The sequence below is a fragment of the Zea mays genome, chromosome 2, assembly GCF_902167145.1.
Source record: "Zea mays cultivar B73 chromosome 2, Zm-B73-REFERENCE-NAM-5.0, whole genome shotgun sequence".
Lineage (NCBI taxonomy): Eukaryota > Viridiplantae > Streptophyta > Magnoliopsida > Poales > Poaceae > Zea > Zea mays.
This window is the reverse complement of record NC_050097.1, coordinates 152,600,513-152,744,691: the sequence shown is the minus strand read 5'-3', so window position 1 is coordinate 152,744,691 and position 144,179 is coordinate 152,600,513. Positions and strand designations below refer to the sequence as shown.

At 43.8% G+C, this 144,179-nt stretch overlaps 1 pseudogene; it reads left to right on the top strand.

The window, feature by feature from the left end:
* Positions 1–37,432: 37,432 nt before the first annotated feature.
* LOC111590858 (uncharacterized) lies at positions 37,433–131,309 on the top strand (annotated as a pseudogene).
* Positions 131,310–144,179: the final 12,870 nt, after the last annotated feature.

The following is a 144,179-nucleotide window of genomic DNA, read 5'->3' as shown; positions in this document are numbered from 1 at the left end:
TATTGATACTTGCTTTTGATTACTACATGGCACCAAAAAGAAGACAACACAAATGAGAATATAACTTCCTTCTCCCTTTACTTACCTCTTCTCCGAAGGGTAACTAAAGAAAGAAGGTTTGAAGAGGGAACGTAAACAAAGCTATAGTGTATTGAAGAGTAATGAAGAACGAAGCATGTTACTCATCTTTAGGGATGGCAACAGGTCAAGTTCGGGTTGGGTGCAGCGTCCACGGACCTGCCCTCGAAACCCGAGATGTCGACTCGAACCCGAATTCGCTATGGGTGAAAATCTGTCCCCACACTCGAACCCGCGGGGGACCCGACCGACGGGTGCCTGTGGACCCAAAACACATCAGATGCATCGACAGGAACTAACGAGAAATGGCAGGTTGGGGGCACTGAATCCAAATAAAAAAACTAGTCTTAGTTTTATTAATTATTAACTATTGTTGCTGCTAGAGGACAAGTGATTGTTTATGGTGACGAGCCCATAGAGATGCTAGGCGTGGTGGGCCCCCACATTCCTTGCATGCCTAGTGGCCTGTAAAATGCAGCAGTGCTCTAATTTGGAGCACTATGAATTGCTGGTTGTAGTCATCGTAAACTGTTATGTGGTTCTCAGTTAGCGATCAGTGGCCTTCGTTGTTTGCCCACGCGTCCGAATTGGCGCCACTGCAGCAGTTCGGGTCCCCATTCAAAACCCATGGGTGGAGTTCAAAACCTGCCCCGACCCTGATATTGTTTGGGGCCCCAATCCCATAGCCCCACAGGGGGGGAAATGTACCCGCCCCTGGCCTCGCTGGGTCTAAAACCCGTGGGTACCCGCCCCGCTACCACCGTTACTCATCTTATATGTTTTATTTTTCATTCCATCTTTCTCCATATGATATAAATTTACAAGCGTACCTTCGACTTTACACGTCATATAGCTATTAGATACTTCGAAGGCTAAGAGAGACGAAGCTGGAGGCCCTCGAAAGGTTAGTTTATGCATGACACTGTTCACCTATTTATAGGGGGATGTACAGCTTCGTATGAAATTACAAGCATGCCCACAAAGTTTATAATTATGATTTACAAATATTACAGGGACATCATAGTATTTTCTGTTTCTTTCTTGCTGCACAAGTCTTCAACTTCTTCCCCTTCGTCGCTTTATGCGCGAAGCCTTTTTCATGCCGAAGTGGCGACCTCAGCTCGCACCTTCGTTACACATGTATTCAGCTAAAACTTCTTCGCAGGCTGGTTTGGTCGAAAGTCATCTTCGTCCATCCTTTGTTATATGCCTGAAACACATTTGCTTATGCTGAAGGTAAGGTGTTTTGAGGATCTTTGGTAACGTAAGCCCCCCACATACTTGCTTCTTCACCTTAGCCTTGGTACCTCGTTCCTCTTGACCTTCTCCTTTGCTTAGTGCCTCAAAGCTATATTTCCTTGCTATCTTCACCTTGCCAAACCTTCCTTAAGCCAAACTAACTTAAGTTTATATTGAATATCCTTCTTCTCTTGTTATATCTATAATCCATATTCTAACTCATCTTATATGGAATATCACGTTGACCTCATGTGTTGAAACTTGCATGCTTTTCACTAAGTTTCTGTTGAACACTTAACACCCTTATTAGGCTATCTCCAACAGTTCGCATATCCAATCCTCTATCTCATCCCCTATTTCAATCTTCACTCTGCAAACAATGTCAACTACAGCGTTGCGTCCCCTATTTTACACGATCCACTGAAGACAACCTTAAACCTTTAATTGTGTTGGCATCCAAACACCAAAACCCACAAAAGGCTAGGTACACTTTCACTAGTGATGAATTAGCAATAAGAGTTTCTCTAGATTGGAACTAGAATATTCTATTGTAGCTATGTATTGAGTCTCGAATATTTATGTAATGACTCTTTAATATTTAATAACCATTAGTACTTGTATAGTTGGATTGGCATACTTCATCATTTTTATCTATCGTAAAGTATGAATATTTTATTAAAATTGCCTCCAAAAGCATGTGTAAAGTCATTTATTTTTTTATAATATTGATGCAAAAAATGGGAAGAAACTAAACTCATGTAGTAAATGCTTCGACGAAGGGCGAAAATGATTTTTCACCCAAATCACCAAAATCATGAAGGTAAAGTTGATCTGCAAGCGAAACACTTGAAAAAACTCAGCAACTTCATCGTTTAGTTGAGCTACCGTGAAGTTGGTGAAGCTGATTTCTCTTAAATAAGGCCTATCATGAGTACCAACAACTTTATGTTTTTTGACGCACTCAGTATAGTATAACACAAACAAGATAGTGTGAACAATGTTCCCTAAAAATGACAAATATACGAGTGTATAACTAATATGCACATTAAATTAGAATTATTTAAAAATAGTAGTAGTAAGGGTGTTAGTTAATATGACTAATATGCACATTAAATTAGAATTAATTAAGCTATTATATAGCTAATATGAAAAATTATGTTGGTTTAGTTAATATGACCAAACTGATATTAGGTTTGACATTAAATAACGACATATACATAAAAAATCAATTAGTTTGATACATCTAATGACATTAGTTTAATTTGGCTAACTATGTTAGTTTTCAATGCTTTATGTTGTAGTTTGTTAATTGCTCACGTTCAAATTCAAAAAACTGCTTGTTTAATTATGCGTAATTAGCTAGCAACCCGTATTGTGCCATTTTGGTTTCTTTAGTGCAGGGACAAAAGTTTAGTTAGGAGACTAAATTTTAGTCTCTACCCTATTTGATTCTAGAGATTAAAAGTATTCAAAAAAAACATTAAATGAATAATAAGAGGACCAAAATTGTGATATTCTGGCCCCTGGGATAGGATGTCCTGGCCCAAGGATTAATAGAATTAATAGTGTAATCATATCAAAAAGGTGCATCTTCTTTTTCGGAAGTCTATCTCGAAAGAACCTCCAAGTTAATTGTGCTTGGCTTGGAGCAATTTGGGATGAGTGACCGACCGGGAAGTTTTCTCGGGATGCGCATGAGTGAGAACAAAGTACGCACAAAATACTCGTGTTGGTCTGTGGGAACAATATATGATCCTAGAGAGCTGTCAGGAGTAGGTACCTCCTGTCCAGAGATTGAACGGGGTGTTACAAAAATACCCCTTAGTATTCTACCGCCATTAGTGTAACTAAAATAAAGGAGAGGCAAAAATTGTAGGGACTAATTTTTAGTCCATCAAACCGAACGGGGACTCTATATCAAGTAGTAATGGTGCATACAAAATTAATATGAATATTCATTTAATTTAGAGTTTGCATGGTTAATTAATTAATACGGTTTAATAGGAATACTGATTTAGAATTTAGTATCTTGTTACATATATAATTTGTTTTCGAAAACAGATATACTATCATACAAAACGGACCATACTTGCCAGGTGTGGACAATATCTTACAGTACGTCCTAATCTAATCTAACTCGAAATCAGTTAGCGTTTATTTGCTAGATGGTCTTCAGTGGGGCCATCTAATCTAGTCCGATTCCGCATGCTGCATGCACACGCATACCATATATAAAGGCAAAGGCTGGCCGCCGGTCTTCCAATGTCCAAACCACCCGTACCCGCGGAAGCAAAAGCTAGCTACTAGCCTACTACTCGACTCGAGCGCACGAGAGAGCCCACCTCGTACTCGCTCGGATCAGGATGTCGAGCCCCTCGCTGCCGCGATTACCGAGCGTCTCTCCCGGTTCCGGCGTCCGGCGCCGCCGCCGCGACCCGGACGAAGAGGGTGATATTGATGCCCTAGCCCTAGAGGAGGGGGAGCTGCGCGACCCCGTGCCCGGATGGCAGGAGCCCCCGGATGACGATGCCCTCGACCTCGAGGTGCGTGGTCCGCAGCACCGCTCCCCTCGCCGTCTTCAAGACTTCGTCGGCCTGCCGTCCCCCACGCCGTCGGGCGATTGCGAATCCGACGCCACGCTCAGCGACAACGACTACGGTGGCGGCGGGATCGGCTGGGCTGCCACTGCCAGTGCCACCAGCCACTACTCCAACATTGTCTCCGACGCCGGCGAAGGCCAGGTGGCATCGACCAGTAGAAGCAGCGCGCAGGTCGCCACCCACCAGCAGCAGCCGCCAGCGACGACGCCCTACACCTGCAAGGAATGCGGGAAATCGTACCCAACCAACCAGGCCCTGGGCGGCCACGTCGCCGGCCACAAAAACAAGCAGAGGGAGGCCGAGGCCGTGGCGGCCGCAGCAGAAGCCGGCCCTGACGCCACTGTCCTCGACCGCCGCGACAAGGTGGGCCAGTCGCACGTGTGCCTCAAGTGCGGCAAGATGTTCAGCAAGGCCGTGGCGCTGGGCGGCCACATGAGGGCGCACTACACCGGCCCGCGAATCGTGATCGTCAGGAACAACAAGAAGAGGTGCCTCGTGCCGCCGCCGCCGGCCGAGGAAGACTTGGCGTCGCCACCGCCACCGGAGGAAGACTGGGCGGTGGCGGGGCTCTCTCGCTCTCTGTCTATCAGGGCAGAGGAAGAATTGGTGGCACCACTGCCACCGCCACCGCCGCTGCCAGCGGCAGATGAAGACTTGGCGGCGCGGCGCTGTCTCTCGCTGTCTATCAACACGGAAGAAGAGCCGCCGTCGACTGCTGCTCCGGCCGGAGCTGACGGAGTGCTGCGTCTCTTCGGCGTTGATATTGATATCAGCGAGCACCAAGAAGAGCAGGGCTCCAGCGAGGCAGCGACACGACGGAGCGAGGGCTCTTCTGGTTCTTCGTCCACCGATGATCAGCAACAACAAGATTATTATTAGTCTCATAGTATAGTATACACAAATGACTTCGTACGTGGTCTCTCTCGGTCCGTACTGTTCAACGTAACTTCTGTCCATGTGGGTCTGCCCCTACTATATGTGATAGATAGTAGATTGCATGTAATATTTTGGTTAGTATTTAATTGCTAAAGTTTAGGCGTTTGATTTTTAGTTTTCTTTGGTGCAATGGTTAAAAACCGCATATTAGGTTCGTTGTACTCAGACTACGTATGAGCTTATGCGTTACCACGAGTCGGGGGTAAGGTTTACAAAATCGATGGAAACCGGCGATAAACCGCTCGGTTTATCGAAACCGTTGGTGGGCCTCACCGGTTTACCACCGTTTTTTTAAAATCCAATCAAAATTTAATAAATATGATTTTTTTTTATAAAATAATAAAAAATATGATAAAATCTATATGTTTTAGTGAGAAATTTGGTATATAAGATATTTAAATTAAATCGATTTAGCTTACAAAAAATATAAAAACGTATGGACCCGTTAACCGTTAACAAAAAATCTAAATACTATGGACTTAATACCCTCCCCCTAGCTGGTGATGATGTCAGCAATGGTGATGTTGGATTATATGGTGCAGGAGGGAGTGGTGCAGAAGATTGGAGGTCCATTAGAGGAAGTCGGTTCACCCAATCCACATAAGATTCTTACCATGATGCACCTCATTCACAGCGGGAGATAATAAGTGGTCGGATTTCCATGCTTCGAAGAGATGAGGAACTGCAAGCCCTCTAGTGAACCTAGCTATTCACACTTGGAAATTGTCAGCCTTCGAAGACAGGCGAGGAATTCCAAACCCTCCCAATGCACCCAACTGTTCACAATAGTAGGGCTCCAGCGGCACGAAGATTTGATAGACAGTAGATTGCATGTAATATTTTGGATTGGTAATTAATTGGTAAAGTTTAGGCGTTTGATTTTTAGTTTCTTTGGCGCAATGGTTAAAACCCGCATATTAGGTTTGTTATACTTAGATATAATATGTATTTTTAAGTAAACCTAAAAATTGATATTATAAAGTGTTAGTTGTATACGAGATTTTCTGCAATCATCTAAAAAAACTCAAGCACATGAAATATAGAGGCGTTTTTTATTTGGTGGATTACAAAGGTACGGTGTGTGGATGGATGGAGTATATGTTTTGAAATTAGAGCCTGTTTGGATCCTTTGGCAAATAGTTTGCTGGCTAATTTTAGTACCATAATATCGAAACTGGCTGGCTAACAAATTGGCTAATTATTAGTCAGAGGGCTCGCAAACTGTTTGTCCATTAGTCATTTGACCTTGCTAATAGGTGCTAATAGATCGTATAAAGAGAAAAAGACATCTATTAGCCAGGTCTCCAAACATACCCTGACTAATTTTTGCTAGCTAGTTATTAGCCACTGGCAAAAATAAGCCAAGAGGATTCAAACAGGGCCTTAGTACCGTCGGATTAAAAGACAACATATCCTTTGACTCATTTTTGGAGTGGACTCTAGAGATAGAGAAGAAAATATATAATAAACATATGCATCACTGTGAACTTGCTTGGATTGGTGCAATCTGCACCGAGGACGATGCATGACCATGCATGTTGAAACATGCACGAGCAAATATTTGAGCTAAAGATAGAATCGTACAATCAATTAACCCATTATTTTGAGATCTCAAGCCTATTATTGATTTCCACCGGCCTCGTGGTCTTGTAGCTTAGAATTTAGCTTCTAAGAGAGATGAGGAACTGCAAGCCCTCTAGTGCACCCAGCTATTAACACTTGGAAATTGTTGGCCTTCGAAGAGAGGTGAGGAATTTCAAACCCTCCCAATGCACCCAGCTGTTCAGAATAGTAGGGCTCCGGCGGCACGAAGATTTGATAGGCAGTAGATTGCATGTAATATTTTGGATTGGTAATTAATTGGTAAAGTTTAGGCGTTTGATTTTTAGTTTCTTTGGCGCAATGGTAAAAACTGCATATTAGGTTTATTATACTTAGATATAATATGCATTTTTTAGTAAACCTGAAAATTGATATTATAAAGTGTTAGTTGTATACGAGAGTGTTCTGCACATGAAATATAGAGGCGTTTTTTATTTGGAATACAAAGGTACGGTGTTTTTGATTTGGTGGTTGTATTAATTAGCAGATCACGTACAAACTCATAGTGTTCCTCGGTCGTTCCAATAAAGCAAGCTTCGAGTTTGGACTGATGCAGAATGCATGCATGCATGCCGTAACGCAGCGGAATGGACTCTGGCAAACTGTTTGTCCATTAGTCATTTGATCTTGCTAATAGTGTAAGAAAAATAGTCATTATTATTTTTAATTTAATCCAGAAAATCAGAGAAATGTATGTGACGACATGTATGTCTATGTGTGTATCACTACTCACATGCGAGTAAACAACAGTAAAACATGCATAGATACGAAGATTAGAGTGTACCATGCGGAGGAACCGATGCTCAAGGCATCAGTGGCTCCATCCACACGAGACATCTCGTGTGTATGTTCCATTTAGTCGTACGCAATCGATGCAAACATATGTATGCAGTGCAGTCCATCGAACGACGCTGGCTACGAGGAACTTGATCAGCGTTGGTCGAGCGAACGAAGCGAGCAGTCGCGAGTACGCTCCCCGAAAACCTGATCGCTCACACACCCATGCAAGTGTAGCTCTGTGTACGACGATTTCGGAGGCCTGCTCTCCCACTCTCTCTGTGCTCGCAGAAGGTGGGACGAGAATGGACTGAGTGCAACCGAGTGGTAGACAAGCGATTTTCAAGCTAACTTTTTGCTTTAAGCTAGAACCATACAAGTCTATTGCGCGCTAGCGCGTGTTGAATCTAACATATAAATATTTGAAACAATAATTTTTAGGAGAACTTACCAGTGGAGTGCCATCTCATTCAAGCCGGGTAAGAATCACTAGTACACACAACCTCTATAGTGGCGGTTCTAGAGACGTTTTTACTGGCGCTTTTCAGTGACGCCAGTGCTAGGGGCCAGTGGAAATCGTCATTTCCACTGGCGGTTATTCTAGAACCGCCAGTGAAAATGCTATTTTCACTGGCGGTTTTCTTAAGCAACCGCCAGTGGAAATGCTATTTTCACTGGCGGTTTTATAAAGAAATCCGCCAGTGAAAATAGCATTTCCACTGGCGGTTTGTTTTATTTAGCCGCCAGTGGAAAGTTTTCCCGCCTTTTTTAAATTTTCAATCAGTACTGAAATTTATATATATTTACACACACAAAACATATATATATATATATATTGATATTAAAAGCAACATGGAATTAAATTCTATCATACATTTATATACATCAAAGTCTTGTTTACAACCATGTATGCATCACACATTATATACATCAAAGTTTTCACTTAAGCTCTAATAACTATCTCGGCTAAGAGATAGTCTACTAATTTCTGTTAGTATTCTAAACTCTGGCAAAGCTAATGTTCCGGAAGCATCGTGATATTTCCCTTCTGCGGGAATGACCTCTTTCAATATGAATGTGTACAGGTCCTCAACTATGCCATACAATGCACCTTCAGTCAAGTTCTCTGGGCTTCCTTGTTGAAATTGCTGTAAAGGAAGTTTATAAACATCATCTATTTATACTCAATAATAACACATTTGCATCTTTAATGACATAAATACATACGTGACTATTACTAATAATACCTTGCCAGGGTTCGTGATGTATCGTCCGTTCATTCTCATGAACTCGCACACGTAGAACCCACATAGGATCGATCCGGGTGGTTGCTTGTGGCACTACATAACGGGAGATTGGTTATTTAGTTGCAACATTGTCCTATGTACGTACATGTATGATATGTATTCATAAATTCACATACTTACCGGCCAGTTATAATGGATGTCTAGTGGCACGACTTTTTTGGACGTGTCGTACTTTCCACCTTGAAACTTATAAAACCTAAATGCCCTGTGATCTCAAATAGAATCACCATGTTATTCTACAATTCTCATCGATATAAGTATGCATGCATAGAAAAGGCTTACAGCTCTAAGATGCTGAGGAATTTTGAATAGGTCGAAGGCTCGGTGTGCAAGGAGTCGAGCACCAGCACCTTTCCAACCTTAGGATAAATGAAGAAGCATATCCAGTGGTCCCTGTACGAATCAAACTTGTGATACATGTGTATTGAAATTATTAATTTTATTTATGCAAAATCACACTTACTTAAAGTTGTACGGGGCCACTATGGATTCCCTGTCTTGAAATTGAAGCATTGCGTGTCCTATGTAGGTGGCGTATCTTGCTTCAAAATCCTTCTTCAGATCCTGGATACGCACCTCAATTTCTTCGTCTGTTAGCCCCTATAATGCTTCGTTGCCTTTTCCGATTCTAAAAGTGTGGTTATCCTCGCATATCTTTATTGGGTTGAGATAACCAACCCTTTTACTAGCACTAGCATTGGGATTGGTACCATAAAGGATCTCCTGCTGATCATGTTGCATTCTGCAACGCACACGTGCATGTCAGATATTGAAAATTTATACAACTCACTAATAATAACACATATATATGGAGTATGAGTGACACTTACAATGCAAATATGGTTACAAGTTGCACGTCGAGTCTCTGAAGGTTCATCATTAACCACATGTCCTCGAATGTAACAACGACTTTTTGATTTGAACCAATAAAAGCATGGGCTGGTATATTAACACTGATGGTGTCAATGCCAACTGAAGATGCCCGCATGTACCAATCATGCAACCTTTTAATATTAGCCGGGACCTTCCTTAGTTTCTCAAAAGTGAGTAGTGGTCTGCCCGGCACATATTTTTTAGGCACGTTTTTATAATCTGCCTTAGTTGGCTTCTTTATCTTTGCGGCCATTGCCTCAGCCTTTTTTGCGGACTCCTCGAGATCGGCCAAATCAACATTGTCTGACGTGAGGCTCCGTCCAATCCCTTTCAAAAAACGAACAGTGCCAGCAGTTGATTTACTCTTCTTTTTCTTATCATATGGGGACACTACTTTTGGTATAGAAACTTTAGATGGTCGTGGAGATGGCTGTGGAGAAGGTGGATCCCTGAAGGGCGATGTATGTGGCGGAGACGGTGGGCCACCATGAGGATGAGGAGAAGGAGGGTCAGAAAGAGGATGAGGAGCAGCATGTGAAGTTTGAGGAGGTGATGATGGATGTACAATAGGAACAGCAATTTGAGAAGGCAGAGACGGTTGGGCCTGCGACGAATTCGACCAATCAAGCAATTCGACATCCCTTCGAGGCCAAAGGATAAAATTCTTGATAGCTTGTCCAAGTGTCTCGATACCTTCGGGCCCAGGGATGTCTAGCATGTCGTCCTCGTATCCTTGGACGACTGTCGTCACTTCTACCCTGCAATATTCTTCTGGAATGTCGTTTCCATGGAACTTGTGTCCTGGGATCGCAAGGCCTATGGCTACTTTCCTTGTACGTTGATTGTTAATACCATATCTTATAACTAGTGTGCATGCCACAGGCCTTGTGATGTCATCAACTGGATAGCAGACCTTATTTCCCGTTGACGCGACAGAGCTTGGGATGGTCGTACCCTCGGTGGCAGCCGGCGTTTGAGCTGCTGGAATTATTTGCATCTGTGGAGTGGTCATTTGTTGAACATACATCGCACTCGCCATCGCCAATTGCTGCATCAATTCTGGAGGAGGATTCGATAGCATTTCAGACATCAGGTCTTTGAACTCTTTCTTGGCCTCCTCCTTAAAATAATTTGCCATCTCTTCCTTGTATCGATCACGTTTCTTGTACAGACCTTCCCATTGTGGTCCGAATCCTTCCTTCCATCCTTCCTTAGATGATATTCCTCGTACACGACCAGGATGCTCAGGGTTACCGAGACCAGCCGTTAGAATGTCTTTCTCCCTTTGCGGCTTAAATGTTCCTTCGCTCTGCTTAGCTGCAATTGCATATATGTTTTTTGCCGCTTCTTCGACATTGGGATCATCAAAAGATACACCAGACTCAGTTTCCCTTGGTTTTCTAGCACGGATCCAATTAGCTGTCCTTTCACCGAGTTGCTCGGACAGCGTCGGCAACCCTGCAGCCTTCTTCTCGGCGTCTTCTTGTCTCCATTTAGGAACCTGACGCTTGTAACCACCTGTGCCAAGGTGGTGGCGGTATTTGTTCTTCTTAGACAGTTCTGAATTTGCCTCACTTAGCGATATGAAATCAGGGCTGCTCCTCTGCTCTAGAAATACTGCCCACTGACCTGCTGAGATTTTATTTTTTTCGTCGGGTCTAGGCCTTTCTTTGCAAACTTTGTATTCATCTCAGACCTCCAGTTTCGGAAATTTATTGCAAACTGCTTCATCGTGTATTTTTTCACGAGTTCTTCTGAACCCCCAGGCAAAACGAACCTCGTTACTAGCTTATTCCACATTTGATTCTTGACATCATCTGATACATCTCTCCACTGTCGGATTGTGATGTCAAGATTATCTCTAACTAAGAACCCAAGTGCATTCCGAAACTTAGGCAGTGCCTCTTCTGGAGCTAGGGGCTGACCATTCGGGCTCACGTTTGTGATTTTATATGTCTTGTCAGGAAACTTGTTTAGCCCCCTGTCACCTCTGTTTCGATCGCTCTGCTTCCTTTTCCTTGACCTCTCGGTGGTTGTCTCGGTCGATTCCGGTGCGCCTTGGGTCGGTTCCGGTGCGCCTTGGATCGGTTCCGGTGCGTCTTGGTATTGTGCCGCAGCTTTTTCGAGCATCGCACGAAATTCAGACAATACCTCCTATTCATGTAATAAAATGCACAAGAAATCATGCATGTGTAATAGACATTGTGAAATCAGCTAATTAATTAGGTACACACACGAAATTAAGGATGTGTAATTTACCTCATGTTCTTGTGGATCATAAGTAGGGTCACGTTGCAACTCACGCGCAGCGGCCCTATCTATCCTAGTGGTAGGAAAAGGGTCGCTAGGCGTTTCATATCCTTCACTGCTGGATTCTTCTTGAGCAACACTCTTGTCCATGTGGTCGGGCCCTAATCCTTGGTCCTTGGTTGGAGAACTCATTGAGCTACATATTAACATAAGCAATAATTAAATTCGTATTAACAAATACCCTAACCCTTATCGAGGAGGAGTCGTATAGAACGTATAGAGAGAGAGAGGGAGAGAGGAGGAGTCGTATAGGACGTATAGAGAGGGAGAGAGGGAGATGGAGAGTCGTATAGAACGTATAGAGAGAGAGGGAGAGAGGAGGAGTCGTATAGGACATATAGAGTCATATAGAACGTATAGAGAGAGAGAGAGGAGGAGTCGTATAGAACGTATAGATAGAGAGAGGGAGAGAGGAGGAGTCGTATAGGACGTATAGAGAGGGAGAGAGGGAGATGGAGAGTCGTATAGAACGTATAGAGAGAGAGAGAGGGAGAGAGAACTCGCTCTGGTCAAGTGGGGTTCAGATGAGTTGCTCTTAATCGAAACAACGCAAGTGTGTCGTACGTCGTCTTCTAATTTCACTAGCTAATAGTACTACAATGGAATACGTAGTTTACTAGTGAATCTAGTCTACATTTTACAATGGAATACGTTGTTTACAATGGAATACGTTGTTTACAATAGAATACAATAGAATATGTTGTTTACAATTGAATACGATGGAAAAACATGCTTTCTGTTGCTCTCTCCTCTCTCTCTCTAATCTCCCTCCCTTTCCTCTCTCTTCCCTCCCTCCCTCTCCCTCTCTTTCCTCTCTCTTCCCTTTCCCCCTCTCTCCTCTCTCTCTCCCCTTACACTCTCTTTCCTATATATACACTCCCTCTCCCTCCTTTCTCTTCTCTCTCTCCCTCCCTCCACTCTCTTTCCTCTCTCTTCCCTTTCCCTCTCTCTCCTCTCTCTCTCTCCCTCCACTCTCTTTCCTATATATACACTCCCTCTCCCTCCTCTCTCTTCTCTCTCTCTCCTTCCCTCCACTCTCTTTCCTCTCTCTTCTCTTTCCCTCTCTCTCCGGAGAGAGAGGGAAAGAGAAGAGAGAGGAAAGAGAGTGGAGGGAGAGAGAGAGAGAAAAGAGAGGAGGGAGAGGTCCTCTCCTCTCTCTTCCCTCTCCCTCCTCTATCTTCTCTCCCTCTCTCTCTCTCTCTCTCTGCAGAGACGCGCGCAAGGTCTCCCTCTCTTCCCTCTTCCTCCTCTCTCTTCCCTCTAACTCTCTCACTCTTCCTAGTCTTAGGGTTTAGCCGCGGTGCGTGCACGGCGGCGGCGCTTGCACGACGGCGCGCATGCCCGAGCGATCATAGTCGAAGAAAGGGAGAGAGAGAGAGAGAAGAACATACCTACGACACGGGGACGACGGCGTGGACGACGGCGGCGCACGACGGAGAAAATCGCCGGGCGAATTTTTGGCAGCCTGACGGCGGGAAGATGGAAAGACAGGGCGCCAGACATAGCGAAAATTTTTCGGCCCCGCGCGCGCTCCTTTATATAGGAGATATTTCTATTGGCGGTTCTCTATGACAACCGCCAGTAGAAATCATTTATACTGGCGGTTGTCATAGAGAACCGCCAGTAGAAATGCCATCCACAGACTGTGGAGGCCATTTCTACTAGCGGTTCTCTATGACAACCGCTAGTAGAAATCATTTATACTGGCGGTTTTTGTTGTGAACCGCCAGTAGTAATGTTTTTAGTATATTATTTTTTATTGTATATTCATACATTAATTATATATATTTTTATACATATTAAATATAAATATATATATATATATATTTAGTATACATAATATATATTTACCTCTATCTCTCTCCTCTCTCTCTCCCTCTCCCCTCTCCCTCCTCTCTCTTCACTCTCTCTCTCTCCTCTATCTCTCCTCTCTCTCTCCTCTCTCTTTCCTCTATCTCTCCTCTATCTCTCCTCTCTCTCCTCTATCTCTTCCCTCTCTCTCTCTCCTCTGTCTCTCCTCTCTCTCTCTCTCTCCTCTCTATCTCCTCTCCCTAGCTCCTCTCTCTCCCCTCTCCCTCTCTGTCTCTCTCTCCTCTATCTCTCCTCTATCTCTCCTCTCTCTCCTCTATCTCTTCCCTCTCTCTCTATCTCCTCTATCTCTCCTCTCTCTCTCTCTCCTCTCTCTCTCCTTTCCCTAGCTCCTCTCTCTCCCCTCTCCCTCTCTCTCTCCAAGTCCTCCCTGCTTTTATTTTACCTCGCGTTCTAGGTGATAAACCATGACCGGGAAAAAGACCACGGCTTCCTCTGACGGCGGCACTCCAAAGAAAGCCAAGGTGGTGGTGGAGGATGAGGAAGAGGCGGGGTTGGAGGATGAGGAAGAGGCGACTGTGACACTATCCGTGGAGAAGGACGCGCTGGAGTGCGACATCTGCTGCCTACCCTTCCAGTCCGAAGTTTTCATGGCAAGTCAGATTACCATGCATGTATATATACAGTACATATTTATCGGTAGGCTCCAACATGATGTTCTGCTCTGTGTAAAATCAGTGCAAGAACGGGCATTCTGGATGTGCAAAGTGCTGCATCCGCACGGACGGTAAGTGCTGGACCTGCTCCGAGCGCATTGGCAACAATAGCTCTCTCTCCCTCTCCCTCTCCTCTCTAGAAAGTCGTGTAAAATTACATGACATGTCCTAACAATAATCAATTACATGACAACTATATAATCTAGGGAGCTATTGTTCTGCCTTGTCCATCGTGGCGTACCTAGGGCATCGAATTGCGTGGGATGCTTCGCTCAACGTTCCTTATCTTGGTTGGATGGTCTATGAAAAGAGACATGTCGTTGAACTGGTTAAAATCCTCTAAATCAGATACACCATCAACTCCTATAGCTTGTTGTTTTCTAGGAAAAACTACATGCTTCGGTTTGTCGGTGCTTTTCTTCTCATTGTTAGAAATGATCTTTTCAGCATAGAAGACCTGTGCAGCACGATTAGCAAGGATCCATGGGTCATCTTTGTAACCTACCTTACTTAGATCAAGAACTCTGACCCCATAGTTGTCTACCGTGACATGTTTGTCTTCAACCAATTGACATCGGAAAACCGATATCTGAAATGTACCATAGTCTAGTTCCTATATGTCCTCAATAAAGCCAAAATATGTAATAATCTCACCAGTTTCATCATCTATGGCCTCGCATCGAACACCACTGTTTTGTGACATGCTCTTTTTGTCCTTGGACTTTGTACAAAATGTGAATCCACTAATGTCATAGGTTTGCCATGTTGTGACCTGGCGTGAAGGTCCAGATGCCAACCCCTTGATGGTTTTTTCTTCTATTGTTTCTCCACGTGGAATGTCCTTCACCATTAGCCATGTGTTGAACCGCTGCTTATGTTGCTTCATTACCCAATCAGCTGTATGCCCAGGATTTTGCTCGTGAAGCTCATTGATGTGTTGTTGGATAAATGGCTCTATTATCGCTAGCTGATGTAGGATGCTGTGATGTGCCTCAAGTACTGTATTGTAATCTGGTGGAATGAAAGATTTCCGTCCCATCCTCCCGCTTTCATACAATCTACCCTCGTGTCGTGACGGAGGCAGACCTATTGCAACCTGATCTTTTAGGATATTATTGCAGAATGGACCTCCCGACTCAATGGCCTCTTCAGTACAGTACCCCTCTATCATGGATGCCTCGGGACAAGCACGGGTTGATACATAGCCATTCAGTATTGACATGAAACGCTCGTACGTCCACATTTCATGTAAGTACATAGGACCCAATGCCTCTATTTGTGGCACCAAGTGCACCACAAGGTGCACCATAATATCAAAGAACGATGGAGGGAAACACATCTCAAACTGTGTTATTGTCTCCACTGCGAATTCCTGAAGAGATGCCAACTCATCACGCTCAATTACCTTTTGTGAAATTCTGTTGAAAAAGTAGCACAACCGTGTGATTGCCATCTTTAAAAACAAAGGATTTATAGCCCTGATGGCAATAGGTAGGAATGTAGTCAGCATGACATGACAATCATGTGAGTTGTAGTTGGTGACTATCAGGTCTTTCATTGACACAATACTTCGTATGCTAGAGCAGAATCCGGATGGGGCTTTCAAATTCTTAAGCCAAACACACATCGCATGTTTCTCATCTACATTGAGATTGTAGCTTGCTGCTGGGAGATGATACTTCCCATTTTCTTGAAGAACAGGATGTAGTTCCTTTTTTATGCCTAAATTTACCAAGTCCATGCGTGAATTGAGCCCTTCTTTTGTTTTGCCCTTTATGTCTAGCAAGGTGCCAATTATGCTTTCAAACACGTTCTTCTGAATGTGCATACCATCGATCGCATGCCGCACATCTAACTCTTTCCAGTAAGGCAAGTACTCGAAGAAAATAGACTTTTTCTTGAATATAGCCCCCGGAGCTGGTTTGACATCTTTCCTTGTTTTTCCGTCTTTTGTCTTCTTCCCGAAAACAAACTTGATATTCTTGACTATTTCAAAAACTCTATGACCTTTATTGTTACCCGATGGAGCAGTAGAATGTAGTTCACCATTATTGTCAAAGTACTTATCCATCTTTCGCATGCGGTACCTGTGTCCTTCCAATAAAAAGCGTCTGTGTCTCATGTACACTATCTTCTTAGATGCAGTAAGGGACACGTAAGCAGTTTCATCAATGCATACTGTGCAGCCAAACTTTCCCTTAAACTGGCCTGATAATGTGAAGAGTGCAGGGTAATCGTTGATCGTAACAAAAATAATTGCTCTCAGTGTGAATGAATCTTTACGATACTCATCCAACATTTGAACACCTGTTACCCACAATATTTTCATATCCTCCATTAAGGGCTCTAAAAATACATCCATATCAACTCCAGGTTGTGCAGTTCCAGAAATAAGCATGGTTAGCAAAATGTACTTCCGTTTCTGCATCAACCATGAAGGAAGGTTGTATATGGTGAGGATCACTGGCCATGTGCTATGCTTGTTGCTCCTTTCAGCAAATGGATTCATTCCATCAGTACTCAGTGCGAACCTAACATTTCTTGGTTCATCGGCAAAGTCTCGGTGGTTCTCATTGAAATCTTGCCACTGCTTCCCATCGGCTGGATGTCGAAGCTTCCCATCGTTTTTGTGCTCATTAGAAGCATGCCAGCTCATAAGTTTGGCATCCTCCGGGTTAGCGAACAAACACCTCAATCGATCGACGACGGGGAGGTACCACATCACCAAAGCAGGAATCTTTTTGAGCGCATAATAGTCTACTTCTTCTTTTTCTTTGCTCGTGGATTTTGAAGTCTTCTTTTTGGCTTTCTTTTGCTTCTTCCCTTTAGACACAGATGCAACACACTCTTCCTCTCGATAGTCTTTATTCGTCTTGTACCTACTTGCACCACACTTTGGGCAGCTCTCTAAGTCTTTATAATCATCACCTCGATAAAGGATACAGTGATTTCTACACGCGTGGATCTTCTCCACGCCCATAGTGAGTGGACTGATTAGTTTCTTTGCATAGTACGTGTTAGCAGGCACTTTGTTCTCCTTTGGAAGCATGTCTGCGACAATACTCAAGAACGCATCGAAGCCAGCATCAGACAGACCATATCTAGCTTTTAACATCAACAACTTTAACACAGACCGGAGCGTCGTGAACTCTTTGGTATAGCCCTTAGACTCGTCGTACAAAGGCTCTTCTGCTGCCTTCTTCAGGGACTCCATACCTTTCATGAAGAACATCGATGGATGTGTATGACGACGCAACATTGCCTCTAACAACTCTGCATCTTCCTCGTCCATAACATTTGGCAGAACATGGGTTCTTTCACGTTCATTTCCTCCGGCGTAACCATGATCAGTAACATTTGGCACTACATGTTCGCTCTGTGGAAGAGGTTGTTGTGTTTCGTGAACGAACTGAAAGCTGTCGTCGATGTTCGCAGGGTTTCCAGCTGTATAAGGCGAAGAGCTACCCTCTCCATGCTTTGTCCAAATTATGTAATATTTCACAAATCCTCGGCATACCAGATGAGATATGATTTGTTCTGTGTCATCAAATACAACAACATTTTTGCAGTCCATGCATAGACAATATATGTGCTTTGTCTTTGTTCTCCAAGCATGGTTCTTAGCGACAACAATAAACTTATGGACCTCAGATATGTATGATGGATCTAGCCTTGATAAGTTATACATCCAGGATATCCTCTCCATCATCACCTGTAAAAAAGTAACATAAAACACATGGTGAAACCCTATATCCAAAAATGTGGCTAAAATGTGAAACCCTCTCTCTCTCCTCTCTCTCTCTATCCTCTCTCTCTCCTCTCTTTTAGTCGAATAGTCCTTCCTGCTTTTATTTTACCTCGCGTTCTAAGTGATAAACCATGACCGGGAAAAAGACCACGGCTTCTCTATGGAGGATGAGGAAGAGGCGGACTTCTCTACGGCGGCACTCTAAAGAAAGCCAAGGTGGTGGTGGAGGATGAGGAAGAGGCGGGGTTGGAGGATGAGGAAGAGGCGACTGTGACACTATCCATGGAGAATGATGCGCTGGAGTGCGACATCTGCTGCCTACCCTTCCAGTCCGAAGTTTTCATGGCAAGTCAGATTACCATGCATGTATATATACAGTACATATTGATCGGTAGGCTCCAGCATGATGCTCTGCTCTGTGTAAAATGAGTGCAAGAACGGGCATTCTGGATGTGCAAAGTGCTGCAACCAAAATGTGCCTAAAATGGAGGAAAAATGAACAAAATTTGGCAAAAGAAACATAAGCCAAACTTTCCTAACTACTAATAAACAAAAAAATTTAATACCCAAACCTATCTCTAACACATGGTGAAAGCCTAGTTTTAAAATGTAGTTAAAATTGAAACATAATTAAACAACCTTCCATACAACACATTCACCATTCATTAAGCAATTAAATATGTGTTATGGATACACTTAATTGAGAATTAAACATGAAAAAGGAGAGGGAATAGACAAAAACTGACCATCTTAAACAACCTCATTTGAGAAAATAGAGAAAATAACCTAGCTATACTCTTCTCTCTCATGTAAAACCCTAGATCCAAAATGTGGCTAAAATTGAGCAAGAATGAACAAAAATTGACAAAGAAACATAAACCAACCTTTCTTATCCACCTTCTTCCAAGAAATGAAGACCAAAACCTCCCCCCTTATATTTTTGTGAAATCTGGACCTCCAATGGAAGTTGGCTGTGAGCATACAGTTCACTGTCGGGGGGAAGAAGAGGGGTATTTATAACAGACAGTTCACTGGCGGTTGGCTTTAAAAACCGCCAGTGGAAACCTATTTCCACTGGCGGTTATCTTAACACAACCGCCAGTGGAAATAGGATGTTTCCACTGGCGGTTGTGTAACACCAACCGCCAGTGAAAATTGATTTCCACTGGCGGTTATCTTAACACAACCGCCAGTGGAAACATCCTATTTCCACTGGCGGTTGTGTTAAGATAACCGCCAGTGGAAATAGGTTTCCACTGGCGGTTCCCAAGACGGGCCCACCTCGTTTTTTTTACTGGCGCGCGATAACTGAAACCGCCAGTGATAATTTATGGGTGTCGCAGGCTATGAGCTCTTTTCTACTAGTGAATATTTATAAGGTATCATGGCTAGAGGAGACAAGACATAGGAAACCAAAAGGTAAAAATAAACAATGAAAAAACTAAATCTAGTACAACACTATGTTAACCAGCCAAAATTGCCCATCAAGATTTTTGTTTCTATTTATCCACATGTAACTACAATAAAGTTTGCTGAAATGCTAAATTATCAAAATAACTATTGCTATGTTAATTCTTGTTTTTGAGCAACATCTGCAAAAAAATACTTCAGCACCCAACAAAGTCCTTCGAGATGTTGTGCATGATATATGCGTAGAGGTATTGACCATGCATCATGCATGACGAAGGCCAAATATATCTGTCTCCATGACCATGCATCATGCATGACGAAGGCCAAATATTGGAGCTGAAAACAAAAGCGTACAATCAATTAACTGATTAACTAGACTAGACATTGTTTGTGAGACTCGAGATCTCAAGCCTTTTGATTTCCACCCTGCTCATGGTCTTGTAGCTTAGGATTCATCTCGATTTCCAAGCTTCGAAGAGAGCTGAGGAATCGCGAGCCCTCCAGTGCATCCAACTATTGACACATGGAAATTGTTAGCCTTCGAAGAGAGGCTAGGAATTCCAAACCCTGCAATGCAACCAGTTGTTCACAATATAGCAGGGCTCTAGCGGCACGACGGAGGCCTCTTCTTCCACCGGTCAGCAGCAACAGTATTAGACTATCATAGTACTCCATTCGTTCTTTTTTATTTATCGCACTTTAGTTCAAAAATGAATTATCGACGATAAATATTCGAGAACGGAGGTAGTACAATATAAATGATTTCGTAGGCAGCACTACTAGACTAAACTTCTTTGCCGAGTGTTTAAAGCACTCGGCGAAGCCCAAAAATCACTCTGCAAAGTCTTTGCTGAGTGCGATCCTTGACAAAGAAGTCTCGATGAACTATACATCGACAACGGCTTCTTTGCCAAGTACTTTTTATCGAGCACTCGATAAATACTTTGTTGAGTGTCGTCTGGTACTCGACAAAGAAAAGTCGTCGTCACGACGCCAAGTGACGTGACAGAGCCTTTGCCGACTGTTGTCACACCCATTTCTAATGGGGCAGAGCCGGGTGCATAGCATATGTGTGCCAGGATCTATTTCCACATATATGTTGACGTCACAAGTGTAATATATCAAAAGAACAATGCATAAAAGTGTAAATAACGATTATATTAACGTATTACACTTCGAACAGACATAATGTCTTAACCTTTATTCATCAAAGTACAGCGAAACAAGGACATCAATCCACAGGAAGATGACCGGGGGTATCACTAGACTAGCATCCATGGAGTTCAGCATCATATCTTCATCTGCAACTTCTGATCAAAATTAAGCAAGGGTGAGCTCACTTATGGTCGGGGCTCAGCAAGTGGGGGAAAAACTAATGCAAGTCTAACAAGGTGAGGCTAAGGTTGAGCAGTAAGCATTTTAGTTGGTCAACATTTTATTAACAACACCTGTCTTACTAATAAGTGTGAATCCCAAGTATTCCCATTAAACAAAAGTATGAGAGTATGTCAAAAACACTTAAGTGAAACCACTTAAGCAAACCATTGGTAGATCATCGGATCTCGATTTATTTCCATCTTCAAGTTCAATTATCATGTGAGGAGTCCAGGCTGCTCATAACCGTGAGCACGACTGATATATCAGTTTTACACTCTGCAGAGGTGGCGCATCTTTACCCATGAGTCGTGATTCCCTTCTAGCCCGGGTTAGCTAGACCCTTATTCACTTCCGAGGTGAATGGCCAGGGTCTCACTACGAGGCTTCTCCCTAGAGTCCTCATTACGCAAATGCTAGAAATGGTCAACTGCATAAGGTACACCTACCGTAACCAACATATAGTCCAGACTACAGGGTAAAGCTTTGGGAACTATGCCCGTATCCAATCTGCCTGAGTCGGAACTATAACCGCTTGCCAGATGCCCCCGTTCCGGTCGACCACGACCAGCACCCAACATAAGACTTTCCTAGTTATTTAGCCAAGACCAGAGCCATGATAGTTCTAATGGTAGCACTGTTTTCCCGGGTGGTCACTCCATGTTCTAATTAATATGCAATAATCTTATTTAACCATCGGGTTAACAACAATAATGTAAACTTACCATCTTGGAACATTAATATCATAAGCGGGAGTGACTGCATAAAGTTAAGTTGTAGCAATAGCATAGCTACTTGATTAAATCATAATCCCAGGTTAAACAAGGAGTAAGGTTGGAAAGGTTATCTAAATAGGTAACCCGTCAAGTTATGCATATATATCCAAAAGAGTAAACTTTATTAAATGTATTGTTTGGGATCAAACAGAGTATGCAGAGGGAGAAATCCACTTGTCTTGCTTATTGAAAGCTTGAGGTCCTTCCACGGATAGGAATAGATCTTGATTCTTAACTACTAGATCAACCACTGAATATCACACAAACAAACAAGAAGAACAAACACCACTCAATAACATACAACATTTACCATACGTAAAGCTAAAAGAAAGCCTAACGAAAAGAGCGTTCGCTTTTCAAAAACGTTACACACACGGGTTATAATAAAAAGTTATTCTTTTCAAAAATGTGTGATCTATACTTTATAAAAGAAGACATGGGTTTATAAATATCTTAATTAAAATATACAAATATTAGGTTCACCAAATTAATCTTTTATAAAACGCCATATGTGATATGTCTAAGATTAAGGGTTTATAAGACGATAAAACACGTTATAACGATATTAAACCTTTTTTTTAACCTTTTAGAAAAGATATAAGTTATATATCTAGGATTAATGCGTTATGAAATACATTGTTAATTTATGAAGCATTATGAAACATATAATTCATTGTTAAACCTATCACTTATGATAACTTAAGATATAAGTCTAAATAGGTTTTATGTGAAAAGGTCATTATTATTATTAAACACCTATTTATGCAAAGTTATGGTATATGCTTTAAATGAGCTTTTATGTAAAAGACAATGAACACACAACTATCTTTTAATTTCATTTAAAAACACATAGCCTATATTATTATATTCGAAGTCAATATATAAAGTAACATTTTAAGTTATAAAAGAACTTAAACTCTTATTACTTTATTTTATCCTTTAGGAAAAAACTAAGTGATTCGTATATAATGAGGATTAATTTCTATGGAATCATTAATCATGCCATAAATCTAATTAAGAACAAATTGACTATAGGTTTAATTAATACATTATGATAAAGGATAATTAACCTATTAATTATCTTTAATTGAATTGTAGGAACAAATGATCTAATTAATTAGAGAGGAAATTATGTATAAACTATCATTTTAGTTATGACGGTGTGAGCCATTATATCATTATTAGAAAAGTTATATGACATATTACTATTTAGTACGGCTATACTTAAACATCTATAACGAATCTTATTAAATAAAAATCATGATGACTATTAAAAAGGTCATTTTATAGTTAGAAACAAATTCTCTAATTCTTTATTAAGAAACCTATATTTACCAATATAACTATCAATTTCTTTAATAGGAAAGTATGAGCGCCTAATTAAATTATTATTATTTTCATCCTTTCTTTTCTACATAGAGATTATACGTGTGGTTAAAATTGTTTACTTAATTCTTCTAACATTAATATACTAAGAATTATTGTAAATTACTAAATGAGACTTTTAATAACCTATTCATGGTTATTATGACATAAATGAACATTTTACTATTCTAAGTAATTAAGTGCTATACTTATGAATACATTTATACATTTATTATGAATAGTAAAATCTATATATATTTTCATTCGACTAGAAAATATATGACTTGGTGTCTATTTCAATTTCTTCATGCAAATAAGTTTATACTTAAACTACTACTAACAATTATCGTTTCCCACACAAAAGCGAAATTAATTATAAACATTTCTAGTATGAAAACCACTGAAATAGTGAATAGTGACCGTGCTCATTTTTAAAATTATAAAATCATACACATTTTCAAAATATTGTTGAGGGGTTCGATTTTGGTTAAATGTATATATCGAATCTCTAAATTCATACACTTAAATCGCCAAATCGCATCAATATTACAACGATAAATCGCAAGATTCAAAATATGATTTAGAAAATAAATCAGTGGGTTGTCTTCAACCTTGAGTTTGCTCATGCGCAGGAACGAACGTTGACGAAGACGATAGCTCCGGTGAGCTGAACGAACACGAGCGCATCAAGGACTCGACGATCGGCTGGGAGTCAAACATTGTTGCTGGCGTCGAAGGGCAGGTCTCCCGCAAGCAGCAGGGACGGCGAGGCCTTGTCGACGGGCGTGAGGTGCTGCGAACTCCGGGCACAAGCAAAGGCACATCACCGGTGAGATTCAACATGACGGCGAGCGTCGTTGCTGCGCGGGTGAGCAGTGGAATACGAGCAGAGAACAGCGTCAACGACGAGCAGTACACGGGAGCAGCAGCAGACGTGTGGCGCAGGCAATAGTGAGCAACATCGGCAGCGGACAGAGGCGCGCAGAGACCGGGACGCACGCGAGCGAAATGAGAGTGCGGGCGCGGCTACGAGTTTTATAGGCTGTGGGGGGAGATCGAGCGGCGTCCAGAGAAGAGAGATGAATGGTGGTGGGGGAGAAAAGAAACTGTCGACATGTATGTTAATGTGAAGAGGAGACGAACAAGACGTGGTTGTGATGGCTCCACCGAATACGAATAGGTGCTGCAGCAAGGAGGCGATGAGACGTACGTGGCGACTGTTCACATGGCTAGCAGATTGGCGCACAGATGCGAAGACGCGAACAGGGGAGCGACTCACTAAGCGTCGAACAAAAAAAGAACTGCTTCCTCCTAGCTAGTGAGCCCACACGCCATATGAAGGGGAGTAGCGAGTAGGAAAGAAATGGGCGCCAGGTGAGCGAGGAAGCTCGTCCGTTTCTTTTGCATTTTTGTTTTGTTTTTTTTATTTCGAAATTCATTTTCTCTTTTTTTAATTAGAAGTGTACGATATATATATATACATATATAATACTTAAAAATATCCAATTTGTATAAATGCTTTTAGACAAGAATCTGTTATCTAAATAAAGTGGGGCTCATAAAAGAGAATAATTTAAAATAAAAGTGTTGCAACTCATTAACAAACAAAGAAATCATGCACCAATAATGAATGCATCAATTACTTGGTAGATTTTACCTAATCAAAAAAATATTTAATTTATTTATATCACTATTTTATTATTTCAAAACATAAATATTTTTATTTTTATTGAAAATTAATAATGTAAACTAAGTTATCTTCAATTGATGGATTTAGGGTGTTACAACTGTCCTCCCAGACACTCGGCAAAGAGGCCTTCTTTACCGAGTGCCTACTATACTGGCACTCAACAAATAAGGCTCCAGTGGCTTGCTTTGCCAGGCCCTTTGTCGAGAGCTCGGAGAGGCACTCGGCAAAGGGGGCTTCTTTGTCGAGTGCCTGATGGAAGGGCTTTCGACATAGGATGCTCCAGTGGGCCCCTTGCCAGCCCCTTTTCCGAGTGAGCTGGGAGAGACTCGACAAAGGGAACTTCTTTGTCGAGTTCCTCGACCGTAGCGTTCGACAAATAAGCTTTACTAGTTCCCAAGTTCTCCTTCTTTGTCGAGTGTTATGGTCATGGCACATGACACTCGGCACGGTACCTCTTTGCCGAGTGTAACACTCGGCAATGTGACTATAAAACCCGTTTTATTTGTTTTTATTATTCCATCTAAACAAACAAAAGATATATCACCTAATCATCATATATACATCACAAAGTTCACAAGATCATCACATACATAATAGAGACCACATATCTCACAAAAACTACAAATCTCAAAAGTTTTTCACAAACATAAGTACTATCACAAACATATGTACAACAAAGACCACATATCTCACAAGTATAGACCAAGTTTCACAAGTTCAAACCAAGTTTCACAAATATAAGATCATCAACGAGGTGGGCGACTGGACTGGTTTGGTGAAGGACTAGACGAGAAGTGTGAGGGTTGTTCGATGCTGCCTATTGTCCCTACATAGACAAGATATTGCATTTGTGAGACAAGATGAATAAATATCATGTAGGACTAAAATTTTGATACTCACAGGAGTATGGAACTTATCAGGGTCATCTGCAGGGAACAACGGAGGTGGTGGAGCAAGACCCTATGCGGCACCAAGGCTCTGCCTGTACGCGAACATCTCTATCGTCCTCTACTGATTCGCCAAGCGAGTCGCTCGCTTCGCCTCCCGCTTTGCCCTCATCCTCGCCTCCATCTGAGAGCACCTAGAGGGGGGGGTGAATAGGTGATCCTGTAAAAGTTTAAACTTATAGCCACAAAGACTTGTTAAGTGTTAGCACAATGAATGCCAAGTGGCTAGAAAGGAGTCTCAACAAAACACAATACCACAAGAGATCAATCACAGAGATGACACAGTGGTTTATCCCGTGGTTCGGCCAAGACCAACGCTTGCCTACTCCACGTTGTGGCGTCCCAACGGACGAGGGTTGCAATCAACCCCTCTCAAGCGGTCCAAAGACCCACTTGAATACCACAGTGTTTTGCTTGCTTTTTCTCAATCCCGTTTGCGAGGAATCTCCACAACTTGGAGCCTCTCGCCCTTACAATTGAAGTTCACAAAGAAACACAGAGCAAGGGGGAATGAGCAACGCACACAAGACTTCAAAAGATCAGAGCAACAACACGCACACAAGTCGCAACAAGAGCTCGCAACACAACTCAAAGAGTTCACAACTCCACAAGAGCTCTATATGCTATCACAATAAAACGAATGCGCGAGATCGATGTCTTGGTGCTTAGGAATGTTGTAGGAATGCTTGATGTTCTCCTCCATGCGCCTAGGGGTCCCTTTTATAGCCCCAAGGCAGCTAGGAGCCGTTGAGAACAAACCAGGAAGGCTGTCCTTGCCTTCTGTCGTCGGGCGCACCGGACAGTCCGGTGCACACCGGACACTGTCCGGTGCCCGATTTCCTTCCTTAAACAGCGCAGTCGACCGTTGCAGATCTGGGAGCCGTTGGCGCACCGGACATGTCCGGTGCACACCGGACAGTCCGGTGCCCCCTTCCGACCGTTGGCCCGGCCACGTGTCGCGCGCAGATTCCGCGGCCGACCGTTGGCCCGGCCGACCGTTGGCTCACCGGACAGTCCGGTGCACACCGGATAGTCCGGTGAATTTTAGCCGTACGCCGTCGGCAAATTCCCGAGAGCAGCCACTTCGCCCGAGGCAACCTGGCGCACCGGACACTGTCCGGTGCACCACCGGACAGTCCGGTGCCCCAGACCGAAACAGCCTCTTGGCTGTACACAGCCAACTCTTTTCTTCTCTTCTTCTTTCTGTTTCTCATACTTAGACAAGTATATTAGTACACAAAACCAATGTATTAAGGCTTAGAAACATACCTTTACTCTTGATTTGCACTTTGTCCATCCATGAGCATAAATTCACATTTAAGCACTTGTGTTGGCACGCAATCACCAAAATACTTAGAAATGGCCCAAGGGCACATTTCCCTTTCAATCTCCCCCTTTTTGGTGATTTATGCCAACACAACATAAAGCAACTCGAACAAGTGTGATATCACTTAAAATAAAAACTCAAATTTATTTTGATTCAATTTGGCATATATGGATCATCCTTTGCCACCACTTGGTTTGTTTTTGCAAATCAAACTCAAAATCCTATCTCTAAGTCAAATCCACTTGTAGAGACATAAAGAGAGGTTTTCCAAAGAAATTTGATTCAAGAATCCAAAAACTCCCCCTTTTTCCCATAATCAACACTTCTCCCCACAAGAGGCCAACTTTTGACAAAAGAGACAATGCAAGAGTTTTGACAAACCAAAAACTCTATTCTACTGTTTTCAAAGTTTCTCAAGTGGTAGCTGATCCATTTATTGCTTTGGCCTTTATTTTCTCCCCCTTTGGCATCAAGCACCAAAACGGGATCAATCTTGGCCCTTTAATCCCATTGCCTCACCAATATCTTCAATTAAGAGCAAATAGGCAATACCTCTCATCGGAGTGCAGTGGAAGTCTTTCATGATCCAAGTCCACCTTTTTCCCTTTCAATCCTCCTTCGAGACTAAATCATCAAACTCAAACACATGGTTAGTCTCCAAGGGTCAAGTTGTAACACATCTCCCCCTAAACATGTGCATCACTTTGCAACGGACTTGAGGTCCAGGGAGTGTTTGTACAACTTGAGCACCATAATAAGCAACAAAATGCAGAAAGGAACATGATCATAAGGCATAAATACATGTATGCTACAATTCAATCCAAGTTCCGTGAATCTAAGACATTTAGCTCACTACGCAACCTGCAAAAGGTCTTCTCATCTAGAGGCTTGGTAAAGATATCGGCTAGCTGGTTCTCGGTGCTAACATGAAACACTTCGATATCCCCCTTTTGCTGGTGGTCTCTCAAAAAGTGATGCCGGATGTCAATGTGCTTTGTGCGGCTGTGCTCAACAGGATTCTCCGCCATGCGGATAGCACTCTCATTATCACATAGGAGTGAGACTTTGCTCAGATTGTAGCCAAAGTCACTGAGGGTTTGCCTCATCCAAAGTAGTTGCGCGCAACACTGTCCTGCGGCAACATACTCGGCCTCAGCGGTGGATAGGGCAACGGAGGTTTGTTTCTTAGAGTTCCATGACACCAGGGACCTTCCTAAGAATTGGCACGTCCCTGATGTACTCTTCCTATCGACCTTACATCCAGCATAGTCGGAGTCTGAGTATCCAACTAAGTCAAAGGTAGAACCCTTTGGATACCAGAGCCCGAAGCAAGGCGTAGCAACCAAATATCTAAGAATTCGCTTCACCGCCACTAAGTGACACTCCTTAGGATCGGATTGAAATCTAGCACACATGCATACGCTAAGCATAATATCCGGTCTACTAGCACATAAATAAAGTAAAGACCCTATCATTGACCGGTATGCTTTTTGATCAACGGACTTACCTCCTTTGTTGAGGTCGGTGTGTCCGTCGGTCCCCATCGGAGTCTTTGCGGGCTTGGCGTCCTTCATCCCAAACCGCTTCAGCAAGTCTTGCGTGTACTTCGTTTGGGAGATGAAGGTGCCGTCCTTGAGTTGCTTCACTTGGAACCCAAGGAAGTAGTTCAACTCGCCCATCATCGACATCTCGAATTTCTGCGTCATCACCCTGCTAAACTCTTCACAAGACTTTTGGTTAGTAGAACCAAATATTATGTCATCGACATAAATTTGGCATACAAACAAATCACCATCACATGTCTTAGTGAACAGAGTTGGATCGGCTTTCCCAATCTTGAAAGCATTAGCAAGTAAAAAGTCTCTAAGGCATTCATACCATGCTCTTGGGGCTTGCTTAAGTCCATAGAGCGCCTTAGAGAGCTTACACACGTGGTCAGGGTACCGTTCATCCTCGAAACCAGGGGGTTGCTCCACGTACACCTCCTCCTTGATTGGCCCGTTGAGGAAAGCGCTCTTCACATCCATTTGGTACAACCTGAAAGAATGGTGAGCGGCATATGCTAGCAAGATACGAATTGATTCTAGTCTAGCCACAGGAGCAAACGTCTCCTCAAAGTCCAAACCTGCGACTTGGGCATAACCTTTTGCCACAAGTCGAGCCTTGTTCCTCGTCACCACCCCGTGCTCGTCTTGTTTGTTGCGGAACACCCACTTGGTTCCCACAACATTTTGCTTCGGACGAGGCACCAGTGTCCAAACTTCATTGCGCTTGAAGTTGTTGAGCTCCTCCTGCATGGCCAACACCCAGTCCGGATCTAGCAAGGCCTCCTCTACCCTGAAAGGCTCAATAGAAGAGACAAAGGAGTAATGCTCACAAAAATTAACTAATCGAGATCGAGTAGTTACTCCCTTGCTAATGTCACCCAGAATTTGGTCGACGGGATGATCCCTTTGAATCATCGCTCGAACTTGGGTTGGAGGTGCCGGTTGCGCTTCTTCCTCCATCACATGATCATCTTGTGCTCCCCCTTGATCACACATCTCCTTTTGATGAACCTGTTCATCGTCTTGAGTTGGGGGATGCACCGTTGTTGAGGAAGAAGGTTGATCTCGTTCATCTTGTTCCTGTGGCCGCACTTCTCCAATCGCCATGGTTCGTATAGCGGCCGTTGGAACATCTTCTTCATCTACATCATCACACTCAACAACTTGCTCTCTTGGAGAGCCATTAGTTTCATCAAATACAACGTCGCTAGAGACTTCAACCAAACTCGATGATTTGTTGAAGACTCTATACGCCTTTGTATTTGAGTCATAACCTAACAAAAACCCTTCTACAGCTTTGGGAGCAAATTTAGAATTTCTACCCTTCTTCACTAGAATGTAACACCTGCTCCCAAATACACGAAAGTAAGATACATTGGGTTTGTTACCGGTTAGTAGCTCATACGAAGTTTTCTTGAGGAGACGATGAAGGTAGACCCTGTTGATGGCGTGGCAAGCCGTGTTCACGGCTTCCGACCAAAAACACTCGGGGGTGTTGAATTCTCCAAGCATCGTCCTCGCCATATCGATTAGCGTCCTGTTCTTCCTCTCTACCACACCATTTTGCTGTGGTGTGTAGGGAGCGGAGAACTCGTGCTTGATCCCTTCCTCCTCAAGGAACTCCTCCACTTGAAGGTTCTTGAACTCGGACCCGTTGTCGCTCCTTATCTTCTTCACCTTGAGCTCAAATTCATTTTGAGCTCTCCTGAGGAAGCGCTTGAGGGTCCCTTGGGTTTCAGACTTATCCTGCAAAAAGAACACCCAAGTGAAGCGGGAAAAGTCATCAACAATAACTAGACCATACTTACTCCCTCCTATGCTCAGATAGGCGACGGGTCCGAAGAGGTCCATATGAAGCAACTCCAGGGGTCTTGAAGTGGTCATCACATTCTTGCTGTGATGCGCTCCTCCCACTTGTTTACCTGCTTGACAAGCTGCACAAGGTCTATCTTTTTCGAAATGCACGTTAGTCAAACCTATCACGTGTTCTCCCTTTAGAAGCTTGTGAAGGTTCTTCATCCCCACATGTGCTAAGCGGCGATGCCACAGCCAGCCCATGCTAGTCTTAGCTATTAAGCATGCATCTAGACCGGCCTCTTCTTTTGCAAAATCAAATAAATAAAGTTTGCCGTCTAATACACCCTTAAAAGCTAGTGAACCATCACTTCTTCTAAAGACAGACACATCTACATTTGTAAATAGACAGTTATACCCCATGTTGCATAATTGACTAACAGATAGCAAATTATATCCAAGAGACTCTACTAAAAACACATTAGAGATAGAGTGCTCATTAGAAATTGCAATTTTACCTAACCCTTTTACCTTGCCTTGATTCCCATCACCGAATATAATTGAATCTTGGGAATCCTTATTCTTGACGTAGGAGGTGAACATCTTCTTCTCCCCCGTCATATGGTTTGTGCATCCGCTATCAATAATCCAGCTTGAGCCCCCGGATGCATAAACCTGCAAGTCAAATTTAGGCTTGGGACTTAGGTACCCAACTCTTGTTGGGTCCTACAAGGTTAGTCACAATTTCCTTAGGGATCCAAATGCAAGTTTTATCACCCTTGCATTTTGCCCCTAACTTCCTAGCAATCACCTTTTTATCCTTTCTATAAATTGCAAAGGAAGCATTCAAAGCATGATATATTGTAGAAGGTTCATTTACTTTCCTAGGAACATTAACAACATTTCTCCTAGGCATATTATGAACAGCATTTCTCCTACCAACATTTCTATCATGCACATAAGAAGAGCTAGAAGCAAACATAGCATGAGAAAAATCATCGTAAGCACTATAACTCCTATAAGCATTTCTAGTTTGTCTCCTATCATGATACAAAAAGGCATGGTTCTTTTTAGCACTAGTAGCCATAGGGGCCTTCCCTTTCTCCTTAGCGGGAATGGGAGCCTTATGGCTTGTTAAGTTCTTGGCTTCCCTCTTGAAGCCAAGTCCATCCTTAATTGAGGGGTGTCTACCAATCGTGTAGGCATCCCTTGCAAATTTTAGCTTATCGAAATCATTCTTGCTAGTCTTAAGTTGAGCATTAAGACTAGCCAATTCATCATTAAGCTTGGAAATTGAAACTAGGTGTTCACTACAAGCATCAATGTCAAAATCTTTACACCTAGTACAAATTACAACATGTTCTACACAAGAATTAGATTTATTTGCTACTTCTAATTTAGCATTTAAATCATTGTTGACACCTTCTAAAGTAGAAATGGTTTTATGACAAGTAGATACTTCACCAGAGAGTATTTCATTCCTTTTAATTTCTAGAGCAAGAGAATTTTGTGCACTAACAAATTTATCATGCTCCTCATATAAAAGATCTTCTTGTTTTTCTAGTAATCTATTCTTGTCATTCAAAGCATCAATCAACTCATTAATCTTATCTATTTTAGATCTATCTAAACCCTTGAATAAGCATGAATAGTCTATGTCATCATCATCACTAGACTCATTATCACTAGAAGAAGCATAAGTGGAGTCTCGAGTATTCACCTTCTTCTCCCTTGCCATAAGGCATGTGTGACGCTCGTTGGGGAAGAGGGATGACTTGTTGAAGGCGGTGGCGGCGAGTCCTTCATTGTCGGAGTCGGACGAGGAGCAGTCCGAGTCCCACTCCTTTCCGATATGTGCCTCGCCCTTGGCCTTCCTGTAATGCTTCTTCTTTTCCCTCTTGCTCCCTTGTTCCTGGTCACTATCATTGTCGGGACAGTTAGCAATAAAATGACCAAGCTTACCGCATTTGAAGCATGATCGCTTTCCCTTGGTCTTAGTCTTGCTTGGCTGTCCCTTTCGACCTTTTAGCGCCGTCTTGAATCTTTTGATGATGAGGGCCATCTCTTCATCATTAAGACCGGCAGCCTCAATTTGTGCCACCTTGCTGGGTAGCGCCTCCTTGCTCCTTGTTGCCTTGAGAGCAATGGGTTGAGGCTCGTTGATCGGACCATTCAAGGCGTCGTCCACGTACTTTGCCTCCTTGATCATCATTCGCCCACTAACGAATTTCCCAAGAACTTCTTCGGGCGACATCTTGGTGTACCTGGGATTTTCACGTATATTGTTCACCAAATGAGGATCAAGAACGGTAAATGACCTTAGCATTAGGCGGACGACGTCGTGATCCGTCCATCGCGTGCTCCCGTAGCTCCTTATTTTGTTGATAAGGGTCTTGAGCCGGTTGTATGTTTGCGTCGGCTCCTCTCCCCTTATCATCGCGAACCGTCCAAGCTCGCCCTCCACCAACTCCATTTTAGTGAGCATGGTGATGTCGTTCCCCTCGTGAGAGATCTTGAGGGTGTCCCATATCTGCTTGGCGTTGTCCAAGCCGCTCACCTTATTGTATTCTTCCCTGCACAAAGATGCTAATAGAACAGTAGTAGCTTGTGCATTTCTATGGATTTGTTCATTTATAAGCATAGGGCTATCCGAGCTATCAAATTTCATTCCATTCTCTACAATCTCCCATATGCTTGGATGGAGAGAGAATAAGTGACTACGCATTTTGTGACTCCAAAATCCGTAGTCTTCCCCATCGAAGTGTGGAGGTTTGCCAAGAGGAACGGAGAACAAATGCGAATTCGAACTATGTGGAATACGAGAATAATCAAATGAAAAGTTCGAATTGACCGTCTTCCTGTAGTCGTTGTCGTCGTCCTTTTGGGAGGAAGTAGACTCATCGCTGTCGTAGTAGACAATTTCCTTGATGCGTCTTGTCTTCTTCTTCTTCCCATCTTTGCGTTTGTGGCCCGAGCCCGAGTCGTTGGACTTGTCATCCCTTGGCTCGTTGACGAAGGACTCCTTCTCCTTGTCGTTGATCACGATTCCTTTCCCCTTAGGATCCATCTCTTCGGGCGATTAGTCCCTTCTTGAAGAGAACAGCTCTGATACCAATTGAGAGCACCTAGAGGGGGGTGAATAGGTGATCCTGTAAAAGTTTAAACTTATAGCCACAAAGACTTGTTAAGTGTTAGCACAATGAATGCCAAGTGGCTAGAAAGGAGTCTCAACAAAACACAATACCACAAGAGATCAATCACAGAGATGACACAGTGGTTTATCCCGTGGTTCGGCCAAGACCAACGCTTGCCTACTCCACGTTGTGGCGTCCCAACGGACGAGGGTTGCAATCAACCCCTCTCAAGCGGTCCAAAGACCCACTTGAATACCACAGTGTTTTGCTTGCTTTTTCTCAATCCCGTTTGCGAGGAATCTCCACAACTTGGAGCCTCTCGCCCTTACAATTGAAGTTCACAAAGAAACACAGAGCAAGGGGGAATGAGCAACGCACACAAGACTTCAAAAGATCAGAGCAACAACACGCACACAAGTCGCAACAAGAGCTCGCAACACAACTCAAAGAGTTCACAACTCCACAAGAGCTCTATATGCTATCACAATAAAACGAATGCGCGAGATCGATGTCTTGGTGCTTAGGAATGTTGTAGGAATGCTTGATGTTCTCCTCCATGCGCCTAGGGGTCCCTTTTATAGCCCCAAGGCAGCTAGGAGCCGTTGAGAACAAACCAGGAAGGCTGTCCTTGCCTTCTGTCGTCGGGCGCACCGGACAGTCCGGTGCACACCGGACACTGTCCGGTGCCCGATTTCCTTCCTTAAACAGCGCAGTCGACCGTTGCAGATCTGGGAGCCGTTGGCGCACCGGACATGTCCGGTGCACACCGGACAGCGGTGCCCCCTTCCGACCGTTGGCCCGGCCACGTGTCGCGCGCAGATTCCGCGGCCGACCGTTGGCCCGGCCGACCGTTGGCTCACCGGACAGTCCGGTGCACACCGGATAGTCCGGTGAATTTTAGCCGTACGCCGTCGGCAAATTCCCGAGAGCAGCCACTTCGCCCGAGGCAACCTGGCGCACCGGACAGTCCGGTGCCCCAGACCGAAACAGCCTCTTGGCTGTACACAGCCAACTCTTTTCTTCTCTTCTTCTTTCTGTTTCTCATACTTAGACAAGTATATTAGTACACAAAACCAATGTATTAAGGCTTAGAAACATACCTTTACTCTTGATTTGCACTTTGTCCATCCATGAGCATAAATTCACATTTAAGCACTTGTGTTGGCACGCAATCACCAAAATACTTAGAAATGGCCCAAGGGCACATTTCCCTTTCACCATCTCCATATGTTCCTTCATCTCTTCTTCTAACTGGGTGTAACACCCCTGGTGTTACGAGAACTAAAAATTTATCATGTCATCATATGCACTTGCATTAACTTGTTTGATACACCTAGAATGCATTCACTAGGGTAACAAATTCACCCTGAAGGTAGCAATAGGTACCAAGGTTTGAAACAGAGATTTTGGTGGACCTATAGCTTATAAGGTATAGTTGCCAAAAGGACCTTCAACAGTGCACGACGTGTTCCACGTGTCCCAATGGAAGAAATGTCTTCGAGTCCCCAAATATGTTATTAAGATTTTAGATGTTAACCATAAACCAGGTTTAACCTCCTCGGAATATCCCATAAATGTGTTAGATCAAAAGGATCAGGTTACTCGAAGAAAAGTTATTGAGTTTTACTAGATACAGTGGAACTAACACCCGAAAGATAAAGTCACGTAGTAGTCAGAGAAGTGTTTGGAAAAGTATATTCCTGAGTTCCTAGTGTCTTGTAAACCCTAGGATTGTATAAGTTGTCTTTGGTATAAACCAATGAGGGCACTCCCCCTGCCTTGTAGGAGTAACTAGGAAATAAACCGGTGACGCATTTTCTTTTCTATTACTTGACCTAGAATTTTAATCTCGGGACGAGATTCCTTTTTAGGGGGAAGGATGTAACACCCCTGGTGTTACGAGAACTAAAAATTTATCATGTCATCATATGCACTTGCATTAACTTGTTTGATACAAATTTGCAAAAGGGTGAGGTTGTGTCGTTTCGAAGAGAGCAAGAGAAGTTCAGAGACCTTTTTTGAAATCTAGTACAAGCAAACAACTTTTAAACCAATGGAAATTTGGACATGAGCTATATACACCAAAGTTGGGTTTGAGCTTAAGGTTAACCTAGTTTTTAGTAGGATGCAATAAATTGATGCAACACTTGAAGCATATCAAGTTCAATTTCAACTCTAAACTAGCCCAAAATTGGATTTTAAGATATAGCTATGTTTTGCTAAAAGTCCATATACCAAAGTTATGGAGCTTGGAAAAGTGAACAATTTTCATATTTGGATCTCTCCAAGTGGTGTGGGAGAATTTGAAGTAAATTGCAAAAGTTAAGATTTGGGTCGGTTTGGAATCAGCCCAAAACAATTTTGTTTATCTGTTTTTGGATTCCTACAACTTTTAATCCATGAGTATTTTGAAAACAATTGCTATAACAAACCTGTAGAGTAACTATAGGAGAACAATGTTTATGAGATGTGGTAGCCCTAAAACCGTATAAAACTAGGTGTAAAACTGGTCCAAAGTGGGAATATCAGAATCTGAATTTCAGACTGCAATATCTGAAACTGAAGATTTTATATTCTGAAGCAACTTTTAAAGCCTGTTGGTGGCTGATCCATACAACTATGGGTTATGGTTTATGTACCAAAGTGAAAGACCACATGTTGGGGTATATGTTTGGTTAAGGTTCATACCCCTGAAACTATTTGGAACTGGTAAAAACAGTGGTCCAAAAGTGTAGTGTTTAATTCTGGATTTTCAGACTCAGTGAAAAACCAAAGTCTGAATTTGTGCGTTTAATGCTAACTTTGGGCTTTGGTGGTTTGGAATCCATGGGGTTCTAGCTAGGGGTCGTTGTACCAAACTTGTAGAGCAACATGTGGAGCACCAATTTGATTAAGCCACTTGGCATTAGAAGCATTTGGAACCAGGAGAAAAAGGTGACTAAAGAGGGGCTGTCAGAATTCTGATTTTTTCAGATTTGTGAATAGTATCTGAATCTGAAATCTGTATTTTTAGTGCAGTTTTGGGGCTGTGTGCTGCCTGTTCTATGCAGTTTTGGAGAGTTGAAGAGCATATGTCAGTGAACAAATTTCATTGTGTGCGTTAGGCTTGATCTGACCCGGAACATGGAGTAAAAGTTACTCAAAACTAGGCTGTCAGTTTACATGGACTGAACTTTTGTTCAGTTAACAGACAACTAAATTTTATGAGTTTTGCTCAACTTTGGAGCTTTCTTATCACTAATCCATGGAGTTATGGGTTGTAGTATCTATAGCAAAGTTAAAGAACATAGAATGATGAGCAAGTTTGTTGAAGTGTGTTTGGCCTGATGCTGCATGAAAAGTGGAGTAAAATGTGCTTGAACTTTCGATGTCAGGCGTGTGATGTGCAGTTTCAGATTTAGTCAGCTGAAGCCGAGCTGCAGTATTTTCACCTAACTTTGGAGCGCTATAGCTCTTAATTTGTTAGCTTTCGACCTTAGGATGTTGTAGCGAGTTTATAGAGCTATATTTTGTCAACAAGTTCTATTAACGGAGGTCGACTTGCTATAGCATGGGATTGGGAGAAAACCTTGCTTTAAATCGGTCCGTCAAGCAGATGTGCACTGAACCTTGTTTAGATGGCTGAAACTTGCTTTGGTTTTTGGGGAGAAGAAAATATCCCACGTCTCTGTTGTGTCTCACTAGTGCCAGTTTGAGCTACAGTATTGGATAGAGGTCTAGATAGGTGGTAAATGAAAGGGTACAAAAATGGAAGAAGGAAGAAAAATCCTGTTTTTTTCCTCCCACGTTCAGTCCTCCTTATCTACCATACGCTGCAATCTCCTAGCATCTTCTATCCCTGCGTGCACGCGTTAGTCCCTGGTGATCTTCAATGCCACCTCCTACTTCCTAGCCAAAGCACGATCACTCCTTTAGAAACCTCCAGTCCTCACGCTAGCTCTCTGGAAGTCCAAAACGCTCGGCTCTCAATACTCCTTCCTCCGTGTCATCTCCCTCTCCTCCTCCCCAACGCTGGAGCAGCAGCTGCCAAACACCTGGTGAAGTCTGGACATCGATCGAGCCCTTCTCTTGCTATGCGCTTGGTCTCCTCAGTGCTTGCCTTGCCACTCGCACGCCTAGCTCCTTCCATTAGGAAAGTGTTAGAAATATAGGCATTTTCCATATCATTTTAATTCTATAAATTAACATTATGATGATGACATATAAAAGATGATTAATCATAAAAATAATGATGTCAAATATATCTATAACAATATGGAAGATGAGAACATAAAACATATGAATCATATAAATATAATAGTCATATAAACATGGTACATGCATCATTACGGAACAACTGAAAATAAATAGACAACAACATAAACAGTATGACTGTAAAATTTAAACGAACAGATAGGGTATATTACTAGCATGAACATGCATTAAAAATGTCATGATATGATATGACAGAACAGATTAGCTAAATTCATGGCTACATACAAAAAAGTAGAGATGAACGTATGAAACATATATAATCTGGAGAATGTAAAACGGTATAGAGCTGAAATGATCATACCCTCTCATGCGCTCTGAGGATCCTGATCCTTGTCCAACTTCTCTTGTCATGCTGTGATGTTCGGGCAGTCGCGTATACGCTCCCCCAAAAACCTAATTGTCGATTCCCCGTGCAAGGTCTCGAACGACAAGGGCTTCAGAGACACCTGCCCTCTCGCTCCTCTGTGCGCGCAGCGTTACGAGATGGGAATACCCGTACTTGCTGCTGGACTATGATTCTAAAAGAGTCCTTCGCTCGTTCCAAGTGACAGGAGTTCTCCCCTTTTTAACCTTTCGCGGAAGGGAAGCTAAAGGAGAAGGGTTTCGCATGCAGCCTCCCAAGAGACGGGCAACTGAAAGGTTTAACCCGGAGTTGAAACTCCCGCGATTAATGAGTGCTAAAAATTAACACAACCACACCACGCCTCACCCGCTCGTCGCCTGCCTGCCTGCGTGCCACACCACGCCCGAGCCCGGGCCCATGCCCGTGCCCGGCCGGTAGCGACGGCGCGCGCGCGTGGCACGCCCTTGTTCATTTTTTAACTTCTCAAATTAAGTGGAATAATTCCCACCATATAAGTCAAGCCAACGACCCTTGGAATTCCAATATGGTACTATTGGTACTGTCCACTGTTGGGGACTTGTTCTCAAATGCTATGAATTAAGAACAAGGCAACACAAATGTTAATGATTAAAGACCTTCGTCCTTCGAAGCATTATTTCCCTTAGGATATAATGATCTTCAGACGAAGGTCATGAAGGACATACCTTCATCAACTCAATATACAATGGAAAGCAGGATCATATGACACATAAAAAACATGAATAATCGTATGATATCATTAAGTCATTTTTATTATATAATCATGAATAAACATGGATAATATTGAATTACATTTATACCTTTGGCTTGACAGAAGGTGAGAATCCAAGTGTGACTGCGAGTGAATACAAGCCAACGTGAACAGTACATGGGTACTGTTCATCTATTTATAGGCACGGGACGCAGCCTAGATGAAATTACATTTGTGTCCTTGGTAACTAATCATAACTAAAACACAAGTTATCATGGACTAAATGGTCTTTTGCTCTTTAAGTCGGTGCTGCCCTTCGTTTCAAGGCGCGTTGTCATTCCGAAGCTCCATGGATTGTAGCTTCGGCTTACACTGTTGTGTCTGCTTGCATATTACCCTACTGAAGGTGTTTTTACTTGGATGACCTTTGGCGAGGAAGAAGGCCCCCAATAGTAGCCCCTTCGCGGTGCTAGATCGTTTTTCGTAACGAGCTCGATCCGCGAAAAATCTCAAAGGCTTTGGAATGCTGAAGGTCCGAAAAACACCTTCTGTGAGCTCGTTGTCGAGAAACGATTAAAATACTCCAAGCGTCGGGTGGTCCACCGTTCAGTGGATGCGAGCGATCTGGCAATTCACCTTCCAGGCATCGAGTGGTCCACCGTTCAGCGGGTGCGAGCGATTTGGCGATTCACCTTCCCACCTGCAGCACTATATAAACAGACGGGTTGGTGTAGAGTTACCACAACATTCATTGCCATTGCACTGTTGTGATGTTAAAAAATTTAACCATAGTCGAAGCTTTTTCACTGCGCTCTCAAGCGAACGCTTCATCATTTAGAGTTAACTTCGTAAAAAAAGTGAGCTTCGTCAAAACTGCAAAAAAGAATCATCAACTTCGTAAGAACCACAGAAAATCCACCAGATGGCCAGAGTACGTTCGACTGCAAGGGTGACTCGTGAGGGGGAAGAAACTGAGGTCGCTGAAACAACGCCAATTTCCGAAGTTATGAAACAATCAGGTTTAGTTGTGACAGAGGAAGCTACTGACGAAGGTGCTCCTACTACCGAAGTCGAACATACTGTTGCTGAAGACGAAGAAGATATTGATGAAGAGAAATATTACAGTATTTTGATCCCAAGTAAACCCAGTCATCTAGATTTTGATAAATCTACAGTGTCTAAAGCTGACGTACCCATGATGATGAAGCTGGGTTACTTTGGAGAAGCTGAAAGGAAACTTATCTGATTTGCCGGAGAGGAAACCACCCCAGTGCCGAAGGATGATGAAGTAGAAGAGGAGACTCCTTTGACACCTCCTGCTGCCAAAGTACCAGAAATTTTAAAGGTAATGGCTGAATCTCTACCTATCAAGCTGCTAAGACCTCTGGGACCGGAACTCACGAAGCTTTTACAGAACAAGGACGAACCTTCGGCTACAAAAAAGGTGGTCGGGCAGAAAAAGCGAAGGATTGGTACTGTAATGGAAGCCATTGAGCAGACGCCACCATCGGCCTCGGCCAAAATTGGACCATAGCTTGTAATTTTTCATTCTTATTTAGCCCTACGAGGGCCAAATCCCCCAAAGATGTAATATGTAAAATCTGAGCATGCACCATCGAGTGCAAAAAGAAAAACAGGGAGAACCTCAAAATACGTCCCCAAGGGGATGCAGAACATGACGAAGCTGCAAAAGGTCGTTCCTAAGGGAGCGCAGCGTAAGTTTTCTACTCAAAAGTCGTTCCTAAGGGAATGCAGAGCCAAAAGCATGATGAAGCTGCAAAAAAGTCGTTCCCAAGGGAGCGCAGCGTAAGTTTTCTGCTCAAAAGTCATTCCAAAGGGAATGCAGATCCAAATAGCACCGAAATATAAGGTGAAGAAGTTCAAAAGTCATTTCTAAGGGGATGCAGAACTTATATGCCACCGAAATAGAAGGTGAAGAAGCTCAAAAGTCGTTCCTAAGGGGATGCAGAGCTTAAAAGACTAAAAAGTCGTTCCTAAGGGGATGCAGAGTCTGGTTGTGGCTTCATGTGTGTTCGAGACATTCATTTGCACGTTACATTACATCATTCATTGCATTCATAAACATTCATGTAGACATTCATAGGTTCATCATCATCATAACATTAAGCACAAACAGAAATACTTCAGCTTTGATAACAATGCTTCGATGAGCATGAAGAAGCAAGGATACACTTCGTTGTGTACGAAAAGAAGGGAAGGTGTTTTTCGCCTTCGGCTCAAAAGATACAAGTTTCGTCCACAGCAAAACAATTCATACATGGATGAAAAGGTAAAAATATATTACAAGGTATGGACAAATATACAAAGTAATGTTCGATTCCCAATTACAATGTCTATTACAAAGATAATACAAATGTTTCTTAGCTTTATGCAGCAGCTTCAGCAATCTTCGAAATGTGCTTCGGACTATTGACCTTCGGCATTGTCATCCTGTACACAACAAAGCAGTATAAGGTAAAAAGTAATTACAAGAGAGTAAGCAACAGGTATAAGTATTGTACCGGCTTAAGCAAGCTTCGGGCCTCGTCACTAGCCAAATCCCGACCACCCTTCGCCAAATCTGTGTTATAAATCTGCTCCCTATGCTCCGGGCCTTTACTGGGGATGTCAACCAAATCTGATGGAGATAGGCTGAAGTTTGGCCTATTTACAATTTTTGCGTGTGTACAGCCAGCCTTCAGAAATGCTGCAGCTGTGCCACGAGAAGCTAGCAGGGCACAGAAGTCACCGTGCTCGGCTATTACTTCATCAAGCGCCTCCACTTCGCCTTCAATGTTTTGAAGGTGCTTGATATGTTTTCGGCTGAAGGGGTAAACTTTTCAGCACTGGCCCCAACTGAGTTAAAAACCTTTTTTAGTCGTTGTACGCAGCGGCTGCCAAAATCCAGACACATGTTCCGAAGTTCTTTCAAAGATTGCTGCAACTTTGTATTCTCGGCAACTTCGGCTTCGTATTTCGACTGCAAGCTTTTCTCTCTTGTTCGAAGCTCTCTGATTTTTGCAGGAGTTCCCTGTTTAATCTAGCACTTTTTGCTTGCGCTTCTGCAAGGGAACCTTCCATTGCTTGGAGTAGGAAATCTTTCTTTTCAAGTGAAGCTTCGGATTCTTTGATTTTGTTCTCTAAACCCTCGATTATAATTTCGTTCTTTTTATCCTCGAGGTCTTGTTGCATTTGTAGTGCTTTGCTTAGCAGCATACTCTGTATAAATAAACCTTCATCAGCAAACTTGTTTCATCGCAAAAATAAAAAGTAAAATTTTGCTTCATCACAAGAATTTTACCTTAAAGTTGGAATAAAAAAAACTACCGACGATATGTTGTTGTCGGTAGCTGCTAATATCAGCTTCAAGCTTCAGGAAACCAACACTCTTCGATAGAGTGCTGATTATCTTCGCCCAGGTGCGGTCGCGAACGCATCCTAAGGACTCTTCTTCGATTCCACCAAAGTGCATGGCTCCTGGCTGGTAGCCATAGGAAATGCCATATTCCTGTTGCTCCTTCCTTTCGGCCTCAGACAGTTCTTGTCCGACCAGGTTCTGAAGGTCGAAATCTTTCTCCTCCGAAGCAGCCTTAGCAATTTTCTTTCCTTTGTCAGGCACTGGGGCCATGATTTTTTCTGTAGCTATAGATGTTTCTTCTGTAGGCATACTCAATAGCAATTTATCGATTTCAGATAGTGTGCTTTCCAAGTTAGCAGCTTCGGTGGCTGTTGCAGCTTCGACAGAAACATTTGCTTCGGCAGTGGCCGAGGCCGATGGCGGTGTTCGCTCAATGGCTTCCATTACAATACCAATCCTTCGCCTTTTCTGCCCGACCACCTTTTTGTAGCCGAAGGGTTGTCGTTTTTCTGTAAAAGCTTCGTCAGTTCTGGTCCCAGCGGTAGAGATTCAGTCATTACCTTTAAAATTTCTGTTACTTCGACAGCAGGAGGTGTCGAAGGAGTCTCCTCTTCTACCTCGGTGTTTCGGAGGAGAAAGATTTCGACCTTCGGAACCTGGTCGGAAAAGAACTATCTGAGGCCGAAAGGAAGGAGCTACAGGAATATGGCATTTCCTGTGGCTACCAGCCAGGAGCCATGCTCTTTGGTGGAATCGAAGAAGTGGCCTTTGGATGCGTTCGTGACCGCACCGGGGCGAAGATAATCAGCACTCTATCGAAGAGTGTTGGTTTTCTGAAGCTCGAAGCTGATATTAGCAGCTACCGACGACAACATATCATCAGTAGTTTATTTTATTCCAACTTTAAGGTAAAATTCTTGTGATGAAGCAAAATTTTACTTTTTAATTTTGCGATGAAACAAGTTTGCTGATGAAGGTTTATTTGTACATAGTATGCTACTGAGCAAAGCACTGCAAATGCAACAAGACCTCGAGGATAAAAAGAATGAAATTATAATTGAGGGTTTAGAGAAAAAGCTTCTCTTGAAAAGAAAGATTTCCTACTCTAAGCAATAGAAGGTTCCCTTGCAGAAGCGCAAGCCGAAAATGCTAGATTAAACAGGGAACTCCTGCAAAAATCAGAGAGCTTCGAACAAGAGAGAAAAAGCTTGTAGTCGAAATACGAAGCTGAAGTTGCCGAGAATATGAAGCTGCAGCAATCTTTGAAAGAACTTCGGAACATGTGTCTGGATTTTGGCAGCCGCTGCATATAGCGACTAAAAAAAGGTTTTCAACTCAGTTGGGGCCAGCGTTGAAAAGTTTACCCCTTTAGCCGAAAACATATCAAGCACCTTCGAACACATTGAAGGCAAAGTGGAGGCGCTTGACGAAGTAATAGCCGAGCACGGTGACTTCTGTGCCCTGCTAGCTTCTGATGGCACAGCTACAACATTTCTGAAGGCTGGTTGTATGCATGCAAAAATTGTAAATAGGCCAAACTTCAGCTTATCTCCATCAGATTTGGTTGACATTCCCAGTAAAGCCCGAAGCATAGGGAGCAGATTTATAACACAGATTTGAGCAAAGGGTGGTCGGGATTTGGCTAGTGACGAGGCCCAAAGCTTGCTTAAGCCGGTACAATACTTATACTTGTTGCTTACTGTCTCGTAATTACTTTTTACCTTATACTGCTTTGTTGTTGTACAGGATGACGATGCCGAAGGTCAATAGTCCGAAGCACATTTCGAAGATTGCTGAAGCTGCTGCATAAAGCTTAGAAACAGTTGTATTATCTTTGTAAAAGACATTGTAATTGGGAATCGAACATTACTTTGTATATTTATCCATACCTTGTAATATATTTTTACCTTTTCATCCATGTATGAATTGCTTTGCTGTGGGTGAAACTTGTATCTTTTGAGCCGAAGGCGAAAAACACCTTCCCTTCTTTTCGTACACAACGAAGCGTATCCTTGCTTCTTCATGCTCATCGAAGCATTGTTATCAAAGCTGAAGTATTTCTGTTTGTGCTTCATGTTATGATGATGATGATCCTATGAATGTCTACATGAATGTTTATGAATGCAATGAATGATGTAATGTAACGTGCAAATGAATGTCCCGAACACACACAAAACCACACCTAGACTCTGCATCCCCTTAGGAACGACTTTTGAGTCTTTTAAGCTCTGCATCCCCTTAGGAACGACTTTTGAGCTTCTTCACCTTCTATTTCGGTGGCATATAAGTTCTGCATCCCCTTAGGAACGATTTTTGAACTTCTTCACCTTATATTTCGGTGGTATTTGGCTCTGCATTCCCTTTGGAACGACTTTTGAGCAGAAAACTTACGTTGCGCTCCCTTGGGAACGACTTTTTTGCAGCTTCATCATGCTTTTGTCTCTGCATTCGCTTAGGAACGTCTTTTGAGCAGAAAACTTATGCTGCGCTCCATTAGGAACGACTTTTTGTAGCTTCGTCATGCTCTGCATCCCCTTGGGGACGTCTTTTGAGCTTCTCCCTGTTTTTCTTTTTGCACTCGATGGTGCATGCTCAGATTTTACATATTACATCTTTGGGGGATTTGGCCCTCGTAGGGCTAAATAAGAATGAAAAATTACAAGCTATGGTCCCATTAAAAACCTTTCTCCCCTCTTGAAAGGAAAAGGTTGCCATAGGAACAAATGAAAAAAGGATTACATCAAATTACACATAGTAACGCCGAAGCTCATCCGCATTCCAAGATCTGGGTATGTCGTTGCCGTCCATATCCTTCAATCTATAAGAACCGGGTCTTGACGAAGATACTACCAGAAAAGGACCTTCCCACTTCAGTTGCAACTTGCCCACTGTGTCTGGGTTGGCCACTCTCCGAAGCACCAGTTGCCCTGGCTTGATGTCTTTCAATTGAACTTTTCTATCATGCCACTTTATTGTTTCGGCCTGATATTTATTTATGTGCTCTATAGCCTGAAGTCTGGTCCCTTCTATAGTATCTTTTGTTACTTGATAATCAGCTTCGTCTTCTGCCGAAGCTGTTGTTCTTATTGACCCTGCCTTTGCCTCTTCTGGAGTTATTACTTCGTCACCAAATAAGAACTTGAAGGGTGTAAATCTTGTTGACCTTGACGTAGTTGTGTTGTGGCTCCACACCACTTTGATCAGCTCGTCTAGCCACTTTCCTCTGGGCTAGTTGAAGATTAGCTTCATTATTCCTGTCATTATAATACCATTTGCTCTTTCTACCAGCCCATTTGATTTTGGATGTCTAACTGATGCAAAAATTAATCTTCGTACCAATTCGGTCACAAAAATCTTTGAATGCTTCGGCATCAAATTGTGTATTGTTGTCCACGGTTATTGCCTTTGGCACATCGAAGCGACAAACAATATTTTGCCAGAAGAATTTTTGGACTGTGACCGAAGTTATTGTAGCTAAGGGTTTCGCCTCAATCCACTTGGAAAATATTCTACTGCCACTACAACATACTTCAAATTGCCTTGTGCTGGTGGGAGTGGACCCAACAAATCCAGGGCCCATCTTTGCAATGGACAAGTTGGTTGTATTAACTGAGTTAGCGACGAAGGTTGTTTATGGTCTCTTGCACATTTTTGACAATTTTCGCACTTTTGAACCAGATCTACTGCATCCGAAGCTGCCTTCGGCCAATAAAATCCTTGTCTAAAAACCTTTCCCAGCAAAGGTCTAGACCCAATGTGAGATCCACACAAACCTATATGTATTTCCTTCATTAGCTCTATACCTTCGGTTCTGGATAAACACTTCAGAAGTGGAGAGCAAACTCCATGTTTGTATGACTCCCCTTCTATCATGACATATGGTCGTTTCCTTGTTTCCATTCTTTAATTATAAACTTCATCATCCGAAAGACAGTTACCTTGGAGGAAAGATATGATTTCAGTCCTCCAATCTTCACTATGTATAGGTGATATTGCGAGTACTGCTCTCTCCATAAGTTCAACCGAAGGTGCTTTTATTGTATCACAGAATACTTCCGGAGGTAGAGGGAGCCCCTGTGCTGCTGACTTGGCTAGTAGATCTGCATGCTCATTTCCCCTCTTGGAATATTTTTTACAGAAAAACCTTCAAAAGAGGCCTCTAACCTTCGGACTATGTCCAAATATTTTTCAAGCTTCGGATCGCTCGCCTTGCTACTTTTGTCTACATGGCCAGAGATAACTTGGGAGTCAGTTTTAAGGATCACCCTTCTTATTCCCATTGCCTTTAGCTTCTGAAGCCCCAACAGAAGGGCTTCGTATTCAGCAATGTTATTTGTACAACTAAAGGTTCCCCAAGTACAACTAGAACAGCGGCCGCTCCTGCGCCAAAAGTTCCCCAAGAACCATCACAGAAGACTGTCCAGGCTTCGGCGTCCTTTGTTACTTCTTCTTTCTGAGCCCCTGGCGTCCAATCAGCAATGAAGTCCGCTAAGGCTTGAGACTGAATTGAGGATTTGTGAACATAATCAATAGAGAATTCATTGAGCTCAGCAGCCCTTTTTCCGATCTTCCCAGTAGCTTCTCTAGTCCTCATTATGTCCTTCAGAGGTTATGACGAAGGAACAATTATATGGTATGCTTGAAAATAATGCCGAAGCTTCCTAGAGGCCATCAACACAGCATATAACACCTTCTCCAATTCTGTACAATTTTTCTTTGATAAACTTAGAACTTCGGAGACGAAATATACTGGTGCTTGTTTTTTAACTTTGCCATCTTGCTTCTCTTGTACAAGCGCTGCACTGACTGCAGAGTGAGAGGCTGCTACATATAAGAGTAATGGAGCCCCTGGCGAAGGTGGAGTTAGAGTTGTCAAGTCTATCAAGTATTGCTTTAACTCTTCGAAAGCCTTTTGCTGAGCCGGACCCCATTGAAAAACTTCGGCTGACTTCAGTATTTCAAAGAATGGCATATTTCTTTCTGCTGATCTGGATATAAATCTATTTAATGATGCTAGCCTTCCTGCCAACCGTTGGGCCCCCTTCTTTGTATTTGGCAGCTCCATTCGAAGGATAGCTTCGATCTTATTTGGGTTAGCTTTGATTCCCTTCGTTGATACCAGACAGCCAAGGAACTTGCCCTTCTTTACTCCAAAAACGCACTTTTCTGGATTTAATTTCAGACTAGCTTGCCTAAAATTGGCAAATGTTTCTTCCAAGTCAGCAATGTGATTCTCTTGCTTCGTGCTTTTTACTATAATGTCATCAACATAAGTCAGCACATTCCTGCCTATTTGAGAATGAAGGACCTTGGCTGTCATTCTGCTGAAGCTTCCTCCAGCATTCTTAAGCCCCTCAGGCATCCGAAGGTAACAGTAAGTACCACTGGGAGTTATGAAACTAGTCTTTGGCTCATCTTCCTTCTTCATCCAAATTTGATGATAGCCTGAGTAGCAGTCCAATAAACTCATGAGCTCCGAAGAAGCTGCTGCATCTACGAGAGAGTCTATTCTTGGTAATGGGAACTCGTCCTTTCGACATGCTTTGTTGAGGTCTGTGAAGTCAATACACATTCTCCATTTTCCATTAGCCTTCTTCACCATAACAGTGTTGGCTAGCTATTCTGGATATGTTACTTCTCTGATAACACCAACACTGAGAAGTCTCTTCACTTCGTTCTGAGCACCTTCAGCTTTATCATCAGACATCTTCCGAAGTCTTTGCTTCCTTGGCCTGAAAGATGGATCCACATTAAGTGAATGCTCGATGACATCTTTGTTGACACCACAAAGATCATTGGCTGTCCAAGCGAAGACATCTTTGTTGTTGAACAAAAACCTTATCAAAGTTTTTTCCAGATCATCAGATAGTTGAGATCCTAGCAGTACCCTTTGATCTGTTATATCTTCACATAGGAGCATAGGCTTCGACTGATCTGCCGAAGCAACCTTTTCTCTTTTGTGTTTATATTGTTGAAAAGCTTCGGCTCCATCTATGTTGTGTATTGCCTTTGAATCTGTCCAACTCCCTTCAGCCCTTCTAGCAGCTTCTTGACTTCCATGGACAGCAATGGGCCCTTGTTCCGAAGGTATCTTCATGCATAAATATGTTGGGTGAAGTATTGCTTCGAAGGCATTGAGTGTCCCTCGACCAATAATTGCGTTGTATGGGTACTCCATGTCGACAATGTCAAAAACAACTTGCTCAGTTCTTATGTTGTGACATAACTAACTGACATTGTGATTTTGCCAAGTGCCACAATCTGTCTTCCTCCGAAGCCACAAAGAGGGTGTGTAGCATCATGAATCTTGTCCTCTGGCTCTTGCATCTGTCTAAAAGCTTTTGCAAATATGATGTCGGTTGCACTGCCTGTGTCAACGAGAACATTGTGGACTAGAAATCCCTTGATGACACAAGATATAACCATAGCGCCGTTGTGGGGATAGTCTTTGAGCTGAAGATCCTCCTGGGAGAAGGTGATTGGGATGTGGGACCACTTGGACCTGACGAAGGATCCTTGCATCCCAACATGCTGCACTCTTCTCTTCGCTTCCTTCTTCTGCTTTTTGTTGGCTGGCTCTGCACTTGAACCGCCCGTGATTGGGAGCACCAGCTTCGTGACCGAAGGTGCTACAACTTGGTTGTTGAACGAAGCCATCGTCTCAACAGTGGAAGTGAGTTCACCGGAGGTGAGCGGCAATGTTGGGGACTTGTTCTCAAATGCTATGAATTAAGAACAAGGCAACACAAGTGTTAATGATTAAAGACCTTCATCCTTCGAAGCATTATTTCCCTTAGGATATAATGATCTTTAGACGAAGGTCATGAAGGACGTACCTTCATCAACTCAATATACAATGGAAAGCAGGATCATATGACACATAAAAAAATGAATAATCGTATGATATCATTAAGACATTGTTATTATATAATCATGAATAAACATGGATAATATTGAATTACATTTATACCTTTGGCTTGACAGAAGGTGGGAATCCAAGTGTGACGTGCGAGTGAATACAAGCCAGCGTGAACAGTATGGGGATACTATTCATCTATTTATAGGCACGGGACACAGCCTAGATGAAATTACATTTGTGTCCTTGGTAACTAATCATAACTAAAACATAAGTTATCATGGACTAAATGGTCTTTTGCTCTTTAAGTTGGTGATGCCCTTCGTTTCAAGGCGCGTTGTCATGCCAAAGCTCCATGGATTGTAGCTTCGGCTTACACCTTTGTGATGTGTCTGCTTGCATATTACCCTGCCGAAGGTGTTTTTACTTGGAGGACCTTCGGCGAGGAAGAAGGCCCTCAACATTCACAATTACACACCATAGAGTTTATTGATTAAATGGGCCAAGCCCATAAAAGATCCAACAATTCCCACTGTTGGGGGGCCTTCGTCTTTCGAAGGTCCTCAAAAACATGACTAACATGTTTTCCAAGTATAATATACTTTCACAGGAACCTTCAGCCTTGAGATGAAGGTGTGCACGGTATGAAAGACGCGATCTGGGAGAAGGATGAACTAGTTCCGAAGCTACGAATGAAGAAGCTTCGGCTTGGCGCAAGGGCAGCGATGGAGAATGGAACCGACCTAAAGGGGAATATACTGCCCAGACCTTGACAGATTACTCTTTAGTCAGTAATAAGTGTCAAGGACACAGATGTAATTGTACCCAGGCTATGTCCTGTGCCTATAAATAGATGAACAGTAACACCGTACTGTTCACGCTGACTTGTAATCACTTGCACGTCGCTCTTGGATCTTTACCTCCTGTCAAGCCGAAGGTACAAATGTAATTAATATCATTAATACTTGTTCATGATTATATAATGAGAGCACAAATAATCTGATGAATTAATGTGATTATTCATGTTCCTTTCTATGTTTCATATGTTTCTGCTTTCAATATTATATACTGAAATGGTGAAGGTATGTCCTTCATAACCTTCATCTAAAGATCATTATATCCATGGAGATAATGCTTCGAAGGACGAAGGTCTTTAACCATTAACATTCGTGTTGCCTTGTTCTTGACTCATAGCAGTTGAGAACAAGTTCCCAACATTGGCGCCCACCTCCGGTGAACTCATTTGACTACCTTCGGCAAGCTATGACCTTCGTCATGCCACCGAAGAAATCTTCAGCACTAGGGCTGCATTGCAGCCACTGGACGTCAACCAAGAAACACTATGCGAAGCTAGAAGCCAAAAAAAGGAAGGCTACAAGTCCAACGTCTCAGGAGTCGGAGTTGGACCAAGAAATCAGGGACCTCGAAGCAATCCATCAACAGGTCCAGAGGAAGAAGGAGAAGATGCTTCGTCTTGCCGATCTTCAGAAGAAGATCGATGAGGCCGCTGAGGAAATGCGTCATCTCACCCAAGATGACCAGGACCGAAGACCTCAACGCAGAGAGCTTCGTCAGGACAATTCCTACAATGATGACGAATGGTATGATGATTTCCATCATGGAAATTTTGCTTTTGATGATGCTTCTCCTCTGTCAGCAGAACTGCAGGCTACCCCAAGGCCCCCATCATACAAGCCACCCCATCTCCCTATGTATGACGGACACTCAGACCCGAAGCAGTTTCTAATGAGCTACGAAGCAACCATATCTTCATATGGGGGCAACACTGCAGTCATGGCGAAATCCTTCGTCATGTAAGTCAAGAATGTCGCACAAACATGGTACTCTTCTCTTCGGCCAGGAACAATCACATCATGGCAGAAGTTGAAGGATATGCTGATCACCAGTTTCCAAGGATTTTAGACGAAGCCGGTCACTGCTGAGGCTTTGTTCCAATGCACGCAAGATCATGAGGAATACCTTCAGGCGTATGTCCGGAGGTTCTTGCATCTGAGAGCACAAGCGCCCATAGTGCCCAATGAAATTGTCATTGAGGCCATGATCAAAGGGCTTCGGCCAGGACCTACGGCTCAATACTTTGCCAGGAAACCCCCTCAGACCCTGGAGAAGCTTCTTCAGAAGATGGATGAATACATCCGGGCTGATAATGATTTCCGCAAGAGAAGGGAAGAAGCCTACAAGTTTTCTGAAATGACTAGGGGCTTTGGAGGAAGAATCCTAGGCATGTCAGATCAATCCATAACTCCAACCAGAGTGATGATAGAGGAAGTCAGCTTCAAAGGCCACAACACAGCTCCCAATCCTCAGGACAACAACAAAGCTCTTTCAAGCCACCGGCCCCAAGGGGCAGAGGCGGCAGGGGCTTCGGAGGAAGGTATGGGGATCAGCCTAGAAAGCTCTATTGCTTATTCTGTGGTGAAGACAAGGGCCACACTACAAGAACATGTCAGGTCACCATTCAGAAGCAAAAGGAGATTGCCGAAGCAGAAGTGCGGCAGAATCAGCCGAAGCAGGTCTTACATACTGCTTCATGCTACTCTCCCTATGTACCAGAATACGTAGGTAATCAACCTGCGACTTCTTTCGCTTCGGTAGGTCATTTACAAGCTTCCTGGGCCCAGCTCCCATTACCACCACCATTGCCACCTACTCACACCCGAAGTCAGCAGCCAGAAGGGCACCAGCACGCCCAACAGCAGCGCGACTTCCGGGAGGAGTTCGAAGCTCGTACAGTCAACAACACTGTACCAGAATCGAAGCATATATACTGAGGAATATCCTACTTTTGATGTACCTTTATCTTTTATGCCATTTTATTTTTTTGTACGAGAAACAAGTAACGAAGGACTTAATTTCGATTTCTTGTAATAATTGAGCCTGCATCAATGAGTAAAATATAATTGAGCCTGCATTAATTTCGAAAGATGTTTCTAAGAAAGCGGAGTAAATTCCGAAACTCAAAAGTCGTTCCTAAGGGAATGCAGAGCCAAAACTTACGATCCGAAGCTGTAAAAGTTGTTCCTAAGGGAGCGCAACGTAAGTTTTCTGCTCAAAAGTCGTTCCTAAAGGAATGCAGAGCCAAATACCACCGAAATATAAGGTGAAAGAAGCCCAAAAGTCGTTCCTAAGGGAGCGCAACGTAAGTTTTCTGCTCAAAAGTCTTTCCTAAAGAAATACAAAGCAAATACCACCGAAATATAAGGTGAAAGAAGCCCAAAAGTCGTTCCTAAGGGAGCGCAACGTAAGTTTTCTGCTCAAAAGTCATTCCTAAAGGAATGCAGAGCCAAATACCACCGAAATATAAGGTGAAGAAGCTTAAAAGTCGTTCCTAAGGGGATGCAGAGCTTAAATCCCACCGAAATAGAAGGTGAAGAAGCTCAAAGGTCGTTCCTAAGGGATGTAGAGCTTAAAGACTCAAAAGACGTTCCTAAGGGGATGCAGAGTCTTGTGTATTCCAGTGTAGGCGCGCGTGTGCGTGTCTTCAGCATCACCATCATTTTGCATCATATCATCATATCATTTCGCATAACATTACATCATACATCATATCACATCAACGACACAAAGATTGGATACGAAGCAAATCTTGGGCAATATTTTGTTAAAATGGAAATGTGCTAAGGCACGAAGTAAACTTCGGGAAATACAGTTTTATCAGACTTTCCATAGAAGGGACTTCTTTCCTTACGAAGAATGAAAAGAAGGGAAGGTGTTTTTTCGCCGAAGGCTCAAAACGGTATGTGCATAAATTTCATGCATCGTAAAGAAATATATTACAATAATTTACATGTCTCATTAATTGTTCCATACATCAAATATTACAAAGTATTATTACAAAGAAGTCTATTCTTCCCTAAGAATTTTTTTCCGCAGCTTCGTTCAATAGCTTGTCGACAACTTCGTCGATAATAGAGTTAGCAATGCTTATTGCATCCAGTGCTTCCTTCATGTCCGAATCAGCCAGCGGGTTGTATGGCTCTCGCAGCGGCGACAGTTCAGCTGTAGTAGGCAAACTATTAGTTCAAAGCCATAAAGTAAGTATCAAAGCTAAAATTCAAAAACAATACCTATGCGCCTTTCGCGTTCAGCAGCTTCTTCAGCTCGCCTAGCTTCTTCTCGGGCATCATGGGTGTCTTTTTCATTCTTCTTTATCATTTCCTTGGCCAATTCTCAGCCACCTTTCACCCAAACATCAGAATAAAATTTTCCGCCCACCAAAGTAGCTTCGGCTGAAGGGTCTTTTATGTCATCTATGGAGAAGGTGGCTTCAGCCAGGGCTGTAGCTTTGACATGATCGCGTCCAGCCTTCTCCAGAATAGCCGCAATTCCTCGAACGCCAGAGAAAGCACAGATATCCCCGCGATCACTCAGGATCTCCTCGAAGGCTTCGACTTCCCCGCTTATCCAATCAATGACGCCTTCGGGGTCACCTCGAATAAAGTTCTCCTCAGAGGAATAAGCACCTACTTTTGCAAAGCTTCTTTTCAATTTTTTCACGCAATCCAAGGATTTTTCGAAGCACCTTTCCTTGGACTCACGAAGCTCCTCAACACTTTTCTCTAGCCTAGCTTTTGACCATTCACTAATTTCTTTGCTGGCTTTTGCAACTGCATAGTTCTCATTAGCCTCGGCGAGCTTTTTCTAAAGCTCTTCGATCTTGGCTTTTTGAGCTTCGGCCTGAGCGCTGTATCTCGCTTCATCTTCTTTCACTTTACTCACCAATGAAATTAAAATTGTCCTTCTCCAAAGCTTTGTTTCTCAGCTCAATTACCTCAGATTGAAGGTTGCTGAAAGCTATAGTGCAGCTTTTGTCTTCTGCGTTCTTTTATGCTCTCAGAGCATTGCTAAGAATTAAGCCTTGCTAGAAAAAGAAAGAATTAAGCATAAGAATGAAATACTTTATTTCCAACTTTAAAGTTCACAGCTTCTGTACCTTTATACTGTTGTATGCGAGGCTATCCGCAAGGTCATCCTTTGACATGGCGGCAAGGCCAGTTTCGAGCTTGGGAAATCCCATACTTTTGGCTATCTCCCGGCAAACGGATATCTCTTTGTTGTCCGGGAGACAGTACAAGAAATTATCTTTGTCCGTGCCATTGAACACTAAGGCCCCCTTTGGATATTTAAGTTTCCGGGCATAGTGTTTGGCTTCTAAGATTTCTTCTTCGGATAATCTTTTCCCCAAAGCATGTCGAATAATGTAATCAACATCTTTGGATGGAGCTTCGGGAGCAGGAGATTTAGCTTTTTCTGTCACGTCCTGCCCCGCTGCCATGCCGGTATCTAGAGTTTTTTGCTCAGCCTTATCCTCAGACACGGCAGGCTTCGTCTCAATGGGCACTGAAGGCTCAGCTTCGGCTTCGACCTGGGCTGTGACAGCTTTGACAACTTTCTTTGCAGGGATAGGAGTCAATGCTTTTGTGGTCTCCATAACATCGTCTAGCACGCTGGCCATTCTCCTTCTCTTGGGAGTTGTGGCAGGAGCTTTTATCACCTTCGACAGTTCTGCCTCTACCGGTGGGCTCGTTGGCAATACTATTGTTTTTTCCAACTCTGGCTCTTTGGCCAAACCATCCTTTGCTTTGGCTGACCCAACTACATGCACCTTCGGCACTACAGTGGATTCTTCAGCACTCCAAGCGGTGGTAACGGCTGTGTAACACCCTGAATTTGGGGGTGTAAAATTTCATTCTTATGATCATCCAAATTCAGGTGTTACTCTTCTCTATCTCACTCTAGTGTCCATCTCTCTCTAGTTCCTCTCTCTTTCTTTCTCTTTTGGTTAGGGTTAGCTTAATTAGTGAGGGAGTATTTACTTTATTTTTGGCAAAACATGTGAGTCATGAAATGTTGCATCCTGTTGAACCCCAAATATTCTTTGAATTGTTGCACATGGTTGATTTGGTTTGAATTTGAAAACTTGAATTGAATTTGAATTGAAAACCCTAGAGAAAATAAATAGAAAAGGCAATAGAAATTCTAGGAAATAGAAAAGGCCATTTCAACCCAAGTCGGCCCATTTAGCCCAACATGCGAGCGCGCGCCTGCGCCCGCGTGTCCCCTGTGTCTGACAGGCGGGCCCCGCCTGTCGGCGCCAACCAGCGCGCTCACTCCTCTCCCTCTCTCTCTGTCCCGTGGGCCAGTCCTATCGGCGTTGTTTCCCTCGCGCGCACCCGCTCCCTCTCTCTATCCCGCCGTCCCCACCTGTCAGCCCGTCTCTAACCTCTTGCCCACGATCTCCCCGCCGTGGACGCGCCCATGACCGCGCGTTCTCCGGCCACGTCCGATCCCCCGCAACCTGCTCGCACACCTACCCTCTCTCATTTGCACCCTCTTCCCAGCTCCCTCGCTCTCTCTCTCTCTCTCTCGCTCTACCTGCGTTAACCGAGAGCTCCGCCACAGCCCGCCGACGCCCACCGCCTGTTCCGTGGCCGCCGTTGCGCCCGTGCCCCGTCCAGTGCCACGGTGAGCTTCGCTTTACCGTCACCTACTCGAGACACCCTTCGGTGTGCCCTCTCCCTTCCTGCTGCATCTGGTCCGCGCTCACCAGAGCGTTTTCTTACGCAGCCGGAGTCCGCAACCGTCGCCCCGTGCCCTTAATTTGGTTATCCCCGCTCTGTAGCTCGCGTGATTGCTCGCCGGAGCAATCCAGCTCCGCCGTGGTCGGCGCCCTCTTGTGCCCCTATGCCAGCGTGAAGGCCATGGCCGAGTTCGCAAGACCTCTCTGATTGCGCCTAGGTTAGTCCCCGAGCCTCTAGTGCCCCGCCGTGGTCGGTCTGCTCGTCTCCGGCGAACTCTCGCTGCGGGACCGAGCGGCGCCACCGCGCCCAAGTCAGCCCCTAGGCGTTAGATCTCGGTCGCTTGTCCGAGATCGGAAGGTTTAGTCTTAACCCGAGTAGATCTAATCCTAGCCCTTCAATCGGGATCTGACAGCCCTTCTCTCTTCCCCCTCACCCGCGTCTCTGCCTCTGGGCGCGGCCGGTCAGCCCACCCTGGCTCACTGGTGGCCTGGCCCCGCTTGTAAGCCACGCCCACGCACGCGCCCGCGTGATTTAATCTGGGCCATTGATCTCTGATCCGACGGCTGAGATTACCCCGTACCCCTTCACGTGTGAGTTTTGCTTAAGAACCCCCTGATTTTAGGATATCAACCCGTCGTCCTCTGTTTTAGCGCATAGGTCCCTGGTTTCTTTAGAATAGCCCCTAGACTTTTATTTAATCACAGATTTAGCCCTAATTTCATATTTCAAACTTTCAAACTTGTTTATTTCATATCTTTTTCATATGAACTCCAAATTTAGTGGTTCAAATTGCAAAGTGTTCACAAAATTATTCTCTGTTCAAATAAAATATGACCAACCGTAATCTGTATACTTTAATTTTTACACTTAGAATATAGAATTAAAGTATATGTTGATTTATTTATTTAATGAAATAAATAAAAGGAGAATCCTAGGAATAAAGTATATTCAATCTTGTGAGATTAGTGTTGTGCAATACATGGATTTATTTTTGGCTTAACCTTTAGGCCTTAATGACATAATTAGAATTAGGAATGTAATTATGGATAACACTTAAAAGATAATCAAATTCCTAAATAAGAGTGGTTCACCTTATAATTTAAGCTTTTCTTGTTTAGTTACTACTTAACCTTTTTGAGCTATGTTCCAGACACTTAGAGAGTAATCAATTCTCCAATTAGGATTAGTCCATTTTATAACTTGATCTCATTCTCCTATACTTAATACTATACCTTTTTTGAGTTGTGTGCCAATGTTTGTTCTTGACTGATGTGATGTTCATTTTTTTACCCTCCAAATGTATTGAATGTATGCTCGCTTTATTTAGACAACGAGCATCTCGTGGTTCCTGAGTGTGTTGCAAAGATCCCTCTGAGCAACAACCTGGTGAAGGCAAGTGTCCTCAGACCTATCATGTCCAACTTTACTTTATAATTCACTGTCCCATATTACATTACTAAAACTTAAGGATTGACTAGTTTGTATTTACCTTACCCTTGTTTACCTTTTTGGGTTAATCATGGTTAGCTTATGCTATTCCTTTAACTTAATCAATGAACATGATGTGATCTTTTATGATAGATGATGTTATCCCGATGAGGTTCTTGTAATTACTTTAGGGGACTCAGGTTGTTTCCTGAGTACCTCTCCGTAAGGACCTATTTGGAGAGTGACAACCCGGGATAACAGTGCAACCATGAGGGTGGAATGGGATGCCCTTAGCTGATTAATTAGAGGAACCAAAGGAGTAGTTGGCTTCGCCGTAGGGTCGTCAATGGGGTCCGGGCACAATACTTGCTCTGCCGAGGCTGGTTGCGGAGGTTCTTTGATTTGGTTTTGTTAGTCACCCTTCCTTTGGGGAGATGTACTATGTTTATCAAACTAGAGAAACCTAACGAGAGACTATGACCTCTCGGAAATCTTTGTAAAGGCTATGTAGTGAGACCTTGCTGGGTCAGCTTGGTAGTGATTAATGGGGAGGCTAGAACCCCAGGCAGAATGGGAATCACGGCTTGTGGGTAAAGTCTGCAACCTCTGCAGAGTGTTAAAAACTGGTATATCAGCCGTGCTCACAGTTATGAGTAGCCTTGGGATCCTCTTCGATTAGAAGAACTTTGGTTACTTTTATGATGATGATTAGCAATGATGAGTATAATTCTGATCTCTGGTATTTTCTCTTGGAGGGAGTACTTCTGGGTAATAACTGGGTTATTACTAAAACTTGGCTCTACTTATAGTAATAAAACTTGACCAACTAAAAGCAACTGCTTAACCTTAACTCCACATACAGCTAATCCACTTTAGCCAAACGGGACATTTGCTAAGTACGTTGATGTGTACTCACCGTTGCTTTATAAACCACCCCACCCCAGGTTGTCCCCATTGTACTCAGTGCTCAGGAGGTGAAGCTAGCAACATGGAGGACTTTGAGAAGTTCCAGGACTACGACGAGTTCTAGTTTACTTTAGTGGCAAACCCCAGTCAGCTGCCTGTGTAGGCTTGCATTCTACGTTTCGTTACTCCGCACTTTGATAATATTGTTGAACTCTATAGATAAGTATTAGACTCTGTGGATGTCTCAGACATCTTGATGTAACTAAGTACCTTTTCGCTATTTAATTCAAGCATTGTGTGATGATGTCCAATTATGTAATCGTTGTGTACGTGAGTTCTGATCCTGGCATGTACATGGTTCGCATTCGGTTTACCTTCCAAAACCGGGTGTGACATAAGTGGTATCAAAGCCTTGCTGACTGTAGGACCTCTAACCTAGACTAGAATGGTCAACCTAAGGACTATAGATCCTTATTCTTACCTTGGCCTTAGTGTCTTTTCAAAAGTTGGTTATCTTGACCAACTCTATATTATTTACTTATCTCAACAGTTTTGTCTCACTTTTCTTTCTGTTTACTTTCTGGTCTCATAGTTCTACTCTTACTCTTGTGCTTATGATGTCTTTTGTAGATGGCCCGTATCAGGTGCACTTCACGTAAGTCTGTGATCCCCCTTTTGCCTTCTCGACTGGCGGAGCGTCCCCTGCGTCGCACGGTGTCAGGTCAGTCCAGTCACCTGGAGAGACTGCATCGTCGCCTGCAAGAGGAGCAGGAGCGTCGACGCCAGGAGCAGGAGCAGCAGGACTCTTCCCCCTCGCCTCAGCGGGAGGTGGAGTCTGAGAGGCCGCCTTCCCCTGCACCTCAGCCAGAGATGCCCCCTGCACCACCACAGGGCATCCCGACTGCTGGAGGAGACCCTGACGGAGACGGAGACGACGCTGGTGGCAGTTCGAGCCACGGCACGGAGCGCTCGGAGGAGCCGGAGCCGGAGCCGGAGGGATGGATTGCTAGACCCATCACTCGTGACGCCACTCGCGTGTGTCACTTCCACGACGCTCTTGATACCCTGTTGCGTCGGGCCTTTGACAGACACACTTGGTCTATCGAGTACCATTGTGTAGTCTACCAGCATCGTCGCGGGCTATACCCGGACCAGTGGGAGGCTACTTGCTTGGTGCGCTGTCCGGATGATGATCTCCGGGGTGCAGAGGCCTTCTCAGAGCATTATTCTATTACTGAGAGGAATACTGCCGAGGCAGCCATGCAAGATGCAGCACGATGGACACTTTCTCAGTATTGCTCGTTGTTCAGCGGGGTAGCTGACGGCCTTGACCTGAAGTACTACCCTCGCCGTTTGACCAACAGTGCTGGAGGCGTGATTGTCTCGCTAGTTGGTGACGGCAATCCCAGGCTGAGCAGCATGGTCAACCTGGCCGTCGTGCTCAACACAGAGTTGGACCACGCCCTTGACGAGTTGGGCAAGGTTTGGGCGGATGTTGCGGAATTGCATGCTAAATGCGTGACACACCACTATCTTGATGGTGGTTCTCCTGCCCCTGTCGGGATTCAGCACCCTTACCGTTCACCGCCCCGTGGTCGCTTCGACTATCGTACCCTAGACTGCAGGACCCACATGGATTTAGATCCATAAATTGGTGGAGTCGGAGTCTGTAATAATGCTTAATTTAGTGTCTTAGTCTAGTCAGTCTTAGTTAGAGTTAGTTTGGTTATCTTTTGCTGGATGCTTGTCATGATGAACATGTAATGAAGTTGGATCTTTGTAATGATTGTCACCAAGGTGTGGGTATCCCCTGCAACTTGGTGTAGTTATTAATAAAGTCAGTTATTTAGTTGGGTAATACATTTATTTCCAATTTCCTCTTTATCTGAGAAGTTGTCAGTGAAGATGATCAATTGTTCAGTGCTATGAAGATTTCCATATACCTTTTCTTATGCTGAAAGACTGTAGAGTCAGATCTGATATGTGTGTGGTTTCTACAGATGTCTGAGAACAGGCGCAGAGGTGCGAGGCGTGCTCAGCAAGAGCAGCAGGCACCCTAGGAAGAGGCAGCTCCGCAGCAGCATTTGTCACCGCCACCCCCGATGACCATTGAGCAGATGTTCATGATGCAGACCTAGGCAATTCAGGCAATCGGTCAGACATTAGCACCGATGTAGTAGGTTCAGCAGCAGCCACCACCACCACAGCCTCCACTGCAAGTTCAGATGCCACAAGTGCCCAGAGACAAGCGGGCAGAGATCATGAGGGGCCATCCCCCTGTCTTTGCCCACTCTACTGACCCCATGGACGCGGAAGATTGGCTTTGTACCGTGGAGCGTGAGTTGCACACTGCTCAGTGCAACGACCGGAAGAAGGTGTTGTATGGTCCCGACAGCTGAGGGGAGCAGCACAGTCTTGGTGGGAGTCTTAACTCGCCACCCATGCCAACCCTGAAGCCATTACTTGGGAGGAGTTCAGGGACAACTTCCATCGCAATCATGTGCCCGAGGGACTGATGATAGTAAGGAAAGAGGAGTTTCTCGCCCTGAAGCAAGGTCCCCTGTCCGTTAGTGAGTACAGGGATAAGTTTCTGCATCTGTCACGTTATGCCCCAGAAGACGTCAACAGGGATGCCAAGAGGCAGTACCGCTTTCTGAGAGGATTGGTTGATCCTCTCCATTATCAGCTGATGAATCACATTTTCCCCACCTTCCAGCATTTGATAGACAGAGCAATCATGACTGAAAGGAAGCGTCGGGAGATGGAGGATAGGAAGCGCAAGATTGGTGGGCCTCAAGCCAGGAGTAGCAGTCGTCCCCGCTACTCAGGCAACTCGCCACAACAATTCAAGCAAGGTCACCAGCACCAGCGTCAGCATCAGCACCTGTACCAGAGGCATTTTCCTCAGTAGCAGCAGCAGTACCATCAGAACACTCAGCCGAGAGGAAATCAGTACCAACGTCAGAACAACCAGGCAGCTCGTCTTCCTGCCCCAGCAACCAACCAGAATGGCCAAGCAACCCTAGCACAAGTAGGAGGTCGTGCATGCTTCTACCGTGGAGAACAAAACCACTGGGCGAAGAACTGTCCGAAGAAAGCAGCTCAGCAACCGCCAGCAGTCAATGCCCCAACAAGACAAGGAGCACCACAACAAGCACCAGGAGTCTGTGGTCAGGCTTACAACCGTGGAAAGGTGAACCACCTAGAGGCCGAAGCAATCCAGGATGCTTAGGACATGGCAGTAGGTATGTTCCATTCGAATCCTACCCAGCAAAAGTATTATTTGATACTGGTGCCACACATTCTTTTGTTTCTACATCTTGGGTAGAATCACATAACATCCCCATAGAACCAATGATCCCGCCCTTAAGAGTTAATTCAGTTGGGGGAAAAGTTCAGCCCGATAGGATTTGTCCGAATCTAAGGATTGAAATAAGGGGGATAGACTTCCCCGCTTGCCTAGTAGTAATGGGAACTCAAGGGTTGGATGTCATCCTAGGGATGAATTGGCTACACAGAAATCAAGCCACTGTCAGTTGTGACAAGAGAACAGTTAAGTTGGTGTCCCCATCCGGAAAGGAAGTAGTAACCAAGCTGTACTTACCTGAACTAGAAGAAGGAGCCTATCACCATTTATTGGTAGATGACAAGGAGTCCAATCCGATTGAGGCAATTAGGATTGTGTCGGAATTCCCCGATGTATTCCCTGAGGAGTTACCAGGCATGCCACCTGAAAGGAAAGTTGAATTTGCCATAGAACTTATCCCAGGCACCGCCCCTATTTCCAAGAGAGCTTATCGAGTGTCCGGACCAGAGTTGGTGGAACTCAAGAAGCAAATTGATGAGTTGTTAGAGAAAGGCTACATTAGGCCAAGTACCTCACCTTGGGCAGCCCCAGTATTATTTGTGGAGAAGAAGGATGGCACGAAAAGGATGTGCATTGATTACAGAGCTCTGAATGAAGTCACTATCAAGAACAAGTACCCCCTGCCACGAATTGAAGACCTATTTGATTAGTTGAGAGGAGCAAGTGTGTTTTCAAAGATAGATCTGAGGTCATGTTACCATCAGCTTAGAATCCAACATTCAGATATACCGAAGACAACATTCATCACCAAGTATGGACTATATGAGTTCATGGTTATGTCATTCGGATTGACGAATGTGCCATCTTACTTCATGTATCTGATGAACAGTGTGTTCATGGACTACCTCGACAAGTTCGTCGTGGTGTTCATTGATGATATTCTTGTATATTCCCAGAATGAGCAAGAGCATGAGGAACATTTGAGGAAAGTACTTCAGAGGCTACGAGATTGCCAGTTGTATGCCAAACTTAGCAAGTGCGAGTTCTGGATCTGCGAAGTTCTGTTCTTGGGTCATATTATAAACCGAGATGGACTAGCGGTGGATCCAAAGAAGGTAGCAGCGATTCTGGACTGGAAAGCACCAAAAGATGTCCGAGGAATCAAGAGTTTCATTGGAATGGCCGGTTATTATCGACGTTTCATTGAAGGTTTCTCCAAGATTGCTAGACCAATGATAGCCTTACTAGCAAAGAAGGTTGAGCTCAAGTGGACCCCAGCGTGCCAAGAATCATTCGAGATGTTGAAGCAGAAGTTGACAACAGCACCAGTGTTGGTTCTGTCAGATGTTCACAAGCCATTCTCAGTATACTGTGATGCTTCGTACACCGAACTAGGATGTGTGTTAATGCAGGAAGGGAAAGTAGTGGCATACTCGTCCCGACAATTGAAAGTTCATGAGAAGAATTACCCCACTCATGATCTGGAGCTAGCAGCAGTGGTTCATGCATTGAAGACCTGGATACATTATCTTTATGGGCAAAAGTGTGATATCTACATGGACCACAAGACCTCAAGTACATATTCACTCAGTCAGAGTTAAACATGAGGCAGCGAAGATGGCTAGAATTGATCAAAGACTATGAGCTGGAGATTCATTATCACACAGGCAAAGCAACTGTGGTTGCAGATGCTCTTAGGAGGAAGAGTCAAGTCAATATGTTGGCCGCTCACCCGATGCCGTTTGAGCTAGCAAAAAAATTCAACAGGTTGAGTCTTGGATTTCTGAACAACACCCAGGGAGTGAAAATTGAGTTAGAAACCACCCTAGAGCAAGACATCAGAAAAGGTCAGAAGGATGATGAGAAGATCAACGAAATCCGACACCTAATCATAGATGGGAAGGGTCCAGATTTCGGTGAGGATGCAGAAGGAGTGGTATGGTTCAAAGATAGACTGTGCGTTCCCAACATCGCATCGATTTGGGAATTGATTCTCAAGAAAGCTCATGAGACAACGTATTCTATACACCCGGGTAGTGAGAAAATGTATCAAGACTTGAAGAAGAGGTTCTGGTGGTACGGAATTATAAGAGAGATAACAGAGTATGTGGCCAGATGCAACAGTTGTTAGAGGATCAAGGCCGAACATCAGAGACCCACGGGATTGTTGCAGCCGTTGCAGATTCCGCAGTGGAAATGGGATGAGATTGGGATGGACTTTATAGTTGGTCTGCCCCGCACTCAAGCTAGTTATGATTCCATCTAGGTATTAGTGGACCGTTTAACAAAGACAACCCACTTCATACCAGTCAAGGCCACCTATAACAGTGCAGTGTTGGCAGAGTTATACATGTCTTGGATTGTGTGCTTGCATGGTATTCCAAAGAAAATAATATCGGACAGAGGCACCCAAATCACTTCTCATTTTTGGCAGCAGCTCCATGAAGCTTTGGGTACACACTTGAAATTCTGTTCAGCTTATCACCCGCAGACAGATGGTCAAATTGAGAGAACCAACCAGATTCTTGAGGATATGTTGAGAGCTTGTGCTTTGCAAGACCAATTAGGTTGGGACAAGAGGCTACCGTATGCAGAATTCTCTTACAACAACAACTATCAGGCCAGTCTAAAGATGTCACCATTCGAAGCGCTTTATGGGAGAAATTGCTGAACTCCATTGCATTAGGACCAACCCGGCGAAAGGCAGGTGTTTGGTCCTGAGATTTTGCTTGAAGCCGAAGAGAATATCAGGATGATCCAGGAAAATCTGAAGGCAGCACAGTCCAGACAGCGAAGCTATGCTGACACCATAAGAAGGGAACTCAGTTTTTGAAGTGGGAGACTACATCTATTTAAAAGTGTCACCCATCAGAGGAACCAAAAGGTTTGGAGTCAAGGGCAAGCTAGCCCCTCGCTACATCGGGTCGTATCAGATTCAGGCAAGACATGGAGAAGTGGCTTATAAACTCAGCTTACCAGAGAACCTATCTGCAGTGCATGATGTGTTTCATGTGTCGCAGTTGAAGAAATGCTTGAAGAAATCATATGTAACACCCTGAATTGGGGGTATAAAATTTCTTTCTTATGATCATCCAAATTCAGGTGTTACTCTTCTCTATCTCACTATAGTGTCCATCTCTCTCTAGTTCCTCTCTCTCTCTCTTTTGGTTAGGGTTAGCTTAATTAGTGAGTGAGGGAGAAAATAAATAGAAAAGGCAATAGAAATTCCAGAAAAATAGAAAAGGCCATTTCAACCCAAATCGGCCCAATTAGCCCAGCCCCCATGCGTTCCCTGTCTCTAACAGGCAGGCCCTGTCTGTCGGCGCCAACCAGCGCGCTCACTCCTCTCCCTCTCTCTCTCTCTGTCCCGTGGGCGAGTCCTATTGGCGCTGTTTCCCTCGCGCGCACCCGCTCCCTCTCTCTGTCCCGCCGTCCCCACTTGTCAGCCTGTCTCTAACATCTCGCCCACGATCTCCCCGCCGTGGACGCGCCCACGACCGTGCGTTCTACGGCCACGTCTGAGCCCCAGCGCCCCTTTTGAGCCCCGCGCCCTGCTCGCCCACCTCCCCTCTCTCATTTGCGCTCTCTGCCCAGCTCCCTCGCTCTCTCTCTCGCTCTGCCTGCGTGAACCGAGAGCTCCGCCACCGCCCGCTGACGCCCACCGCCTGTTCCGTGGCCGCCGTTGCGCTCATGCCCCATCCAGTGCCACGGTGAGCTTCGCCTTGCCGTCACCTACTCGGGAAACCCTTCGGTGTGCCCTCTCCCTCCCTGCTTTGTCCGGTCCGCGCTCACCGGAGCATTTTCTTATGCAGCCGGAGTCCGCCACCGCCGCCCCGTCGAACCCCTACGCCTCTGCCGTTGCTTCGCGACGCCAGCGCTTCTGCTCGAGGTGAGCAACCTGCCCGTGACCTTAATTTGGTTATCCCCACTCTATAGCTCGCGCGATTTGCTCGCCGGAGCAATCCAACGCCGCTGTTAGCCCGCTCCGTCGTGGTCTACGCCCTCTGGTGCCCCTGCGCCAGCGTGAAGGCCATGGCCGAGTTCGCCACACCTCCCTGATTGCGCCTAGGCTAGTCCCCGAGCCTCTAGTGCCCCACCGTGGCCGGTCTGCTCGTCTCCTGCGAACTCACGCCGCGGGACCGAGCGGTGCCACCGCGCCCAAGTCATCCCCTGGCGTTAGATCTCGGCCGTCTATCCAAGATCGGATGGTTTAGTCTTAACCCGAGTAGATCTGATCCTAGCCCTTCGATCGGGATTTGACCGCCCTTCTCTCTTCTCCCTCACCCGCATCTCTGCCTCTGCGCCCGACCGGTTAGCCCGCCCTGGCTCGCTCGTGGCCTGGCCCCGCTTGTCAGCCGCGCCCACGCGCGCGCGCCCGCACGATCTAATCTGGGCTCTTGATCTCTAATCCGACGGCTGAGATTACCCCGTACCCCTTCGTGTGTGAGTTTTGCTTAAGAACCCCCTGGTTTTAGGAAATCAACCCGCCGTCCTCTGTTTTAGCGCATAGGTCCCTGGTTTCTTTAGAATAGCCCCCTGGACTTTTACTTAATCACAGATTTAGCCCTAATTTCATATTTCAAACTTTAAAACTTGTTTATTTCATATCTTTTTCATATGAACTCCAAATTTTGTGGTTCAAATTGCAAAGTGTTCACAAAATTATTCTCTGTTCAAATAAAATATGAGCAACTTTAATATGTATACTTTAATGTTTACACTTAGAATATAGAATTAAAGTATATGTTGATTTATTTATTTAATGAAATAAATAAAAGGAGAATCCTAGGAATAAAGTATATTCAATCTTGTGAGATTAGTGTTATGCAATACATGGATTTATTTTTGGCTTAACCTTTAGGCCTTAATGACATAAATAGAATTAGGAATGTAATTATGGATAACACTTAAAAGATAATCAAATTCCAAAATAAGAGTGGTTCACTTTATAATTTAAGCTTTTCTTGTTTAGTTACTACTTAACCTTTTTGAGCTATGTTCCAGACACTTAGAGAGTAATCGTATCTCCAATTAGGATTAGTCCATTTTATAACTTGATCTCATTCTCCTATACTTAATACTATACCTTTTTTGAGTTGTGTGCCAATGTTTGTTCATGAGTGATGTGATGTTCATTTTTTTACCCTCCAAATGTATTGAATGTATGCTCGCTTTACTTAGACAACGAGCAGCTCGTGGTTCTTGAGTGTGTTGCCAAAGATCCCTCTGAGCAACAACCTGGTGAAGGCAAGTGTCCTCAGACCTATCATGTCCTACTTTACTTTATAATTCATTGTCCCGCATTACATTACTAAAACTTAAGGATTGACTAGTCTGTATTTACCTTACCTTTGTTTACCTTTTTGGGTTAATCATGGTTAGCTTATGTTATTGCTTTAACTTAATCAATGAACATGATGTGATCTTTTATGATACGATGATGTTATCCCGATGAGGTTCTTGTAATTACTTTAGGGGACTCAGGCTGTTTCCTGAGTACCTCTCCGTAAGGACCTATTTGGGGAGTGACAACCCGTGATAACAGTGCAACCATGAGGGTGGAATGGGACGCCCTTAGCTGATTAATTAGAGGAACTAGAGGAGTAGTTGGCTTCGCCTTAGGGCCGTGAATGGGGTCTGGACACAGTACTTGCTCTGCCGAGGCTCGTTGCAGAGGTTCTTTGATTTGGTTTTGTTAGTCACCCTTCCTTTGGGGAGATGTACTGTGTTTATCAAACTGGAGAAACCTAACGGGCGACTATGACCTCTGGGAAATCTTTGTAAAGGCTACATAGTGAGACCCTGTTGGGTCACCTTGGTAGTGATCAATGGGGAGGCTAGAACCCCAAGCAGAATGGGAATCAGGGCTCTTGGGTAAAGTGTGCAACCTCTGCAGAGTATTAGAAACTGGTATATCAGCCGTGCTCACGGTTACGAGCAGCCTTGGGATCCTCTTCGATTAGAAGAACTTTGGTTACTTTTATGATGATGATTAGCAATGATGAGTATAATTCTGATCTCTGGTATTTCCTCTTGGAGGGAGTACTTCTGAGTAATAACTGGGTTATTACTAAAACTTGGCTCTACTTATAGTAATAAAACTTGACCAACTAAAAGCAACTGCTTAACCTTAACTCCACATATAGCTAGTCCACTTTAGCCAAACGAGACATTTGCTGAGTACGTTGATGTGTACTCACCCTTGCTTTACAAACCACCCCACCCCAGGTTGTCCCCATTGTACTCAGTGCTCAGGAGGTGAAGATGGCAACATGGAGGACTTTGAGGAGTTCCAGGACTACGACGAGTTCTAGTTTACTTTAGTGGCAAACCCCCAGTCAGCTGCCTGTGTAGGCTTACATTCTACGTTTCATTACTCTGCACTTTGATAATATTGTTGAACTCTATAGATATGTATTTGACTTTGTGGATGTCTCAGACATCTTGATGTAACTAAGTACCTTTCCACTATTTAATTCGAGCATTTTGTGATGATGTCCAATTATGTAATCGCTGTGTACGTGAGTTCTGATCCTGGCACGTACATGGTTCGCATTCGGTTTACCTTCCAAAACTGGGTGTGATAGGCCGGTTCTGCCTCAGCAGCGGAAGATGTCTCCTCACCAAATTTCGGCACTGTGGCCGTTTCAATATATCTGGGTCTGTGGGTCAAAACTTTGATTTTCTTTCACTTCGACACAATAGAAATGGCCGAAGCGGCAACTTTCCTCTTTTTTCCCTGCTTTTGCAGGGGATAGCAATAGTCAGGATATATAAAACCAATCGCATCAAAAACTCTGTTTAATCTTTTCTTGCTTCGACCCTCGAAGGCTGAGGACAAGGCATCATCTTCAGCTTTAGTATATGCCCCAAGTAATTCGTCGCTAGTAGCATCAATACTTTTCAACCAGTCGTCATTCAGTTCGTCGAATCTTTCTCTGAATCTGAAGGTATATTTCAATCGAACTAATCCACGTTCGCTGGACCCAGTAGCAGTCTCCTTCGGCATATCCCAGCTATCCACAAGTGGCCACACTCTGTAGGCTATGTGCTCTTGGATTATGTCTCTTGTGCCAATGAAAGCACAGACAGTGCTGAAGGCCTTTTGACATGCTTCGACATCATTTTCAATTGCTACCCTCAGTCTTCGAAGGCCGAAGCGAGACCAGATGGGATGTTGGATAATCTCCTTAATGTCCCCCCTCTCAATCAGATCATTCTTGACATAAAACCATTCCTCCATCCAGGCCCTAGGCCATCTCCTCTGAAATGTTGGAACCGGATAGCTTGCATTGGGACGAGCAATAAATCCATAACAACCGAAGTTGTTGTGATACTATTCTTTGCCAGTAGCCTTCATCTCGTACAATAGTTCGTGCATATTGCAGAAACACTTTGCGCTTGGTTCTAGCCCTTGGCTTCTTACAGTCCAAACAAACATCCCCATTCTAGTTATAGCTTCGGGAGTAATTTGATGAAGAAAAATCTGGAATATCTTCAACACTTCAACCATAAATTTGCTCAATGGGAACCGAAGGCCTGTCTTCAAAAAGCTTTGGTAAACAACAACTTCATTTTCTTCAAGAGCAGGGGCGGTGCTGTCTCCTCCAACCCTCACAATAGACATATCACGAAAGTACCTTCCCCTCATGGCATCAACCTGACTTTGTTTAATGGTTGACTTTCCGAAGATAGTATGGCTTGGCCGCCAGGGTCGATCTTCGGAATCTTCATCTCCACTTTCCACATCAAAATCATCACTGTCATTATAATCTTCAGATAAATCCGCCATTATCTCCTTGGTCATCTTCTCTGTATTTGTTTTTGCCATAGATTCATAAAATCCAGCAATAAAAGGGTCCATAACCTTCTTCTCCTTGGCCACCTTCGTCACCTCAGACACCTTCTTCTCCTCAGACATTTCTTCAAAACTTCAATATATCACAAAGATTGAAAATCAAGCAAGAGCTGATGGCAAGAGAATTAAAAATTTGAGAAAATAACGCGAGGAACATAAATGGCGTAACAAATGCTGCTGCTGTGGGTTTCTATTTATACGCCTAGCGCATTGCAACTTGGCGGGCCCCATTTGTCATTGACTTTCGTTATTCTAGCGAAGGGAAGGTGTTTTTTTGGACCTTTAGCTTAAGGCCTTCGTTCACGTCGCAATCTGAATTCGTTGTTACAAGAACAAATTAATACTGCGAGGGGCTACTGTTGGGGGGCCTTCGTCTTCCGAAGGTCCTCAAAAACATGACTAACATGTTTTCCAAGTATAATATACTTTCACAGGAACCTTCGACCTTGAGATGAAGGTGTGCACAGTATGAAAGACGTGGTCTGGGAGAAGGATGAACTAGTTCCGAAGCTACGAATGAAGAAGATTCGGCTTGGCGCAAAGGCAGCGATGGAGAATGGAACCGACCTAAAGGGGAATATACTGCCCAGTCCTCGACAGATTACTCTTTAGTCAGTAATAAGTGTCAAGGACATGGATGTAATTTTACCCAAGCTGCGTCCTGTGCTTATAAATCGATGAACAGTAACACCGTACTATTCACGCTAACTTGTAATCACTTGCACGTCACTCTTGGATCTTTACCTCCTGTCAATCCGAAGGTACAAATGTAATTAATATCATTAATACCTGTTCATGATTATATAATGAGAGCACAAATAATCTGATGATTTAATGTGATTAATCATGTTCCTTTCTATGTTTCATATGTTTCTGCTTTCATTATTATATACTGAAATGATGAAGGTATGTCCTTCATAACCTTCGTCTGAAGATCATTATATCCCAATGGAGATAATGCTTCGAAGGACGAAGGTCTTTAACCATTAACATTCGTGTTGCCTTGTTCTTCACTCATAGCATTTGAGAACAAGTTCCCAACACCCACCAAACTCTAGGGTTTGTAATGATGAAGTATCAGAATCACAATCCTTTGATATACCAGTGTTTCGATGGGGACTGTTAAGTTGAACATCCATCTAGAATAAGAGTTTCACTCATTCACAACTAAACAATGGACTAAGCCTTGAATTGACAGTTTTGTGCGAGATGAGATTCGCTCAAATCCTTTGTTGATACTAGGCTACAAAAAGGCATCCCTGCTGTTTAGAAGCATATAAGTCACACTTCAGTGCCTTTCATGAGTATTTAAGGATTACCCAAGTCCCATAGACTGTGACCAACAGTCTGACTCATATATGTGTATTCCTTAGAAGATATTCTGTAGGACAACATCTCACCTTTATAAGACTCTTGGAATACATTAAGGTAAATACCATCCTGCCTTACAGATAGGAAAGATGTGCATCAAAAATGAGTTAAGGAAGGGATCTTTCCTCACAACCTACTCCTAGCTTGTTTCTCCACTCTACTTCACTAGATCTCCGATCACATAGAGCAGGTTACCACTATAGTAGATTTCACATGGGTCTCATACCCATTTGTTGGGGACTTGTTCTCAAATGCTATGAGTTAAGAGCAAGGCAACACAAGATGTTAAATGTTAATGTCCTTCGTCCTTTGAACCATTATTTCCCTTAGGATATAATGATCTTCAGACGAAGGTCATGAAGGACATACCTTCATCAACGCGAGATATGTTAATAAAAGAAGAAGTATACAAAATGTAAGAGGCAAGATAAACAATCACATAACATTATTAATTCATTGTATTATCCTGGAAAGACAGAAACAATAATGAATTACAAATGTATCTTCGGCTTGATAGGAGGCAAAAAGTACAAGCGTGACGCAAAAGCAAGTACAAGTGAGCGTGAACAGTACAGGGGTACTGTTCATCTATTTATATGCATAGGACGCAGCCTGTGAGAAATTACATTCATGCCCTTTACATTTATTATTAACTTATAGACAATTCTATGAGGACTAGATAGCCTTTTCCCCTTTAAGTCGGTTCCTTTTTCCGCCATTTAGCCGAAGCTCCCCTGCACGTAGCTTCGGAGCAACTCCAACCTTCATCACGATCATGCTTTTTACATCGTACATGCTTTTAGCCCGAGTCCGAAGGTACCTATTCACATGTCACAATTGGAAGGTATTGTTAAATCACGTTTTTGAGGACCTTCGGAGGACGAAGGCCCCCAATAGTAGCCCCTCGCAGTATTAGTTTGTTTAAGATAACGAATTCAGATTGGGATATGGATGAAGGCCTTATGCCGAAGGTCCTAAAAACACCTTCCCTTTGCTGGAATAGCAACAGTCAATGACAGACGGGCCCCCCAATTTGGAGCATACCGAGCGTATAAATAACAACTCGCACCAACCTCATTTGGTACGCTGCTTGTGCCACTTGCTTTATTTTGTTAATTTTCATAGCTCTTGCTCACTAACGCTTGTTAGTTTTTCAAGCTCTTTGAGCTTCGGTTAAAAAGACGCATCTTCGTCATTTCTGGAGGAGAAATGTCTCAAGACAAGAAGGCTGCTGCTGAGACAAAGCTGACTGAAGAGGAAAAGCTTTTTGAGGAGAAGAAGGTTGTGAATCCTTACATTGCTGGATTTATCGAATCAATGGCAAAAACAAATACAGAGAAGATTACTAAGGAAATACTAGAGGGCTTGTTTGAAGATACTTGTGACAGTGATGATTATGATGCTGAAAGTGGGGGAGAAGATTCTGAGGATCGGTCGTGGAGACCGAGTCATACAATTTTTGGGAAATCAACGATTAAACAGAGTCATCTTGACAATATGAGAGGAAGGTACTTTCGGGATATGTCTATTGTTAGAGCTGGTGGAGACAACAACGTCCCTGCCCCCGAGGAAGACGAAGTTGTGATTTACCGAAGTTTCTTCAAAGCTGGGCTTCGGTTTCCATTGAGCAGGTTTGTAGTTGAAGTGCTGAAAATTTATCAGATTTACCTTCATCAGATAACCCCCGAAGCTATTATTAGAATGGGGATTTTTGTTTGGGCTGTGAGAAGCCAGGGACTGGAGCCAAGCGCAAAATGCTTTTGCAGTATGCACGAACTTGTATATGAGACGAAGGCCATGGGCAAAGAACAATATCATAACAATTTTGGCTGTTATGGATTTATCGCCCGCCCCAATGCAAGCCACCCGGTGCCAACATTCCGAAAAAGGTGACCCGAAGCCTGGATGGAGGAATGGTTTTACGTGAAGAATGACTTGAAGGCAAGAGAAGATATTAAGGAAGTTATTATGCGCCCCATTTGGTCCCGCTTCGGCCTCCGAAGGCCGAAGGCTAAAATTGATGATGCTGCGGAAGCTTGTCTGAAGGCGTTTGGTACTGTCTGCTTCTTCATTGGTACTAGAGATTTAATTCAAGAACATATAGCCTTCAGAGTATGGTCGCTTATAGAGAACTGGGAAATGCCGAAGGAGACTGTCACCAAGTCTAGCGAAGGTGATCTGGTCCGGCTGAAGTATACATTCAGATATGGAGATAAATTTGATGAACCAAACGACAACTGGCTGAAATGTATCGAAGCTACAAGTGATGAACTGCTTGGATCATATTCCAAAGCAGAAGATAATGCATTATCCACAGCCTTCGGAGGCCAGGGAAAAAAGAGATTGAACAGAGTTTTTCATGCCATTGGCTTTGTTTACCCCGACTACCGCTATCCGCTGCGAGGTCAGGGAAAGGAGAGAAAAACTGCTACTTCGGCCACTCCAGATGAGCATGTGCCGAAGGGCAAAGATTTAAAGGTTCTTACCCACCGGCCGCGCTATATTGAACCGGTCGTGGTGCCTGAGTTTCGCGGGGAGGCTTCTTCAGCTGCTGAACCAAGAGAACCTGTTCCTCCCACGCAGAAGGCTGAAGAGCCAGCTATAATGCCGAAGGCACCTTCGGTTGAGCTAGTTGAAACGAAGGTTGACAAAGATAAGGCTGAAAGGTCAAAAACTGAAGAGGTAACAAAGATGCCAGAGATTTTAAGTCCTTCAACAGAAGCAACAGCGCTGAAGGCAGAAAAGAGTTCTGCCACAACTCCTAAGAGAAGGAGGATGGTAAACGTGTTAGATATTTTAGAAATAACCGACTCCATAAGTCCCGCTCCCACAGGGAAGGTTGCCGAAGCTGACAAAATGCAACCCAAAGCTGATACTAAGCAAATAGAAGTTGAGACTACAATAACCCAGGCTGAAACCGAGGAAGGGCCCATAGTGCATGATGAGACGAAGCCTGCGGAATTTGAAGAAAAGACAACAGAAGAAAAGGCCATAGAGCAAATTTCGTTTGAAAAGGTTGCCGCTCCTGCTCCCGAAGCTTTAAAAGAGAGCATTGATTACATCATCCACCATGCTTCGGGAAAGGGACTTTCTCAGGAAGAAGAACGAGAAGCTCAACATTATGCCCAAAAATTAAAATACCCGAAGGGGGCATTAGTGTTCAATGGCAGTGGGGAAGAAGATTTTTTGTACTGTCACCCGGATAATAAAGAGATATACGTCTGCCGGGAGATAGGTAGAAGCTTCGGATTTCCGAAGCTGGAAGATGGCCTTTCAATATTATCAAAGGATGAACTGGCTGACAGTTTAGCATATAATAGCATAAAGGTATCAAAGTCAATTTTGTATTTGAAAATGAATTATTTAATTTGTTTATACTTAATCCTTAGCAATGCCCTTAGAGCATAGAAAAACATTGAAGATGAAGGGTATACAATGGCTCTGAACAACCTTCGTTCAGAGGTGATCGAATTAAGGAACGAAGGCCTTGAAAAAGACAAAATATTAATTTCATTGGTAAACAAAGTAAAAGAAGATGAAGCTAGTTCCAAAGCTCAAGCTGAGATTCAAAAGAATGAGATCGAAGACCTTCGGAAACAATTGGCAGAGGCCAAAGAAAAATGCGCTCTCGCTGAAGCCAACCAAGAGGCCAGCGAATGTTGGAAAAACTATTTAGAAAAAACAGTTGAAGAACTTCGTGCATCCAAGGAAAGATGTTTTGAAAAATCTTTGGGCTGCGTGGAGAAGATAAAGGCTAGCTTCGCCAACGTGGGCGCCTATTCAAACGAAGATAACTTCATACGAGGCGACCCTGAGGGTGTTATCGAGTGGATAAGCGGAGAAGTCGAAGCTTTTGAAGAAATCTTAAGTGACCGAGGAAATGTATGTGCATTTTCAGGTGCACGCGGGATTTCAGCAATCTTGGAGAATGCGGGGTGCAATCACATCAAAACCATGGCCCATGCCAAAGCTGCCTTCTCCGCGGACGTCACGAAGGACCCTTCAGCTGAAAATTTTATAATGATGTGTGGGTGAATGGTGGCCGAGAAATGGCTCATGAAATTATGAAGAAAAGTGAAAAAGACATCCATGAGGCCCGAGCTAAAGCAAAACGAGTTGAAGAAGCTGCTGAGCGTGAAAAACGCATAGGTATTGTTTCGCGGCATCTAATTTCGGTATTTGTTTTCGTGACTTTGAACTGATTGATTTTTTCTACCGCAGCTGAATTACCTCCTCCACCAGAGCCGTTCGACCCCCTGGCTGACCCAGAAACGAAGAAAGCAATAGAAATCATCAATATAGCCGAATCTATTGTTGACGAAGTTGTTAACAAGTTATTGAATGAAATTGAGGAAAAGGTCCTGAAAGAGGACTGCTATTGTAAAAACATTTTTAGACGACCAATGTAGCTTCGCTATATCAAGACTGTAATATTCAATGTGCATATTTTTGAATCTAATGTGTAAATTATTTGTAATTCAGTTCTTTGCGATGCATGAAACTTTATATACATACCATTTTTTAGCCTTCGGCGAAAAAACACCTTCCCTTCTTTTCATGCTTCACAAAGAAGAACATCTGTGCTTCGTGAAAATATCCATGCTTCGTAAAAACCTCCTAGTTTCATAAATAAAGGATCCCTTCTTTTGCAATAGAGCTGACGAAGCTGTATTTCTCAGCTAACTTTGTGCCTTAGCACATTTTCATTTTTTATAAAGCAGTCTCTGAAGGTCAACTTCGTATTCAATTCGTGTCATCAGTGCAATATGATGTATGATGTGATGCTATGCGGGATGATGTGATGATATGATGCAAAGAATGATGCTAATGCCGAAGACACACACCCACGCTGAAACACACAATCTCAGCGTCCCCTTAAGAACGATCAAAATCTCTTTGTCGTTTATTTCTCGGCTTCACCGCTTATTTTTCAGTATAAGTTCTGCTTCCCCTTAGGAACGTCTTTTGAACTTCTTCGCCTTCTATTTCGGCGGTATCACCGTTGACTTTTCGGTGTAAGTTCTGCATTCCCTTAGGAACGTCTTTTGAACTTCTTCGCCTTATATTTCGGCGGTATTTGGCTCTGCATTCCCTTTGGAACGACTTTTGAGCAGAAAACTTACACTGCGCTCCCTTAGGAACGTCTTTTTGAAGCTTCAGCAAAACTTACACTGCGCTCCTTTAGGAATGACTTTTTGTGGCTTCAGCAAATTTTTAGCTCTGCATTCCCTTAGGAATGACTTTTGAGCTTCGTAAATCTGTGAAGAAGGTATATTTCATTCTGACAGGAGCGAAGCTATTACAAGAAATTAAAACTAGATTTACATTGATTGTTCCTTATTAAAAAACAAAATGACAATGAACGTAAAAATGTTTCAGAAGTAGGATATCTCTCAATAGATGTGCTTTGATTCCCGCACAGTACTGTTGACTGTGCGAGCTTCGGATTCCTCCCTGAATTCCCGTTGCTGTTGAGAGTGCTGGCGCCCTTCTGGCTGCTGGCTTCAGGAATAGGTCAGTTATATTGGTGGTGGAGGCGGGAGTTGTGGCCAAGAAGCCTGTGAGTGGCTAGCCGAAGCGACATAAGCTGCAGGATGATTGTTCACATACTCTGGTATGTAAGGAGAGTGACACGAAGCAGTGTGCAAGACCTGCTTTGGCTGATTCTGCCGAGCTTCGGCTTCTGCTATCTCCTTTTGCTTCTGAATGGTGATGTGGCACATTCTTGTAGTATGGCCCTTGTCCTCACCAGAGATTAAGCAGTAGATCTTTCTAGGCTGATCCCCAAATCTTCCTCCGAAGCCCCTGGCGCCTCTGCCCCCTTTGAGCTGGTGGCCTGAAAGAGCTTTGCTGTTGCCCCGAAGATTGTGAGGTATATTGTGACCTCTGAGACTGACTTCCTTTGTCGTCACTCTGAGTGGAGTTATGGATTGACCTAACGTGCCTAGGATGAATTCTTCCTCTGAAGCCCCTGGTCATTTTGGAGAATCTGTAAGCTTCCTCCCTTCTTTGGCGAAAATCATTGTCAGCTCGGATGTACTCATCCATCTTCTGAAGCAATTTCTCCAGAGTTTGTGGGGGCTTCCTGGCGAAATATTGAGCAGTAGGTCCTGGCTGAAGACCCTTGATCATGGCCTCAATGACAATCTCATTGGGCACTGTAGGCGCTTGTGCCCTCAGTCGTAAGAACCTTCGTACATATGCCTGAAGGTATTCTTCGTGGTCTTGCGTGCATTGGAACAGAGCCTGAGCTGTGACTGGCTTCGTTTGAAAGCCTTGGAAGCTGGTAACCAACATGTCCTTAAGCTTCTACCATGACGTGATAGTCCCTGGCTGAAGAGAAGAATACCATGTTTGGGCTACATTCCGGACTGCCTTAACGAAGGACTTCGCCATAACTATAGTATTGCCTCCATACGAAGATATAGTTGCTTTGTAGCTCATTAGAAACTATTTTGGATCTGAATGCCTATCATACATGGGAAGCTGAGGTGGCTTGTATGACGGGGGCCATGGGGTAGCCTGTAGTTCTGCTGCCAAGGGAGAAGCATCATCAAAAGTAAAGGCATCATGATTAAAATCATCATACCATCCATCTTCATTGAACAAGCCTTCTTGACGAAGCTCCCTATGTTGGGGTCCTCGATCCTGTTCATCTTGAGCAAGATGACACACTTCCTTAGTGGCTTCGTCGATCTTCCTTTGAAGATCAGCCAGCCGCGCCATCTTCTCCTTCCGTTGTGCATGCTGATGGATGATCCCCATGTCCCTGATCTCTTAGTCCAACTCCTCCTCCTGGAGTGTTGGACTGGTGGCCTTCCTTTTCTGGCTCCAAGCTTCTCGGAGAGAAAGAGTTTCCTAGTTTGGGTCCAGTGGCTGCAGTGCAGCAGCCCCTGTCGCTGAAGCTTTCTTCGGCGGCATGACGAAGGTCAGTGCTTGCCGAAGGTGGTCGAAAAAGGTTCACCGGAGGTGGGCGCCAATGTTGGGGACTTGTTCTCAAATGCTATGAGTTAAGAACAAGGCAACACAAGATGTTAAATGTTAATGTCCTTCGTCCTTTGAAGCATTATTTCCCTTAGGATATAATGATCTTCAGATGAAGGTCATGAAGGACATACCTTCATCAACACGAGATATGTTAATAAAAGAAGAAGTATACAAAATGTAAGAGGAAAGATTAACAATCACATAACATTATTAATTCATTGTATTATCCTGGAAAGACAAAAATAATAATGAATTACAAATGTACCTTCCGCTTGATAGAAGGCAAAAAGTACAAGCGTGACGCAAAAGCAAGTACAAGTCAGCGTGAACAGTACGGGGGTTACTGTTCATCTATTTATAGGCACAGGACGCAGCCTGTGAGAAATTACATTCATGCCCTTTACATTTATTATTAACTTATAGACAATTCTATGAGGACTAGATAGCCTTTTCCCCTTTAAGTCGGTTCCTTTTTCCGCCATTTAGCCGAAGCTCCCCTACACGTAGCTTTGGAGCAACTCCAACCTTCGTCACGATCATGCTTTTAGCCCGAGTCCGAAGGTACCTATTCACATGTCACACTTGGAAGGTATTGTTAAATCACGTTTTGGAGGACCTTCGGAGGACGAAGGCCCCCAACACCATTTCTTTCGATGCACTTTCTATCACATTGCGTGACAGACCCTTAGTGAATTGATCTGCCAGATTATTCGATGTGTGGACATAATCCACCATTATAACTCTAGAGTTTTTCAGCTTTCTGACAGACTTTAATCTTCTCTTAACGTGCCTTGTAGACTTCATGTTATTCCTAGAACTGTTAACCTTTGTAATTACCGTTTGGTTGTCACAGTTCATGGAAATAGCCGGTATCGGTTTTTCAACTACCGGTAAATCCAATAGGAAATCACGGAGCCACTCGGCCTCAGCCCCATCAGTGTCTAATGCTTTGAGTTCTGCTTCCATGGTAGACTTCGTTAAGATAGTCTGCTTGCAAGACTTCCAGGAAACAGCGCCACCTCCAAACAGAAACACATATCCGCTTGTGGCATAAAGCTCATCAGCATCAGAAATCCAGTTGGCATCATAATAGCCTTCCAGCACTTTTGGGTTTCCAGTATAATGAATATCGTATGTCATAGTACCTTTCAAATACTGCAACACTCTCTCAAGAGCACGCTAGTGATCATCTCCTGGTTTTGACACAAACCGACTCAGCTTACTCAGAGCATATGAGATGTCCGGTCTTGTTGCACTTGCAAGGTACATGAGCGAGCCAATGATCTGGGAGTATGTCAATTGATCCCTTGCTATTCTTTGATTCTTTCTCAATAGCATGCTAGGGTCATAAGGTGTTGGAGCAGGATCACAATCACTAAAACCAAAGCGACTCAATACCTTTTCCACATAATGAGATTGTAACAAAGTTACCCCACCATCACCTTCTCTAACAAGCTTGATGTTTAGAATAACATCAGCTTCTCCCAAATCTTTCATTTTGAAATTGCTCGATAGAAGATTTTTTACTTCCTCAATAACATTGAGATTTGATCCAAAGATCAAGATGTCATCATCATAAAGGCACAACATAACAGACTCACCCCCACCATACCGATAATATACACACGTGTCAGCTTCATTTACAGCAAAACCAGCAGCTGTAGAGTATTATCAAACTTTTCATGCCATTGCTTAGGTGGTTGTTTTAGGCCATACAATGATTTTATCAACCTGCACACCTTGTTCTCTTGACCATCCGCAATGAACCCTTCTGGCTGATCCATGTAGATCTCCTCATCCAACTCTCCATTTAGGAAAGATGTCTTAACATCCATCTAATGAATAATAAGACCATAAGAGGCTGCCATAGCTATTAATGTGTGAATTGTAGTCAATCGAGCAACTGGTCAGTAGGTATCAAAGAAATCTTCACCCTCTTTTTGGGTATATCCTTTGGCCACAAGCCTTGCCTTGTAACTTTCGATTGTACCATCAGGCCTAAGCTTTTTCTTGAAGATCCATTTGCAGCCTATAGGTTGACAACCATAAGGACGGTCAACGACCTCCCAAGTTCCATTAGACATAATAGATTCCATCTCACTTCTTACTGCTTCCTTCCATAAGTCAGCATCAGGAGAGGAATATGCCTCACTAATGGTAGTTGCTGTGTCTTCCACAAGGTACACTATAAAGTCATTACCAAAGGATTTTGCAACCCTCTCTCCCTTGCTCTTTCGAGTGACTATAGTGTCATCCTCCTCAGGGATGTGCACGTGAGGATCCTCAGCATGATCTATAGGAATAGACAGTTCGTGCTCATGGGGAATTATAGTCTCATGACTTGTATCACTAGGTGTATTCTTCATGGGAAACTCATTCTCAAAAAATGTTGCGTCTCTTAATTCCATGATAGTATTAACATACATATCAGACACATCATATTTTATAATTAAGAACCTATACCCAGTGCTGTGAAAAGAGTACCCAAGGAATATACAATCAACAGTTTTAGGCCCAAGTTTACGCTTTTTGTTGATTGGCACATTCACTTTAGCCAAGCAACCCCAAGTGCGCAAATATGAGAGATTTAATCTTCTCTTTTCACATTCCTCAAATGGTGTGATCTCTTTGTTCTTTGTTGGAACTCTATTCAGGACATGACACGCCGTCAAAATTGCCTCACCCCACCATGCCTTGGATAATCCCGTTGTACTCAACATGGCATTCACCAAATCTGTTAGAGTGCAGTTTTTCCTTTCAGCAATCCCATTGGATTCTGGTGAGAATGGCGGTGTCCTCTCATGAATAATACCATGTTCCACGCAAAACTCATCGAAAACATTAGAGAAATATTCTCCACCTCAATTGGACCTTAACCGTTTTATTTTCCTCTCAAGTTGGTTCTCAACTTCAGCTTTATAGATCTTAAAATAATCAGAAAAATCTTTTGTTTTTAAGAGATACACATAGCAAAATCTGGTGGAGTCATCTATAAAAGTGAGAAAGTATCTTTTACCACCTTTTGTCAAAATTCCATTAATCTCGCACAGATCAGAATGAACAAGTTCTAGAGGTGCCAAATTCCTCGCCTCAGCAGCCTTATGAGGCTTGCGGGGATGTTTTGATTCAACATACACATGGCACTTAGACTTTTTGACCAAGTTAAATTTAGGAATTAGATTTAGATTTGCTAACCGAATAAGACAGCCAAAGCTTGCATGAAAAAAACGTGAATGCCATAAATCTGACTCATCAGAAAAATTAACAGAATTCACTATTTTATTACACACATCATGCAGTGATAAGCGGAACAAGCCTCCACAGTCATATCATTTACCAACAAAAGTATCATGTTTCGACACAACACATTTATTTGACTCAAGAACAACTTTATATCCATCTCGACATAGCATAGAAGCACTAACGAGATTCTTCTTGATAGAGGGCACATGCTGCACGCTCTTCAATGGCACCGTCTTTCCCGAAGTAAACTTCAGAATGACCGTACCAACACCAAGAATATGAGCATGCGACCCATTTCCCATTAACAAGGCACCAGACCTCCCGACCTAGTAGGAGGAGAACATAGAGGCATCAGCACACACATGAATATTTGCACCACTATCCATCCACTCCTCAGGTGAATTACAAACTGAAAGAACAAATGGTAAAAAATTACCATACCTAGACGTTCCATCTCTAGTTTTAGTAGTTACAACATTAGCTGATTTCTTGTCCTGTGTGAACTTGCGATCAGGGCACTCTCTAGCCCAATGTTGATCGCTGCCACAAACAAAACATCCTCCCTTTCCCTTGTTGTTGTTGTTCTTCTTCTTTTTAAACTGTGCTGTTTGAACATGTTTATTTGTGTTCTCTTGTTTGTTCTGGTTTTTCTTCTTGTTAAACTTGCAGAAGTTTCTCTTTTGCACCACATTAGAAGTAGAGGTCTCAACACCTTTTCCATTGTCCTTTGTTCTAGCCCTTTCATCAACATCAAGAGTACCAATGAGCTCTTCCACATTGAACTCTTGTCTCTTATGTTTGAGAGAGGTAGCAAAGTCCTTCCAAGAAGGTGGCAACTTGGCGATTATACCGCCAGCCACAAACTTGTCAGGCAAAGGACAAGGAAAAAGCTCAAGTTCCTTAGCTAGTGCGTGAAACTCATGAGCCTGTTCCACTATAGATCGGTTCTCAACCATCTTGTTGTCATATAGCTGCTCCATGAGATACATCTCGCTACCAGCGTCAGTTACTCCAAACTTTCCAACAAATGCATCCCACAACTCTTTTCCTGTAGGAAGGATGATATAGTTTTTTTGGAATTTTGTATCAAGTGCGCTAATTACTGCTCCTCGAAAGAGGTTGTCTTCAGCCTTAAACTTAGCCTCATCCTCAGGAGGTAAGTTGGCAGGCTTGCCCTCAGCGGCATAATAACAAGACATTGCAGTAAGCCACAATTCCATCTTAGCTTTCCAAATCAAGAAGTTTTTACCATCGAAAGGATCAGACTTTAACATAGCAGCAAAACCTCTGATAGAAAAATGCCTAACATTAGGTTTTTGGATTGTTAGAAACAAGCTTCTCATGTGGGGACTCAATAGGGAATTCTGAATTTCAGATTCTGAATTTCAGACCTTGAGCCAAAGATCAAGCGTGTTCACCTTGATCCCTAACTCAAATCCTAATGGCCCCATTAACAAAAATGTGCCTAACTAACCCCTCTGTCGCATGCTAGAAGATGGCATTGGGACGCGAGCCCTAGACACGACAAAACCCTGGATTTGCCTCGGGTTTGAGCAGGGAGACAGACCGGATTTCCGGGCTCCATATCTCTGCAACCAGTAGGCAAAATCCTATGACCCCCCACACAAGATCGGTAGCTTGTAGGGAGGAGAAGAGGTTTTGTGCACTGACCAAGGCGAGAGCAGGCTCGGATGAGTGACCACACGCGCCAGAACTTGGGCAGAACGCACGGGCACACGTGTTCGACCCTGGTCGGCACGCCGGCGCTCGCCCAACCCGCTCGCGCGCTCGCCCCGGCGTTCGGTCAAGTCCGTCGCGCGCCCTTGCCCTCGACCGTGCCCGCCCGCGCCTATAAAGCCTCCCCGGGCGCGCCTCACTTCACCCCGCGCTCACCATCACCGGCCAGCCACCCCTCCTTAGCTCCGACGAGCTCTTTTCCGCCCGCCATTGCCGCCAAAGCCTCGGCCACCGTGGCCAGCCCACTCCAGTCACCCCCAAGTCGCGCCAGCGCTTCGGTTAGCTCCGCCAGTGGCCCGTGAAGCTTTCCAAGTCCTCGGACCCGACAAAACTTCACCGGAAGCCCGAGATCACCCTCGTCGGACTTCGGTCGCCCACTTGCACGCGTGGACTGGACACTCCGGTGAGCCATTCTTCAATTCCTCGCGCGCACACCTTCCTTGATCCCTGGTGAAGCTCTCTGACCCGTTTGATTGGTCAATTTCGCCCTGGATAGGCCGGACTCCTCGCCGCCGACGAGCTCCCCCGCCTGCGCACGCGGACCGGCCAACTCCGACCATCCCCGACGGCGTCCCAGACATCGTCGTGACCGTCAGGACCTGCCCTACACCCTCAGCCACCTCACCGGAGCAATCTCGCCGCCGGTAAGCCCCTCCGCCCTTTCTTCCGCCGTGGGTACTGTTTAAATTGGGGGAAGGACCTCGGGTTCGGATTAGAAGAACCCAGGAGGTTTTCTGCAATGTCAGTGACTCGTTTGAATAGTAGCCCAGGGACTGATCTGTGAGGAAAACTCAAAACACCCGCCAGGGACCCCATTGCAAAGTAGTTTTCCATTTAATCAATTCTGTTTACTCTTTTTAATAAACAGAGAACTTAGAAAATTCATAACTTGATGAATTCTTAACCAAAAGTTGTCAAACTAATTTTGCTAGATCCTGAATATTATGAACTATCATTTAAAAATAATGAACCCTATGCTTTCTGTTCTAATGTTTAGAGTTTAAAATTAAAAACAGAAACTGACCAAACCTTGTTTAATTAAGGAAAATTAGTTTTGCTTCTGTGCTGAACCTAAGAAAATTTGTAGATGTTCAAACCTCATTTAAGCACTATTTAAAAATAGTAGGAACCCCAGTATTGAAAAGTATAGTGTAGGTATCCATTAAAAGCCATTTCTGCCCAAAACTTAGAAAAATCAGAAAGGCATTAGAAATTAATGAACAGTGAGTGAAATTATTTTTCCTAGTTTACTTAAGTAACAGAAAACCTAAGAAAAATAAAGGGATCTCTAGTCCAGATCAGTTTTAAAGTAAAATGTGTTGTTTAGCATTATTCCAACTAGAAATCAATTATTAGAATTACAAAGCTAGACCCAAAATTAATAATAAAAATTCAGTGGACTTGTAACCACCAGCACCCCACTGCAAAAATAATGAACACCCCAGCCCATCATTTTAATTATGGTAAATAAATATAACATGATAATGAGGCATTTTCCAAATAAATCATGAATAACCCATAATAATGCAATAATGGGCAACCAAAATTTTGCTAAGTCAATGATGAGATAAGCCACCAAAGAAAAATGCAAACCCCTTAAAAAGATACAAAATAATACCTATTGCCAATACTTTATAAGAAAGACCATTTAATCCAACTAATGCATACCACCTCTTCCCTTAAGCAAAAAGATGTCAAACTTCAGAATGATTGCTCTTGCGCAAAATAGAACCTAGGAAAAATCAGAAATCTGTTGTTTGATATTTTTCAAATATAGTGGTAGTAGAAAGCACCCCTTTGGCTAGAAACTTTAGAAAATCCTAGTAAAATAACTAATAAGAATTAATGGCTAGAATTTTGTGCCAAGTCATGTTATAGCACCTAAAAGCCAGCAAAAATAAGTTTTAGAGAATTACCTACTGTTAATTAATAGTTGCAGTTCAAAGCACCCCTTCTGCCCTAAAATTTGGTAATTTTGTCCAGAGAAAACTATTCACTTTCTGACAACAAATCTGGAGACAGAGAATTATACACCAATAATAAGCCACTGTAATTTTTGCAAAATTTTTGGAATTTTATTAAAGCAACTTGTAGTTCAAACCCACTCCAAAAACTTAAAGAGAATAAAGAAAAAGGAGGGAGAAATAAATCTCACTCCATCAAGTCCAACTTGAATTCTTGTCAATTCTCACTAAGGCTTTAAAAAGAATTCAGAGGAACCCCAAAAATAAACCTACCACTTACCTTAGCTAAGTTTGATCCAATTTACCAAGTATACCACCAAGAAGTCTTACATAAGTAAGGTTTAACTTCATCTAACTCAAGTAGATCATACACCGTCAGAAGTTGAAATTTCTAAAGCACATATCATATCATGCATGTATCATTGTATTCATTAGATTGTAATCTCGCCGACGGAGAGTACGTGCTCATCCCCGAGCAAGGAACTGTCCAAGAGGACCAGGAGCAAGCTTCCTAGGCTGCTATCGAGGATCTCCCTGCAGCCCCAGCTATTGAAGGCAAGCCCCGGTTTATATGCATAACCGTACTATTATATGCTACTTTACTACACTTAATGCTTGTAGGATTGTAATGTGCACTTAAGTATAGGAGTTGCTTGAAACCTCTAGTTGCATGAACTTAGGATTCCTTTTTGAGATGAATACTAGTATGATAGGTCGAGTAGCTGCTTGCTAATCAGGATCTCGGTAGAAGTCGAGTGATTTTTCTAGCACTCGCGCGGGGTCAGGAATAGATTGTATTCATCTTGATAACGGGATCGATGTTAGTCTATGGACTTGGATTCAGGGAGGATGCCTTGTCCATGAGACGGGGAAAAGGAATTAAGGATTAATGTGTGGATACCTGAGTCAAGCGTTTGAACGTACTAAGCACATGCCAGGAAAAATGGTAACCGGTAAACCTAGTACCTGAGTGAAGCCGGGCGCGGACTTTATCCCTCATGCGACCTGAGACTGTGTCTCCCATGCTAGCTATGGTGGGTACAAGTGCGGTCACTGCAGGGCGGCAGCCGAGGTCTGTGGAGCATTGTATGCCAAGGCGGTGAGGCCTGGACGCGAACGGGGAATCGATGGGGACGGTTGTCATGTGCGGGGTCGGAGTACCCTGACATGCCGTGTGTTTAGGTTTACCTTGCAAGGATAAAACTTGATTCGAATCGTCTGCTTCTCGTAGTTAATGAGACTTCTTGACCCCTTGTACTGCATCGAGTAAGAAGTGAAATGAGGTTACATGAGATAATTTGTTGATTGAACTAAATGTTTGTTACCATGTATGCTTAGAAGGAGCAACCCTAGCTAAGATAATGATGCTAGAAATTGAAAAGCTAAAATGGATTTTAGAAACATCTAGTGCTTTTGGCAAACCAAACCCCTCAGCCAAACAGCTGCATGGTCTAGAGGTGGAGGAGTAGACTCCTCACACCGGGTAAGTCTAGCTGAGTATTAGTATACTTGGCCTTGCTTGTGGCATAATTTTTGCAGGTACCATTCAGGAAATGGTTGATGGTGTGACTTGGCCTACCACCCTGCCACCGGGTTGGATGGTCGAGTGGGATGTTGCTCCGGCAGGAGAGGAGCACGAGGAGTAGTGGGCTAGGCCTTGCCCATTTTCTCGATACCGACGACATCGATTATCCGCTGCATTTTATTTTGTGAACTCTTATTTGCTACTCAAAAACTCCGATTTATGTAATAATTCAGCACTTAATTTGAGGTTTCCTGCTTTATTGTATTTCTTCTGTGACTCACCTTCGAGTGAGTTTGTGGAATTTGATCCTGGTTAAGTGGCTCTATTAGACTAGATCTGAAGGACTGACGGGTTATTCCGATTTAAGTGTGTTACGGCCCCTGAGGCGTGACTTAGGCACTTAAGCTGGAATAATTCGGGCAGTTCTGCCACAGCTGGTATCGGAGCAAATTCCACCATAGAGAAGGACAATAAACCATGAATACCATTTTCAAAAATTAAAACTTGCCTAGAAACTGCTACGGATCGTCAGGACTAGACCGCTAGACCTAGGACGAAAGGCCTTAGGCATAGAGGGAGAAATAGGTGGCTAATTAATTAGGCCCCGTGGGCCAGTACTTAGATTTCTAAGGATGCCCTAAGAGTACCCTATTATTTGGAGAGGAAACGTTACTCCCAGCATGCATGCATTATAAACACAAAGAGGAATTAAAACTTGAGCTAACCCACTTCCTTTAAAACCATCCAGGCTCTCTTTTTATTTTTCCTTCCACCATAATCTTTACCTTTGATTCCCTTCCGCAGATGAATTCACCCACCCCCGCCAGTGGAGGAGACACTCGTTTCAGTTCTGACTTCCTTTCTCGTGATGGCTTTCCTTCCATCTTGTGGGAAGTGCTTAACTTCGCCGGTTACCCTACGCCTCCCTTGTACATGGTGTAGTTGTATGAGGAGCATCGGGTACCTCGTTGTCGGGTCTGGCTGACTTTGGAGGCACATCCCCTTCAGCCGGGTTGGCGTTCTCTTGATTCTAAGACAATTGGACTCAGGACGGACGACACCGTTGAAGCGGCAGCCATGAAGACTCTGACGACTTTCTATGGCTACCATCCCCTGGAGATGGTGATGCACCCCTTGGGACCCTTCCCTGCTGAGAAGAAGGATGATCTCATGTGGTGTAACCGCGTGAGCCATGTGAAGGATGTGTGGGCAATGTATCCTAACTTGGTTGGGAGGGTCACCGTTCAGTGCATGAGTGCGTTGTACCGCCTTCAGGCCCTTTAGAGCGACGCTATGGCACACCTTGCTAATATCGCTCAAACCGCCAAGCTCACTCTCGACAGTCGGGAAGATTTTGTGGTCGATTTATCCACCGAGCTGGAAGAGAAGGATCTGCAGGTGGAAAGGCTGAGTCAGCGCATTACCACCTTGGAGCAGCAGGTGGAGATCCGAGACAACACTATTGATGTCTTGGAGAACCAGCTTCATGATGTGCAAAGGGAACTCGAAGAAGCGAATGGCCACCTGGACATGCACCACTTGGAGATGGAGGCCAATGAAGCCGGAAGCGAGGGAGAAGAGGCTCCCGAGGAGTTAGGACCAGCCCCTGGTGCCAATGGGACTACCTCCGTGATGCCTCCTTCACCCGTATCCAGTGTCGCTTCCACCGCTCAGGGTTAATCAGTCACTTCGACACTTTTAGGCGAATAGAAACCTATGCGAGCTTAGTTAATGTCAGATTTTGGATTAGGCTTACGGGTACCTTCCCCTGATTGATGTAACCCTGTGAACTTTGAAATCTATGGGATGTTTGTCACCATGTTATCTTCATTTCGAACCTAATATTATGATTATGGCATTTCTCCTTCCATATGAGATGATATCTTGTCGTTCAAAACTGTGAGTTGGGATAACAATGGCGACAATCTCTGTTTTCAGATGGCAGCTAGGCAGCGTCGCGGGCATAACGAGCAGGTTCCCCCGCCACCTCCTCTAGCTCCCATAGTACAGGAGCTGATGGCCCAACAGAACGAGATTCTGTGACAGCTCTTGCAGCGCCAGCCCCATCCTCAGCAGCATGGTGGAGGCCAGCATCAGCGACCTCCGGCAGCGGCAACTTACCAGGAGTTTCTGAGTACGCAGCCGCCCTTGTTCACCAAGGCAGAGGATCCGTTGGACGCCGACGTGTGGCTCTGTGTCGTTGAGTCCAAGTTTCCCCTCCTCATGGGAGACTGCCCTGATGAAGCCAAGGCTCGCTTCGCCACGCAGCAGCTTCGCGGCCCTGCTCGGACTTGGTGGGACCACTTCAGTGCTATGCTCCCCGCTGATCGTGAAGTGTCTTGGGAGGAATTCAAGACTGCCTTTAGAGGACACCACATCCCAGCTGGCATTCTTGATCGCAAGCTGAATGAATTTCTAGCGCTTAATCAAGGAACCCGCACGGTACTGCAGTATGCGCAAGCCTTCAACGACCTGTGCCAGTATGCAGGGTACCATGCTGATTCTGATGAGAAGAAGAGAGACCGCTTCCTCAGGGGTCTTAATACCAAGCTGCGGGAACGACTCAACACTGTCCGGGCTGATAGCTTCAATGAGTTGGTCAACCTGGCCATCTCCCAGGAGGATTGCATTGTAGCTCACCGGGCAGAGAAGAAGAGAAAGGCACCTATGGCAGCACCATCCGCTCAGGCCCAGAGGTTCCGGATTGTTTCTCACAATCAGAGCAGGGGTTTCCAGCAGCAGGCAGGCAGATGGGTGATCATGCCACCTCAGCAGCAGCAGCCGGCACCCAACCGCTTTCCAGCTCCCGCTCCAAGGAACAATCAGCCTCCGCAGCAGCAGCACTTCCGCCAGGGCAATGGGAACAAGTGTTTCACTTGTGGCAATGTGGGCCACTATGCCAAGAATTGTCCCAGGAACCAGCAGAGGCAGATGCCAGCACCAAATCAAGGCAAGGGAAGAAAGCAGAAGGTACAAGTCAGGCAAGGGAAGCTCAACTTCACTACTCTAGAGGAAGTACCTGAGGGAGCTCCTATCATGACCAGTATCTTTTCAGTTTATAATCAATCTGCTTTAATTCTATTTGATTCTGGTGCATCTCATAGTTTCATTAGCCAAAAGTTCAGTGCTAAATGTGAACTGCCGTTCTCTCACTCAAAAGGGTCATTTATGATAGTCACACCTGGGGGTAAAATTTCAACTAATCAATTAAACCAAAGTGTGCCTATTCAACTGGGAAGCCACATTGTCAAAACCACTCTTCTTGTGTTGGGTTTGGAAAATGTGGACATTATTCTGGGAGCTAATTGGATGACCTTGCACCAAGTTGTGCTTGATGTAGCCAGCCGTACCGTGGAAATTAATTCTCCGTTCTGTGGGAACTTCACCTTAATTCTGCCCAGTCAAGGTTCTACTCAGTCATGTGCTTTCTGTATGATGGAGTTACCTCTGAAGAAGATCCCAGTGGTCTGTGAGTATGCAGATGTCTTTCCTGATGAATTGCCAGGAATGCCACCGGACCGGGATATTGAATTTGCCATCGAGTTGCAACCGGGAACGACACCAATTTCCAAGAGGCCCTACCGAATGCCACCCGCTGAGTTGGCAGAGTTGAAGAAGCAATTGCAGGAGTTGCTGGATAAGGGATTTATTCGCCCAAGTACTTCGCCTTGGGGATGTCCAACACTATTTGTGAAGAAGAAGGATGAAAGCTTGAGGCTGTGTATAGATTACCGCCCTCTTATTGCATTAACTATCAAGAACAAGTATCCTTTGCCTCGTATTGATGTTCTTTTTGACCAGTTGGTCGGGGCCAAGGTGTTTTCCAAAATAGACCTTCGCTCCGGCTACCATCAGATCAAGATACGAGCAAGCGATATTCCGAAGACGACATTCTCAACCAGATATGGGCTATATGAGTTCTTGGTGATGTCATTCGGGCTGACAAACGCACCAGCATATTTCATGTACCTGATGAATTCTGTTTTCATGCCTGAATTGGACAAATTCGTAGTGGTTCTCATTGATGATATTTTGGTGTACTCGAAGAACGAAGAAGAACATGCTAGGCATTTGCATGTAGTGCTTCAACGTCTGCGAGAGCACCACCTTTATGCCAAGTTGTCCAAATGTGATTTTTGGCTAAAGGAAATCAAATTCTTGGGGTCACACTATCTCTCAGGCAGGAATAGCTGTTGATCCTGATAAGGTGCAAGAGGTGATGAACTGGAAGCCACCAACGACTGTCTGTCAGATTCAGAGTTTTCTGGGATTAGCTGGTTATTACCGAAGATTTATTCTGGATTTCTCTCGAATTGCGAAGCCTATAACTGAGTTGCTGAAGAAAGAAGCCAAGTTTGTTTGGAGTCAGAAGTGCGAAGATGCCTTCCATGCATTAAGGCAGCATCTGACCACAGCACTAGTGTTAGCGCAACCCGACAACAGCAAGCCTTTTGATGTATATTGTGATGCCTCCGGCACTGGGCTAGGTTGTGTCTTGATGCAAGACAACCGAGTCATTGCTTATGCCTCAAGAGCACTCAGGCCTCATGAGCAGAATTATCCCACTCATGACCTCGAGTTGGCAGCAGTGGTTCATGCATTAAAGATGTGGAGGCACTATTTAATGGGAACCCACTACAACATCTTCACTGATCATAAGAGCCTTAAGTACATCTTTACTCAGGCTGATCTCAACATGAGGCAGAGAAGATGGCTAGAGCTGATCAAGGATTATGACCTGGAGGTACATTATCACCCAGGAAAAGCCAATGTGGTAGCAGATGCCTTGAGTCGGAAGTTGCAATGCAATTGTATTCTGATGGATTCTCGCATCAACACCTTGTGTGATGAGTTGAGCAAGATGCAAATAGAAGTGATTCCTTCTAGTGCTCTGTCTCACATTTCTGTCGAGCCAGCTTTGCAAGACCAGATCATCATGGCCCAGCTCAGTGACAAGGGAGTGCAGATTATCAAGAAGAATCTCCATCAGAAGGTTGAGAAGTATAATTGTTTCCGCCAAGATGAAAAGGGTGTTGTTGGGACCATGCTTCATCGCCGAAGGTCCTGCAGGAAGAAACAGCTTCAGCAAAAGCTGCTTATACGTGATGTCGAAGCTACCACTCATGAAGCTTCATATTATAGCGTATCCGAAGATGAAAGATCGAACCGACTTAAATATGGAATGACCTTTTAGTCCATAAGGGTCTGAGTAATTTTTGTAAACTTTTATAAGGGGTATGATTGTAATTCCTTACAGGTTGTGTCCTGTGCCTATAAATAGTGAACAATATTCCTTTACTGTTCACGCAATCCTGTAACTGCTAACGCATTACTCTGGAATCATTGTTCTTTGTCAAGGCAAAGCATTTGAGAACAAGTGCCCAACATTGGCGCCCACCTCCGGTGAACTCACTTCCACCTTTTGAGCTGATGGCTTCGCTCAAGAACCAAGCTGGAACTGCTTCGGCTCCGAAGCTAATTCTCCCGATAGCAGGTGATTCATGCTCAGAGCCAGCCAACAAGAAACAGAAGAAGGAGGCACAGAGAAGAGTACAACACGTAGGGGTGCAAGGACCCTTCATCAAGTCAAGATGGTCTCACATCCCAATTACCTTCTCTCAAGAGGATCTTCAGCTCAAGGATTACCCGCACAATGATGCTATGGTTATCTCTTGTGTGATCAAAGGATTTCTGCTCCACAATGTTTTGGTTGATACAAGCAGTGCGGCTGATATCATATTCGCCAAGGCCTTCAGACAGATGCAAGAGCCCGAAGATAAGATCCATGATGCCACACATCCCCTTTGTGGCTTCAGAGGAAGGCAGATTGTAGCACTCGGCAAAATCAAAATGCCAGTAACCTTCGGATTTATCAACAACACAAGGACTGAACAAGTTGTGTTTGACATTGTTGACATGGAATACCCTTACAATGCAATTATTGATCGTGGTACTCTCAATGCCTTTGAAGCAATTCTTCATCCAACATATCTTTGCATGAAGATACCTTCGGACCAAGGGCCCATTGCTATTCATGGAAGTCAGGAAGCTGCCAGAAGGGCCGAAGGAAACTGGACAGACTCAAAAGCAATCCATAACATAGATGGAGTTGAAGCTTGTGAGCAATACAAGTTCAGAAGGGAGAAAGCTGCTTCGGCCGATCAGCCGAAGCCCATGCTCTTATGCGATGACATAGCAGAGCAGAAGGTGCTATTGGGATCTCAACTGTCCGAAGAACAGGAGAAAACCTTGATAAGGTTTTTATTCAACAACAAAGATGTTTTTGCATGGTCAGCTAATGATCTTTGCGGAGTCAATATGGATGTTATTGAACACTCGCTCAATGTTGATCCATCTTTCAGACCTAGAAAGCAGAGGCTTCGGAAGATGTCTGATGATAAGGCCGAAGGTGCTCGGAATGAAGTGAAAAGACTCCTCAGTGCCGGAGTCATCAGAGAGGTAAAATACCCAGAATGGCTGGCTAACACTGTTATGGTAAAAAAGGCCAATGGTAAATGGAGGATATGTATTGATTTTACTGATCTCAACAAGGCCTGTCCGAAGGACGAGTTTCCATTGCCGAGAATAGATTCCCTAGTTGATGCAGCAGCTTCATCTGAGCTTATGAGTCTGCTGGATTGTTATTCAGGCTATCATCAAATTTGGATGAAGAAGGAGGATGAGCCAAAAACCAGCTTCATAACCCCTAGTGGAACATATTGTTACCTTCGGATGCCTGAGGGACTCAAGAATGCTGGAGGAAGCTTCAGTAGAATGACAGCGAAGGTTCTTCATTCTCAGATAGGCAGAAATGTGCTAACTTATGTTGATGATATCATTGTAAAAAACACGAGGCAAGAAAATCACATTGCTGATCTGCATGAGACCTTCGCTAATTTTAGACAGGCCGGTTTAAAGTTGAATCCAGAAAAGTGTGTCTTCGGAGTGAAGAAAGGGAAATTTCTTGGCTATCTAGTTTCAACAAAAGGGATTGAGGCTAATCCAAATAAAATCGAAGCTATCCTTCGAATGGAACCACCAAGTACAAAGAAGGGGGCTCAAAGATTGACAGGAAGACTGGCATCTCTCAACAGATTCATATCTAGATCAGCAGAGAGAAATTTACCATTCTTTGAAGTGCTGAAGTCAGCCGAAGTTTTTCAATGGGGACCAGTCCAGCAGAAAGCCTTCGAAGAGCTGAAGCAATATTTGATAGACCTAACAACACTAACTCCACCAACGCCAGGGGCTCCTCTGTTGTTATATGTGGCAGCTTCGCACTCAGCGGTAAGTGCAGCACTTGTCCAAGAGAAGCTTGAAGGCCAAGTCAAAAAGCAGGCCCCAATATACTTTGTATCCGAAGTTCTTAGTTTATCAAAGAAAAATTATACAAAATTGGAGAAGGTGCTGTATGCTGTTTTGATGGCCTTCAGGAAGCTTCGGCACTATTTTCAAGCATACAATATAATTGTTCCTTCTTCACAACCATTGAAGGATATTATGAGAAATAGAGAAGCTACTGGAAGGGTTGGAAAATGGGCTGCGGAACTCAATGAATTTTGTATTGATTATGTGCATAGATCTTCGATTCAGTCCCAAGCGTTGGCAGACTTCATTGCTGACTGGACGCCAGGGGCTCAGGAAGAAGAAATGAGTAAAGATGCCGAAGTTTGGACAGTATTTTGTGACGGTTCTTGGGGAACCTTCGGAGCAGGAGCAGCTGCTGTGTTGGTCGCACCTTCTAAAGTTAAAACTTGCTACGCAACAAAATTTGATTTCAGTTGCACAAATAACATTGCTGAATATGAAGCTTTGCTCTTGGGTCTTCGGAAATTAAAGGCAATGGGAATTAGAAGGGCGGTTCTTAAAACCGATTCCCAGGTTATTTCTGGTCATATTGACAAGAGTTATAAAGCAAGAGATCCGAAGCTTGAAAAGTATTTAGACACGGTCCGAAGGATTGAGGCTTCCTTTGAGGGGTTTTCTGTCAAAAGTATTCCTCGAGGAGAAAATGAACATGTTGATTTGTTAGCCAAGTCAGCAGCACAGGGGCTGCCCTTACCTTCGGAAGTATTTTTCGAAACAATAAAAGCACCTTCGGTCGAGCTTCTTGAAAGAGCAGTCCTCAACATATCTCCTATCTATAGTGAAGACTGGAGAACTGAGATCATTTCTTTCCTTTATGGCAACTTTCTTTCAGATGATGAAGCTTATAATAAGAGGATAGAGGCAAGAGCTCGACCATATGTTATAATAGAAGGGGAGCTATACAAGCGTGGGGTCTGTTCTCCATTACTCAAATGTTTATCCAGAGCCGAAGGTATAGAATTGATGAAGGAAATACACGCAGGCCTGTGTGGATCTCATATTGGATCTAGGCCTTTGCTGGGAAAAGTTTTTCGCCAAGGATTTTATTGGCCAAAGGCAGCTTCGGATGCAGCGGAATTAGTCCAAAAGTGCGAAGGTTGTTAGAAATGTGCAAGAGATCAAAAACAACCTTCGTCTTTAACCCAGTTAATACAACCCACTTGGCCATTGCATAGGTGGGGTCTTGATTTATTAGGTCCATTACCACCATTACAAGGGAACTTAAGATATGTTGTAGTGGCAGTAGAATATTTTTCTAAATGGATTGAGGCAAAGCCTTTAGCCACAATAACTTCGGTCACTATTCAAAAGTTTTTCTGGCAAAATATTGTTTGTCGCTTCGGAGTGCCGAAGGCTATTACTATGGATAATGGGACACAGTTTGATTCCGAAGCTTTCAGAGAATTTTGTGATCAAATGGGCACGAAGATCAATTTTGCATCAGTTCGGCATCCAAAGTCAAATGGACTTGTTGAAAGGGCTAATGGCATCATAATGACAGGAATAATGAAGTTAATCTTCAATCAGCCTAGGGGAAAGTGGCCAGACGAATTAATCAAAGTGGTGTGGAGCCACAACACAACAATATCAAGATCAACAGGTTTTACACCATTCAAACTATTGTTTGGTGACGAAGCAATAACTCCGGAAGAAGCCAAAGCAGGATCAATAAGAATAGTAGCTTCGGCAGAAAACGAAGCTGAAACTGATTACTCTGTGGAAGAAGATGCTATAGAAGGGATCAGGCTTCAAGCTGTGGAAAACATCAACAAATATCAAGCTGAAACAATAAAATGGCGTGATAGAGAGGTTCGGCTAAAGAACATTGAACCAGGACATTTGGTGCTTCGAAGAGTAGCCAACCCAGAGACAGCAGGCAAGTTACAGCTGAAGTGGGAAGGACCTTTTCTGGTAGTATCTTCGTCAAGACCCGGTTCCTACAGATTGAAGGATATGGACGGCAAAGACATTTCTAGATCATGGAATGCGGACGAGCTTCGGCGATATTATGTTTAGCTTGATGTAATTTTTTCTATTTTTTCTTGTGGCACCCTTTTCCTTTCCAAAGGGGGAGAAAGGTTTTTAATGGGGCCACAACATGTAATTTTTCTTTTTCTTATTTCAATTCTATAAGAGCGATATCCCCCAAAGATGTAAATGTAAAAGCTAAGAACGCACCATCGAGTGCAAAGGAAAAAGAAAAGAAAACAGGGAGAAGCTCAAAAGTCGTTCCTAAGGGAATGCAGAGTTTGCAGCGAAAAATAAACGCTGATTCCGCCGAAAGTAAAAGGCGAAGAAGCTCCTAAGGGAGGCTTGCAGCGAAAAATAAACGCTGATTCCGCCGAAAGTAAAAGGCGAAGAAGCTCCTAAGGGAGGCTTACAGCGAAAAGTCAGCGCTGATACACCGAAAAGTAAACGGTGAAGCCAAAAAATAAACGGCAAAAAGATTTGAGTCATTCCCAAGGGAATGAAGGCTATGATTATGGTTTCGAATATACATTTGGATATTCATTTGCACGATACATTACATCATGACATTTGCATTCATAAACATTCATTTAGACATATATAGGATCATTATCATCATATCATACAGAAAAGGCAGATGCTTCGGCTATGAGGAAAAAACTTCGGAGAAAGAGGAAATTTTCATGCTTCGTTGTGTACGAAAAGAAGGGAAGGTGTTTTTCGCCTTCGGCTCAAAAATAAAATTTCGTCCACAGCAAAGCAGATCGTACAAGAACAAAGGGGAAAAGATATATTACAAGGTATGTACAAATTTACATAAGTTTCTTTACAATTATATTACAAAAATTCCTCTAGAATCTTTTGCAGAAAAGTCCTTCGGAGCATTTGTTAAGCTTCAGCTTGTCATTCTTCAGCTTCATCATCTTGTACATATTAAAACGGAATGAGAAAGGTGCAGAATTCAAGGAGAAGGTAAAAGTAACAAGTATAAGTTTCTCACTGGTTTAAGGTGGCTCCGAGCTTCGTCACCAACCATTTTTCGCCCGCCGTTTATCCAAATCTGGGTCATAAATCTGTTTCCTATGCTTCGGGCTAGGCTTGGGATGTCAACCAAATCTGCCGGTGACAAACTGAAGTTCGGCCTATTTACAATTTTCCCGTGCGTGCAGCCTACCTTCAGGAAAGCGGTAGCCGTGCCTCGAGAAGCTAGCAGGGCGCAGAAATCAGCATGCCCAGCAATAACTTCGTCAAGTGCATCAACTTCACCTTCAATGTATTCCAAGGTGCTTGGCAGATTTTCAGCTGAAGGTGTAAACTTATCAGAGCTGGCTCCAATTGAGTGAAACACATCCTTCAGTCGCTGCACACATCGGCTGCCAAAATCTAAGCATTTCTTCTGAAGCTCCTTCAATGATTTTTGCAAATTTGAATTCTTCTCGATTTCAGTCTTGAGACTTGTTTCGAGATTCTTTTTTCCTGCTCAGATTTTTCTGATTTTATAAGTAATTCGTTGTTTAATTTGTCTTTTTCGGCTTGGGCTTCAGCCAGTGAACCTTCCATAGAGTGGATGATGAAGTCTTTCTTTTCCAAAGCAGCTTCGTGATCTTTAATTTTGTTTTCAAGGTCTTGAATGACCAAGTCCTTTTCCTTCAGAGCAGCTTCGTAATTTCTGACTTTGTTTCCCAGATCTTTGATGGTAGCTTCGTTTTTCTCATCTTCAAGATCTTGTTGCATTCTCAGCACTTTACTTAGAAGTATACTCTGCTAAAACAACCTTCGTTAGAAAACATATTAATTAAAAAAACAATAAAAAAGTTGAGTTTTTACCTTGAAATTAGCATAGAGCAAGCTACCGGCAATATGCTGTCGCTGGTACCTGCAGAGGTCCGCTTCTATCTTCGGCAGGCCAACGCTTTTTGAGAAGGTCCTAACAACCTTGGCCTCGGTTCGGTTCTGAAGGCATCTTAGCTTCCCTTCATTGACTCCACCAAATAGCAGAGACCCTGGTTTGTATCCACAAGATATAGCATATTTCTTTAACTCTTCTTTTTCAGCGTCTGTTAACTCTTGTCCAAGTATATCTTGAAAATTAAAATTTTCTTCTTCTAAAGTGTCTTCAATATGCTCTTTTCCTTTTTCAGTTGTCATGTTCACCGCAGCCGCTTCTTCTTCAGCCATTCTCAGAAGTATATTGTCAATATCGCCAAGTGTGGTTTCTAGATTAGGATCTTCGGTGATCTCAGTTTCGGCTCCAGCGGTTTCGGCTTCAGTTGTTGCTCCGGTAGCTTCGGCTCCGGTGGCTTCGGCTCCGGTGGTTTCGGCCCCGGTGGCTGTGGTTTCGGCAGTGATAATTGACACCGATGTCGGTGGCGGTGTCTGGTGAATGACATCGGCCACTTGGATAATTCTTCTTTTTTTGGCTTTGCGGGAGTTTCTGTTGCCAAAGCTTCTTTGTCCTTTTGAAAAAACTTCGTCAGTTCTGGTGCCAGCAGACTTAGCTTCATAGGCAAAGGTTCAGTCATTACCTTCAGAATCTCTTCCACTTCGGCAGCAGAAGGTGTTGAAGGAGCTTCTTCCCCTTGGGCCGACGTCGTTGTTTTTGGGGATGCAGCTTTCCTTTTCCTTGGACCAGCTGTCTTCGGCTCAGGGCTCAGTTTTTCAGAAATTTCTTTGTCCTTTTTAGCCAATTTGATGCCTTCTTTGTCAAGGGCGCTGGCAATCCTCTTTCTCTTTGGGCCTTCGGCATCTCCGCCCAATTGTTCGTAATCAGGGTAATCAAAATTCAAGGCATCTAGCACCCGGTTCAATCTTCGTTTCGGACGAGTGCCGAAGGCTACAGTCATTAACTGAACTACTTTCTTAGAATAATTACCGAGGATATCGTTGCACATAACCTCGATTGTGTCTAACCACTCCTGGCAGGTTTTTTTAAAGTGTTTCTTAAACTTGTAGTGATAAGGCAATCGAACAAGCTCCCCCTTCTTCTTTTCTCCTTCTAACTTCGACATCTCCCACTCCCTCAGTGTTGGGAACACCTTAAAAGCCAAGAATTCCTGCACTAGGTCTCTAGTGCCAATATGATCTGAAATCACTCGAAATTCAGCCAAAGCAATCTAGCTCGGGCTCCCCCTTATCATGTTGCATCGGGGCCTCGTCTCTCCGAAGGTTAGCTCTAGCGGACTCTGGACCAATTTATCTTCATCTTCATCAACTTTAACATAAAACCATTCAGACTTCCATCCGGCTGGCCATTTGCTTCGGTAGCTTATCACTAGAAACTTCGTAGTCTTGCGATAAGCGAAGTTGTAGCAGCCAAAATTCTCATGCAGACCATCTCCTTTGGCTTTAGTCTGGTAGTGTAATTCATGAACTCGGCAGAAACCTTCACCGAATGGTTCCACTCCTTGGCTACGAAGGGCCCAAATATAAATGCTTAATCTAACGATAGCATTAGGGGTCAGCTGATGAAGGTGAACCCCAAACTTCTTCAAAACATCAGCAATCATCTTATTCAAAGGAAATCTTAATCCTGGTTTAAAGAAGCTTTTGAACACTACCACCTCATTCTTTTCCGGCTTCGGAGTAATCTCCTCTCCGCCAAAACGAACCAGCTCCTTTTTTGCTTCAGTGAAATATCCCAGCTTCACCATTTTGGAAAGATCAGCTTTAGAGATGGTGGACTTTCCAAAGTCCAAGTGACTAGGTTTACTTGGCATCCCGCAGCTGTACTCATCTTCGGAAACAACTTCTTCAACATCAGCTTGTGTTGCTTCAACAGCAGGTGTGTCCTCTGATGAAACCAGCCCAGAACGCCTCATTGCTTCAGAAATCGGAACGGTTTCAGTGGCTTCGGTCTCATCCCCATCACGCTCAACCCTAGCAGTGGAGCGTACTCTGGCCATTTTGATTTTAAAATTCTTGAAAATTCCTTGGAAATTAATAACCTTTTTTCTGAAGCTCTTCTTGTGACGAAGCAGAATCCAAAGTGGAGCTTCGTTTGAATGCAAAAGTCAAGCTTCGGTTATGGTTAAATTTTTGGCAGCAAAACAGTGCAATAGCAATGAATGTTGTGGTAACTTCACACCTACCCGTCTATTTATATAGTGTTGAAGGTAAGAAGGTGAATCGTCAAGTTTTTTACACCGAACAAACAGTCGCTCGCACCCACTGAACGGTGGGCCGCAAAAACCGAGAAGGTGAACCTGCATGGTGGGACCGCTCCGTGTTCGGAAAGTGTATCGTTTCCCGGCAACGAGCTCAGGGAAGGTGTTTTTCGGACCTTCGGCTTCTCGAAGCCTAAGAGACTTTTTTCACGGATCAAGCTCGTTACGAAAAACGATCTAGTACCGCGAAGGGGCTACTGTTGGGACCATGCTTCATCGCCGAAGGTCCTGCAGGAAGAAACAGCTTCGGCAAAAGCTGCTTATACGTGATGCCGAAGCTACCACTCATGAAGCTTCATATTATAGCGTATCCGAAGATGAAAGATCGAACCGACTTAAAGATGGAATGACCTTTTAGTCCATAAGGGTCTGAGTCATTGTTGTAAACTTTTATAAGGGGTATGATTGTAATTCCTTACAGGCTGTGTCCTGTGCCTATAAATAGTGAACAGTATTCCTTTACTGTTCACGCAATCATGTAACTGCTAACGCATTACTCTGGAATCATTGTTCTTTGTCAAGGCAAAGCATTTGAGAACAAGTCCCCAACAGGTGTGTTATGGTTCAAAAGCAGATTGGTGATTCCTAAAAACCAGGACCTCAAGAGGAAAATCCTGGATGAGGCTCATCTCTCCAAATTCTCTATGCATCCGGGAAGCACCAAGATGTACCATGATCTAAAGCCTTTGTATTGGTGGACCAGAATGAAGAGGGAGATAGCCCAGTATGTATCAGAATGTGACACATGTCAGAGGGTAAAGGCAAGCCACTTGAAATCAGCTAGAGCTTTGCAACCCCTATCTATACCTTCGTGGAAATGGGATGACATCAGCATGGATTTCATCGTGGGTCTGCCGAACACCTCTCGTCATCATGATTCGATTTGGGTTATTGTGGACTGACTGACGAAAGTGGCACATTTTCTCCCTGTGCACACCACTGATAAGGCTCAAAAGTATGCAGAGTTGTACATTGACCGGATCGTGTGTTTGCACGGATTACCTCGGACCATTGTTTCTGACCGAGGAGCCCAATTTGTTGCCAGATTTTGGGAACAACTGCAGGAGTCTTTGGGAACCAAGCTAATCAGAAGTTCAGCTTACCACCCACAGACTGATGGTCAGACGGAAAGGGCAAACCAAATTCTGGATGATATGCTGAGAGCTTGTGCAATCGATTGTGGCAAGAACTGGGATAAGCACCTCTCCTTGGCAGAGTTTGCTTATAACAACAGTTATCAATCCAACCTAAGGATGGCACCTTTCGAAGCTCTCTATGGAAGAAGGTGTAGGACACCGCTCAATTGGTCTCAACCTGGAGAAAGAGGAGTTTTTGGACCTGACTTAGTGATTGAAGCCGAAAGGAAGGTCAAACTAATCAGGAAGAATCTAGAAGCTGCTCAAGCCAGGCAGAAGAGTTACCATGATAGAAAAAGGAAACCTCTCCAGTTCAAGGTGGGAGATTTTGTATACCTCAAGGTATCACCCACCAAGGGAGTGCAGAGGTTTGGGATCAAAGGCAAGCTAGCCCCTCGTTACATTGGACCTTATGAGATCATAGAAGCATGTGGACCCGTGGCATATAAGTTGAAGTTACCTTCAAAAATGTCTGCCATTCATAGTGTGTTCCATGTATCTCAGCTGAAGAAGTGTGTTCGATTGCCGACCGAGATCATAGCAGAGCCAGAATTGGAGATAGAACCAGATCTATCGTACCAAGAGTACCCTTCCAAGATTCTGGATTGCAAAGAAAGATCAACTCGGGCTAAGTCAATCAAGATGTACAAGGTCCAGTGGAGTAATCACTCAGAGGAAGAAGCTACTTGGGAAACCGAGGAATTCCTGAGATCCAACTTCCCCGATTGCCTACCTAAGGAAGATGGTACATAATCACACCCAACCCCTCCTCCTGCCCTTCGAATCTAAAGTTCAGAAGTATAGTCTTAAATCAGAATGAAGAAATCATGAAACAAAATTAAGAAGGACTTCCTTCTGAAGTTGCAAAGAGAATGACATTCGAAGAGCAGTTTGCCCTAATAATAACAATAATCACCCACTTCCTATAAGTCTCACCCTTCGCTTCACCCCGGGAGGACTCTAGCCCGAATCTCGGGACGAGATTCCTTTAAGGGGGGAAGGCTGTGACACCCCAGTGTCACCTAGGGTTTCTCTCAAAGTGCTAACCCATGAACCATCATCTTATGTGAACCAGAATTGAGCATGAACATCAAATTGACTTAAGAATAAAGGACCCACTAACCCTATACTTAAAAGTATCATGACCAAAACAAATGGGTTTTTCAAAAGGGCAAAATTGTGCAACCCCAACAAAAACCCTAATTGAGCCCTATGAACAAAATTCAAGAGAATGGGGAAAAGGATATGAAAAATTCCAAATCATGGCTTGGGCCAATTATAAACATTGAAGTATATTCAATAAGAAACAATAAAGATTGAGGAAGCTTGGCCAAAATAATTCAAATAAAACCCCAAAACAAGCTTCTCATGTTGGGACTCAATAGGGAATTCTGAATTTCAGAATTCTGTCTTGGGACAATTATAAACATTGAAGTATATTCAATAAGAAACAATAAAGATTGAGGAAGCTTGGCCAAAATAATTCAAATAAAACCCCAAAACAAGCTTCTCATGTTGGGACTCAATAGGGAATTCTGAATTTCAGACCTTAAGCCAAAGATCAAGCGTGTTCACCTTGATCCCTAACTCAAATCCTAATGGCCCCATTAACAAAAATGTGCCTAACTAACCCCTCTGTCGCATGCCAGAAGATGGCATTGGGACGCGAGCCCTAGACACGACAAAACCCTGGATTTGCCTCGGGTTTGAGCAGGGAGACAGACCGGATTTCCGGGCTCCATATCTCTGCAACCAGTAGGCAAAATCCTATAAACCCCACACAAGATCGGTAGCTTGTAGGGAGGAGAAGAGGTTTTGTGCACTGACCAAGGCGAGAGCAGGCTTGGATGAGTGACCACACGCGCTAGAACTTGGGCAGAATGCACTGGCACACGTGTTCGACCCTGGTCGGCACGCCGGCGCTCGCCCAACCCGCTCGCGCGCTCGCCCCGGCGTTCGGTCAAATCCGTCGCGCGCCCTTGCCCTCGGTCGTGCCCGCCCGCGCCTATAAAGCCTCCCCAGGCGCGCCTCACTTCACCCCGCGCTCACCATCACCGGCCAGCCACCCCTCCTTAGCTCCGGTGAGCTCTTTTCTGCCCGCCATTGCCGCCAGAGCCTCGGCCACCGTGGCCAGCCCACTCCAGTCACCCCCAAGTCGCGCCAGCGCTTCGGTTAGCTCCGCCAGTGGCCCGTGAAGCTTTCCAAGCCCTCGGACCCGGCAGAACTTCACCGGAAGCCCGAGATCACCCTCGCCGGACTTCGGTCGCCCGCCTGCACGCGTGGACTGGACACTCCGGTGAGCCATTCTTCAATTCCTCGCGCGCACACCTTCCTTGATCCCTGGTGAAGCTCTCTGACCCGTTTGATTGGTCAATTTCTCCCTGGATAGGCCAGACTCCTCGCCGCCGACGAGCTCCCCCGTCTGCGCACGCGGACCGGCCAACTCCGACCATCCCCGACGGCGACCCGCACATCGTCGTGACTGTCACCACCTCCCCTACACCCTCGGCCACCTCACCGGAGCAATCTCGCCGCCGGTAAGCCCCTCCACCCTTTCTTCCGCCGCGGGTACTGTTTAAATTGGGGGAAGGACCTTGGGTTCGGATTAGAAGAACCCAGGGGGTTTTCTGCAATGTCAGTGACTCGTTTGAATAGTAGCCTAGGGACTGATCTGTGAGGAAAACTCAAAACACACGCCAGGGGCCCCATTGCAAAGTAGTTTTCCATTTAATCAATTCTGTTTACTCTTTTTAATAAACAGAGAACTTAGACAATTCATAACTTGATGAATTCTTAACCAAAAGTTGTCAAACTAATTTTGCTAGATCCTGAATATTATAAACTATCATTTAAAAATAATGAACCCTATGCTTTCTGTTCTAATTTTTAGAGTTTAAAATTAAAAACAGAAACTGACCAAACCTTGTTTAATTAAGGAAAATTAGTTTTGCTTCTGTGCTGAACCTAAGAAATTTGTAGATGTTCAAACCTCATTTAAGCACTGTTTAAAAATAGTAGGAACCCCAGTATTGAAAATATATAGTGTAGATATCCATTAAAAGCCATTTCTGCCCAAAACTTAGGAAAATCAGAAAGGCATTAGAAATTAATGAACAGTGAGTGAAATTATTTTTCCTAGTTTACTTAAGTAACAAAGAACCTAAGAAAAATAAAGGGACCTCTAGTCCAGATCAATTTTAAAGTAAAATGTGTTGTATAGCATTATTCCAACTAGAAATCAATTATTAGAATTACAAAACTAGACCCAAAATTGATAATAAAAATCCAGTGGACTTGTAACCATTAGAACCCCACTGCAAAAATAATGAACACCCCAGCGCATCATTTTAAGTAGGGTAAATAAATATAACATGATAATGAGGCATTTTCCAAATAAATCATGAATAACCGATAATAATGCAATAATGGGCAACCAAAATTTTGCTAAGTCAATGATGAGATAAGCCACCAGAGAAAAATGCAAACCCCTTAAAAAGATGCAAAATAATACCTATTGCCAATACTTTATAAGAAAGGCCATTTAATCCAACTAATGCATATTACCTCTTCCCTTAAGCAAAAAGATGTCAAACTTCAGAATGATTTCTCTTGTGCAAAATAGAAGCTAGGAAAAATCAGAAATTTGTTGTTTGATATTTTTCAAATATAGTGGTAGTAGAAAGCACCCCTTTGGCTAGAAACTTTAGAAAATCCTAGTAAAATAACTAATAAGAATTAATGGCTAGAATTTCGTGCCCAGTCATGTTATAGCACCTAAAAGCCAGCAAAAATAAGTTTTAGAGAATTACCTACTGTTAAATAATAGTTGTAGTTCAAAGCACCCCTTCTGCCCTAAAATTTGGTAATTTTGTCCAGAGAAAACTATTCACTTTCTGGCCCCCAAATTTGGAGACAGAAAATTATACACCAATAATAAGCCACTGTAATTTTTGCAGAATTTTTAGAATTTTATTAAAGCAACTTGTTGTTCAAACGCACTCCAAAAACTTAAAGAGAATAAAGAAAAAGGAGGGAGAAATAAATCTCACTCCATCAAGTCCAACTTGAATTCTTGTCAATTCTCACTAAGGCTTTAAAAAGAATTCAGAGGAACCCCAAAAATAAACCTACCACTTACCTTAGCTAAGTTTGATCCAATTTACCAAGTATACCACCAAGAAGTCTTACATAAGTAAGGTTTAACTTCATCTAACTCAAGTAGATCATACACCGTCAGAAGTTGAAATTTCTAAAGCACATATCATATCATGTATGTATCTTACACATTGCATTCATTAGATTGTAATCTCGCCGATAGAGAGTACGTGCTCATGCCCGAGCAAGGAACTGTCCAAGAGGAGGACCAGGAGCAAGCTTCCGAGGCTGCTATCGAGGATCTTCCTGCAGCCCCAGCTATTGAAGGCAAGCCCCGGTTTATATGCATAACTGTACTATTATATGCTACTTTACTACACTTAATGCTTGTAGGATTGTAATGTGCACTTAAGTGTAGGAGTTGCTTGAAACCTCTTGTTGCATGAACTTAGGATTCCCTTTTGAGATGAATACTAGTATGATAGGTCGAGTAGCTACTTGCTAATCAGGATCTCGGTAGAAGTCGAGTGATTTTTCTAGCACTCGCGCGGGGTCAGGAATTGATTGTATTCATCTTGATAACGGGATCGATGTTAGTCTATGGACTTGGATTCAGGGAGGATGCCTTGTCCATGAGACGGGAAAAAGGAATTAAGGATTAATTTGTGAATACCTGAGTCAAGCGTTTGAACGTACTAAGCACATGCCGGGAAAAATGGTAACCAGTAAACCTAGTACCTGAGTGAAGCCGGGCGCGGACTTTATCCCTCATGCGAGGGTCTTTCATGCTAGCTATGGTGGGTACAAGTGCGGTCACTGCACGGCGGCAGCCGGGGTCAGTGGAGCATTGTATGCCAAGGTGGTGAGGCCTGGACGCGAACGGGGAATCGATGGGGACGGTTGTCATGTGCGCGGTCGGAGTACCCTGACATGCCGTGTGTTTAGGTTTACCTTGCAAGGATAAAACTCGATTCGAATCGTCTGCTTCTCGCAACTAATGAGACTGCTTGACCCCTTGTACTGCATCGAGTAAGAAGTGAAATGAGGTTACATGAGATAATTTGTTGATTGAACTAAATGTTTGTTACCATGTATGCTTAGAAGGAGCAAACCTAGCTAAGATAATGATGCTAGAAATTGAAAAGCTAAAAATGGATTTTAGAAACAGCTAGTGCTTTTGGCAAACCAAACCCCTCAGCCAAACAGCTGCATGGTCTAGAGGTGGAGGAGTAGACTCCTCACACTGGGTAAGTCTAGCTGAGTATTAGTATACTCAGGCTTGCTTGTGGCATAATTTTTGCAGGTACCATTCAGGAAATGGTTGATGGTGTGACTTGGCCTACCACCCTGCCACCGGGTTGGACGGTCGAGTGGGATGCTGCTCCGGCAGGAGAGGAGCACGAGGAGTAGTGGGCTAGGCCTTGCCCACTTCCTCGATACCGACGACATTGATTATCCGCTGCATTTTATTTTGTGAACTCTTATTTGCTACTCAAAAACTCCGATCTATGTAATAATTCAGCACTTAATTTGAGGTTTCCTGCTTTATTGTATTTCTTCTGTGACTCACCTTCGAGTGAGATTGTGGAATTTGATCCTGGTTAAGTGGCTCTATCAAACTAGATCTAAAGGACTGACGGGTTATTCCGATTTAAGTGTGTTACGGCCCCTGAGGCATGACTTAGACACTTAAGCTGGAATAATTTGGGCGGTTCTGCCACAGAAATATAGTCATTTTCCATATCATTTGAATTCCATAAATTAACATTATGATGATGACATATAAAAGATGATTAATCATAGAAATCATGATGTCAAATATATCCATAACAATATGGAACATGAGAACATAAAACATATGAATCATATAAATATAATAAGCATATAAACATGGTACATACATCATGACGGAACAACTGAAAATAAATAGACAGCAACATAAACAGCATGACTGTAAAATTAAAACGAACAGATAGGGTATATTACTAGCATGAACATGCACTACAAATGTCATGATATGATATGACAGAACAGATTGGATAAATTCATGGCTACATACAAAACAGTAGAGATGAACGTATGAAACATATATAATCTGGAGAACGTAAAACGGTAAGGAGCCGAAATGATCATACCCTCCCTTGCGCTCCGAGGATCCTGATCCTTGTCCAACTTCCCTTGTCATGCTGTGATGTTCGGGCAATCGCGTAGACGCTCCCCAAAAACCTAATTGCCGATTCCCCGTGTAAGGTCTCGAACGGCAAGGGCTTCAGAGGCACCTGCCCTCTCGCTCCTCTGTGCGCGCAGAGTTACGAGATGGGAATACCCGTACTTGCTGCTGGACTGTGATTCTGAAAGAGTTATTCATTCATTCCAAGTGACAGGATTTCTCCCCTTCTTAACCTTTCGCGGAAGGGAAGCTGAAGGAGAAGGGTCTTGCATGCGGCCTCCCAAGAAACGGGCAATTGAAAGGTTTAACCCGGAGTTGAAACTCCCGCGGTTAATGAGTGCTAAAAATTAACACAACCACGCCTTGCCTGCTCATTGCATGTCTGCCTGCCTGCCTATCACGCCACGCCCGGCCCGAGCCCGTGCCCGTGCCCGGCCTGGCCAGCGCGGCGGCGACGCGCGCGCGCGTGTGGCACGCCCTTGTTCGTTTCTTAAATTCTCAAATTAAGTGGAATAATTCCCACCATATAAGTCAAGCCAACGACCCTTGGAATTCCAATATGGTACTATTGGTATTGTCCACAATTACACACCATAGAGTTTATTGATTAACTGGGCCAAGCCCATAAAAGATCCAACAGAAAGCTCGGTGGCCAGTTCCTCCATCAGCTCGACACCGCCCTCTGGTGCTCACGGTCGACTCCTTCACGTCGTGGTAGCTCCCTGGGCGTCGTTTCCCAGCCACCTCGCCGGTGATCTCGCCTTGGTTATGCTCGTCGGGTTCTCTACCGACGTTTTGAATCAGCCACTCTGACCTCCACTCCGGCTTAGACCAGCAACGGACGCATACTTTCCTGTCCTCGCGTTCGAATCAACGTCGCTCAATGTCCCACGCCGTCGTGTCGTCTCAGTTGTAACACTCCAGCTTAGACCAGCGGTAGACACGTACTTTCCTGTCCTCGCGTTTGAATCAACGTCGCTCAGTGTCCCACTCCGTCATGCCATCTCAATTGTAACACCCCTGGTATTACTGTCACTAAAACTTGAGCATAACATCATAAGCATTGGCATATCATGTGTTTGTCACACCTAGAGTGCATTCACTAGGCAAAAATTTCAAACAAGTTGTATTGATGTGACATGTCATGGGTAAAACCCTAGTGTAGGGTACTTAACCCCAAACTGAGCTTAGGGTATCAAGGGAAGCCCAAGTATGATAAAACTTCAAAAGATATGAGAAATGATCTTAAAATATCATATTTGAAGGACTTTAGTGATACCAAAACCCTAAAGTGCTAAAAACCCTAAAAAGACCCCAGGAAAACCCTGAATTAAAACCCTAGGGGGCTAAGTGTAAATTCTGTACACTTTTGGACTAAAGTGCAAAAACCATGGTGTTAGGGTACCTCAAGTCATATGGTTCACATATTTGAAGATTTGCAAGTCAAAAGATGTGAATTGGGCTTATTTGCAAAAAGCCACTCAACATCCCTCACATGATTAAGTCTAAAATTTAGTGCACAAGGCTGACTTTGGAGCTCTGTAGTTCTAAAAATATTAGGAATTTGCCTAGGGACAACACATCAAACTTGTAGAGCTACTATAGGAGTACAAATTTTATTAAGTACTTAAGCTTTGGTATTGTACAAAATTAGGAGGTGAATGGGTCTGAAGTATGACTGTCAGGCTGAGAATCTGTATGGTTCAGAGAAGCCAGTGGTTCTGGGCCAGCTTCAGGATTTGGTAGAGCTCGAATTAATGGGTAATTGGCTAAGACCTTTGTAGTAAGATTAAAGTTGGATTATAGGAGAGTAACTTTGGTACAGTCATCTTCTTTGGTTGTTGTACAAAAATTAAAGAAACAGCAGCCCAAAGTTGCTCTGTAGGAACTGTGTTGAGAAACTGAAACTGAATTCTAGAACAGGAATGATCACAATGGAATGGGGCCGAATTGGAAGCGCATATCTTTGATTCCATTTGGTTTTGACCCAAGGATCCTATAGTAAGTTTAAAGACTGTTGTTTAGTGAACAAACTTTATTAATGGAGATTACCCTGTTCTTAACAAGAATCAAGAGAAAGGGAGGGTGAAAGGGGGTCGGTTCAGTAAAACACTGAAGATCAAAACACTGAAAATATGTGAAGAACGCTGATAAAGATCTGAGGCACTGTAGAACTAGATGTGTTCGAGTGATATGCGGAAGGGATCGACCGCGGGGAGATAACCTTGAGTCGTGTCACGGTTCCGCGAACCTAGCTAGAGCCGGGCCAGGATATTTCACCGGCGTTCACCGTGGCTTGGGCATTCCACCGCCGTGTCACTCGCGCCTTGCTCCTCCCTCACTGTGTCTCTTCCTTACGTGGTAACCATGCACTAACGATGTAATCCGAGGCCATGGATCGTTAGTCGGACCACCGTGCCTATAAATAGCGCCATGAACCATGGCGAGGCACTCACAACTTCACTAGTGAGCTCGATTGAAGCCAAAATTCGCACTGCCTCCTCCTCCTCTCCCCAAATTAGGTGTGCACGGTGAATCGGTAATCCTTTGCAGACGTATAGCCTCAACGTGACCTCCCAATTCCACCAGAACCTGTCGCGACACCGAGTTCCCCCTTCTTAGACGCCGGTGAGCAGAATCCTCTACGCTCCGTGGCCAGTCGCTCCCAGATCTGCTCCTACTCTTCTTGATCATGTTTTAGCACCCGTGCATACTCATGATACTCATCGGGTCAACTCTTTATGCTTGACCACACTCAATCAACCGGAACGCTTGGAATTGTATTCGGTATTCGCCGTCGCCATGGTCGGGCTAAGCCAGGGCCATTATAACCCAATTAAAGCTTGTTCTAGGTCCGTCTTGGGTCAGTGATGCTTGCCCATTAGTTAATTTGGGCAGCCACCGCCGGTCATGGCCGGTCTGAGCAACAGGGTGATCAACGGCATGCGCATCGTGGCCAGGGTCTGTTCTGTAGAAGAAATAGAAAGTGGAGGACCTTAATGTGAAGTGTCAGTGAGATGCGTGAATAGTGCTGAGGACTGCTGTTCTGATTTTTGAACCGGTAGGGACATTTCTGCAAAACCAACATCGCGGGCGCGCTTTCGCCTGTGTATGGGCCGGCTCGGGCCAGATTCAGCCCAGTATTGTTGATAACTTTTCTTTTTTGCTTTTTCTGAGAAAGTTTAGAAATCCATAAAGAATTCGAGAAAAATCATAAAAATATGAGACCAATTTTGTGGGACTTCTAAATTTCTATAGTATTTAATAAAAATAGTAGCATGATTTTTACTCCAAATAGAGAATTATGGAGTATTTAAAATAGCCAAAGCTTATACCCTTGGAATTTTAGAAATTAATTAATAATGCCAAAAATCACCAAACTTTTTAAATAAACGTTAAATGTTGTTTAGAAGCCTTGGGTAAAGTTTGGTATGATTTGGACCATGTTTGATACCTAGGACCCAAAACCATAGTCTTCTAATAAAGCCTGCCCTATGAACTTCAATATTGACTCCTAAAACCCTAGTTTCCTAGAGATTTGTGAAGGAAAATTGTATTCAAGACATTAGATAATATACTTTTATTATCTTTGCATTTTCATGAGCATTACATGAGCATTCATGATTATATATGGTTATATATAGAAAACGAAGAAGAGATAGAAGTTGAAGAAGCAAGGGCTACACCACCACCTGAAGAACCACATGCCGGAAACTTCATTTACTTTGACATCTGTGGAGCAGAGCCTGACTCACCTATAACACAAGGCAAGCCTCGATGCATTTGCCACCTCCTTGCTATTTTAAAATCTTTCTCACTTGCTTGATGCATTAAGTTATAGGAGTTGTGTGCTAAGCAATTTGCTGCATTTCCTTCCTTGAGAATTTGATTCCCTTTCCTTGATCCCCTTTTTCATACAAAGGTTTTTCTTATGCTTAGCCTTGCTCTAGAAAAAAACAAAATGTTTTGTTTTAACAAAAGATGATGCTTCAAGTGGGTGGGATGTTTTCAAAATAAAACTTGATGGTGGTCCATCATGGCCATGATGGGTTCAACATCGGAAAAGATGTACCTCTGCCAGGTACCAAACTTTGGGTTGAAATGATAAAGCTGAGACCGGGCGGGTGACTTGCACGAGAAGAGAGTCTCGGTGTAGTGTCTCCGTCTGAGTCGATTAAGGACCGTCTCAATGTAGGCTTGATGATCGAGGACCTTTTAACTGGTCACATGCCTCATCATGGGTAAGCTTTGCATCGGGCAGACTAATACCAGAATAAGATAACACACAATTGGAGTGGAGAGATGGCGAGAGTAGCATGTACCCTCTGTGGCAGGAGGCTGGACGGTGGTGTATCTGTGCTCTCGGTTGGCGTGAACCTGATCTGGTCTTAAGAACCCCGGTGGCGAGTTGACATATGCAAGGGTTAAGTGCTACATATGTCGTGTGATCGGAGATCCCCAGCTGGGTATTAATCGATTCAGATCATCGTTTCTTCTCGGACATGAAGACTTGGTCACTGACCTACACGTAGCATTCCAGTGAACATGAAGGGTTGATAAAAAGATGGCTAGTATAGGTCAAGTGCTTGAACTAGGGTAGAAAGAACTCTAGACTCAGGTAATGACTTAACCTGCTAATAAAATTGGATTTTTAAGGATCCACTATTAGTAAGCATTTTTGCAAACAAAGTCTTGATTCTTGATTAAGCCTTACCTTGACTCCCTTAAAGCCAACATATCCTTGAGAGTCTTTTATTTTGATTGGTAAGACTTGCGAAAGTACACTTCGTACTCAGGGCTTTGTCCCATGTTGTTTTAGGTGAGGAACCAGCAAATTTTTGTTGCTTTTGTTCCAAGGTGGTGCCTAAGGAAGAAAATCAAGACTGAAGCCTCGGGAGGAAGTGTCATCCTCTAAAAAAACTTTTTACTGTTAATCGGGAGGGGTTTTTGCCTCCCAAGTTATGTAATAATATTACTCCAGCACTCCTATATTTTGCTCTGGTCTGTAATAATACTACTCTTTCTATACTTTAATCTAAAATAAAGTAGTTGTAACTACTTTCGCATACTCGTACCTCTGATGTGCTGTAATATCTGCGTGACGGGTGAAACGCTCTTGGGGAAGGTAAAGAATGCAGATACCAAACCTGTCAAGTGATCAGGTACACCTACAAGGTTGTCCAAGGTCTGATGGACAAGGACAACTGTAAGTTGGCCTAATGACTTGGGAGGTTCTGTCACAGCTGGTATCGGAGCGAAGCCCATCTCTACAGATGTTATGAGACATTTTCAAAAAGAATTTTCAAAGACTTATCTAAGAAAATTTCTTTCCTTCTTATCTAACTACCTTCTGAAATACTTATATTAAGACCAGATAGTAGAGTGCAATGTATAGAAGGTTGTGAATCAACTAAGGTTGATTCTGTAATTATGCATGCATCATGTTAAAAACTATACTAATAAGATTTTCCCCTTATGGAGATATGCCGCCGCGCACAAGGAAATCTACACGTAAATCCACCGAACCGATTGGCGTGCCTCACCATCAGCTGGCTCCAAGGCATGAGGATAGTAGCAGCGGCAGCAATGATCCCATTGGAGATCTAGAAGCTCAGGTGGAGCATCTTCGAACGGAATTGCGTCATAAAAACAGTGTGTGGGTCGAGGATGGTCAGCACATAAATGAGTTAATAACTGACATCCGGCATCTGCAAGACGAGCTTGCCGAACAAGATTTGGCAGTCGATTGGGCCGTCAACTCGCGTTCCATTGCTTGGGACCGAGAGGCCAAAGCTCGAGCCCATGTGGAGGAGATTAGCACGGCCGTGGATAACTTGCAGGTGTACTGCAATACATTGCATGAGGAAGTTCATGAATTGTATTCGCAACTGCATCCTGATGTACCTGCAGACCCTGTCGGAATGGGAGCTGGACCTTCTGGAACAGCAGGTGAAGCATTTGGTGGGGAACTGGATCTTTTCAAGCCCCCTCCTTCAATTAACCTGGCTGATGAATGGACTCCTACACCCGACAACTAAGCTGCTAAGGATAATTAATGCTAGCAGTAGTATAGTGTAGAAATAGTGTTAATGTAGAATAGGTAATGTAGTCATGTTGTACTATGAGTTTGTAACATTACATCTCAAGTAATGTAAAATGATGGTATGTGTCAGCATGTGATATTTTCCAAATATTTCTTTGCTTCAGATGCCATCTCGAACTCATGCACATGATGGCGCGGGAACATCCCATGGCCAAGAAGATACACCAAATCCACCGCCGGTTCCACCCATGCTGGCCGAGGCTATCGCTGCCTTGGTCACCGCGACCGCTGATAACACCCGCTTCCTTCATGAAATGGCGGGACAACAACTTCACCAAGGCAGGAAGGCTTATCCACAAGGACCCGCGAAACTTCGTATTTGGATTTCTCGAAAACCCGTCCCCCACTATTCGTCAAAGCCGAAGATCCCCTCGAAGCTGACGAATGGATTCGGGTCATTGAGCAGAAGTTTGGACTCCTCCGATGCACGGAGACCCAGAAGCCATTATCTGCGGCTCAGCAGTTAAGAGGCCCTGCCAGCACCTGGTGGGGAAATTATGTGGCCATCCAGCCTGCCGGCCATCAAGTCACCTGGGACAAATTTAAATTGGCATTTCGGGAGCACTACATTCCAGAAGGAGTGCTCCTTATGAAGCAAGAAGAATTCATGAAGCTTAAGTAAGGTGGAGATACTGTTACACAGTATCTCAACAAGTTCAATCATTTGTCCCAGTACGCCATTGACCAGGTCAACACTGACCTGAAAAAGAGGAACTGTTTTATGAGGGTCCTTAATGACCGGCTACAACGGAAGATGGCCACCTGCCTCGACCTCGCGTACAGTAGGGCTGTCAGCACGGGGCTAGCAGTTGAAGCCAAGTATGCAGGACCAGGCAAGTCAAAGGGCTATGGAGGTGACAGGTCCAACCAAGGGCCTGAAAAGCGACAAAGGTTGGTGATCCGACCTTTCAATCAAAACCGTTCTTCACCTCGTCCACCCTCCTACCCCTTTAAATAGCCTGTATTCATCTGCCATGCCACTGCCCCTGCTTTAACAACTCAGCCGAGTGCCCCTGGTACTCGTTTCCCTGCACTCCCAAGTTCATCTACTGGTTGCTTCAATTGTGGGAAGTCCGGACATTTCATCAAAGACTGTCCATATCCGAAGTGGAACAACTCCAATAATCAGCAAAACCTAGGAAGTTCCAGCAAAGGCAAGGGAAACACGACAAATAATGCAGCGGGCAAGAATATGAAGAAAACTGGGTGAATGTATTATACACAAGTGGCCACTACACCGGAGGGAGAACCGGTCATGATGGGTACGTTTCTCGTGGCCAAACACCCTGCAGTCATTCTCTTTGATTCTGGTGCTTCACATACATTCATAAGCAAGAAGTTTGTGGAGAAATATTGCATTCCATGCATTGAATCAAGGGAAGGGTTCATTATTCATTCGCCTGGGGGACAAATATTCACTAAAGAAATGGCTTTCCATGTGCCCGTAACATTGGCTGAACGGGACTTTCCCACAAATATGATTGTTCTGAAAGGCCAAGATATAGATGTAATTCTGGGCATGAATTGGTTAGCCTAGCATAAAGCTATCCTCAACACTGATCTAAGAACCATCAGGTTGAGCTATGGCCAGGAAGAGGTTCTGTTGTCCATTCCCATAGCTACTACAACTAAACCATTTGGCAGAGTTTATGAAGCCATCATACCGGAGATCCAAGATATTCCGGTAGTATGTGAATTCCCAGACGTCTTTCTGGAAGATCTGCCTGGATTGCCTCCAGAAAGAGATGTAGAATTTGTGATTGAGTTGAAGCCCGGTACAGCTCCTATTTCTAGAAGGTCGTACCGAATGCCTCCAAATGAGTTGGAAGAACTCAAGACACAATTACAAGATCTACTAGAAAAGGGATTCATCCGACCAAACTCATCACCTTGGAGTTGTCCAGCCATCTTTGTTAAGAAGAAGGATCAAACGCTTCGGATGTGCGTGGATTACAGACCCCTTAATGAGGTCACAATTAAGAATAAGTACCCTCTTCCCCAGATTGATATCTTATTTAGTCAGCTTACCGGAGCTCGAGTATTTTCCAAAATTGACCTCAGGTTGGGTTACCATCAGATCCGTATCCGACCCGAAGATATACCCAAGACCGCATTCACTACGCTATATGGATTATTTGAATATCTGGTTATGTCTTTCGGATTAACAAATGCTCCTGCCCACTTCACATATTTGATGAACTCGGTATTCATGCCCGAATTGGATAAATTTATGGTAGTCTTCATTGATGATATTTTGATATATTCCAAGAATGAAGAGGAGCATGCTCGGCATTTGCGGATCGTATTGAAGCGCTTAAGGGAGCATCAACTATATGCTAAATTCAGTAAATGCGCATTTTGGCTGGAGGAGATCTAATTTTTGGGACACATATTTGTCTGCCAAGGGGATTGCGGTGGATCCTAGCAAAGTCAAGGATATTTTGGAGTGGAAACCACCAACCACTTTACATCAAGTCCGAAGTTTCCTTGGACTGGCTGGTTATTACCGCCGATTTATTCCAGATTTTTCCAAGCTTGTGAAGCCAATCACAAGTTTATTGAAGAACGATACTAAATTTAATTAGTCTTCAAGATGCAATGAAGCCTTCAAGCAGCTGAAGGTGTTATTAACCACTGCTCCGGTATTAGCCCAACTGGACATTGAAAAGTCATTTGATGTGTATTGTGACACATCAGGCAGTGGTTTAGGTTGTATCTTGATGCAAGAAGGCTGAGTTATAGCGTATGCCTCAAGACAGTTGCACCGGCATGAGGAGCATTATCCAACTCATGACCTGAAATTAGTTGTTGTGGTTCATGCCCTGAAAATATGGTGTCATTATCTGCTGGGAAATATATGTCATATCTATACAGATCATAAAAGCTTGAAGTACATCTTTACCCAGTCAGAGCTTAATATGAGGCAGAGGAGATGGCTCGAGCTGATTAAAATTATGAATTGGAAATTCATTATCACCCAAGCAAGGCCAATGTAGTGGCAGATGCACTAAGTCGCAAGGCTTCCTGCCATTGTCTTACGATGAAGACTTCTGACATTACATTATGCCAAGAAATGGAGAAGTTGAACCTGGGAATGATTCAACATGGAACTTCAAATCACTTGAAGCTTGAGTCGGTTCTTCTGCAAAGAATAATTGATGCACAAAGAAATGATGAGGGTATGAAACACATTCAGGAGAAAATGGAGGCCGGTAAAGCCAACTGCTTCAGGAAAGATGATCAAGGTGTTGTATGGTTTAACAACCGCATAGTTGTGCCTAAGAATGATGAGATCCGCCAGCAAATTTTAGATGAAGCACATCTTAGTCGCTATTCTATTCATCCCAGAAGCACTAAGATGTATCATAATCTAAAGCAGCATTATTGGTGGACGAAGATGAAGATTGAAATTGCACGCTATGTGGTGAGATGCGACACTTGCAGACGTGTCAAGGCCATACATATGAAAACTGCTGGTCCATTGCAATCGTTACCTATCCCAACTTGGAAATGGGAGGATATAAGCATGGACTTTATTGTGGGATTGCCCAGGACAGCAAAAGGATATGATTCTATTTGGGTTATAATTGATCGGCTTACGAAAATCGCTCATTTTCTGCCAGTCAAGACATATTACCCAGTCATCACTTATGCCCAGATGTATATTGCTCGCATCCTCAGTTTGCACGGTGTTTCGAAGACAATAGTGTCGGATCGTGGACCTCAATTTGTATCCAAATTCTGGGAAGAACTTCACAAATCCTTGGGTACTAAGTTGCTCCACAGTTCGGCCTATCATCCTCAAACTAGTGGGCAAACTGAGAGAGTAAATCAGATACTTGAAGATATGTTGCGAGCATGTGGGCAAATGGGATGATTGCTTACCATTGGCGGAGTTCTCGTACAATAATAGCTATCAAGAGAGCATCAAAATGGCACCCTTTGAAGCTTTGTATGGACGACAGTGTCGTACTCCGTTAAACTGGTCTGAACTAGGAGAGCGATGGTTTTTCAGGCCTGATATGGTAAAAGAAACAGAAGAGAAGGTTCAACGAATAATACATAATTTGAAAGAAGCCCAAGCTCACCAAAAGGGTTATGCAGACAAACGACACCAACCCTTGTACTTTCAAGTTGAAGATTATGTCTACCTGAAAGTCTCGCCAATGAAGGGTGTATCTCGTTTCGGGGTAAAAGGGAAGCTTGCACCCCGATACATTGGTCCTTTTCCTATCCTTGAAAGATATGGACCAGTGGCATACTGACTCCAATTACCTGAAACATTGTCTGCTGTGCACAATGTGTTCCACGTATCTCAATTGAAGTAGTGTCTCCGGATTCCAGATCGAACTGTTGAAGTAACGGATGTTGCCTTAGAACCAGATCTGACGTATTCAGATCATCCGGTTTGGGTCTTGGATCAAAAGGACCGAATTACCCGAAGGAGAACTCTCAAGTTTTATAAGATACGAACCAACACACGGAGAATGAAGCTACTTGGGAAACTCAAGACTTTTTAGAAAGGAATTTCCCAGGCTTTTTAGCTTCATGTAAATTGTAAGATATGTACACTTGTTATAATAAAGGAATATGTACACATTTCCCAGGCTTTTTAGCTTCATGTAAATTGTAAGATATGTACACTTGTTATAATAAAGGAATAAACCCCATACCACCCCTGCCTTGTACCAAAATTAAGGAAATAAAAATATGACACATTTCCTTTTCCATTACTTACCCTAGGACTTTTAAAATCTCGGGACGAGATTCTTTTATGGGGGAAAGGATGTAACACCCCTGGTGTTACTGTCACTAAAACTTGAGCATAATATCATAAGCATTGGCATATCATGTGTTTGTCACACCTAGAGTGCATTCACTAGGCAAAAATTTCAAACAAGTTGTATTGATGTGACATGTCATGGGTAAAACCCTAGTGTAGGGTACTTAACCCTAAACTGAGCTTAGGGTATCAAGGGAAGCCCAAGTATGAGAAAACTTCAAAAGATATGACAAATGATCTTAACATATCATATTTGAAGGACTTTAGTGATACAAAAACCCTAAAGTGCTAAAAACCCTGAAAAGACCACTGGAAAACCCTGAATTAAAACCATAGGGGCTAAGTGTAAATTATGTACACTTTTGGACTAAAGTGCAAAAACCAAGGTGTGAGGGTACCACAAGTCATATGGTTCACATATTTGAAGATTTGCAAGTCAAAAGATGTGAAATTTCAATTGCGCTTATATTCATCACTGTAGGACTTGGGTTCAAGCTTTCCCCAGCCCCTTTTCATCAATGGACTCCTGACGTCTACGAAGGAGTGTGGTTCGTTCGACAAATTCCTACCTCTATCTGAGGTGTTTGGGTTGGGCTTATTTGCAAAAAGCCATTCAACATCCCTCACATGATTAAGTCTGAAATTCAGTGCTCAAGGCTGACTTTGGAGCTCTGTAGTTCTAAAAATATTAGGAATTTGCCTAGGGACAACACATCAAACTTGTAGAGCTACTATAGGAGTACAAATTTGATTAAGTACTTAAGCTTTGGTATTGTACAAAATTAGGAGTTAAATGGGTCTGAAGTATGACTGTCAAGATGAGAATCTGTATGGTTCAGAGAAGCCAGTGGTTCTGGGCCAGCTTTAGGATTTGGTGGAGCTCGAATTAGTGGGTAATTGGCTAAGACCTTTGTAGCAAGATTAAAGTTGGATCATAGGAGAGTAACTTTGGTACAGTCATCTTCTTTGGTTGTTGTACAAAAATTAAAGAAACAGCAACCCAAAGTTGCTCTGTCAGAACTGTGTGTTGAGAAACTGAAACTGAATTCTAGAACAGGAATGGTCACAATGGAATGGGGCTGAATTGGAAGCGCCATATCTTTGATTCCATTCGGTTTTGACCCAAGGATCCTATAGTAAGCACAAAGACTGTTGTTTAGTGAACAAACTTTATTAAAGGAGATTACCCTGTTCTTAACAAGAATCAAGAGAAAGGGAGGGTGAAAGGGGGTTGGTTCAGTAAAACACTGAAGATCAGAACACTGAAAATATCTGAAGAACGCTGATAAAGATCTGAGGCACTGTAGAACTGGATGTGTTCGAGTGATCTGGGGAAGGGATCGACCGCGGGGAGATAACCTTGAGTCGTGTCACGGTTCCGCGAACCTAGCCAGAGCCTAGCTGGGATATTTCATCGGCGCTCACCATGGCTTGGGCATTACGCCGCCGTGTCACTCGTGCCTTGCTCCTCCCTCACTGTGTCTCTTCCTTACGTGGTAAACATGCACTAACGATGTAATCCAAGGTCGTGGATCATTAGCCGGACCACCGTGACTATAAATAGCGCCATGAACCACGGCGAGGCACTCACAACTTTACCAGTGAGCTCGATTGAAGCCAAAATCCGCACTGCCTCATCCTCCTCTCCCCAAATTAGGTGTGCATGGTGAATTGGTAATCCTTTGCGGACGTATAGCCTCAACGTGACCTCCCAATTCCACTATAACCCGTCGCGGCACTGATTTCCCCCTTCTCAGACGCCGGTGAGCAGAATCCTCCGCGCTCCATGGCCAGTCGCTCCCAGGTCTGCTCCTACTCTTCTTGATCATGTTTTAGCACTCGTGCATACTCTTGATACTCATCGGCTCAACCCTTTATGCTTGACCACACTCAATCAACCGGAACGCTTGGAATTGTATCCGGTATTCGCCGTCGCCATGGTCGGGCTAAGCTAGGGCCATAATAACCCAATTAAAGCTTGTTCTAGGTCCGTCTTGGGTCAGTGATGCCCATTAGTTAATTTGGGCAGCCACCGCTGATCATGGCCGGTCCGAGCAACGGGGTGATCGACGGCGTGCGCATCGTGGCCAAGGTCTGTTCTAGAGAAGAAATAGAAAGTGGAGGACCTTAATGTAAAGTGTCAGTGAGACACGTGAATAGTGTCGAGGACTGTCGTTCTGATTTTTGAACCGGTAGGGACATTTCTACAAAACCAACAGCGCGGGCGCGCTTTCGCCTGTGTATGGGCCGGCTCGGGCCAGATTCAGCCCAGTACGGTTGATAACTTTTCCTTTTTCTTTTTCTGAGACAGTTTAGAAATCCATAAAGAATTCGAGAAAAATCATAAAAATATGAGACCAATTTTGTTGGACTTCTAAATTTCTATAGTATTTAATAAAAATAGTAGCATGATTTTTAGTCCAAATAGAGAATTATGGAGTATTTAAATTAGCCAAAGCTTATACCCCTGGAATTTTAGAAATTAATTAATAATTCCAAAAATCACCAAACTTTTTAAATAAACTTTAAATGTTATTTAGAAGCCTTGGGTAAAGTTTGGTATTATTTGGACCATGTTTGATACCTAGGACCCAAAATCCTAGTCTTCTAATAAAGCTTGCCCTATGAACTTCACTATTGACTCCTAAAACCATAGTTTCCTAGAGATTCGTGAAGTAAAATTGTATTCAAGACATTAGATAATATACTTTTATTATCTTTGCATTTTCATGAGCATTACATGATCATTCATGATTATATATGGTTATATATAGAAAACGAAGAAGAGATAGATGTTGAAGAAGCAACGGCTACACCACCACCTGAAGAACCATAGGCCAGAAACTGCTTTTACTTTGACATCTGTGGAGCAGAGCCTGACTCACCTATAACACAAGGCAAGCCCCGGTGCATTTGCCACCTCCTTGCTATTTTAAAATCTTTCTCACTTGCTTGATGCATTAAGTTATAGAAGTTGTGTGTCAAAGTCACCTAGAGGGGGGTGAATAGGCAAATCTGAAATTTATAAAGTTTAAGCACAACTACAAGCCGGGGTTAGCGTTAGAAATATAATCGAGTCCGAAAGAGAGGGCGAAAACAAATCACAAGCAAATAAGATCGGATGACATGGTGATTTGTTTTACCGAGGTTCGGTTCTTGCAAACCTACTCCCCGTTGAGGTGGTCACAAAGACCGAGTCTCTTTCAACCCTTTCCCTCTCTCAAACGGTCACCTAGACCGAGTGAGCTTTTCTCTTTAATCAAACAGGACACTTAGTCCACTACAAGGACCACCACAACTTGGTGTCTCTTGCTTTGATTACAAGTGAGTTGAGAACAAGAAAGGAGGAAGAAGAAAAGTGATCCAAGCGCAAGAGCTCAAATGAACACGGCAAAACTCTCTCTTCTAGTCACTATTGCTTTAAGTGGAATTGGGACTTGGAGAGATTTTGATTTACTCTATTTGTGTCTTGTATTAAATGCACTAGCTCTTGTATTGAATGTGTTGGCTGAAAACTTGGATGCCTTGAAGTGTTGGTGGTTGGGGTAATTTATAGCCCCAACCACCAAAGTGGTCATTGAGGGTGGCTGTTGTCGAAGGGCGCACCGAACAGTCCGGTGCGCCAGCCACGTCACCCAACCGTTGGGGTTCGACCATTGGAGCTTCTAACAACTGGGCCACCGGACAGTCCGGTGGTGCACCGGACAGCCACTGTTTACTGTCCGGTGCGCCATCTGATGCCTGCTCTGACTAAGCGCGCGTAGTTGCGCACTGTTCACTGTTCCTGTAGATGTTGCAGACGACCGTTGGCGCAGGTAGCCGTTGCTCCGCTTGGTACACCGAATAGTCCGGTGTTACACCGGACAGTCCGGTGAATTATAGCGGATTGGCTCCCAGAATTCCCAAAGGTGGCAAGTTCTTAGTTGATCTCCCTGGTGCACCGGACACTGTCCGGTGATCCACCGGACACTGTCCGGTGTGCCAGACCAGGGTTGCCTTTGGTTGTCTTTTGTTCTTTTTATTTGATCCCTTTCTTGGACTTTTTATTGGTTTGTGTTGAACCTTTGGCACCTGTAGAACTTATATTCTAGAGCAAACTAGTTAGTCCAATTGTTTGTGTTGGGCAATTCAACCACCAAAATCATTTAGGAAAAAGGTTTGACCCTATTTCCCTTTCAATCTCCCCCTTTTTGGTGATTGATGCCAACACAAACCAAAGCAAATATATAAGTGCGAAATTGAACTAGTTTGCAAAAGGTAAGTGCAAAGGTTACTTGGAATTAAACCAACTTTATACATTCATAGAATATGGATGGATTGCTTTATTTCTTTTAATATTTTGGACCACGCTTGCACCACTTGTTTTGTTTTTGCAAATGTTTTGGAAAATCTTTTTGCAAATAGTCAAAGGTAAATGAATAAGATTTTGAGAAGCATTTTCAAGATTTGAAATTTTCTCCCCCTGTTTCAAATGCTTTTCCTTTGACTAAACAAAACTCCCCCTCAATGAAATTCTCCCCTTAGTGTTCAAGAGGGTTTTTAGATATTAATTTTTGAAAGGGGTCATACCAATTTGAAATTATATCAAAATAAGATACCAATTGAAAAACTTCTTTTAATAGCAATTGAAAGACTACATTTTTGAAATTGGTGGTGGTGCGGTCCTTTTGCTTTGGGCTAATACTTTCTCCCCCTTTGGCATGAATCGCCAAAAACGGATACTTGTGAGTGAAATATAAGCCCTTTTACTTTCTCTCCCTCGTTGGCAAACAATATATGAGTGAAGGATTATACCAAAGTGGAGAGCGGTGTGGAGCGACGGCGAAGGATGAATAATTTGATGGAGTGGAGTGGAAGCCTTGTCTTCGCCGAGAACTCCATTTCCCTTTCAATCGATGACTTGGCATGGAATGCACTTGAAAACACATTAGTCATAGCACATGAAAGAGACGTGATCAAAGGTATATAAATGAGCTATGTGTGCAAAATATCAATCAAAATTCCTAGAATCAAGAATGTTTAGCTCATGCCTAAGTTTGGTAAATGTTTTCTCATCTAGTGGCTTGGTAAAGATATCGGCTAATTGTTCTTTGGTGTTAATATATGCAATCTCGATATCCCCCCTTTGTTGGTGATCCCTCAAAAAGTGATACCGAATGGCTATGTGTTTAGTGCGGCTGTGCTCAATGGGATTATCCGCCATGCGGATTGCACTCTCATTATCACATAGGAGAGGAACTTTGGTTAATTTGTAACCATAGTCCCTAAGGGTTTGCCTCATCCAAAGCAATTGCGCGCAACAATGGCCTGCGGCAATGTACTCGGCTTCGACGGTGGAAAGAGCTACAGAATTTTGTTTCTTGGAAGCCCAAGACACCAGAGATCTTCCCAAGAACTAGCAAGTCCCTGATGTGCTCTTTCTATCAATTTTACACCCTGCCCAATCAGCATCTGAATATCCAATTAAATCAAAAGTGGATCCCCTGGGGAACCAAAGGCCAAACTTAGGAGTATAAACTAAATATCTCAAGATTCGTTTCACGGCCCTAAGGTGAACTTCCTTAGGATCAACTTGGAATCTTGCACACATGCATACAGAAAGCATAATATCCGGTTGAGATGCACATAGGTAGAGTAAAGATCCTATCATCGACCGGTATACCTTTTGATCTACGGATTTACCTCCCATGTCGAGGTCGAGATGCCCATTTGTTCCCATGGGAGTCTTGATGGGCTTGGCGTCCTTCATCCCAAACATGGTGAGTATGTCTTGAATGTACTTCGTTTGGCTGATGAAGGTGCCCTCTTGGAGTTGCTTGACTTGAAATCCTAGAAAATACTTCAACCCCCCCATCATAGACATCTCGAATTTTTTTAATCATGATCCTACTAAACTCTTCACAAGTAGATTTGTTAGTAGACCCAAATATGATATCATCAACATAAATTTGGCATACAAACAAACCATTTGCAATTGTTTTAGTAAAGAGAGTAGGATCGGCTTTTTCCGACTTTGAAGCCATTAGCGATAAGAAAGTCTCTTAGGCATTCATACCATGCTCTTGGGGCTTGCTTGAGCCCATAAAGCGCCTTAGAGAGTTTATAGACATGGTTAGGGTACTCACTATCTTCAAAGCCGAAAGGTTGCTCAACATAGACCTCTTCTTTGATTGGTCCATTGAGGAAGGCACTTTTCACGTCCATTTGATAAAGCTTGAAGCCATGGTAAGTAGCATAGGTAAGTAATATACGAATTGACTCAAGCCTAGCTGCGGGTGCATAGGTTTCACCCAAATCCAAACCTTCGACTTGTGAATATCCCTTGGCCACAAGTCGGGCTTTGTTCCTTGTCACCACACCATGCTCATCTTGCTTGTTGCGGAAGACCCACTTGGTTCCTACAACATTTTGGTTAGGACGTGGAACTAAATGCCATACCTCATTCCTCGTGAAGTTGTTGAGTTCCTCTTGCATCGCCAACACCCAATCCGAATCTCTTAATGCGTCTTCCACCCTGTACGGTTCAATAGAAGACACAAAGGAGTAATGTTCACAAAAATAAGCAACACGAGGTCGAGTGGTTACCCCTTTTTGAATATCGCCGAGGATGGAGTTCACAGGGTGATCTCGTTGTATTGCTTGGTGGACTCTTGGGTGTGGCGGTCTTGGACCCTCATCATCTTCCTTGTCTTGATTATTGGCATCTCCCCCTTGATCATTGCCCTCCTCTTGAGGTGGCTCATCTTCTTGATCCTCATTCTCATCATCTTGAGCTTGATCCTCATCTTGGGTTGGTGGATATGCTTGATTTGAAGATGATGGTTGATCTTGTGCATGTGGAGGCTCTTCGGATTTCTTAGGACACACGTCCCCGATGGACATGTTCCTTAGCGCGACGCACGAAGCCTCTTCATCATCTAGCTCAACAAGATCAACTTGCTCTACTTGAGAGCCGTTAGTATCATCAAACACAATGTCACAAGAAACTTCAACTAGTCCAGTGGACTTGTTAAAGACTCTATATGCCCTTGTGTTTGAATCATATCCTAGTAAAAAGCCTTCTACAGCCTTAGGAGCAAATTTGGACTTTCTACCTCTTTTAACAAGAATAAAGCATTTGCTACCAAAGACTCTAAACTTTGAAACATTGGGCTTTTTACCGGTTAGGAGTTCATACGATGTCTTCTTGAGGATTCGGTGAAGGTAGAGATGGTTGATGGCGTAGCAAGCGGTGTTGATTGCTTCCACCCAAAACCGGTCCGAAGTCTTGTACTCATCAATCATGGTCCTCGCCATGTCAAGTAGAGTTCTATTCTTCCTCTCCACTACACCATTTTGTTGTGGCGTGTAGGGAGAAGAGAACTCATGCTTGATGCCCTCGTCCTCAAGAAAGCCTTCAATTTGAGAGTTCTTGAACTCCGTCCCGTTGTCTCTTCTAATCTTTTTGATCCTCAAGCCGAACTCATTTTGAGCCCGTCTCAAGAATCCCTTTAAAGTCTCTTGGGTTTGAGATTTTTCCTGCAAAAAGAACACCGAAGTGAAGCGAGAATAATCATCCACAATAACTAGACAGTACTTACTCCCGCCGATGCTTATGTAAGCTATCGGGCCGAATAGGTCCATGTGGAGTAGCTCAAGCGGCCTATCAGTGGTCATGATGTTCTTGTGTGGATGATGAACACCAACTTGCTTTCCTGCTTGACATGGGCTACAAATCCTGTCTTTCTCAAAATGAACATTTGTTAGTCCCAAAATGTGCTCTCCCTTTAGAAGCTTATGAAGATTCTTCATCCCAACATGGGCTAGTCGGCGGTGCCAGAGCCAACCCATGTTAGTCTTAGCAATTAAGCAAGTGTCAAGTTCAGCTCTATTAAAATCAACTAAGTATAGCTGACCCTCTAACACTCCCTTAAATGCTACTGAATCATCACTTCTTCTAAAGACAGTAACACCTAAGTCCGTAAAAAGACAGTTGTAGCCCATTTTACATAATTGAGAAACAGAAAGCAAATTGTAATATAAAGAATCTACAAGAGAAACATTGGAAATAGAATGGTCAGGAGATATAGCAATTTTACCAAGTCCTTTGACCAAACCTTGATTTCCATCCCCAAATGTGATGGCTCTTTGGGGATCATGGTTTTTCTCATAGGAGGAGAACATCCTTTTCTCCCATGTCATGTGGTTTGTGCATCCGCTATCAATGATCCAACTTGAGCCCCCGGATGCATAAACCTACAACACAAGTTTAGGCCTTGTTTTTAGGTACCCAAACGGTCTTGGGTCCTTTGACATTAGAAACAATCACCTTGGGTACCCAAACACAAGTCTTTGACCCCTTGTGTTTGCCCCCAACATATTTGGCAACTACTTTGCCTGATTTGTTAGTGAGTACATAGGAAGCATCAAAAGTCTTAAATGAAATATTAGGTTCATTTGATGCTACAGAAGATTTCTTTATAGGCAATTTAGCATGGGTTGATTGCCTAGAACTAGATGCCTCACTCTTGTACATAAAAGCATGATAAGATCCAGAGTGAGACTTCCTAGAATGAATTCTTTTAATTTTGTGCTCGGGATAACCGGCAGGGTATAAAATGTAACCCTCGTTATCCTGAGCCATGGGAGCTTTTCCCTTAACAAAGTTAGATAATTTCTTAGGGGCATTAAGCTTGACATTGTCTCCCTTTTGGAAGCCAATGCCATCATTAATGCCAGGGCGTCTCCCACTATAAAGCATACTACGAGCAAATTTAAATTTTTCATTCTCTAACTCATACTCGGCAATTTTAGCATTTAATTTTGCTATATGATCATTTTGTTGTTTAATCATAGCAATGTGATCGTGGATAGCACCAATATTAACATCTCTACATCTAGTGCAAATAGAGACATGACTAACAGTAGATGTAGAGGGTTTGCAAGCATTTAATTTATCAATCTTAGCATGTAACATGACATTTTCATTTCTAAGATTGGAAACAATATCATTGCAAACATTTAAATTTTTAGCCTTAGTGATCAATTTTTCATTTTCTATCTTAAGGCTAGCAATTGATTCATTCAACTTGTCAATCTTAGCAATCAAATTAGCATTTTCATCTCTAAGTTTGACAAGAGAATCATCACAAACATTTAAATTCTCAACCTTAGCAATTAATTTAGCATTTTCATTTCTAAGGTTGGAAATAGTATCATGGCAAGTGCTTAGCTCATTAGTCAATTTTTCACACTTCTCTACCTCTTGAGCATAAGCATTTTTAACCTTAACATGCTTCTTATTTTCTTTAATAAGGAAGTCCTCTTGGGTATCCAAAAGTTCATCCTTCTCATGAATAGCTCCTATCAATTCATTTAGTTTTTCTTTTTGTTGCATGTGGAGGTTGGCAAAAAGGGCAAGTAAATTATCCTCATCATCACTAGAGTTCTCCTCATCACTAGGTGTTGCATATTTAGTGGAGGCTCTAGATTTTACCTTCTTTTGCCGTCCCTTGCCATGAGGCACTTGTGGCCGACGTTGGGGAAGAGGAGATCTTTGGTGACAGTGATGTTTGTGGTGTCCTCGTCGGAGGAGGAGTCGGTGGAGCTTTCATCGGAGTCCCACTCCCGGCAAACATGGGCATCGCCGCCCTTCTTCTTGTAATACTTCTTCTTCTCCTTCCTTCTTCCCTTCTTATCGCCGCCCCTGTCACTATCACTTGATAATGGACATTTAGCAATGAAATGACCGGGCTTACCACACTTGTAGCACACCTTCTTGGAATGGGGCTTGTAATCTCTCCCCTTCCTTTGCTTGAGGATTTGGCGAAAGCTTTTGATGATTAAAGCCATCTCCTCATTGTCGAGCTTGGAGGCGTCGATGGGAAGCCTACTTGATGTAGACTCTTCTTTCTTCTCCTCTGTCGATTTGAATGTGATGGGTTGCACCTCGGGTGTGGAGGTGGCGCCTCGCTCGATGATTTGTTTGGAGCCTTTGATCATTAACTCAAAGCTCACAAACTTTCCTATCACTTCCTCGGGAGACATTAGTTTATATCTAGGATCACCACGAATTAATTGAACTTGCGTAGGATTAAGAAATACAAGTGACCTTAGAATAACCTTGACCATTTCATGGTCATCCCATTTGGTGCTCCCGAGGTTGCGCACTTGGTTCACCAAGGTCTTGAGCCGGTTGTACATAGCTTGTGGCTCCTCCCCTTGGTGAAGCATGAATGGACCGAGCTCCCCCTCGATCGTCTCTCGCTTGGTGACCTTGGTCACCTCATCTCCTTCGTGCACGGTCTTGATTACGTCCCAAATTTCTTTGGCACTCTTCAACCCTTGTACCTTATTATACTCCTCTCGACTTAGAGAGGCGAGGAGTATAGTGGTGGCTTGGGAGTTGAAGTGCCAGATTTGGGCTACCTCGTCCGAATCATAGCCTTCACCCCCCATGGATGGTTCCTGCGCATCAAATTCAACAATGTCCCAAATACTAGCGTGGAGTGAGGTTAGATGGTGCCTCATTTTATCACTCCACATACAATAATCTTCACCGTAAAAAACCGGTGGTTTGCCTAATGGGACAGAAAGATAAGGAGTGTGTTTGGAAATGCGAGGATAGCGTAAGGGGATCTTACTAAACTTCTTGTGCTCATGGCGCTTAGAAGTGACGGACGACACGTCGGAGCCGGAGGTGGAAGGCGACGAAGAGTTGGTCTCGTAGTAGACCACCTTCTTCATTTTCTTCTTCTTGTCGCCACTCCGGTGCGACTTGATGCGGGGAGGTGATTCCTCCCTCTTGTTGCCGGACTCCCCCGATGGAGCCTTCCCGTGGCTTGTGGCGGGCTTCTCGCCGGTCACCATCTCCTTCTTGGCGTGAGCTCCCGACATCACTTCGAGCGGTTAGGCTCTTAATGAAGTACCGGGCTTTGATACCAATTGAAAGTCGCCTAGAGGGGGGTGAATAGGCAAATCTGGAATTTATAAAGTTTAAGCACAACTACAAGCCGGGGTTAGCGTTAGAAATATAATCGAGTCCAAAAGAGAGGGCAAAAACAAATCACAAGCAAATAAGATCGGATGACACGGTGATTTGTTTTATCGAGGTTCGGTTCTTTCAAACCTACTCCCCGTTGAGGTGGTCACAAAGACCGTGTCTCTTTCAACCCTTTCCCTCTCTCAAACGGTCACCTAGACCGAGTGAGCTTTTCTCTTCAATCAAAAGGGACACTTAGTCCACTACAAGGACCACCACAACTTGGTGTCTCTTGCTTTGATTACAAGTGAGTTCAGAACAATAAAGGAGGAAGCAGAAAAGCGATCCAAGCGCAAGAGCTCAAATGAACACGGCAAAACTCTCTCTTCTAGTCACTATTGCTTTGAGTGGAATTTGGACTTGGAGAGATTTTGATTCACTCTATTTGTGTCTTGTATTGAATGCACTAGCTCTTGTATTGAATGTGTTGGCTGAAAATTTGGATGCCTTGAAGTGTTGGTGGTTGGGGTAATTTATAGCCCCAACCACCAAAGTGGCCGTTGGGGGTGGCTGATGTCGAAGGGCGCACCGGACAGTCCGGTGCGCCAGCCACGTCACCCAACCGTTGGGGTTCGACCATTGGAGCTTCTGACAACTGGGCCACCGGACAGTCCGGTGGTGCACCGGACAGCCACTGTTTACTGTCCGATGCGCCATCTGACGCCTGCTCTGACTCTACGCGCACAGTTGCGCATTGTTCACAGTTCCTGTAGTTGTTGCAGACGACTGTTGGCGCAGGTAGCCGTTGCTCTGCTTGGTACACCGGACAGTCCGGTGTTATGCCGGACAGTCCGATGAATTATAGCGGAGTGGCTCCCAGAATTCCCGAAGGTGGCAAGTTCGGAGTTGATCTCCCTGGTGCACCGGACACTGTCCGGTGGCGCACCAGACAGTCCGGTGCGCCAGACCAGGGCTGCCTTCGGTTGTCTTTTGCTCTTTTTATTTGAACCCTTTCTTGGACTTTTTATAGGTTTGTGTTGAACCTTTGGTACCTGTAGAACTTATATTCTAGAGCAAACTAGTTAGTCCAATTGTTTGTGTTGGGCAATTCAACCACCAAAATCATTTAGGAAAAAGGTTTGACCCTATTTCCCTTTTAGTGTGCTAAACAAATTGCTGCATTTCCTTCCTTGAGAATTTGATTCCCTTTCCTTGATCCCCTATTTTATACAAAGGTTTTTCTTATGCTTAGCCTTGCTCTAGAAAAAACAAAATGTTTTGTTTTAACAAAATATGATGCTTCAAGTGGGTGGGATGTTTTCAAAATAAAACTTGATGGTGGATCCATCATGGCCATAATGGGTTCAACATCGGAAAAGATGTACCTCTGCCAGGTACCAAACTTTGGGTTGAAATGATAAAGCTGAGACCGAGCGGGTGACTTGCACGAGAAGAGAGTCTCGGTGTAGTGTCTCCGTCTGAGTCGATTAAGGACCGTCTCGATATAGGCTTGATGATCGAGGACCTTTTAACTGGTCACATGCCTCATCATGGGTAAGCTTTGCCTCGGGCAGACTAATACCAGAATAAGATAACACGCAATGGGAGTGGAGAGATGGCGAGAGTAGCGTGTACCCTTCGTGGCAAGAGGCTGGACGGTGGTGTATCTGTGCTCTCATTTGGCGTGAACCTGATCTGGTCTTAAGAACCCCGGTGGTGATTTGACATATGCAAGGGTTGAGTGCTACATATGTCATGTGATCGGAGATCCCCAGCTGGGTATTAATCGATTTGGATCGCCGTTACTTCTCGGACATGAAGACTTAGTCACTGACCTACACGTAGCATTCCAGTGAACATGAAGGGTTGATAAAAAGATGGCTAGTATAGGTCAAGTGCTTGAACTAGGGTAGAAAGAGATCTAGACTCAGGTAATGACTTAACCTGCTAATAAAATTGGATTTTTAAGGATCCACTATTAGTAAGCATTTTTGCAAACAGAGTCTTGATTCTTGATTAAGCCTTACATTGACTCCCTTAAAGCCAGCATATCCTTGAGAGTCTTTTATTTTGACGGGTAAGACTTGTGAAAGTACACTTCGTACTCAGGTCTTTGTCCCATGTTGTTTTAGGTGAGGAAGTAGCAAATTTTTGTTGCTTTTGTTCCAAGGTGGTGCCTAAGGAAGAAAATCAAGACTGAAGCCTTGGGAGGAAGTGTCCTCCTCTAAAAAACTTTTCACTGTTAATCGGGAGGGGTTTTTGCCTCCCAAGTTATGTAATAATATTACTCCAGCACTCCTATATTTTGCTCTGGTCTGTAATAATACTACTCTTTCTATACTTTAATCTAAAATAAAGTTGTTGTAACTACTTCCGCATACTCGTACCTCCGATGTGTTGTAATATCTGCGTGACGGGTGAAACGCTCTTGGGCAAGGTAAAGAATGCAGATACCGAACCTATCAAGTGATCAGGTACACCTGCAGGGTTCTCTAAGGTCCGATGGACAAGGACAACTATAAGTGGGCCTAATGACTTGGGAGGTTATGTCACATCAGTCATCCCCAGCTCTTCCTCGTCTGTACTGTGTGTTGCAGCAGGCTCGTCGTCGGTCTAGGCGCTCGCCTCCTCGCCATCGCTTTATGGATTCGGCGTCTTCGAGTTTCACCTTGCCATTACAATGTCTTGGTCTTTTGGAGCTTCGACAAATCGTTATACTGCTGCGTTTCCATGTGGTGCTCTCGATCCTGATCGTCATTTTGCTGTTTCAAATCAATTTAGCATGTTTGCCATAGCCGTGTATGTTGAAATGGTGCTCGTTGTGTTGTGGTTGGCGAGGGATTAAGATGGTTTGTTGTTGGCCGTCATAGGTCAGTTTTGTGTGGCGCAGCGTGTTGGTTGAGCCGGGTCCAAATTGGATTAAGCAGTTTTTTTCATTTGTCTGATAAGATGGACTTTCTTAATTTTGCCTAGAGCTACATAAAGAAGTAATAGTTGTAAGGTAAATTATGTTACACTCACAAAGATGGGTTCTCTAGGTTAAAAATAGTTTATGGATTCTCAGGAAAGTCCTTAATTTTGGATAATTAAAACTTGGTTTTAATAGGATTATATGAGTTTTAGTAATAAAAATATAGCACTAAAAATTGTGTAAGCTTATCTTGAGCATATGAACCCTTGGGTAAAGTTTGGAACTGTTTGGACAAGATTTGCTTAGCAAATTAATTATTGCTCAATAAAGGAAAAGAGTTTTACCCTTGGGTAATTAAGGCACCTGATGTCTTAGTAAAGAATGAAATTGTTTAGCAAGTTTTGGATGGTTAGATGAGTTCTAATGATAAGTAGCTCCTTGGTAGTTATGGCTTGTGATGATAGCTTGTATGTTAAGTCTAGGAGTAATATGTGTTGTCTCCTTTGCAAGTTGCATATTTCTAGTTTAAGCAAGCATTCATATTCATATCATTTCATGTAGAACACCAAGAACGAGAATTGGTCCTTGTGAAGAAGGAACCTACTCCAGTGTTATTGATCCAGTGGTGGATTCCATCTAACTGCTTATCGTGTTAGAAGATATCAGATCTCCTCCTGTAATAAGGCAAGCCTCGGTACATTTGCCCCTTCCTTGTGTTTTAAATGCTTTATCACCTTAAATGATGCATTAGGTGATAGGAGTTGTGTGACCAACAATTGATGCATTACCATTCCAGGGAATTTGAATACTATACCTTGATCCCTTATTTATAAAAAGAATTGTTAATGCTTAACTCTGCTTAGAAACTAAAAAATCCTTTGTTTTCAAAAAGAATGATGTGGAACATTGGTTATGGGCTTTTTGATTCAAAAAATCAAAACAAAATAAGGTGATGAATCCTCTACGGCCGGAGTGGACTCGTCACTCGAAAAGAGTATCCCTGCTGGGTACCAAAAATGGGGAAAGGGTTTGAATAAATCTAGACCAGACGCTGAGCAGACAAGGTCGCCCGTTTATGTTGGTTAAGGACCGTACCGTTGACTGGCCTATTGTGGTTGAGACATTGCAACTAGCCACATACCCTGGTATGGGATAGGGTAAGCTTGAACCCGGCTTTTCCATACGTGAAGAGACAATCACGCACTGGGAGTGGAGAGATGGCGGGAGTAGCATGTACCCTCCTGGCATAGTAGCACGTGTGGTAGGGTAATGTGCTCTCGGGTGGTGCAGACCTGTTCATGTAGTGGAGGACTCCGTGGGACCGGTTGACATATGCAAGGGTTAAGTGCTACATATGTCGTGTGGTTAGAGATCCCCAGATGGGTATAATCGGCTCGAATCATCGTTGCTCCTCGGTTATGGAGACTCATCCCGGTGACCATCATCGTAGTTAGCAAGTGAAATATGAGAATGAATAAAATGCAGCTAGTATAGGCCAAGTGTTTGAACTAGACCAGGCAAATATAGATTCAGGTAATAACCTAACTAGTAAAATAAAACATGGCTTAAGGATCAACTGGTAGCAAGCTTTTCTGTAGAAGGAGTCTTTGATCATTGATAAACTTTACCTTGATTCCCAATCAGCTAGCATACCCTTGAGAGTCTTTTCTTTAGTCGGGTAAGTCTTGTTGAGTAATTGCGTACTCAGGGTTTTATCCCCTGTTGTTTTTGCAGAAGTTTTATTCCCTTATATTTTGGTTAGTTACATCATGTGGAGGCCTTGAAGCTTAGAATGTTTATGTATATATCTTATGGAAAGGCTTCACCCTTCCAATTATTGTAATAAGTTATGCACTTCGGGTACTATCAGGACTTGTAATAATTACAATTCTTCTTATGTTGTAAAACTTGAGCTTTGGAAATGTAAAATATATATGTTTTGTAAAGTCTTTCGCTCTATCTCCAAAGTGTGTGTATCGAGTGTGATTACTGTAATATGCATGAATGTGGGAGATCCTTGGGATGATGAGTTCGAGTTGATGAACTCGATAGCCTTGTTAAGTTACCCGCTACACGTGCACAGCCATCTGAGGCCGTTAATGGCAAGGGTTGGTGCATGTGGGTCTGATAACTTGGGAGGGCTATCACACTGGGCCTATAATATTTCACCACAATGTTATAATAATGCAAAGAGAAGGTATATAACACAATGAATGACATGGCATAGAAGCACTAACCTGGAGTTCCTAGATGTGATGTTGTGAGCTCCCTGCCGAGGTCGTATTGTTGGGTCGCGTTCGTGCTTCTTGCTCGCACTTGAGTCATAGTGGGAGTGGAAGATGGGTCAATTTCCTGTCGGCAATCCAGTACCGGCCGTGCCTCTTGCCTCCTCCGAACCTCATGAGGACATCTCCATCAATGTCCTCGGTCCTTGGATCGTAATCTAGCCCATGGACTGAAAGGGAAATGTGCCCTTGGGCCATTTCTAAGTATTTTGGTGATTGAGTGTCAACACAAGTGTTTAAATGTGAATCTATGCCCATGGGTGAACAAAGTGCAAATCAAGAGCAAAGGTATGTTTCTAAGTCTTAGTACATTGGTTTTGTGTACTAATATATTTGTCTAAGTGTTAGAAACAGAAAGAAGAAGAAAAGAGAAGAGTTGGCTGTGTACAGCCAAAAGGCTGTTTCGGTCTGGGGCACCGGACTGTCCGGTGGTGCACCGGACAGTGTCCGGTGCGCCAGGCTGCCTCGGCCGAAGAGGCCGCTCTCGGGAATTTGCTGACGGCGTACGGCTAAAATTCACCGGACTGTCCGGTGTGCACCGGACTGTCCGGTGAGCCAACGGTCGGCCGGGCCAACGGTCGGTCGCGGATTCTGCGCGCGACACGTGGCCAAGCCAACGGTCGGAAGGGGGCACCGGACTGTCCGGTGTGCACCGGACATGTCCGGTGCGCCAACGGCTCCCGCATCTGCAACGGTCGACTGTGCTGTTTAAGGAAGGAAATCGGGCACCGGACAGTGTCCGGTGTGCACCGGACTGTCCGGTGCGCCCGACGACAGAAGGCAAAGATGGCCTTCCAGATTTGTTCTCAACGGCTCCTAGCTGCCTTGGGGCTATAAAAGGGACCCCTAGGCGCATGGAGGGAGACACCAAGCAACCTTAGAGCATTCTTGATCATCCACACTCAGTCTTTGCGCATCCGTTTGTTATTCTAAGAGATTCGAGCTCCGTTCTTGTGAGAACTTTGAGATAGTCTTTGAGCTCGATTCTTGGCCGTGTGTGTGCGCATTTCGCTGTGGATTTGTGTGTGTTGCTTCCCTCCCTTACTCCGTGCTTCTTTGTGAACTTTACGTGTAAGGGCGAGAGACTCCAAGTTGTGGAGATTCCTCGCGAGTGGGATAAAGATAAGCAAGGCAAAACACCGTGGTATTCAAGTGGGTCTTTGGACCGCTTGAGAGGGGTTGATTGCAACCCTCGTCCATTGGGACACCACAACGTGGAGTAGGCAAGTTTTGTACTTGGCCGAACCACGGGATAAATCACTGTGTCTTCTCTGTGTTGAATTCTTTGTGATTGTCATATTGTGCAAGATCTCCTCTTTAGCCACTTGGCAATTATTGTGCTAACCCTTAACAAGTTTTTGTGGCTATAAGTTTAAGTTTTACAGGATCACCTATTCACCCCCCCTCTAGGTGCTCTCAATTGGTATCAGAGCCGTTCTCTTCAAGAAAGGGACTAACCGCCCGAAGAGATGGATCCTAAGGGGAAGGGAATCGTGATCAATGACAAGGAAAAGGAGTTCTTCGTCAACGAGCCAAAAGATGACAAATCCAACGACTCTGGCTCGGGCCACAAACGTAAAGATGGGAAGAAAAAGAAGACAAGACGTATCAAGGAGATCGTCTACTACGACAGCGACGAGTCTACTTCTTCCCACAAGGACGACGACTACGACAAACAAAAGACGGTTAACTCAAACTTCTCTTTTGATTATTCGCGCATTCCGCACAGCTCAAATGCTCATTTGCTCCCCATTCCACTTGGCAAGCCTCCTCACTTTGATGGAGAGGACTACGGATTTTGGAGTCACAAAATGCGTACACACCTATTTTCTCTCCATCCAAGCATTTGGGAGATTGTGGAAAGTGGAATGAAATTTGATAGCTCGGATAGTCCGTCATTTATTAATGAACAGATCCATAAAAATGCACAAGCTACTACTGTGTTGCTAGCCTCTTTGTGCAGGGACGAGTATCACAAGGTGAGCGGCTTGGACAATGCCAAGCAGATTTGGGACACCCTCAAGATCTCTCATGAGGGGAATGATGTCACCTTACTCACCAAGATGGAGTTGGTGGAGGGCGAGCTCGGACGATTCGCGATGATAAGGGGCGAGGAGCCGACGCAAACATACAACCGGCTCAAGATCCTTATCAACAAAATAAGGAGCTACGGAAGCACGCGATGGACGGATCACGACGTCGTCCGCCTAATGCTAAGGTCATTTACCGTTCCTGATCCTCATCTCGTGAACAATATTCGTGAGAATCCCAGGTACACGAAGATGACGCCCGAGGAGGTACTCGGAAAATTCGTAAGCGGGCGGATGATGATCAAGGAGGCAAGATACGTGGACGACGCCTTGAATGGACCAATCAACGAGCCTCAACCCCTTGCTCTCAAGGCAACAAGAAGCAAGGAGGCGCTACCTAGCAGGGTGGCACAAATTGAGGCAGCCGGACTTAATGATGAAGAGATGGCCCTCATCATGAAAAGATTCAAGACGGTGCTGAAAGGTCGCAAGGGACAGCCAAGCAAGACCAAAGCCAAGGGGAAGCGTTCGTGCTTCAAATGCGGTAAGCTTGGTCATTTTATTGCTAACTGTCCCGACAATGATAGTGATCAGGACCAAGGGAACAAGAGGGAGAAGAAGAAGAATTATAAGAAGGCAAAGGGCGAGGCTCATCTTGGCAAGGAGTGGGATTCGGACTGCTCCTCGTCTGACTCCGACAATGAGGGACTCGCCGCCACTGCATTCAACAAGTCATCCCTCTTCCCCAACGAGCGTCACACTTGCCTCATGGCAAGAGAGAAGAAGGTAATCACTCGTAATGATGTCACTTATGATTCTTCTAGTGACGATGAGACTAGTGATGATGAAATAGATTATTCTAGTTTGTTCAAGGGATTGGATAGAAATAAAATTGATAAAATCAATGAATTAATTGATGCCTTGAATGAGAAAGATAGACTCTTAGAGAAACAAGAGGATTTATTGTATGAAGAACATGATAAATTTGTAGAAGCACAAAGATCTCATGCTCTAGAAGTTAAAAGAAATGAAATGCTTTCTTGTGAATTATCATCTTGCCATGAGACAATTTCAAAACTAAGGAGCATTAATGATGAATTGAATGCTAAGTTAGAGATTGCTAGTAAATCTATCTCTTGTGCAGAAAATGTTGTAACGTGCACTAGGTGTAAAGATATTAACATTAATGCTTATAGTGAACACCTAGCTTGCATTTCTAAATTAAATGAAGAGGTAGCTAGTCTCAAAGCCCAACTTGAGACTAGCAAAAGTGATTTTGATAAGCTAAAATTTGCAAGGGATGCCTACACAATTGGTAGACACCCCTCAATTAAGGATGGACTTGGCTACAAAAGGGAAGCTAAGAACTTGACAAGCCATAAGGCTCCCATCTCCGCCAAGGAGAAAGGGAAGGCCCCTATGGATACTAGTGCTAAAAAGAATCATGCCTTTCTGTATCATGATAAGAGACAAACTAGAAATGCTTATAGGAGTTATAATGCTTACGATGATTTTTCTCATGCTATGTTTGCTTCTAGTTCTTCATATGAGCATGATAAAAATGTTGATAGAAGGAGTGTTGTTCATAATAAGCCTAGGAGAAATGCTGTTAATATTCCTAGGAAAGTTAATGAGCCTTCTACAATATATCATGCTTTGAATGCTTCCTTTGCAATTTGTAGAAAGGATAGAAAGGTGATTGCTAGGAAGTTTGGGGCAAAATGCAAGGGTGATAAAACTTGCATTTGGGTTCCTAAGACAATTGTGACTAACCTTGTAGGACCCAACAAGAGTTGGGTACCTAAGTCCCAAGCCTAAATTTCCCTTGCAGGTTTATGCATCCGGGGGTTCAAGCTGGATTATCGACAGCGGATGCACAAACCATATGACGGGGGAGAAGAAGATGTTCACCTCCTACGTCAAGAATAAGGATTCCCAAGATTCAATTATATTCGGTGATGGGAATCAAGGCAAGGTAAAAGGGTTAGGTAAAATTGCAATTTCTAATGAGCATTCTATCTCTAATGTATTTTTAGTAGAGAGTCTTGGATATAATTTGCTATCTGTTAGTCAATTATGTCATATGGGATATAACTGTCTATTTACAAATGTAGATGTGTCTGTCTTTAGAAGAAGTAATGGTTCACTAGCTTTTAAGGGTGTATTAGACGGCAAACTTTATTTAGTTGATTTTGCAAAAGAAGAGGCCGGTCTAGATGCATGCTTAATAGCTAAGACTAGCATGGGCTGGCTGTGGCATCGCCGCTTAGCACATGTGGGGATGAAGAACCTTCACAAGCTTCTAAAGGGAGAACATGTGATAGGTTTAACTAACGTGCATTTCGAAAAAGATAGACCTTGTGCAGCTTGTCAAGCAGGTAAACAAGTGGGAGGAGCACATCACAGCAACAATGTGATGACCACTTCAAGACCCCTAGAGCTGCTGCATATGGACCTCTTCGGACCTGTCGCCTATCTGAGCATAGGAGGGAGTAAGTATGGTCTAGTTATTGTTGATGACTTTTCCCGCTTCACTTGGGTGTTCTTTTTGCAGGATAAGTCTGAAACCCAAGGGACCCTCAAGCGCTTCCTCAGGAGAGCTCAAAATGAGTTTGAGCTCAATGTGAAGAAGATAAGGAGCGACAACGGGTCCGAATTCAAGAATCTTCAAGTGGAGGAGTTCCTTGAGGAGGAAGGGATCAAGCACGAGTTCTCCGCTCCCTACACACCACAACAAAATGGTGTGGTAGAGAGGAAGAACAGGACGCTAATCGATATGGCGAGAACAATGCTTGGAGAATTCAAGACCCCCGAGTGTTTTTGGTCGGAAGCCGTGAACACGGCTTGCCACGCCATCAACAGGGTCTACCTTCATCGCCTCCTCAAGAAGACTTCGTATGAGCTACTAACCGGTAACAAACCCAATGTATCTTACTTTCGTGTATTTGGGAGCAAGTGCTACATTCTAGTGAAGAAAGGTAGAAATTCTAAGTTTGCTCCCAAAGCTGTAGAAGGGTTTTTGTTAGGTTATGACTCAAATACAAAGGCGTATAGAGTCTTCAACAAATCATCGGGTTTGGTTGAAGTCTCTAGCGACGTTGTATTTGATGAGACTAATGGCTCTCCAAGAGAGCAAGTTGTTGATTGTGATGATGTAGATGAAGAAGATGTTCCGATGGCCGCTATACGAACCATGGCGATTGGAGAAGTGCGGCCACAGGAACAAGATGAACGAGATCAACCTTCTTCCTCAACTATGGTGCATCCCCCAACCGAAGATGACGAACAGGTACCTCAAGTGGAGGCGCTTGATCAAGGGGGAGCACAAGATGATCAAGTGATGGAGGAAGAAGCGCAACCGGCACCTCCAACCCAAGTTCGAGCGATGATTCAAAGGGATCATCCCGTCGACCAAATTCTGGGTGACATTAGCAAGGGAGTAACTACTCGATCTCGATTAGTTAATTTTTGTGAGCATTACTCCTTTGTCTCTTCTATTGAGCCTTTCAGGGTAGAGGAGGCCTTGGTAGATCCGGACTGGGTGTTGGCCATGCAGGAGGAGCTCAACAACTTCAAGCGCAATGAAGTTTGGACACTGGTGCCTCGTCCGAAGCAAAATGTTGTGGGAACCAAGTGGGTGTTCCGCAACAAACAGGACGAGCACGGGGTGGTGACGAGGAACAAGGCTCGACTTGTGGCAAAAGGTTATGCCCAAGTCGCAGGTTTGGACTTTGAGGAGACGTTTGCTCCTGTGGCTAGGCTAGAATCAATTCGTATCTTGCTAGCATATGCCGCTCACCATTCTTTCAGGTTGTACCAAATGGATGTGAAGAGCGCTTTCCTCAACGGGCCAATCAAGGAGGAGGTGTACGTGGAGCAACCCCCTGGCTTCGAGGATGAACGGTACCCCGACCACGTGTGTAAGCTCTCTAAGGCGCTCTATGGACTTAAGCAAGCCCCAAGAGCATGGTATGAATGCCTTAGAGACTTTTTAATTGCTAATGCTTTCAAGGTTGGGAAAGCCGATCCAACTCTTTTTACAAAGACATGTGATGGTGACTTGTTTGTGTGCCAAATTTATGTCGATGACATAATATTTGGTTCTACTAACCAAAAGTCTTGTGAAGAGTTTAGCAGGGTGATGACGCAGAAGTTCGAGATGTCGATGATGGGCGAGTTGAACTACTTCCTTGGGTTCCAAGTGAAGCAACTCAAGGATGGCACCTTCATCTCCCAAACAAAGTACACGCAAGATCTGCTAAAGCGGTTTGGGATGAAGGACGCCAAGCCCGCAAAGACTCCGATGGGGACCGACGGACACACCGACCTCAACAAAGGAGGTAAGTCCGTTGATCAAAAAGCATACCGGTCAATGATAGGTTCTTTACTTTACTTATGTGCTAGTAGACCGGATATTATGCTTAGCGTATGCATGTGTTCTAGATTTCAATCCGATCCTAAGGAGTGTCACTTAGTGGCGGTGAAGCGAATTCTTAGATATTTGGTTGCTACGCCTTGCTTCGGGCTCTGGTATCCAAAGGGGTCTACCTTTGACTTAGTTGGATACTCAGACTCCGACTATGCTGGATGTAAGGTCGATAGGAAGAGTACATCGGGGACGTGCCAATTCTTAGGAAGGTCCCTGGTGTCATGGAACTCTAAGAAACAAACCTCCGTTGCCCTATCCACCGCTGAGGCCGAGTATGTTGCCGCAGGTCAGTGTTGCGCGCAACTGCTTTGGATGAGGCAAACCCTCCGGGACTTTGGCTACAATCTGAGCAAAGTCCCACTCCTATGTGATAATGAGAGTGCTATCCGCATGGCGGAGAATCCTGTTGAGCACAGCCGCACAAAGCACATAGACATCCGGCATCACTTTTTGAGAGACCACCAGCAAAAGGGAGATATCGAAGTGTTTCATGTTAGCACCGAGAACCAGCTAGCCGATATCTTCACTAAGCCTCTAGATGAGAAGACCTTTTGCAGGTTGCGTAGTGAGCTAAATGTCTTAGATTCGCGGAACCTGGATTGAATTGTAGCATACATGTATTTATGCTTTTGATCATGTTCCTTTTTGCATTTTGTTGCTTATTATGGTGCTCAAGTTGTACAAACACTCCCTGGACCTCACAAGTCCGTTGCAAAGTGATGCACATGTTTAGGGGGAGATGTGTTACAACTTGACCCTTTGAGACTAACCATGTGCTTGAGTTTGATGATTTAGTCTCGAAGGAGGATTGAAAGGGAAAAGGTGGACTTGGACCATGAAAGACTTCCACTGCACTCCGATGAGAGGGTAACTTATTCCAAGTTCATCTTTAGACTCTTATTTGCCTTTGTGTTCTCATTTGAAGATTTTGGTAAGGCAATGGGGTTAAAAGGGCCAAGATTGATCCCGTTTTGGTGCTTGATGCCAAAGGGGGAGAAAATAAAGGCCAAAGCGATAAATGGATCAGCTACCACTTGAGAGATTTTGAAAATAGTAGAATAGAGTTTTTGTTTTGTCAAACTCTTTTGTTGTCTCTCTTGTCAAAAGTTGGCTTCTTGTGGGGAGAAGTGTTGATTATGGGAAATAGGGGGAGTTTTTGAAATCTTTGATCAATCTCTTTTGGAATGACTCTCTTTATGCTTCAACATGTGTGTTTGACTTAGAGATAGAGATTTGAGTTTGATTTGCAAAAACAAACCAAGTGGTGGCAAAGGATGATCCATATATGCCAAAATTGAATCAAAATCAATTTGAGTTTTATTTGAAGTGATTTTGCACTTGTTCTAGTTGCTTTATGTTGTGTTGGCATAAATCACCAAAAAGGGGGAGATTGAAAGGGAAATGTGCCCTTGGGCCATTTCTAAGTATTTTGGTGATTGAGTGTCAACACAAGTGTTTAAATGTGAATCTATGCCCATGGGTGAACAAAGTGCAAATCAAGAGCAAAGGTATGTTTCTAAGTCTTAGTACATTGGTTTTGTGTACTAATATATTTGTCTAAGTGTTAGAAACAGAAAGAAGAAGAAAAGAGAAGAGTTGGCTGTGTACAGCCAAAAGGCTGTTTCGGTCTGGGGCACCGGACTGTCCGGTGGTGCACCGGACAGTGTCCGGTGGTGCACCGGACAGTGTCCGGTGCGCCAGGCTGCCTCGGCCGAAGAGGCCGCTCTCGGGAATTTGCTGACGGCGTACGGCTAAAATTCACCGGACTGTCCGGTGTGCACCGGACTGTCCGGTGAGCCAACGGTCGGCCGGGCCAACGGTCGGTCGCGGATTCTGCGCGCGACACGTGGCCAAGCCAACGGTCGGAAGGGGGCACCGGACTGTCCGGTGTGCACCGGACATGTCCGGTGCGCCAACGGCTCCCGCATCTGCAACGGTCGACTGTGCTGTTTAAGGAAGGAAATCGGGCACCGGACAGTGTCCGGTGTGCACCGGACTGTCCGGTGCGCCCGACGACAGAAGGCAAAGATGGCCTTCCAGATTTGTTCTCAACGGCTCCTAGCTGCCTTGGGGCTATAAAAGGGACCCCTAGGCGCATGGAGGGAGACACCAAGCAACCTTAGAGCATTCTTGATCATCCACACTCAGTCTTTGCGCATCCGTTTGTTATTCTAAGAGATTCGAGCTCCGTTCTTGTGAGAACTTTGAGATAGTCTTTGAGCTCGATTCTTGGCCGTGTGTGTGCGCATTTCGCTGTGGATTTGTGTGTGTTGCTTCCCTCCCTTACTCCGTGCTTCTTTGTGAACTTTACGTGTAAGGGCGAGAGACTCCAAGTTGTGGAGATTCCTCGCGAGTGGGATAAAGATAAGCAAGGCAAAACACCGTGGTATTCAAGTGGGTCTTTGGACCGCTTGAGAGGGGTTGATTGCAACCCTCGTCCATTGGGACGCCACAACGTGGAGTAGGCAAGTTTTGTACTTGGCCGAACCACGGGATAAATCATTGTGTCTTCTCTGTGTTGAATTCTTTGTGATTGTCATATTGTGCAAGATCTCCTCTTTAGCCACTTGGCAATTATTGTGCTAACCCTTAACAAGTTTTTGTGGCTATAAGTTTAAGTTTTACAGGATCACCTATTCACCCCCCCCCTCTAGGTGCTCTCATGGACCTCCTTAGGCATGGCAGTGTACTCACTGAAGCGGTTGTGGACAGCGGGGTTGCTGTACACCTTGGGCCTGTCATCCGAATTGTTGGTGACGTCGGACTTCGCCTTGCCCTTATGGGCCATACCATATGGCGAGAAGATGAGCAAGGCTAGCCACCATGTGACGCTGACTGCGAGAAGGTATTTACCGAGTGTCAACGCCTGACACTCAGCAATGTTAATGGCCATCAACTATATAGACGGCTGCTGAAGGCCCTTTGCCGAGCGTCTTGTTTCGCCGAGAGTTTGACACTCAGCAAAGCCTCCTTTGCTGAGATTTTGTCTGTGCCGAGTGTTTTGCCCTCAGCAAACTAGGTCTGGGCCAAGAGTCTTAGTTTGCCGAGAGTGCGAGTGCCAGATAAATTGCGCGCACTCAGCAAAGCACCAAGCACTTGACAAAGGTCGGATTCTAGTAGTGAAACTTATTGACAAAAACTATCAACTTTTACATTCTTCATACATAAATCTAAAACAAGAAAGTAGTGTACAAACAAGCTATTCAAATCTGATACGTCAATAAGAAAAGAAGAATTCTCTAAGAAAAGGCACAAGACTAGGCAGTATAAACAAACAAGAATTCAATAGACAACAAAAAGAATTCAAAAGCCAGTCCCTTATCAAAACATTTAGTAGTCGTGAGACGCTATATACATCTAGTAGTGGACAATAGTGACTATAAGTCTTCAATAGAACTGAGTGCTGGACAAGCGATTTTCAAGATGATGTTTTGCTTTAAGTTAGAACCATACAAGTCTATTGTGCGCTAGCACGTGTTTAATTTAACATAGAAATATTTGAAAAAAATAATTTTTAGGGAAACTTACAAGTGGAGTGCCATGTCATTGAAGCTGGGTAAGAATATTTATACGGTGTCAGGGTGAGAGGAGACAAGACATAGAAAACGAAAAAGTAAAAAATAAACAAGGAAATAACTAAAATCCACTACAACACTACGTTAACCAACCACATTAACTAGCCAAAATTGCCTATCAAGATTTATGATTCTATTTATCCACCGGTAACTACAATAAAGTGATGTTTTGCTAAAATGCTAAATTATCAAAAGAATGATTGATATGTTAATTCTTGTTTCTGAGTAGCATCTGCAAAATAATACTTCAGCACCCAACAAAGTCCTTCCAGATGTTCTGTGCGATATATGCCAAGAGCTACTTCACAATCTGAATAAACACTAACATTTATTTTATAGAGTCAATCATTCAAAGAATGTCAGAATAGTAGTGTCTGTAAATTTCTATCCTGATGAAATTTAGTACCTGGGTTCTTGGCATGGCAATCTCACCAA